The 144,179-nt window shown below is 39.4% G+C and overlaps 1 protein-coding gene and 1 non-coding gene across 5 annotated transcripts; both read right to left on the bottom strand.

Annotated features, from left to right (window-relative positions):
- Nucleotides 1–66,793: 66,793 nt before the first annotated feature.
- On the bottom strand, nucleotides 66,794–139,578 carry LOC131696060 (uncharacterized). Of its 4 annotated transcripts, none has more exons than XM_058984587.1 (10): nucleotides 138,750–139,578; nucleotides 78,267–78,645; nucleotides 77,702–78,082; nucleotides 77,377–77,568; nucleotides 69,066–69,244; nucleotides 68,747–68,942; nucleotides 67,923–68,687; nucleotides 67,642–67,868; nucleotides 67,403–67,586; nucleotides 66,794–67,343 (listed from the first exon to the last, which is right to left on the bottom strand). In XM_058984587.1, the coding sequence occupies exons 1-10, from the start codon at nucleotides 138,865–138,867 to the stop codon at nucleotides 67,037–67,039; spliced, it is 2,928 nt and encodes a 975-aa protein (XP_058840570.1). In that variant the 5' UTR covers nucleotides 138,868–139,578; the 3' UTR covers nucleotides 66,794–67,036. The 4 variants fall into 4 exon arrangements, with proteins under 4 accessions (XP_058840570.1, XP_058840571.1, XP_058840572.1 ...); XM_058984588.1 differs by having other exon boundaries at nucleotides 66,794–67,331; XM_058984589.1 differs by having other exon boundaries at nucleotides 69,096–69,244.
- Trnap-ugg (transfer RNA proline (anticodon UGG)) lies at nucleotides 107,593–107,664 on the bottom strand. Its single transcript has one exon. It is a non-coding gene; the product is annotated as a tRNA-Pro (tRNA).
- Nucleotides 139,579–144,179: the final 4,601 nt, after the last annotated feature.

Below are 144,179 nucleotides of genomic sequence, written 5' to 3'. Positions count from 1 at the left end.
AGTAAAATTCAGGAACCTCAAATTTTCTGACATTTGGTTTCGATTTCACTTTTATATCATTAAATAGCACATTAAATCCATTTAACAATAAATTCTTATTTAATTTACTACTACTACTAAAATACGCTTGGGGATCACATGAGAAAAGTTTTATTCCTGGAAAAATAGGGGAAGTTGAGGTATAAGGACATTTAATGGAAAAATGTAATTTGTAGAGTTAATGTTAAATTTTTTTGTATTTCTGAATTTAACCGGTTGCGAACCTATTTTTGTTTTATTTCTAATAATTTTCCGTGTTCAACAAGTTACACTTGAGGAAAATTTATTGAAGAATAATAGAGATATATGCAAGAGAAAATGATAAAATTTTATATGAATTACAAAAGGCCCTATAACCCCAACTTCTCGTATTCATATAAAGATCAAAAAGGTTCCGATAGATTTCTGAGATTTTTCACATCAGAAAAACTGCAAAATATGCATGATTTGTATCATGGAGCAAACTAATTTTAAAAAAAAAAGGTTTTTTTGGGGACAAAATGACCCAGCAAAGCAAAAAAAAATTTAAAATGGGAGATTTTGGGGACAAAATGACCCAGTACCCAATTTTCCGTATTTTCCTAGAAACAGAAATATCTTCATCCAAATACTAAGGTTATTTCCTTTAAAATTGTAGGTTTTAGCATTTAATATATTTTTCCTCTATATTTTCTCATAGCACCAATTTCAAAAATTTCAAGCGAAGTGGGCCCCCAAATGATGTGAAATTTGGCATCCGAGCTTACTTTGACATTTGTCACAATATGAGAGGGGGGGCCTTTGAGAATTCAAAAAAAATTGCAATGCCTTACTAACGAAAGATTGCCAGTCCCATGGTGGTCCAGTTACGTTTTGGCCAGATCTAGCCAGCTGCCATTACATCAAGGACTACAATGTTAATACGACATTCCAACATAGCTGAATCCACCAAATCGTCCAGTTTCATCCAATAGGTATAGTATTAGTATTAGATGATAATGATGAGGAAACTAAAGATGAAGGGAGCAGTCACCAGTAAAATGGATCGGAATAAAACATCAATTTCAATCAGTTAGTTAAGTTTGAAGAAGATGTGCGCCTTGTGATGAACGGCGTCAACAGAATAGTGCGAGACTTTCTACGAAAGCATAATGAATGGTTTCTTTCAGTTATTTTTAGAGCAATTTAATTCAGTTTACAGATAGATTCGCGGTCAGTGAATTTAACATAAATTCAATTCCTGGGTTGTAGAAAAATACATCGTCTTTCAAATGCCATTGCTGGATGCCACTCAATACGACATGATTTGAGTGCATTCTTATAACGACAACCGCTCAATATTTGCTGGCACCCTGTATGCCCTAGCATTCAAGTTGAACTCAATCCATTTTGTTTAAAGCTATCCATGCACGAGACGATATCCAAACCATAATGGATTAGTCAGAATTCCTGCCACACAAATCCCTCAGAGCCGTGGTACAGAGTTAAACAGAAAGTGCCTGAGAATGTTAGTTGTAAAACCATTAGACTTTCATGTTCACTACTACCCCGGTCGATAGGATGAAACGGTGAGAAAGAGCAGGATATATACTTTAACATTTTCTCTACATGCTCCCGGTACCACTAACATATTGTTACTGAATGACGCGCGTTTTACCCACAATTCCTCTCAAAGCTGTGCATATGCAAAAGATCAGCATTACAGCCACTCTATCCCTATGGACGATGTCACTCAAGGAAAGGTATTTCCACGTCCGATGCTTCAGTGCCAATAGAAGACACATTCGTTAATCCGATTTCTGATAGTTTCAGCTTCCCATTCGTTTTCGGAATGTAAGACGAAACTCAACTTCATTATATCGCTCATCTCTGCTTATAAACATGCCCAAAAACGGAAGGTCAGTCCGACCCGAAAAAGACTCTACTTCCATAGACCCAGTCCAGTTTTAAATACTCCTACCGTTCGGTTCCTCTATCTCTTTGTCCCTTATCCAACCAGAAACCGGGTCACAACAACCCTTCATTACCCGTTTTCAGCTGTATTGCCAGTGTATCGAGCTGGTGCGGGGCTTTCCCACCTAACTGTCCTCCTTTGAGCGGAGAAGCAAAATACTACCGAATACCGTTCAACCGTCCTCCTCCAGCGCCTGGGCTATAGAAAGAGGAAATGAAAATGCTCACTTCAAAAGGATATCGGTTTCATTTAACAAATTTAAGTTTTTAAGAGGTTTATTTAATTATTTCAATTTGGGAAGTTTGCCTTTCCGTTTGCCGATTCGGGGCAGTATTTCACCGGACCCTCGAAATCCCTGCTTATCGGGTCATTCCGCCTCCTGATAGCTCGACGAACCTGAACCTTGACTGCTCCTTTCAAACCATTGGTTTCGATGGTTCCGACTAAGGTCGTGGTGTGAAAGCAAGGGTGACGATTACCGTTTCGGACAAATGAACAAAAAAAATGTTTAACAAAAATGAGAGAAAAAAAAATAATTCCCCTAATGAAACAGCTGCCAGGCTGTGGGCAGAAGGGATAGCCATTCGATAAATTATCCAAATTTATTTCGATTGAAGAATTGTCATTGTACTAAGACTGTTTCTCGGAAGATTCGGAGAAACTTGTGAATGAAACCATCGAGCCGTGTGTCAGGATTTTTTTTATTACTTCGGGTCAGTACATGTCGCCCGTTCGGAGGGTGAACGATTTCTGCTGTGGTTCTGCTCTTTTTGTGCCCCAGTCGTAAAACGTGGTGAGGACTGGACGGAATATAGTCGCCCAGAGAGAAAAAAAATTGCTGCGAACTGGCTACGAAAAAAAATGCGAAAGTAATGCTACTGATCCGTAAAATTATTATTATATGATAAGGTCGGCGGGAAAACAAACGAGATGGTCATTTGCGATAATCTAGCAGTTATTCAGTTGAGCCAGTCAGTAGAGAGAGAGATGGAGGTGCGGTCACCGAATGGACATTTTTATTTCTTTACGGTGGAATGAATTTAAAGCACATACCTAATTAAGGATTGGGTTCTATAAATATTACAAAGTGCTTGCTGGTCGCTTTAGTTTATGAATATTTTGTCATCGTGCACGATACAGACAGCTAATACTGAAAATTATTCGCTTGTGGTTAGTCCCGTGTCAAAGTTTAATAAAAAGTCCTGAATTTTTCAAAAACTAACGTCAGTTAATAAAAATTACATTTTTTTCAAACCTTATGATATTCAGAATATTTTGATAAATATGTAGTACAGTGGAGACCCGTATTTTTCAGCCCCTTGGGGTAATTTAGGCCGCCAAATGGAGACATTGAGAAAACCGTACATATTTTTTTTAATAAACCGATTCAGTTAATATATTTTTTAAATCCCTAGGCATAGTCTTATAACTCTTTCTGATTATTTAGTATAAGTCTCCCCTAATTGATTGAAATTTTGTAATTTTGCATCTTTAAGGAAACTAAAATATGCTCAAGAAAGGATTTATTCGAATCTGACTGGGTTTGTCTGCTAGAACCCATCAAATAGATTTTCATACATCGTCGCTGTTGTGCTATCTTATGACAAGCGCCATTTAGCACATTTCGAGAAAAACGATTTTTAAAATTTGAGATTGAATATCTTGAAACTTATAAATGGTAAAAACAATTCAAAGAAGACAATTAATGCTTCTATCTATTCTGTATGAAACTCTTAAATATCACGAAGTTCGGTTGACTATGTTGCGAGTTTTCACTATAAATGTAAACAAAAGTCGCACTCACACGTGTCGTAGGCGTGTATTAATGACAAAATTTGTATGGCGTGTCATAATTGTGCATGGAAAATTTCCCATAGAAAAAAAGCATCAATTATTAACTTTTATTAATATCTTCGGCTTTATTCGGCCTAGAAACAATCGATGAGATGAATTTTGAAGGAAATCGAGCAAGCGATCTAGAAAAAATAGTAATTTTTAATTACAGTGTTGCCAAACATGAAATATTGCCAATTTAAAAGTAAAACTGCATATTTCTCACAATACATGTATTTGTATTTTGAAAATTATTATGCCATTGTATTCCTCAGACATTTTTACATATAAAAACATCTAAAACTTCTACATTACTTAAGCGAATCCCAGTGATACAGTGATTTAAAGCAAAAAACTGTCAATTTCTCATCACTTTTTTCGATATACCTCAGTAACCAAGCAAAATTTCAAAATTCCGAAAACGCCATTTTGTAGAGAATTTTCAGATTAGTGATGTTGCATATCTAACTCAGTTTACCCCAAAATGGCGTTTGTCATAAGATAGCATAACAGCGACGACATATGATGCTCTTGTCCAAAAGCTAACATAATGGGAAGCAGACAAAATCGAGGGAAGAAGAAATCGCGTCTTCGCTGTATTTCTTTTTCAGATCACTTACAATTTCTAATCGAAAGGTCCTCAATAAACACACAGAAGACGAAAATCAATACAAAGTGCAGCTACTGCAGCCAAAACAAGTGCTTGAACAAAAGGAACTACACAGAAGCAGGGCCGTAGAGAGAAAATGCGGGCCCGGGGGGGGGGGGGGGGAGGTCCAACGTACGGGCCCCACCACTGTATATTGCCCGAGTACCAAAAAGCTAAAGTTTGAAATTCATTGATATTCACTGAAATTTTATAGTTATGTACCAATTTTTGCTCTAGTTATTTGTAGTGACAATGACGGAAAAATCGTAGAACTGTTTATACTTTGAAGGATTTTAAATACCTTTTCAAAAGTTTTGGTGACTTTGAAAAGAGTCATTTTTGTCAATAGTGTTAGTAAAAGTAAAAAAAAATGGAAAGATTTAAAATGTAGTAATTAAAAAAATTAAAAATATTATCTAAACGGCGATCAATGGAAAAATAAAAAAGCAATGGGAAAACTGAATATTGAAAGAATGTACAAAAAAACAAAAATAGCAAAATCAATCAAATAAACAAATTAAAGTCAATTGTAAAAATATGTATAATCAAGAAAAACTAAAACAGAAAAATAAAAAATATTAATAAAAGAAAATAGCAAACAAATTGCAAAGATTAAAGAAGACGAACATTGTTCAACAAAAGGTAAAAATAATAAAAAATGGGTAAAATTAGAAAAAATTTAGGAATCAATGAAAATGAAAAAAACTACTAGAAAGAAACCAAACATTAATATAAAAGTGCATAAAACTGAAAAACTTGTTGAACCTAAAATAACAAAATATATTTAACATCAAGAACAAGAAACATTCAATGCAATAGAAAAAGTGAAAAAACGTTAAGTGTGCATAAAATTAGTGGAAAAAACATAAAAAAACAAAAATAAAAAAAAAGGCAAAATTAATCAAACCGACTAACCGGAAAATTTTGAAAAATTGGAACAATGAAAAGACGAAAATAAATAAAGAGATTTGGAAGGTATGGATTGATGAAAAGCGAAGCAAACGGACAAACTAGAAACAAAAATACTAGAAAAACCAAAATGGTATACTATAGAAACACACAAAATGGAGAAAATGACAAGAAGAAATTTAAAAAAAAGGATTGTATTTATTTAGAGAATGAAAAAAAAACATTAGGAAAAAAATTGAAATAAATTCAAACAACGAACTAAATGTAAAATGAAAAGAAAGTACGGGTAATGGCAAAATTCAAATGTTTTGTAGGGAAATACAAAAATAAGAAAATTTAAAATTTAAAGTAAACGTATAGGAAAATGATCAGCAGAAAAATTATTTTCAAAATAGGTTAAATGGAAAAAATGAAAAAATAACAACAATGAATAGAATGAAAGAATTGGGAACATGTGAAAAATAAATAAAATTATATTAAGTTAACAATGGGAAAAAATAAAACTACGTAAAGCTAAAAACTAGAGAACATGGAACAAAATAGGAAAAGGGTAAGTAATGGGACAATAAGACAAATAAGATTGGCAAATATCAAAGTTGTGACTTTTGAAAATCAAAAACTTAAATCTGGCTCTAGAAAACATATGTTGAATCATTTAGCAAATTAGTGTTAGAGCTCAAATCATTGGCCAATATGTATAGCCCATTAATTGACAAAAACTTTCAGTATTATCTCGTATTTGAATATGATTTTTTATGGATTTTATAACAATGAACGACAAACCATGGATTTCAATTTTCTTCAAATCGTTAGAGTTATTTCGAATTCTTTTAGAATATCAATTGAGCTCTCAAATAGTGGTAGTGGTACTTCGAGTAACAGGGGATAGACTTCAAGAGATACGTAGATATGCTCTGAAATCAGTTGTAATTTCGAATTAAAGTCATTACTCGACAGAATTTTAGAACGCTTCCATTGCTTTTTAATATATAAAAGCTTAAAAACAAATAAATATTGTCTGCTTCATTTCTTATGCAGCTCGTTGCACTAGTAGGAAAAATATCATATTTTCTTCACAGTCACCGTAGAGTGTATTGTTTTGGTAAAGCATATCACTTTTCTGTGCCATTCATATTTCGGTGTATTTTTTCGCATTTGTGAACAGTTTTGTTAATTTACTTGGGTGTAGTACTTCGCTTCCTCGAATATCCACAAAGAATCCAAAAGCACTAACCACTATCGCTGTGGAGGATAAACCAAGCAAGCTTTGCTCTGTTCCACAGTAAGCAAAGGCGGGGCAAACTTCAGTATCTTGTGAGAATCTTTGTGAGGAGCATATTATACGATGATCCATTGAAACGAAGGTCTTTTGAGGAAAAGTAAATCTGAACCCAAATGGTGGTGAACACTTTTTAAATGGTACCGAGAAGGGCCCCTTCTTATCGATTAGGACCTGCAGTCCAAGGATGATGTTTATGATGACTGTGTGCTGGACGATCCAAAAAATAATCCACTGTTTTTTTTCTGGGCGAAATCCGAATTACCTGAACGAAGACCCGGAATTCGCCTCTAAAAACCGGTGTGGCCACCCTAAATACAAGTTTGAGAAGTTTTCTTTTTCTTTCGAATAATTTATTTCGATAATAATCCATCAGTTGCGAAGCCAGGAAATTCAATAAATCAAAAAAATCGATTTCGTATTGGCTAAAATTGAAGACAACCCCATTACTTCTAATCAAATCATTTAACTTTTTTAAACCTAACAAGTCTGATCTTATTTTTGTTTCGATTATAGAAATTGTATCCTTAGGGTCATTCGCTTGTTCATTCAGGTTATTTCTATAATAAAAATGTCTAGTCCTGTGTGCGGGGTTGGGAGTCGAACCCAGATGAGCTGCGTACATGCCAATCGATGTACCAATTACGATATGCCTGCCATTGTCTGATTTGGTAAAAATATACATTTTATATCAAATAAATAAAATAGCTTAGAATTTTCGCTATTCTAATTTCATCATACACAGATTTTTTTTATTGCATTTTCAAATAAATTTTTGTCGAAAATGTATTTGTCAAAATTTTAGTTTTTAGTGAAAATCCGGGCCCCCGTCAGAACTCCGGGCCCGGGGGGAAATACTCCGTCCCACCAACCCCCCCCCCCTCTCGGCGATCCTGCACAGAAGCAAAGAACAGTTATTCTTAATTATAGTGGAACTATGACGGACACCTTAGGCTATGAAAGCTTTTTCCAAGTGTTTTAGGCTATTTCTAGTATCTTTATCCCAATGCAATCATAGCTCTTTTGTAACCAATTCCCTCACTTAAAAGAAAACCGGTTTTCACGGAAAACCGGTTATCGACTAACTGCTAACCAGCCACCTGAACACTGGTTTTCAGCGAAAACCGGCTTTCATCCACTGAAGAAATTGGCCGTCAATGAGCTAGGAAACTCTACGTATACTTTTGATTTGAACGTTTGACTCTTACTCTTACATGTTGCCAACAACGCGGGAAAGGCGGGTGGGTATGACGGACAAGTCAGATTACACGGAAAAAAGTGTTCCCAAGTTCATGAATAAAGTACAATGAATTCGGGAACAATCACATTTTTTACGTTTCGAAAACATAACCGTGAGAAAAAAGCACGCGCTTAATTTTTCTTCCGTTACGCCTACAAAACACTTTTATTTCTGAAGATATTTGTTTTCCCTCAATATCAATCGTGAATATCAGTCATGTTTACTGCTATGTTATCACCAAATGCGTGTCTTGGTCATGCACTATGTCATTATTTGGTCATGTTTTATCATTCTTGTTCGTGAAATTGTTCACAAAATCATATGAAACCGCCGTTCATACAATCTTGTACGTACATGAACTATTGCACGAAACTCGGCATATTATTCATGGATTCAATAACTAATTCACATGTAATATCACGATAACGTAAAGAGAAATTACGAAAATCGTGATTTAGCTCCTAAAATAATGATATGAATTCACTTCTTTCGAAAGTCCGGTTGAAAATTCAGGAATATAATATGATGATAACGTTCAGAAAAAATTCGAATATTGTGACTACGGTCTTGAAACGATGAGTATGAGTCACGTTACGATACTTGATGTGAAAGTTCGATCGTTTGTTGAACAATACAGAGAAATTACGAAAATCTTTAAACTCCTGAAATCATGAGTAAGAGTTACGCTACTTCGTATGAGCATCCAACGTCCAACGTACAGATAAACTATGAAAATTGTGACCGAAGAAAAATTACAGAAATCGTGATTAAAGTCATGATATGAGTGAAAGTCTGATCGTAAATTCAAACATACAATAACACGATAACGTGTAAAGTAGGGCATCGCAAAAATGTTTTTTTTTTATTCTCGAAGCCCCCCCTCTCATATTGTGACAAATGTCAAAGTAAGCTCAGATGCCAAATTTCACATCATTTGGACAATTTTGGACCCCCGCCCACTTCGCTTGAAATTTTTTGAAATTGGTACTATGGGAAAATATGGAGGAAAAATTCATTAAATGCTATAACTTTTGAAGTAGCAATCAGAAAATTACAATTTATACCTCTTTTGGAAGGAAATAATCTTAGTATTTGAATGGAGATATTTTTGTTTCTAGGAAAATACGGGAAAGCGGTACTGGGTCATTTTGGCCCCTAAATCCCCAATTTTTAATGTTTTTTTCTGCTCCGTGATGCAAATCATACATATTTTGTAGTTTTTCTAATGTAAAAAAATCTCAAAAAATCGATCGGAGCCTTTTTGACCTTTGTCCGAATACGAGAAGTTGGCATGAACAGAGTAGGAGAGTTCCCCGACGGAGGAATATCTTCCGACACCGATACCAGCTTTCTTGAGCTATTTGGCTACCCGCTCTATCGAAATCTACTCGAATATTATCCGGCGGTGCAACCACCCTAATTCGGCTGAGAGATCCCCGATGGCGGAATTTCTGTCTGTTTCGTAATTAACTCCAAACCAATTAAAATCTGCTCTACTGTGATTTCCTTGGCGGTGGATTTATTTTGATTCGCCCCGATCTGCTCTATCTACACACTTAATTTTTTCTGCTGAATCTCAGAATTTTTGCAATTTTTGCCGAGATTTGAAAATCTTCAAACAAACGACACATTTCCGAGATATCTGTATAAAAATTAACGGGCTGTTCGGGAAATTGCCGAGTTAATCTAAGTCTGTAGTCCCCGGCGGTGGCCAGCTCGTAAGTAAACTGTATGTGTGCATGTGACAAGTAATATCACTCATTTTTCTCAGAGATGGCTGGGCAAGTCTAAAATGAAAGTTGCAACCTTCCCATTGGCTGCTATTGAAGTTGTAGTCGATTGAATTTCCGGTTCCAGAGTTGCGGTATGAAGAGTGCGGTCACACAGCAAATCCACATATAAACTGGTACCACCATGATGTCCACATGATGTAATGCATTTAAGTATATAAACAACATTACTTGAATGTTCGGGTCTAGATCATCAAAGACCAATCAAAGAACCTTTGACTACATTGGCCACTTATGCCGGTTCTTGATGCCCTTGAGGAACTAACCAAGTTTCAAGTTGATATGAAATCTATTTCTCAGCGAATTCTTGACCGATTTGTACAGAATTGAATTCAAATGAAAGATTCATTACTCCTATTAACTGCTATTTGATTACATTCAGATCTGACTTTTGGTTTCGGAGTTATTGGTTAGTCAATGGAGTCACACAAGAATTTCCAATATAAACTGTTTACCTATGATGTTAAAAAATTAATTAAATGGACATTGAACAACTTTGCCCTGTAGATCTAGACAACTGATGGCCAATTAAAGATACTTTAAATGTATTGACCACTATCGACACATCTGGAAGTTTCAGATTTCGTGCATATTCCAGAAATAAAGTCACATCGATTATTCGACAATGATCTTTCAAAATTGACAAACTCACATCTCAGAGATCGATGCACCGATTTTTATAAAATTAGTCTCAAATGAAAGGAATATCCGACTTACTTTTGGACAATATGGACTGTCCTAGTCTTCTCAATCAACTGAACGTAAACATCAAGCGCAGAACTCTTAGAACTAATAATTCTCTCATCACTTCCTCTGCTAGAACGAATTATGGATTCAACGAACCAATGTCAACTATGTCCAGACTATTCCACTGATGTTATACGTCCTTTGATTTTAAATTGTTACGTGTTTCCTTTAAACGTCTTTACAGAAATATTTTGTAAATTTGACCTATAATCTCATAAAAGTATTTTTACCTTATTATTACTTTAATGTAGTCAGACCTTTAGTTTTAAGTGTGTTATTTGAGTAGCTTTAAGGAATATTATGTATCATTTCGATTATGTAATATCTGTTGGCACGAGAAGGCGAGGGAGTTTTGCGCCTAACGTATGCGGAATAAAATTGGGACAAAATTCAAAAAGCAATTTTTTTGAAGAAATGTTCTCTCTACATAAAAACATTAATGTAGAAAAAAATGAGCCCATTTGAGAAGCTTTACGACAGTTTGCAGGACGTTTTTCAAAGTAGTTGAAAAAATTGAGGCTGGCGTTTTCTTAATTTCTTTCTTAATTTTTATTATCATGTTTGTTAGTTTTAGGTCGAAAATTATTGGCATATACTCTCCGCTACAAATTGTCCCATAAATCCTCAATTGAATGCAGTTGTGGTACATTTGAAGGGTTATCAGCTTTTTGTACAAAAAGTAAGCCATAATCTTCTATCGCGCCTAAAAAAATTTTTGGCGTTATAGCTAGATGCCGGATTGGGCGTTCGCCGCCATTTTGTTCACGTGGTATCTCCTAACAGGTCGAAATCATCAATGGACGATTCAAATAAGTGTGCCTAAAGTATGACGTTTAGTATGGTTCCTGGCGCAGGGTGGCATTTTTGTTTTAAAGCGTTGTCCAAATTTCATTCCGCATACGTTATTTTAGAAAGAGCTAATGTGTGTTCAGCTCGAAAGGGCTTTTCCCTGCTCCAATAAATAAATTATAAACTAATACAGAATACAAGCATATATAGACGATGACACAATTGAAGTTAAGCTGCATGACCTTGCACCACCTACTAATGTTAGCGTTATCAAACAACACATGTCAAAATACAGAGAAATGGATACAATTTAGGAATATACTTGGAGGAACTTCTTCCCAGGTGCAAATGCGTCCGACAAAACCTATCCCCTCCTACCTGACCATCCATTTCAAATCAATCCAAGGTGTCACATATGCTCAGCAAACATTAGTCACATATCCAGGACAGATACCTACGTGCCAGCTCTGTGGTCAACCACTACACCACGGAAAATTTTGCGCAAAGGCTGCCAAGGAAATTCCATCTGTTAGAAGCAAGACCGATGCACAGTCATCGTATGCTAAAGCACAACCGGTTTCTAAACCAACGAATTTTTTTTTAAGTGCGGCGAGCACGCTATCTCAAGAACCAATTCGTCGATCATTCTGAAATGTTTACCAATTGTTCCATATTATATCAGCTAGTTCGCGTATAAATGTATTTTATTTGGATGGCCGTTTAAATTTTTCACTGCTGGAAAAGTCAATTTGTATACTAAGTATGAAAAAAGGTTGGATTAATTTACGATATTCGATAAACTTATTCATTTTACCCAGTTGCTCATTGTCTTATCAAAGAATGAAGAATAGTTCAACAGGTCGTGTAATCACTATATTATACATGAATCCGACACAGGGAGAACCTAAATATGTATATTCAAATATTAATGTGTGAATGGTATCCTCTGTTACTATTGCCTGGTGGTGTCCAACAAACAAATTTATTTTAAACTCTTTTGAATCCACTACACATGATTGCCTACGAACACTGCTGGTAAGAGAAGAACCATTCCAGCAGCACACAGAAAGCATCCCCATATTCTACGAACCTATTTATTTGGAATGAATAAACATTTCACCAAGTACACCCCACATAGCAAATATTCACACAGAAGTTTAATCATCTTTCACAATCCAGCCAGACCTAATCCCAAATCAACGCTTGAAACTATATATATTGCTCGATCAGAACAATAGCAATTATTTTGAACTTCTGATCCTTTCAGATCCGACGTTTGCCACCTTCCCGTGCGCCTACTGGAGACCCGGTTCCAGAGGGACTCTGAAACGCACAAATAAAATTTGCATCAGCTCATTTATCATCATCATCGTCATCGTCGCTTCAGTTGATCGTCTCATCGTCATAATTTTCTCATTTGCTGTCTTGCTGCTGCCGCCCGCCCGTTTGTCGACATGCCAATGAAGCCCGGCTGAAGAGGACAACACCAGAGAATGTACCTACGACGGTACCGAGATACGGAGCACTTGAGAATGCGACCGCAAAGTTCTGGGACCCGGCCGCTACCCAACGCAACGGTAAATCTTCAAGCACTGCCGCCTGGTGCTGATATGTGATGCCGGTCTATTCGTTATGTTCGTTCACATATTTGGACTCTCACAGGACAATGACAATAATACACAACTCCGATTTCGATTGCTGCGTGAACGTTTGTGACCGGGTCCGGGGAGGATATTTCCTGGAATGACTCTCGAGTGGTTGATGATGAGATGGCCTTATTCTGTGTGGTCTGTCCCGCAGTATCTATAGTATCTGGTAAGGTACTATTTACAACAGTGAGTTGCGAATCATTCACAGAACAGAAAATAAGGAATCATGCACATTTATCAAGCACAATTTGCAAGTTTAATGAGTTGAAATTATTCCGACTGTAGAGAACGTAAAGGGGGGCTACCGGGATCAGCGGGGGCGGAGGGATTGCTACCACACTGGTCTCAAATCTAACTGAAATTCACCACCCACATCATCAACCGCCCGAATCCTACAAGACGAACGACGCCCGAGTGAGAGTGGAATGATTTAATTTATAGTTCAGTGTCCGAGAAAGAAGCGCATGTCTGGCCTACACGGAAGCTGCGGTGGAAGGTGGTATGCATCAATGACACATTCTCCGGGATCAAAGCGAGACCAGATTTGACTGAACCAGTTGCGGTGTGGGTGGAAAACGGGAACGAAGGTACAAGATGGTGAATGATATCAGGCGACGAAAGCCAGAGTATCAGAGGTCGTCTAGTTCTTATTCTGATCCGGGTGGCTGTAGAGTGCAGAGCCGAACTTTTGAAATCGATTACGAATTTATGTAACTGACTTGAACTATCCTATCGATTTGGATGGTCGTTAGGCTTTGGGTAACACTATACCTTCAGTGGTTCAGCCAGAAATAGAGTGAATGGGGATGAAAGTTTAACTAGTTCTGGTCACAATTTGGTTTCTATCTACCTACCAATGCATAGGAAATTTTTTAATAATACTCCGAATGATAATAATTTCGAAGTGATCTGTGTAAACATTAATCTACCCAGTGGCACAGATATGGAAAATTGAACAGGACAAGCTCAGCTCAGTTAGGAAGTAATACAGTAGTTACCGATTTCAAAGGTTGTATGATTCGGTCATTTGTTGGCCAAAGGTTTTTCGAAAGAAGAAACAGGCAATCCAAACTGAACATATCATGAACGTAATATACTGGATAGCTTCGTTAGAATGGAAATGCAACATATGAAAATCTCCAGCCACACATCTACTGCTAATCGAGTTTATGGTCGGATGTTCTTATTTACTTTATGTACTTGAATACGATTGTGTATGCGTCTTGTTCGGCGGTTGCTTTTGCGTTGGTTGTCTCGACGCCTTATGTGGAGTAAAAGTAAATATTTCTCGTGAACGCTTTGCTCTGAAGATTTTTTACCGAAGCAACCAAGGTTCTATCTTTTTTATTTCGAAATTTTCAGGTGATTTTCAAACCAAAAATGGAACTTATAAAAATACCGCAAAACCAACTTAATCCACCCAGCTGTGAGATGGGACATTTCTCACACATATCATTGTTGGATCATTCATTAGTTTGCAGAGCTCATTCAAAATGGGCACCTAACTAGAAGTGGGTTAAAAACAGTTTCGAGTCCTGAATAACTTTAATAAACTGAATAAATTATAAAAAAAAACCTTAAAACAAATTAAATAAAACAATATAAATAAATTGAAATTTCACTCAAGGGGGCTTATACCTACTTCTAAAAAAAATTAAAAGTGGTAATTAAAAATAGATAAACAAATCAAATGAAGTTCAGTAAATCAAGTTGAGTCACATTAACATATTGGATAAAATAAATAAAAAGAATGACTGAACAGAATTAATAAGATTGATGAAATGAAGAAACTGATCTAATGCATGAGCTGGAAAAAATAATAAAAGAAATTGAAACAATAAAATGAACTAAATGAATAAAATTAATAACATGAATAAAACGAATAAAACGAACAAAATTAACAAACGAATGAAAGGAATAAATATAATACATTAAATGGACAAAATGAATAAAATTGATAAACTGGATAAAATGGGCAAAATGGCTAAATGAATAAAATAAATGAACTGGATGAAATGGATAAAATGGATAAAATGGATATAATTGATAAAATGGATAAAATGGATAAAATGGATAAAATGGATAAAATGGATAAAATGGATAAAATGGATAAAATGGATAAAATGGATAAAATGGATAAAATGGATAAAATGGATAAAATGGATAAAATGGATAAAATGGATAAAATGGATAAAATGGATAAAATGGATAAAATGGATAAAATGGATAAAATGGATAAAATGGATAAAATGGATAAAATGGATAAAATGGATAAAATGGATAAAATGGATAAAATGGATAAAATGGATAAAATGGATAAAATGGATAAAATGGATAAAATGGATAAAATGAATAAAATGGATGAAATGGATAAAATGGATAAAATGGATAAAATGGATAAAATAGATAAAATGGATTAAATGGATAAAATAGAATCCATCAATGGGAAAGGGACCAAAGGAATAAAATGATTCATGAATAAAATAAATAATAATTTTAATTCACATTCTTTTCTAAAGCGACTTTTTCCGATCTTTTACCGTATTGTGGATAAACGGCTCTGCGTAAAACTACATGAAAGGTCTGAGTTACCCCAACCCTGTTCCAATCTGGACAACCCATTTCTTATCGATTTTTTGCAATTAAAATGAATTCTTATTTTGGTCTAAGATATTCTCTTTGATATAAAAACTTTGTAGTAAATATACAATAAAAAGTAAGAGCTGGGTTAAACTACCTGAAAATATGTTATGAACTATAACGCCGGAATCTGTCAACCGATTAGCGAAAACTTATGTTTATCTACACAGTGGGTGACACTTTCCTCTCTAACACCATTTCGCGATCGCGCATCAGATGGTACATACGTCAAAAAGTCCGAATTGGACCGACTCATATTCAATTATTCACCCAACGATTATACGAAAACAGTTGCTACTCTCGCCCAAAACAAGATATTAAATAAAAGATAATATCCGGCAGATCCAAAATCACGATAATGCACTTGATTTAATTAATTGTTGCTACCAACAAAAATCTTGTTTTTCGGCTTACACATTTTTCGAAGAAAGCGCTACGAAACAACACTCGCCCCTAACGCATGCACACGAAAACTGAGAATCGCAAAATTTTGTGAGATAAACATGAAAATGATATGTATATGATTTTCATAATATACCCATAACTGGGGAACTTTTAGCCAGCGGTCCGAATTGGCCCACTTCCCCTATGAATTAAATGAACAAAATGAATTGAATGAATAAAACGAATAAAATTGAAGAAATGAATAAAATAAGGAAATATAAGAAATTAATTAAATTAATTAAATCTAGTGGATACTAGCATAAGCATAAGAGATCGCCCTTAGTTGCTAGTCCGTTATTGACCAGAACCAAATTAGGTTGCAAAATGTTCATTGAAACAACATGCTTGGGAATAACATTGTACAATCTATTCTGATCTCTGCATGCTGACTGATCAATACCGACGCCGGCCACGTCCGAATGCAGATCTTCTGAGAAAGGAAGGAATGTTAGTCCTATACATGTTGCTACTAGAGACCGAGGAATCCTCTGCATCTATATCATGTATCACGGGAAGAGGAGAGTTGTTAGTAAGGGTGCCAATAGCGTTATCATGTAATAATTGCTCTGGGCAGCCGCCTGCCGAGAATTTGGGAAATTTATCATTTGTTGTATTAATACGATTAGCAAAATAAGCAACTTGAACTCCAGATAGCCAGCTATAAGGAGCACTACTTACATTTAATAATACTCAATCACGCGACGAATTTTTTTGTGGTTTCTATCGTGTCGGTGCTGATTTTACCCGGCGATCGTTTGAATAAAATGCGGAATCTACAAGAAGGTTCATCCATAGGTGTCGCGGATATGGTGGTTTGGAAGGGAATAGGATCTAGGATTCGCTCCATACAAGCGATGCGACCTGTAAAGCATAGTTTATTAGATAGTAGTTTAGTTAGTTTTCGAGAATACGTTCGCTCAAAAAAGAAGATCTTGTTTAGTTTTTTGTTCTTTTTAAACTCTGGGTAGCCGACTACCAAGGGCTTGTTACCAAAAACGGCACTTGAAATTAGATTCATTAAAACAGACGCGGCGAATTTTCAGTACGTATTGACCCGCGATCATCGATACTAGTCAAATCAAAGTCCCATTGGAGTCGACCCCGAACAATTTATCATTTTTACGGTATTGTCTTCTCGGCTAGATCCGTTCGCACCCTTTCATTCTGCCACTATCGGCAGAAGGCCGACAGGACCCAGTCGTCGCCGGTCTAAGGACCAAATGTCATCAATAGACCTAGACTCGCGTGGGAACATGAGATTAAATTGAAAGCTAACCAATGAACATGACAGTTTAAACACTTATTGATCGTGCTGACATAATTGAAGGTAATTGTCAACCAGTCTCCGATCCCTTTCAAAGCTTATACAATTCTCAAAGCTTATACATGATTGAAGTCATCATTCTACTCAAATAAGGCCTTGTATTTGCCTTAAGCATCGAACACCCAAAATTTACATGCGACAAAATATCTGCAATCCAGAATAGAAAAGAATTAAAAACCTCTACTAATTTGCAATAAAATAAGAATGCAAAAAAAACAGTTGAATATCCAAAGCGGCTCATTTTCAAAGATAGCACCGCCGATGAAATACCCAATAAAAAATAGTTAACAAGAGACGCGGACGAAATTAGCTGAGCACCGACCGGCTGGTTTGCCACCTATTTTTCGGGCGAAGAATTTTGGGGCGACACCTGGTAGTCGCTAGTCGCTGGTTAAACGCCAATTATTTGAATATGTCAATTTTTCTTATTGCCGTATTTTTTCACTTTTCGGAACGAATTTTTTTCTCTAAAAAACCATTTTCGCTATTTTTAGAATGTAAACTGTGTTTCTAGATGTATTCTGTGTTCTTTTATTGTCCTTGCATCGGGAATAGACGGCCCGTAATGCGAGAAAAAGATTTTTTTCATTTGCTGGAACAGGGTTACCAAAAATACAGAATAATCTGTATTTATACAGATTTTTCAGCCAGTTTCAGACCAAGAATCTGTATGTGCAGATATAAAGATTTTTGCGTGTATGTACAGATATACAGATTTTTGAGAAGTGATGTTACAAAACCTATTTTTGAAATATTTTTTTAGTTTCAGTAATACTTCCTCTGTGTCTCTCTCAGCTTAGCCCTCTAAATTTGGCTGTGCACGCCGATGAAATCGACCTAAAATGACTTTTACTGTGAGCCGTGTTTACAAACATTGCTTCACAGTTTAATGGCAGTATTGGTAAACACGGCTCACAGTAAAAGTCATTATTTATGTCGACTTCGTCTGCGTGCACAGCCTAATTAAAATATATTTTCACTTTTGCGAGTGGTCGTTCATTCTGAAAGGTAAAGGTTTGTAGTGCACTCAGGTTAGCACCCAGCAAACGCCTGGCTGAAATCTACTTCCAGAAACGTTAATTGTAATGCTCTGTGACTTTGTGAATTCTCAATTTTTTGTCCGAAAACTAGACAGCTACATTGGTCGACTTAGGCTGTGAACCATTTGGTGAAATTTTTAACTTTTAGTTAAAATCTGCCACTTCAAAAGTTATTTGCAAAATAACCCTACTCATGGAGCATGGTTAAAATTGATAGAGCGATAGTTTAATTTGACAGCTCGATGGTTAAAATTTTTCCCATGATGCAGAATGAAAAGGTGGAAACATTTTCTGTACCTAATTGAGGTTGTCAATATTTTTCAACACAAAATTAAGGGATAAAGATGGAAACGATGACGTGTTGTGTAAAGATTTGTTTGGGTTATTTTATGATGTGAATGTTTACTTTTCGAGGCTATGACTGTCATACTTAATGTAATAAGAAAAAAAAATTAATTTTAAAATATCGACAAATGTTCACACCTCTACCAACTTGTGGTCATCGCAGCTGTAAATTCTAAATAACTATCCATATGTCAACTTTTGAAATGGTTCGCTCTCTCAAGAACTCAACTGATTCGATGCAGATATCGACACAGATTTTTCAAAGAGTAAATACAGATGAAAAGATTTTTTAGGACTAAAATACAGATTTAATTTTGGCAACCCTGGTTTTGAGTACTATTCTTCATTTGCTTAAAAGGAAAACATTTACTTTGATTATTATTCTTGATTAATTCAAAAGTTTTACTTTCAACCTAATAGTTGGCGTTGGTTGTTTTTTGCTACGAGCGGAACACTCTTACTTTTACCAATACAGTAATGTTTTGATTATATCACGGTCGTTTATTTTAGCGTGATATATTTGAAGCGTGATATATTCAAAACAAAACAAAAAATTACGTTTAAGTACTAGCCCATGTATTTCTATGAAGAAAAAGTCATAAAAGTTAAAGTTAGTCAAAAAGAATTAATTATAGTAGGGTAATGAGCCTATTTTTGCCATGTTTCTATTATCACACTACCTTTTAAAGCCGTTGGTTAGATCAGCGTCTGCCATCTTTGTTCAAAGCATTGCGTCAAATGGTATGGCATCAGCGGATAATTTTTCCCTACACAACTTCACTTACGTATCCCGTATCATTTCTTAAAATTTAAAGAATTTTTTGAACTACCCAAAACTAAACTTGAAAGAATCTGGCACGTTAAAGTTTTTGGCAAATATCTTGACTATTAAAATCAATGTATTCGAAGAGACTACCATTCATTCCTCGTTGTATCAACATTCATAAAAATAGTCACATCTCCAATTCTTGATGTTGTCCTTCCAAAAGAAAAGTATTCACCTCAATTCAAGAGAAAACGCATATCTCGGTATACCTACCATATCTTGCGTATTTTGTTTTTCTCATTATTTTGTTAGATTTTCCTGCGGATAGCCAACAATTAAGCGAAAAAAGTCGATTTTTATCCGGTACATCAGGTACCCGCTTTAGGATACGGCAAATGAGTTACGAAGAATTTAAAACAAAAATTGAAATCGGTCGAAAGATATTTCGACAATCCTAGTGATTACAACAACGTTTTTCGTAAAACATGATTTCGAGATTATCGTGAAATGGTGGGATAACAAAATTCTCACAAGTTTCCTATCTCATGCCTCCACGCGAGTCTAAATCTATTGATGACATTTGGTCCTTTGACCGGCGACGACTCACAGTGGCACGACGAGTGACAAAACCCCAAAAATGAATATCTTGTAATTCTTTTGTAAATATTTATTTTATTTTTCTTTTAATTTGAATAAAGGTATCTCAAAATTTTACTATAATCGGATGAAAAATAAATTTTTAACACGTCGTCGAAGCAAGTGATGTCGAGGATTTCTGTTCAATTCAATTCATTAGACTTTTTAGTACCTTAGAGTTTTAAATAGCGATATCTCAAAAACTACACAGCCGATTGGAACAATTTTAAGTTCATTGAAAAGAAAAATGAATATGCTAAACTATAAATGGGAGATTTTTGTGCAAAACTGATTTACGTTTGTTCTGCATCAAAAAAATCCAATTAAAAAGTTTCATATCATATCAGTAATTTATATTTATACGTTTTCCAATTTTTGAGATGGTCTCCCATGGGTCACTTATCATGAATCTGACTCAAAATTTAGTGTAGTTCTAAGATATATAGGGCTCATCTTGCGCATTTTTGCGCCGAAGTTGGTATACTTATGTTTTTGAAAATACCCATATGGAGACGCCCTGTACCTCATAAATCTCCTTACAAATTAATTGCCTAAACAACATCATATTACTGAAAAATTAGTGATTTTTACTAGTTTTGTCAACCATTTCTGCTATCCGATGAGATTGGCTACTATGATTAATGTTTATATTAACCCTTTAACGACCAACGCATTCAAATGGGTTTATATAAAAATAGTCGAATAAATAAAATATGGAATATCAAAACTGATAGCAGTCAAACATGATGAAGTCAGTGTGCAATCCGTCAAAATCATCGTCACAATGCAACGCAACGCAACGCCAAACATGATTTCGAGATTATTCACGATTAAAGTTTTACGGCACGGCGGAGGGCGTGCCGTAAAACTTTAAGCTGTTCATCTTATTCCTTTACGTGGGCGGAGGGCGTGGCGAACAGTGTTATAACTTTACTTTTACTGCTTAGACCTCTATAAAAATTTAAAATACTTTCTTAAGAAATTATACTTTAAGTTAAATGAATACAAAGTTCGACATTTGACCGACCTCATCATATATAAACCCTTAACGAAATAGTCCGAAACCCACTAATAGGCTCATTACCCTACATGTAAATAAATTGTAAGTGCCAGGACACAACATGTGGCTTAACTGGATCAAAATGTAGTGTGCTGTTCCTGTTTTTCAAAAAGCGTGATATAATCGAGACCAAACCGGTATAAAATCGAGGGTGATATGAACGAGTATTGATATAAACGCATAGTGATATAATCGAAACATTACTATATTTTTTTCTGTGTGTAAAATGAATAATAATAATGATCGTATATTTCAAATTAGCCAAATATTAAATATGAATAAAATTAACAAAGCGAATAAAATCTATGAGATGAATAAACTGAAAAATGAGCATTTTGAATAAAATTCCAAGAAAATTATTTAAATTAAGAATAAAACGAATTAGACGAGTTTGCGTTCAGAAATTTTCGAAATGTTTGTGAAAATCTCGTTATTTGAAGAATGCAAAATTGATATATAGTGCACTTTCTAGTATTTTCATTCTTTTTACCTAATCGTTTTTGCTTGTTTGTTTCTTTTTTTTTTGACGACGTCGTTTAATTGATTGATGAGCCTTGATAGTCATCAGGAAATTGAAATGTTACATTTGTTTTGGAATTTCAAGATGTGTTTTTGGTCACAGATTTCTGAAAAAAAAATATTTTTCTTCAAATGGCCAACGAACTATTGAAAGGTCCCATACAAACAGATGATTATAATTTTTTTGTGCCAGAATATTGCACAAAAAGTTTCTCTGAATTGATAATAGTATACGACACTCATAAAGATGTTTTTAAACATGACAGAATTGATAAACACTTATGTTTAGGACTTTTGAACTGAACAGAATTTTCAGTTCCATTATTTTAACACGTAACCGGAATTAGTAAACTGAGAAAAGTTTGCATATGCTTTCAAGCCCCTTAAACAGAGAGCGACCGATAGAGAGAATGCGATTTGTGAATGAGACAGGTAGATATACTAAAGCATTCATTTGAAGAAAATAGAAAGAAGTGTGAAGTGTCTAAGCTATGTTCGCGATTAGTTCATTATCGATGGCACAGAAGCCGTTGCATTCAGTTGAGTGAAATGGAGTCTCCTCCCAGTCATCCTTTTAGCTTACGTTGTTTCATTAGGAATTCTCGTCTCGGAGATATGGATGAATGAGTTCTATATAAATCAGCGCCATGAAAAAATAATATTTATATTATCAGAATAAGAAATTAAATTCTTGGAAGGCAAGTGGCCATTAAAAGTGTCTCTGTAGTTCAGGGGGCCTTACAGACTTTTTCCTCGGATATGAAAATGTTATTAAAAATTCAGATACAAAGAGATAAAAAATGCACACCCCTTTTAAAAATTTTTTATCTTCAAGCATCCATATTACCCATAACATTTTCTTAATTATAGTCTATATAAACGCTAGGTTTATAATTCAACTGAATTGGAGTTGATGTAGTTTTCGATTTTTTATCACAAGTCTCTCCATAGTGCAATGTTTCGAATGGATATCCCATCTTCTTCAGGGAAAAGCTGGATTTGAACATAAACTATGTTTAGTTTGCACATTGTGCCAATTTTCTCACGACCACAAATATTTTCTTTGCCCATAAGTATGTAATATCAAATTAATAATATAATATTTACAATATTGCCAAAGCTGTGTTAAAATTAATACTGCAATACTAATATAAAATAAATACAAGTTGAAAATAATGAACAGGGTGTAAAAGGTAAGCTAACTAACGCAGCTTGATCCTGCTCCGTGGAAAAAAAAACTTCACCCGTCAGATCCCACCCTGTGCGATTATACCACCAGAGACCAGAGACGGGTGAGAAACAGCTCGAGCAGAAACTATCGTATTCCATCTGCGCCGGCTTCGGCTCTCAATATATGCATATATTTGTATTGCCCCTAAGCTGCTAGCGAGGCAAACTTCACAAAGTTCATCAGCATAACTCATGAGGATTTGGAATTAGACTTTGAACGTGAGTGATTCGGAACCAGGCCATGCCATGCCGGTGCCGGGGCCGGGGCCACTCGAAGTCGTTCGGGTGTTTGTTTCTAGATGCGAGTTCGACATCGGTCTCGTCCGACGCGACGACTGCTGACTGGTGGTGCAGTGCCGTGGTGTTAGCTCGAAGGGTAAACTTTAGCCGGTATCAAATCCGGACCGAGAAGTTTTCGGGTCAAACATAAAATTATCTTACTTTCCGCCAGGTTGCAATCCTCCGAAATGGAGAGTTTGATTATTCGTCGGATCCTTAGATGGAACTAGCACTTATGTATGTGTACAGCTATCTAAGCGAAGGCTAGATTTGATTGACTGAATAAGCGGAAAATGTTAACGATGAAAGGGAAATTTTTGTGTTAGCAGTCTTTAGCAGGTTTTTGAGTTCCCACACACTGAGCACATTATTACAGCTGGCTGCAGCCGTCTAAGAAATGCAAACAAAAAAATCGATTTGTTTCGCAAACTAAGCGAACTTTCAGTTCCATAATTGAATCGAAAAATGAACGGTTTATGTAAACAAATTCTCCCGAGAAGATGTCCCAATTAACGAAAATACATTGCAGCGCGCTTGGATGAAAATGATTCCGGTCGAAAATTTGCTGAAAACCGTACGCTCGACGTGGAAAAGTACGTGTGATAAATGCCAACGATGTTTGCACACCTATACTCGGTAATTATAGAAAATTGGAGCAATTTAATCCCTGAACCCGGCTGGCATTATAATTTAAATATAATGAATGTGACTTAAATTGCACTCATTCCCATCTGCTGCTCATCGCCAATTCGACCGTTCAGAGAAACGAACCCTTTCTGGGCGTACCTTGGGAAGAAATAAGAGTAAACAACTGCTTTGCTGGGGAAAAATTCTCAGATTTAATTAAATTCGAGTAACGCACACACACATTCCTCCCATCGTCTCGCACCAGCACCGTGTACATTACAACATGAGAAAGTTTTTTTTTTGGTTAGAATTTCACAGGTCACGTCTCTACCTCTAGTCGAGAAGATGGCAAACATCGGTACCATTAACCAGGACGATGACGACTACGACGACGGTAGTGGTAATAATTTTTGGCAAAAATGGGTACCCTAATTTGCTTTCAACCCATGTGTAGATGTAGAGTATGACGACCGAAGTAAGACCGCCCAGAATCATTATGCTTATTGTTTTACAATTACGGATTGGCAGTTCCAAAAAATGAAATTAAAAATTCCTATTCTGTGAAATTTATCAGCATTACTTCGGGAAGAGATTTTTTTATGTGCACAGAACACACTCCTATCCAACTATTTCTTTCAGTACGATTACAGCACCCATCCTCCACACACTACCAGTTTTCGGCCATCCACACAACGTGGCAATTTCTGTATGGTAGTAGGAAACCTAGCTGTGGATCTAGAATTAGTACTCTTCCCCAACGAGGACAATCTAGGCGGCAAACTTCAGACTTTTTAATTTACTGAGCCTTTCAGTTCCCTTGTGACATTTAATGCCAGTTCCTCTTTGAGCTTCCGATTTGTTCGCGAACTACTCAGTCTAGTTCCCGACAATGGATCTAGCCTACTCCGACGAAGAGTTCTCCGGCGTGATAAGTTCGACAGCGAGCCAGCCAGCCAGGTGCCGAGGTCAGTTCGGCGATTCCGGTAGAGTAGGGCGTCCGGTTTTCTGGAGCCCCGGCGCGACTGGTGGTGTTTCGTCGCGGTCTACTCAGTCTAGTTCCCGGCGGTGAATCTGACTGTGCGCTGACGGAGAGTTCACGGCGAAAGAAGTTCTCCCGATATCGATTCGTCTTTGGTTTCAGTACCACAGCTTCTTGAACTCTTTGGCTCCGTGTCCGGTGCCATTTAGCGCCGCAACTCCTTTAAGCCCTTTAGTTGTCTTCTTGGGCCATTTAGCACTGCTTCCTTGATGAGCCATTCAGCTCTTCGGCTTGTTCACGAACTACTCGGTCTAGTCCCCGACGATGGACCTGACCTACTCCGACGAAGAGTTCCCCGGCGTGATAAGTTCGAAAGCGAGCCAACTAGCCAGGTGCCGAGGTCAGTTCGGCGATTTCGGTGGAGTAGAGTGTCCGGTGTTCTAGGTCCCAGCGCGACTGGTGGTATCTCGTCGCGGTCTACTCAGTCTAGTTCCCGACGGTGAATCTTACTGTATGCTGACGGAGCCTTCCCCGGCGAATGAAGTTCTCTCGATACCTATTCTTCTTTAATTTCAGTACCAAAGCTTCTTTAACCCCTTTGGCTCCGTGTCCGGTGCCATTTAGCACCGCATGTTCTTTAAGCCCTTTAGTTCTCTTCTGGTGCCATTTAGCACTACTTCCTTGATGAACCATTCAGCTCCCCGACTTGTTCGCTAACTTCTCGGTCTAGTCCCCGACGATGGACCTGACATACTCCGACAGAGAACCAATCAGCTAGATGCCGAGGTCAGCTCGGCGATTCCGGTGATGCAGAGCGTCCAGTTCACTGGTGCACCGATGACCCGCGACTGGTGGTGTTTCGTCGCGGTCTACTTTGTCTATTCCCTTGCGGTGAATCTAGCTTACGCTGACCGAGAGTTGCCTGGCGAAAAAAAATCTCGCAATACCGATTATTCTTTGGTTTTCGCTATATAACAACCGGTGGGGTGCCGGAGCGTGGCCTCCGGTTCGCTGGCGACTCATACTCGGTGCTCTGTTGCAGTCTACTCGACTAGTCGTCTAGCTATTCCTGCGGAGAGTTCTCTGGCGGTGATTGCTCTCCCGAAACCGTTGCTCGATGTTCATCATGCGGTTACCGCTGTAAGGCGGCCATGATCTACATCATAACACTGTTAACTGCGTTCCACGTCTTTACGTCGCTTGTCATTCTGTAGGCTACATTATTCGGGTAGATGTCCGGTCCTCCCATTTTAAGTTGCTTCCCGCACGTCGCTTCCAACCTCGGACATTCGAAGACCACATGCTTCGCTGTCTCCTCGACGTTCTCACATTCCGGGCACAATGGTGACGTTGCGTACCCGAACCGATGAAGATACTTCCTGAAGCAGCCGTGGCTCGGCAGGAGCTGTTTCAGGTGGAAGGTCATCTCTTCATGCTTTCGATTGATCCACGTCGACAGGTTTGGATGAGCCGATAAGTCCACTTTCTTTTCACCGTTTTGTCCCATTCCTGCTGCCACATCACCATCGAATCGATTCTCATCATCTTCCTCACGTTTCTGACGTTTCATTGATTGAAGCACTTGTTATCGTACGACCACCAACCGGAACGTCCTATTCAGAATTTTGCGTTTCCGCTTGGTTCTCAGCGCCGCACCCCAGGCAGGAGCCCCATATCGCAGTATCGATGACCGACATTTCGCAGGTGTAATCAACGTGGTTGTTAAAGCTCAACCGGTCGTCGATTAACTCCCAACTCCTTAAGTGCACCCTTCGATGCAATCACGTGCCCTTAGACGGTGATCTGTATCCGCTTTACAATTGCTGACCAACAATACATCCGTCTTGTGCTGGGCTATTTGAGGCTTGACCCCGTTCGTGGCACGTCGTCCGCGAAACGCACGATTTTCACTTTCTTGGGCAGCCACATTGTTAAGACCCCATCGTTCATCCCATTCCAAAGAGTTGGACCGTTAATAGAGCCCTGGGAAACGCCCGCAACCACTCGCATTGCCTACTGTGCTTCGTACGTCTCGTACAGCAGTACTCTACTCTGGAAGTAGCTCTTTAGGATCTGGTTCATTCTTCTGTGCAGCGCTGCGGCATTGGCCTAGAAGATGACTTCCCTGACTTTGGCAGCAACATCAGCTTCTGTACCTTCCACATTTCGGGGAAATTGTCATCATCTAAAGACTTCTGCAGTAGCATCCTGAACATGGCCGGATATCCCAGGATCGTAACTTTCAGCGCCATGGGTGGTATTTTCTGACCGGGGTTTTCTTAGATTTTAGTCAAATCGACGCTTCTTTGAGCCCGTCTTTAATCGCTTGCCACTTGGTTGTACGGTATCGGCGGTATTGCTTCAACGATTATCTTTAGCTTACCGGGGCATATTTCAGCTGGTGTCGACGGGCCCTCATCTTCGTCATGACGACTCAGTACGCGTCCCTTAGGAGCTGGCGTCACAGCTAATTATGGCAAACTGGCTGACTAAGCTTGAGCACCCGTTTTAAAGCGTCCCTACCTTCTCGAAATGTCGTTTGCGCTCCTCTCTCCGATATTGCTCTCTAAGCCCGCCTACTGGGTCTAAGACAAGCAGCGTGTAGCGCACTGAGCTACTCATTTAACCAGTAAGCCTCTTTACAGGCCTCCTTTAACTTTCCAGGATGCATTCTTCGTAGTTACGTCGGTTCTGACTGCAGGATACTGTCCGGGCGTGGCGTACTGTAAAAGAGGAACATCTGTACGCTAGCTGTTGGTTTTAAAATTGGGATTGGGCAATTTACCCAGCCGGATGTTCTAGGAACCCAAGCGGTGAGGCTTGGTTCTTTACAGGTGAAACACGGACCGGTCTATTCCCCCGAGCTTGAGTCAGGATCTCGTATTGTGACTTATTTCCTCGAGTAGGGGCGGGATCTCGTTCAGCGACCCTGTTCCCTGAGCAAGGGCCTTCATCTAGCGTTGTCGATGCTAGGCTGCTAGTCAGCGCGGGACTTTGTATTACGCTAGATGACGCAACTTCAACCTGAAGTTTACAGAATTTCAAGATGGCGCGTTAGACGAACTTAACGGTGACGATACGAACAAGACCATCATCCACGAACGGGGCCGTTTCAATGGCAGTGTTCTCTCATCTTTGAGAGCGACGATGGAACCAACGGACAGGTTGTCCATGGCTTCTGTCCAGCGGCAGCGTTTCTGCAGGGTGGCGAGATACTGATTGTGTCAACGAGTCCAGAAGTGCTGAGTTAGCCGTTGCACTCTTCCCATCAGGACAACCTAGGTTCAGGAACTTCGCGGCAATCTGGATCGGGTGCCGCATTCAGCGGACGACCAATCGGGAAATGTCCTGGGGTCAGATCAAGCTCATCGGCAATATTTCCGGAAACGGCGTGATTGGGCGAGAGTTTAGCAGTGACTCGACCTGAACCAATGTGGTTTGCAGTTCTGACTCGGTAAGGTGAGAATTTCCGAGGATATTGCGAATCAGGGTCATTACGGACTTTACGCAGGCTTCTCAGATTCCACCGAAAATTGGAGAGCGAGATGGGATGAAGTGGAACTGTGTTACGTTGTCTGTGCATTCGTTTATTAGTGCAGCTTGGTGAACTTGGGTTCGGAAAAGCTTCTGCAGTTCGTCCAGTTCTCACTGTGCTCCAACGAAGTTCGTAGCGTTGTCGCACCAGATATCCGCAAGTTTTCCTGTACGGCCGACGAATCTTCGCTAGCTCGCAATGAATGTGCCAGAGGTCGGACATGACACAAGGTCTAAGTGCACGGCTTTGGTAGCCATACAAACGTAGACGGAAATATAAGCTTGGAAACATGGCGCTCTTATTTCGGAGTGAGATTCTCACGTTAATTGGGCGAGCCAAGTCAACACCAACATTCTGGAACGGGTACGCCTGGTTACAGATTACAGATCCCCCATCCGCTGCTGTAAAATGGTTTGGGTTTGGCACGTGCGCAGACGATGCAGCCGTGTAGAAATGTTGCGAACTAAGTTCCGTCCGCAGAGAAGCCAGAGTCTTTGACGCATTGTGGACAGTATCAGGCTGGGACTGGCATGGAGCGTCTTGGGATATTCTCTCGTGTCGATTATCTCGGTGAGACGATGTTTGGGAAGGACGATCGGGTGTCTTCCATCGACAGGTATTCCAGCATTGTGAAGCCGGCCGTCGACACGAATAATGCCGTCCACGAGTTGTGGGTGCAAATACCGTAATTTGGATTTAGGGTGAACTTTTCCAATAGCTTCAAGTTGACGTATCTCCTTGGCAAAGTGCTGTTGCTGTATTCGACGGACAAGATTGAGCAGAGCGCGATTATTATCAAGAGCCGTGAATTGACCGACAAGATTTGGTTGGTAGTTATTGCTGGAGACAATTATCGATGAAACTTCGAAGAAGTGATGTGATGAGATTTGAAGCCACCATCAGCTCAAGGTTTTTCCAGTGAATGCGGGTAGACTTACAGTAGCCCCGAAACAGCTTATCGTGAAACCTTCACATTATTGCTGTTACTAAAGGGAAATCAAAAAGGGTTGGACGGGCCCGTAAGCAGAGACACTTACGCACACCCCGCAGGTGAAAAAAGAGAAAAGAGTGCCTTCCAAAAAAAAGGTAAGCAATTTCGCTATACATGCTTTACCCAACTGATGGTTTGTTTTGAGAAGGATGCGTCAAACTCATATAAGACCTTCTGAAGAAAACAAGTTTCCTTCAAGTGACTTGGGCTGGCTATCCACGTTCCCTCGTCCAGTCTGGTGAAACTTCGAAGAAGTGTTCCGATACGCAGTAGGTGACGGAGATTGGAATACCGATCGACGATATCCGGCGGTTCTTCACTAAAGACCGGAAGGGCAATGGTCTATCGAATCTCCGTTTGCTCTGAGCTGTGAGGAGTTCATCGAGGTCCATTCCTCGAGAAACGAGATCGGCGGGGTTGTCTTCGAATGGGACATGATTTCAAACGGCGTGGACGTCAGCTCTTGAATTTCAGCCACTCGGTTGGCCACAAACGTCTTCCATGTCGATCAAGTTGCGGATATTTAGCACCAAGCGATGCAAGAATTGGTACACAGATATGTGGGGGCGGTTATGTCGATACTGTCGTGAGCTTGTATCAGAAGTTTGAACAGGAGTTGAGCTGCAATTCTTCGAGGCGTGGAATGGTTTGAAATCAACAAGCGAACTGTACAAGGGTTATCGCCATATAAAGACTCCGAAGCATCGTTGAACCCATGAATCTCCAAGCGGTCGTAACTCGGACGTAAAACATAGCGTGAAAGCGAATAAGTTCTGAAAGCTTCTGGTAAAATTCCTACCACGGGTATATCTCGGTCGAGATGAAGTTTCCAAAGACTGTGCAACATGATTTTCGCCTTAGCAATGGTTGGCCCAATCAAATCTAATGGATCGAAAAGACTACTGATCTGAGAGAGGATCGTTCGTATGTCCAGAGCCATGCATTCCTTCGAATTCGGCGTCTTGAACGAAAGGAAATCGCTCGCCGGCTCCCAGAGGAAGCCAAGTGCAGTCACCGAGGAACCGTGGTCCAAATCGAGCAGTGTTGCCGTCTCTAGGAGCTCCAACGGAATGGTATCGAGAACAGTTTGACAATTCGAAGACCACTGTCAAGCGCAACCGATGAACTGTTCACAGGTAAAGATTCAGTATCGTCTGAACCGGACAGCAAATTGTCCACGTAGAAGTCGTGACAAACAGCGGCTTTCGCTAACGGAAATCAACATCGGCGAGCGACTGTAGCACCCGGGTTGCCAGAAATGGGGTATAGTTTGCGCCGTAGGGTATGATGCGGAGCTAGTCACTCTTCAGTGGAGCTTCCAAATTCTGCTGGTACATTTTTTCAATGTCCACAGATATTACGAACCGATGGATTCTAAAACGGAGGACAATCGTGACTAGAGTGTCCTGAATGGTGGGGCCAGAAAGCAGAACATTGTTCAGAAAGATACCGGACTTAGCGCGACACAATGCGTCGAATACGGTACGAAGCTTCGTAGTGGTACTGTCTTTTTCATCACAGCGTGGTGTGGAAGAAAGTATTGCGGTTGCACGTCGGTTTCATCGGGGTCAATCTCCCGCATTTGTCCCAATCTCACGTACTCGTGGATGAACTGCTGGTACATCGTCTTCTTATCGGAACTAAAAATGAAGGAACATTCTACAGAGTAGAAGCGACGGGTGGCGTTGTATTTGTTGTCCTTTGACTGCCAAAGCAGTTCGTCGCGTTTGGGAAGCTTGACGACGTAGCGGCCGTCGGAGTACCGGGTGGTGTTCTTTACAAATGTTCTTCGCAGTATCGTTCTGACGGAGAAATCCCTTTGCATCGTGGACTTCTTCGATCTGCCAGAATCGGTTAACCATTTCATCGATCTGCAGGAATTAGTGAACATGCAGTTGTGTGGATCGCTCTGATCTTGGTTCTCCAACAAACACTCTCCCCACCGAATTCTGTATTCTGCAGAAGCGGTAACTCTTCTCCGAGCGATATCTTTCCGTATCGAAGAACTTGGAAGAAATGGGCGACGCCAAGAATCATGTCTACCGTTACGAATGTTCACGAGCGTAGTTGGAAGGAAAACGGTTCCAGGAATCACTCTACTAGAATGTGACACAAGGACAGTTATATGGTAGTCAAAATAGCACCAAAGATTTATTGAGAATATATCCAAATTATCAAAGTTGGTAGCAACCAAAATTTTCCAAACGATCTTTTAATTCTTAGTATGTTGTAAAAAATACCCACGAATTTTCTAAGCGATGTTTATTTTTCGAGAGTTGGCATCATAATAGCAATTGATTTTAAGTGTTGCAGAATGTTCCTTCTATTCGTAAAGATGAATATTCCGTGAATAAAATGTGGAAGTCATCTGTATTCAGTATTATAATTTCATAAATGTCGAAAAAGTACTGTAAAACATATTTTTAGAATTTTATTTCTATTCTATTTTACCATCTGAGCATATTTTTACGAATTTAATAATTTTCATTGGGGGACTAGCGAGACATTTTCTTTATTAGTGTTTTTTCCTTACCAAATATATACCTACGCTACTGCAGTGACATTTACTCAAACACAAAAGTCAAATTTTTGGACCAGCTAGACATTATGTACATATTCTGTTTACAGAACAACCCAACAAACAATGTAAGCTGAACATACCTTTGATACCAAAGAATAAGCTGAACAAGACCTGTACAAGCAATAATTCAGTTAAATTGTTTGTTTGAAAGACATGAGTATGTTAATATTAACCTAACAAATTTTCCAAATCCGACATAAGTCAGTTCCATTAAGGTGTATGTACAGGTGGTAAAGATAATTGGAACGAATGACTCTCTAATTCAAACACACCTTCTGTAGCTCACCTGATTTTTCTAAGTTTAAAACCTTACTATCGAACCATACTATCTATATCCACTTTAATGCAAACATCTTTTGCGGGAATTATTTTCCACCATTCGAAATGCCATCTCCAATTCCACCCCCTGGTTTGGTCGTTCAGTTTGCATGTTAGTAGCAGCACAGTACAACTCTCGGGAGGGCCTTGGAATTACTTCAATCCACTCTAGAAGCCAGGTAGAACCCGTCCAACAAGCAGCATTTAGCATTGGGCACAAAGAATCCTGATCCGGATAATAGCAACGGCGGCCGAGTGGGACAGTGAAAGAGGGAGAGAGAAAGGGAGAGATGGGGGGAGATTTGTACCTCTTCAACCATCAGGACTAGTAAAACCGTGTGGAAGAGGTGGAGGCGTCATTTGCTCTGTAATTTCAGTTTTGCAAAAATAATTGGATTTTACTCGGGATTTTGATACTGATACTTTTTGCTTTCGGTTTTTTTTCCCGCAAAGAATGGCGCGTTCCTTCCATGCCTGTTGAGGCAGGATCTGGAGAAGATTCACCCCGGTTCGGTGTAGTCAAATGTGTGTAAATGTATCTATATCGAACGGTAACGGTTAGCGCGGGAGGGAAGGTTGGCGCAGCGAGAAGAGTAACCTGTTGTAGAAAAATGAAAGCAAAAAAAAAACCGGGAGCGCACGTGAGTTGAGTTAAAGGATTAATTAAAAATACCTTATCAGAATAAGCAAACGTTTCGGCTTCACCCGCAAATCACTCCTGCTTCCAGCAGCTGAAGGACGTGGATGGATACATCAGTGGCATAGAAGGATGCAGGAGCGTTGTGCTGGATGACGATACACAGCTCATCAGAAAGAGTTGTTGCTACTAGGGATGGAGGGTGTATTATATGCTTAACAATTTTGATTATGTAGACAGCGGGGTTATTGCTAACGGCGTTCTGATGTTTGAGGTCATACCAATCAGCTTTTAACATGCCATCTTACCGTATAGGGCAGCTGACCCAAGAGCTGTGTTAGTGATGAAAATTGGTTGTTTATGGTCGTCTAAATCATTCATAATCTCATATTTCTAGCCTTACTTGGAATACTACATGAAGGTATGCAGTAAGAAAGGGTATTGCGATCAAAAATTGATCAAACATGGATGTGTGTAAATCGATTACGATTTTTATTGAAAAATCAAATCATTTCTCTTTTTCAAATTCAATTCATACGGAATAAAGAAAAAATATTCACTGAAGCTTCCTTTTAAACGAATGCGAATTGTCGGACCTTTTGTTAGACTCCTTCCATCAAGTTTTTCATAGCCTTCTTGATCGCTTTTCTCGCCACAGAACGCAAGTTTACCTTAAACTACATCTCGCTGACAACTGTCTTTTAGGTCCTTTTGGGGTTCTACATGATAATTTCCTTATATTATTCTATTGGGCGGAGCTCTGGCGTGTTGGAAAGATGACATGAGCCCCTGAACAGCACCTAAAAGTTTTTGGCCATCTTTCCGTAATGGCAATATACCAAATCCGGTCAAACAGAACGAAGCAATTATGTTGCTTGAGGAAGACATTTTTTCCAGGGACTCCTGCACATAAATTCCCTGGTTAATGGTATCGGTAGCGATGTAAATGTCGCTCTTTAAACCACAAGAACAAATGGCTTGCCACACAAGACATTTCTTTGCGAACTTCGACAGCTTAATGTGTTTGAAAGTCTGCCATCTTTTCTCTTCCAATCGACAATAATATTCCTGGCTAGGAAGCTGTCTAATGTCTACCTTGTAGTAGGTTTTGTCAGTTCGTACCACTCAATCAGCATCTTCCAGTACAGCTTCCGCGATTGTTCTCTGACCGACTTGTTTCGCTTATCGTCGCAATTCGGACTCACAACCTTCTTGTAGGTCGACAGTTTGTCTTGTTTTTTAGCTCAATGCGCGTATAGCATTTCCTCACACCAAGAAAGAACCACAAAATTTGCTCATACATAAATTTATTGTGGCACGGATTCACACGCCCTGCTCTTATCTTCTACACTCTTCCTCTAATCACTTCTCCTTCACTTTATTCCTCTACTATGTTCCATTTCGATCTGATCCTAATCTCCGCTCATTCTGTCAGCTCTCTCCTCGCCTTCATCTCAAGTGATGGAACGTACTCACCATCAACACTCGACTTCACATGACATTGTACGATCGTGACGATAACTCTAAGCTCCTAGTCCTCCTCGAGCATGGTCCATGGTGTCCGTAGAGAACCACCGGTCTTATCAGCGTTTTGTACTTGGTGCATTTGATGCGGGGGTGAATCTTTCTTGACCGAAGTTTCTTCTGGAGCCCATAGTAGGCCCGACTTCCACTGATGATGCGTCTTCGGATTTCACGGTTCACGTTATTGTCAGCCGTTAATAAGAATCCTAGGTAGACAAAATCCTCCACTACCTCGAAGGTATCCCTGTCGATCGTAACGCTGTTTCCTAGCCGGATCCTGTCGTTTTCGGTTCCGCCTACCAGCCCGACCTTCGCTACTTCACTTTTCAGGCGGGTGTACAGGTTCCAAATGTTCGGGTGATAATGTCCATGTCGTCCGCGATTTCATGAAGACCGTGCCCCGGCTGTTGAGCCCGGCTTGTCGCATCACACCTTCCAGAGTGATGTTGAATAGTAGACACGAGAGTTCATCACCTTGTCTCAGTCCCCGTCGAGATTCGAATGGACTGGAAAGTTCACCCGAAATCCTTACTCTGTTTTGTACACCGTCCATCGTTGGTTTCATCAGTTGAGTCAGCTTCCCGGAAAAGCTGTTTTCGTCCATGATTTTCCATAGCTCTACGCGGTCGATACTGCCGTATGCCGCCTTGAAGTCGATGAACAGGTGATGCGTTGGGACCTGGTATTCACGTCATTTCTGGAGTATTTGCTGTACGGTGAAGATCTCGTCCATTGTCGACCGGCCATCGATGAAGCCGGCTTGATAACCTCCCACGAACACATTTACTTTAGGTGATAGACGACGGAAGATGATCTGGAACAGCACTTTGTAGGCGGCATTCAAAATGGTGATCGCTCGGAAGTTCTCACACTCCAAATGGTCGCCTTTCTTGTGAATGGGGCAGATCACTCCTTCTTTCCACTCCTCCGGTAGCTGTTCGGTTTCCCAGATCCTGACTACTAACCGGTGCAGACAAGTGGCCAACTTTTCTGGGCCCAACTTGATAAGTTCTGCTGTGAAACCATCTTTGCCAGCTGCTTTGTTGTTCGTGAGCTGTTGGATGGCATCCTTAACTTCCCTCAACGTGGGAGTTGTTTCATTCCCGTCCTCAACTGCACTGACGTAGTCAAATCCTCCGTTGCCTTGGTCATCTGTACTCTGTACGTCGCCGTTCAGGTGCTCGTCGAAGTGCTGCTTCCACCTTTGGATCACCTCACGGTTGCCCGTCAGCAGGCTCTCGTCCTTATCCCTACATATTTCGGCTTGCGGCACGAAGTCTTTGCGGGATGCTGTGAGCTTCTGCTAGAACTTCCGTGTATCTTGAGAACGGCACAGCAGTTCCATTTCCTCGCACTGCGCTGCCTTTTGTCTCCCGGCTTCTGTTTGTATCGTTCCACATTCTGTCGGGTTCCATGCTGCAGCATGACCGCTCGCGCTGCATTCTTCTTCTCCAAAACCGCTCTGCACTCCTCATCGAACCAATCGCTCCATCGTCTCCGTTCCTCGTACCCGACAATGTCCTCAGCTACGTTGTTGATGGCTGCTTTTACTGTTCTCCAGCAGTCCTCTAGAGGGGCCTCGTCGATCTCTCCCTCGTCCGGCAACGCTGCCTCGAGGTGCTGCGCGTATGCAGTGGCGACATCTGGTTGCAGCAGTCGCTCCAGATCGTACCGAGGCGGCCGTCGGTACCGTACATGATTAATGACGGATAGTTTTGGGCGCAATTTAACCATCAACAGGTAGTGGTCAAAGTCGATGTTAGCGCGACGATAGGTCCTGACGTCGATAATGTCGGAGAAGTGCCGTCCATCTATGTGTCTGGCACATTACCCAGCCTTTACCGACCTCGTTGTTTGACATACTTTGATTATATCTCCGGTTCTAATTATTCTTGAATCAAGATGACTTTTGAAGAAAATTGTTCAAGGAGTCTAGAAAAAATATTAGCTTATAGCAGCAGTGCTGCCAACTGTGCGATTTTTCAGTTAAATAATGAATGTTAATTTTTTTAATTTTAAAAATTCTAATGCCATCGTGTTCCTCAGAATTTTTTACATAACAAACACTTATAATCTCAATATAATTTGAGTGCATCCTGAGATACACCGTTTTGAAGGGATAAACTCGAATTTTCTCATATAAAAATCCATTTTTTTGCCAAAATTGAGAAAATCTTCAAACAGTCATAAATATCGACCCTGATCTGTTAGAAGCAAACCAAAACTGTAGTTTTTCACCATTTCCCGTCTGCTTCACGATAAATTTTGTGTGAACTAATAACTAACTAAGAATCAAGTTGGGTTTTTATTGCTGTGCGCTTCCGATTTCATATGGGAAATTGCGATTTTTTGCTTCAAAACAGAGTATCTTAGTCTGAGGAACACGATAGCATTGGAATTTTCAAAAAAACGTTCATTTTTGCTGTTTTCAAAAATGGTGGGGTAAACCCGGCCGTCTAAGTTTTTCAGTCTTCCCAAATGAACATCGAACACCATGTTCGCTCTAGTTCTGTGCTCATCTTGTACCCACATTTCGTGTGCAAACTCGAACGTGCTAATGCGTACCAAAACACGTGCACATGTTCGTTTGCACATTCGAACCCCATGTACATACGCGGTGTTCGTACACACAGGATCTTGACACTAGTTTTCTCTTTCTCTCAATCATCATCACTATCGTTGGCGCATTCTGTTTTGTGCTTGTCTTTCTTGTGTACGCACACAGTGTACGTACACGGTGTTTAAACCTAAGTTTGCACATCGTTCGCTTGGGTTCGGTGTTCGATGCAAACCTGTACACAAAGTTAAAGCATGTTTGAGGTTGAACGCGTGCACGAAATTTTGCACACGGATGCAAACTCGTCGATGTTCATGGGAAGACTGAAGTTTTTGGTTGATTTAGTACAGATAATACCCAAATTTTATGGCTTTCAATGAATGTTATGTTATTTAATTGTAACATGAAGAAAATGGAATTCAAGGTCAATTTTGGAATGTCAAAATCACGAACAGTAGCACGTAAAGATATTCCTATTCGCATCGGAGCATTTGCTCGACGAATACTATATTCATCACGTTGTTATATCATTCGTTTGTAATTATGAATCATTACGCAAAAAAATTATAGATAATAACAATAAAAATATATTTAAATTTGATAAATAATCTTTTTTTTAGCAAAAAAGGGTCGGATTTACCCCGCTATTTAGAGGTCAGATTTGCCCCACCGCGTCATTTTTCATTATAATGCAATTAAAAAAAGTTTTTTGGACTAAATTCATCTATACACTTTGTAGGACTTTAATCAAAGAATTTAAATCCATGCATTTTTTATGCTATCACTTTAACAATCAGAAATATCATATAGTCAATGATGCACAAAAATCAAATCAAAAGTTGTAAAAAAATACTCAGTATCGTTTGAGCTTCTCAATGTAGTCTAATAAAATGCTGTCATACAACCATTATGATTAATTTCAATGCTCTACACGACAACATTGATATTAGTTCGCGTAGTGCTTCCGGTTTTCGATAACAAAGGGGGTCGAGTTTACCCAACGGTCGGATTTGCCCCACCTTACCCTAAATAGAACCGGAGATATGATCAAAAGAAAATCAAGGGTTTGGGTAATATGCCAAAACGGGGGATACTCCCATGACCGAAGAGGTGATCCAATTGACACAAAGATTTGGGCTTTTATATATTAGCACTAGATAAACAATTCCTCCAAATTCGGTTCAAATCCGAGAAGGTCGATTACACGTGCCTTGATCACTTCGCGTGGAATGACACACATATTTTCTTGTGAACTATTCCATGAAACCCGGAATATTATTCATGAATCCTTTCAATCATCGTGAACTAGTTCATGATTCCCAATAGTAAATCCAATAGTTCACAAAATCACAAAATGTTATTCATGCATACGTGAACTGATTCCTGTTTTCAAGCGAATTAGTCACAACTCACTATTGATGCTCTTGAACTAGGACGAAACCATGAAATATTTTTTATGTATTCGTGAACCAGTTCATGATTCCTTGTATAATAGTCACGAGTTACCATTCGAGCTCAATAAAAAGGATACCAAGATCGGTTGCAACTTTTATACCCAAACTCTCGATCACCTTGATGTCAAAAAACGGTATGACGCAATGTTTGATCCTGCGATTAACCGCTATTACGATTCCTCCGCCGAATCCAACCATTCGATCAAATCGATGAATAACAAAATTAGAGTTACTCTTCAATTTAATATTTGGTTTTAAAAAAGTTTCGGTCACAACGGCTATGTGCACGTTATCGATCCTCAAAAAGTTGAAAAATTCGTCTTCGCACGTTTTTAATGAACGAACATACCAATTTAATAAATTTAAATGATTATTTAACGTCATTATTAAACTTTAAATTCATTACAATTTTGTTTGCGAATTCTCACCCAGTTTGAAAAGTTTCAAACATGGAGGGATAATTTAACATAGCAATTATCAGCTGTAGCATAGATTGTTGCAAGAAATTCAATTTATCTTCCGCTATACTACCTAGATCCATAGAAGAAAAGGAAACGTTGTGTGCAAATGAACTTGAAGGCGTAGTAGCCGGTATTTTGGCCGTGGTACCTGCCATTGAAGCATAAGATGACGCACCATTGTTGGATGGTGTGACGGAGATAGAAGATCCTTGTATAGGTAGAGAAGTTGTTATTCTATTTTCAAGCGGATTAACACGTTTAAACTTGTTTTTCTTTTCCTGAAAAAGTAGGTAAACGTTTTATTTGTGGTTTTTGTTACTGTTAAATTTCTATTTTTTCTCGAATAGGACATGCCCAGAAATTCGTTCTGTGGTATTCGCTACAATTGGCGCATTTTAAACTTTGTGTGGTTTCTTTTACTGGACAAGTGTCCTTTATGTGGGATTTATCACCACAGATGATACATTTGGAATCCAAATGAAAATTTTTATGCCGTGCCCAAAGCTTTGGCATCTACGACACTTGGTCAGAACGTGCTTTTTCTAATACATTCAAATTATTAACCTCATTACGGTTAAAATAAATTAAATTTAGCTCCTGGATAATTCGAGAGCGTGCTGGGCCTGGTTTGTTAGTGCCGCTAGCCTTTCTCTTCATAAGAATAACTTGTGAAGGAGAAAACCCAAGTCAATTTTTTACAATTCTTTGGATATTTCGTCAAAACTTTGACCTTGCGGTAGTCCTTTCAAGACAGGCTTGAATAGTCTATCTGTCTTGAAATCATATGAATAAAATTTATGTAACTTTTCCCTAAGTTGATGGAGTAGTCGTTTATGGTAAATCAAGTCCTCGGCTGCAACTCGACATTTTCCTCTACGACCAATCTGAAAAGAGACTTTCACTTCCGGAAACGTCGAAAGGCTTTGAAGTCGGAGATCATCACTGTTACCGGCGGAGGAGATTGCTGTGTTTTTCTCATTGGCATTACGCACAATGCGAGGAAATTTACAAATTTCTTCAGCTTCACAGTCGGATAAAATATCGAATGAGTTGCTGCAATGAATTAAATTTTCGGATAGAGAAGTTACCCTTTTTCGTTTATTTTTAATATTTACCACACGGCACACACATGTTGGAAGAATTAAATATTTCTTTTCTTTAAATATTTGAATTATTCTTGAAAAAATGTTTTTGTCTTGAAAAAAACTGATAAAGTAAAAAAAGTAGGTAGTCTTGAGAAAGATTGTTGCTAGAGCTATCAAAATTTGTGACCGGTTCGAACGAAGCTTCAAGCCACTGTTGTTTGAAATACTTTAAAATGGCAATAACTCCATAACGACCGAGTTCAGACCATGAAAGGTTTAGCGCTAAATCACCTCTGCAACCATCCCTCAGGATGTTTTACACTCCGTTCCAATCACTCTGCATAATAATTCCAAATCGAGGTCAAATCCTACTTCGCATTCAGTGCCCAAGAAGAAACGAGCAGTTTTTTTTTTTTTTTCAACTAAATCCACGCGGCCGTTAGTGAGTTGTCGTTCCGTAAGCCATAAAACCGGAAACCGCCCCACCTCATAGTCACTTTTGTGTGTATCTATTCGTTCATTTTTCCTACTGCTGTTGGTTTTTTCCGCCCGCTCGGAGGCAACCTCCAATCGGATCCATAAATAAAACAAAATGACGATGTTTGTCTCAAAGTGGCGTACCGTTATATAAAAGGGGGGAAATTTTTCCTCAATGTCTTCCACCCGCACCGCAGAAATGTCCGGAAATGGCCTGACTATGGTGAGTGAAGATTATTTCTAGCTCGAAACTAGACCGAACAAAAACCCCCCACACACATTGAGGGAGAGAGTGTGTGAGGATATTATCGGGAATGGTACAAATAATAACTGAGCAGCGGATTTATATTTATGCAATCATATTGCTCGAGAGAAAAAGTAACTGGCAAAAAACACGTAACGGTTTCGCTGTACGATTGGACGTTCTCATAGGTAGGGACCAGGACGAGAACAGCGAACAACCGGCTCCTGGAACAAACCGGAGCAGGAAGTTGGAAAGAAATAAAAATGTACACACAAAGCACTTTTCCGCACATTTTCCGATGCAATAACGACAATGCGATAGGGTGAATGTGAAAGTTGTCGACATTTATTTGATTATATCGATGCTCGACCCAAATTGCAATTGAGAATTGTAGTTGCTAGAAAGATGCCTAAAAAAATTATTTCGTGTGAAATTTCTGTCAATCGAATGTAGTGATTAATTGATAATACTATACAGCTAACACATGAACTTATTCCTAGATAGTTTTTGCTTAGAATTCAGTAAAGCTTGTTCATCTGTTAAGCAGATATGTATAGACTCCAACATTATTAAAATGACTCCAAGAACGGTATGAAATTCAATTCAATGCTATTGGATTTTGCCGGTTACCGTATTAAATAAACTACACATCACAGCATCTGTGCAGATTCTTCTAGGGGCTTTCCCGATGAAAATTCATGTAGGCTGATTTTGTGAAACTGTGTACAATAAGAAGTCACTAAAACCAAAAGCAAAATTTTCCCCGTGCCTCATGCTATCTTTAAAGATACACAAGGAAATGCTGTCGGCCGAAATCTTGAGAAGAAACCTACAATTTTTATGTAACAGTCAAGGAAAAAGAAACCTCTCATCGATAATGGAAACTTTTCCGTCCGTCGTCGTCGACCACAATGACAGAACGTGATAAGAAATGCCACTCCGTTGCATACAGATGGAAATCTTTCCAACCCCAAAGAGTTTGCTTTTTTCCTGTTTCATGTTTCGCTGCGTGCCGGAGGTGCTGATGTATTTTTTTTTTCAATTTCCTCTTTCTGTCCAGATAGCAAACACGCCTGCCAAAGTTATTGACACGGTTGGTTGACCACGTGCAAAATATTGTTTCCCGATCTGGTGAATGAAAATAACCATCTCCCTCCAACCAATTCCGCACAATCAGGAAATTAGAAAAAATAAACATCATAAACTGTTTTTATTTTCGTTAGCTTATAACAAGTATAGAAGTTCCTGTTTTGCAATGCGATGGTCGGATTTGAGTTTTTTGTGCTTCTATATAAAACGAAGCACAGATACTGCCATTGAACCGTAGTAAGCCTGTTCGTGGAATCCTGAGGCACGTATCCCCCAGGGGGGCTAGGGTACTCGACCCTCCCCCCCGAAAATTTTTGAAATAAATTTAAGAAAAGTATGTTTTTCAATGACTCTTAACAAATTTGTTTCTTGTTTGGTTTGAGAAAAAAATAATAAGAGATTGTTGAAGAAGACCAGGTCACGATACCTAGTCAGTGTGCTGAGCGTGACAAAATATGGTAATAGAAACCTCTATGCTATATGCGCTAATCTATTCCGACAATAAGTTAGTGTCGGTTTCTGAACATTGGAGTCTTAGCAATTCTATTTTACTTTTCGCATGCCAAGCATTCGATCTGCTTCCTTTATTTGGGCAAAGATTTCTTCAAGTATATACAGCGGAATAAAATATTGATAAAGTTGGATAAGCTTCCAGGGTATTTCTAAAACATCAAAAAAGTTCGAACACTCACGCAACCACCCGAAGCCATAACATTAAAAAATTAAGTTTCTTGAAGTGATACTTCGACAAGATAATTAATGCCTAACGTCCATTATGCCTAATGTACGTATGCCGATCGTCCGTATGAGTAACGTATTTATGCCTAATGGAGTACACTCGGGTTCAGTGATAATGTTTGAATTATTCTAACCCTCGGCCATTTAGGTACGAGATTATATAAGGAATGGGATCTATAGTCACAGTTACAAAATGAAAACATGAAACTAAAGAATATAAACCGATGTCCATTAGTCTTTACCAGATTAATTCACTGCACTAGCCGGGCCATCGACAAACAAAGACACAGCGAGAGAAACGATCTGCCTAGATCGAAAGCTTGGAAACGAATGGTCCAGGCCTGTTATTTATTAAAGTTAGTTCATGACTCTTGCACGACCTAAAAATAACTAAATGATCGTAAGCATATGAAAAGGTAAATAAAATCCATATTTTCTACTTTTTGCCAAACACCACCTTTTTCCATCATAGTCTAATTTTAATTTAATAATATTACTCGAAAATCTGAGATGAAAATGGATAAATGCTTAATTTTTAACTATAAAGTTATGGAAAACAAATAACTTGTAACGTGACAGATCGAAAATTCGAAAAAGTTTTGTATAGAATGTCTTACCTATATTTTTTACTCCTTTGAGTTTTTTTTTTTTTTTTTTCAAAACAGCATTGTGAAAACCTTAAACTTTCATAAATTTTTGAGAAAGCGCAGTCAAACTTATTTAACGTGATAGATATTTTCTGCTGTAGAGCAATTCCAGCAAGATTGATTCAATTACGTCAAAAATTGTGATCACATTCGACTCTGATGAAACTTTTTACGTTTCATCTGTACGGGAGACTAAGTATTTTGCACAGGCAAACGAACCGGTTTTATTCAAGAGTAATATTTTAAATTGGCGTATGAGATCTTGAATGTACTACTTTCGAAAGATATTGTTCGAAATTCGCCATTTGTGCAGCAAAATTATATTATACTGAGTTATAGGAAATGAATTCATTTGTGTGAATATTTTTTGGTAATTTTTTTGAAAAACAAAGAAACTGTTAAAAAATGCAATAACAAAAAAAACTATTATACGAGTATTTTTATTAATATAATCCTAAAAGTAAAGGAAACTTTAAATTGTATTATGACAACTTTCAATGTGCTTTTATATTTCATTGTATAGCCAGATATAATTATAATTTTCTTATACAATATTATACTAAATGTCATTTCAATGAAAATTTCTCTTAAGAAAAATCTTCTAAAATTATTTGATTTACTTTCAAAAATATTATCAGGTAGTGAAAATACACTTTTTCATAAGATATACACACTTATCAAACTTAAAACGAATTGTTTTAAATATAATTGCAAATAAAAAAAAATAAGTGCAATTGTATTACGGAGACAATAACAATAAAAGTTTTTCTAACAATAACTTTAAACATATTTTTGAAATTCTTTTAATTTGCAACAACTTTAAACAATTTACTTAGAGAACGCAATCCAAAATGCTATTTCAATTCAAATGCTTATGAAAACATGCCCTTCAAAATTCAGCCATTTTCAAGTTATTTTAGATTTTCTTTCGACATTAAGTATTAGTTCGTGAAATTTTAACCATTTTACAAGTTATTCACGTTTCTTCATCAAGAAAATATATATTTTTTAAATAAACATGAAATTTCCTGTGAATACTCAATTCCCAGAACAAGGATGTTTTGTGTGCGACTGTACTGATATCCTTCCTTCACTTCAAATACACTACGGAATCGTGACAGATTTTGGTTATAACGTGACAAATCTAAACAAAATCTAAAACAAATTTTTTATTCAGCAAAACGATATTTCACACTCTTTTTATGAGGGATCCCATGAAAAATCGGTCGACCGCAAAATACAACCATCGTCGATTCGAACGAAATTTTTCAGGTGTTCACGAATCTCTGGCAATTGCAATATTTCGATTCAAGAGCAATTTTTTAAAAGGGCGCAGACGTTTCTACGTGCACTAATTTCAAACATTTTGACTTAGGACTACGTCTTTGTTTTCGATATGGGGGTGCACTTTGCAAATTCTACAAAAATGACATGTAATGAAAAGTGGTCGAATTTTAAACGCATATAATTCAGCTATCTCACGATAAATTTTTAAATTTTTTGCGCATATCGCCCCGAAATACTTCTAAGAATAGATTCCAACAGACAAACCCAAAGATTTTTTATATCATGGCAGTATAAATTTAAATAATGTACAGCCTAGTCAAAGTATCGCGCCTTTACACACAGAAGACAGCACTTCCCAAGTCCGGCACGTATTTAAAGAACGGATTTGGCCGGACAAGTTCAGTTGCCTGTTGAACGGCAGGCGGAGCAGATCACTGCGCTGTGTGTTTTCACATCCAGTGTAGCTGAGTTAGAAGCCCGTTACACTGGCTATGGAGGTACGCCACCCAGTACCGTCCAACACGCGACTGAGCTTGTCCGTTCAAACACTATGCTTTCTTTTGTGCTGTGCTCATTTCTAGCACACTTTTATGTACAATCTCGGAAATAATTATTTGTACACAAAATCGAGCTCCATTTATAAACACGGCTACCATAGTGCCGTGGTACTGGTTGTCTCGTTCGCTCTACCCATCATCATCAGCGTTGACTTATTTTGCTTTGTGCGCTTGGGTTCAATGTTTGAGGCGAATGTGTAGGTAGGTATATCTAATTTATTACTAACAAATTAGATATTTGTTAGTGATTGCATGCGTAACCTGCATGATATCAATCTGTGCTTTCGTTTCGCAAAGACGACAACTTTCTTAGCAACAAATTTACGCGGATCGATTGAAAGCACAACGAGAGTTTATTATTTACGATTTCGATCAATTCATTGATTCATTTCCACTCACTTCCTATTTTGATTCTGCTTATAGATACATACTACAAAGCCTATTTATGAATGAATGCCACTCGAAAAAATCTCGGGAAGTCGGATCGGGATAAAATTTAATAGCCATTTACGGGGACGCAACATCTTTCATTTGAGACTATGTTGATTCGGTCTAGCCATCTCCGAGAAACCGATGTGACTGTTATTCTGCCTTTGGATACTTCCGCCGGGACTTCCGGAACCGATTATGGTGGCCAATGTGACCAAAGGGACTTTGAATGGCTGTTAGTGACCTAGTACTACAAATCGAATCAGTTGTTGTCACATTTTGGAAAAAATTTCACCATCACCACCAGTATTTCGGGGCGACATGCAAAAAATTTAAAAATTTATCATGAGATAGCAGAATTATAGGCGTTTAAAATTGGACCACTTTTCATTACATGCCATTTTTGTAGAATTTGCAAAGCGCACCCCCATATCGAAAACGAAGACGTAGTCCTAAGTCAAAATGTTTGAAATTAGCGCACGTATAAACATCTGCGCCCTTTAACAAATTGCTCTTGAATCGAAATATTGCAATTGCCAGAGATTCGTGAACACCTGAAAAATTTCGTTCGAATCGACGATGGTTGTATTTTGCGGTCGACCCGTTTTTCATGGGATCCCTAATAAAAAGAGTTTGAAATATCGTTTTGCTGAATAAAAATTTTGTTTTAGATTTTATGGATGATGATCTGTCCCGTTATAACCAAAATCTGCCACGATTCCGTAGTGTATTTAAAGTGAAGGAAGGATATCAGTACAGTCGCACACAAAACATCCTTGATCTGGGAATTGAGTATTCGCAGGAAATTTCATGTTAATTTTAAAAAAATATATTTTCTTGATGGTGGTGCAGAATTTATTAAAATCGACATTTTCTGCGTGATCGTACTCATCACCCAGGAATTCCGGAAACGGAAGTCGGATCTATTAGAAATTCAATAGCAGCCTATGGAAACGTTGCACATTTCATTTGGGACTAAGTTTGTGAAAATCGGTTCAACCATCTCTGAGAAAAGTCAGTGAGATTGTGTTCACGTACACACACAGACGCACATACACGCACATACATACACACACAGACATTTGCCGAACTCAACGAGCTGAATCGAATGGTATATGTCACTTGGCCCTCCGGGCCTCCGTTAAAAAGTCGGTTTTCAGAGCAATTGCAATACCTTTCTATTGAGATTGCAAAAACGCATCTAAGTCCATATATAAAATTATTTTCGATTCTTCTGTTCTATCTGTAGTTTCGATATATGATTAAGTCCACTGAATTTGCTACATTTGTACGCGTACCTTAGGAAAATTACAATAATGGCAAAATATAACAAGAAAGGTTGGTCCATAAGTGAAATGTAATTATCTTGTCTAAAATTTGAATTTTCTTCACCAGTTCGGTTTTTTACCACACGCAATCGAAAAGTTTTTACAATTTTTAAAAGCTGATCTTGTGCTATAAAGATTTAGTTCCAGATATTAGTTCGTTCACGGTTTTCTGTCTTCTTTCTTCAGATTTTCTCAAATAAGTTTAATTGAATTTGATCACTTACTACAAATGAAATGATCTGATAACCAAGAAGGTTTGGCTCAATATGTAACATTCGATAATGATTGGTTGTGCTTAAACTATACGTAAAAAATATATTTGATTTATTATTACTCTAAATACATTTAGAAAATGAATAAATAAAGAAAATAAATATTTTACATTAAGTAGTATAGTCCTACGCCTACAGTTCGTGCAACCCCATAGGGCTGCCCCTTGTAGTTTTTTGTTCGATTACTGTATTTAATACAGCGAAACTATCTGAGAACGAGTTACAGGGAATGAATACTTCTTTACGAAAAATGTACGCTAAAAAAAGGTTATGCCATTTTTCACAAAAACGAAAACTTATGTTAAATATTCAAATCGCAAAAAAAGCATTTTTGATTTTTTTTTTTATATTTTGCATAAATTTTACCTAAAGAAGAAACATTTTGAACGTAATTGTATGATGGAGAACATATAGGTAAAAAAGTTTTTCTAACAATAACTTTATATATATTTTTAAATTTCATACTAATTGACGTACAAAACCGTAATTTTAATACAAAATATAATTCTAAGTATCATTTTAACCTTTTCATGCCAAACTCTTTTCTAGTGCATGTAGGGTTTCAAATCTATTTTTCAATGAAAACGGTGGAGTCAAAAAACACGAAAAGCCTATTTTCATAAAGATAGGTGCTTCCATGGCAGTGCTAGAAGCTGCTTAATTTTTACCTTCTAATGCTCAATACAATTCTTCTAGAATAATTACAGTTGTCCAATTACGTGAAACACGTAGCCAACGACAGTCTAAATTGAGTAGTTTTATCAGTTTTCAATAATATTGCACCATAACGAAGATACATGAAAAAATCATTTTCCGTCGTCAACGTAAACTGTCCCTGGCAGCACTGCTCCATCGGAATCCAACCAGATTAATTGCAATCACTTCAGTTCTAGATCTGATCCTTGTAACTGTTAATACTCAAATTAAAGGCAATAATCACACTAATAAGGCTTACTTGTTTTTGTGAGCAAATCGTCTCAATCAAAAGTTATAGCTGTTTAAAAACGTTGTTGTCCACAAACAACATGGGCATGAATGGGTTAAATAACATAAAAATTTGGGGCGCGATTACTTTATTTTTAGTTAAGCTACATTGTGATCATATTTTGTACTTAACTTGGCGACCTTTATTACCCACGTATGCCATGGTCAAAATAATGTACAATGTGGGTTTGGGGACAAGTACTCTCTGGAGGCACCTTGGACTTGGCGACGAACCCCGACCTGGGACTCTCCTAAATTTGGACTGTACCATGTCAGGGCTCCCGAAGATGACAATATACCAAACAATCTTTGACAGCCCTACGCGATAACTCATGTACATCTACGCCCGCGATCTCCAAAGCACGATAGTACCTCGTTGATAAAATGATCGTGATAGCATTCACAAATTTACAAACGCTAACCCACAGGCGCCCGTGTTCGCGTTGCCACGGGTCGATCACGTCCGGAAGTCTGGCCGCACGACTACAGAACCGAAACTATACTCGCGAAGCTGCATACACGCCATCACACGCGACATACATAGGCCCACGAGATCGATTACGCTACCATACAAATGTCTGAGTCTCTCGTCAGGGCAGGGGCGAACATGCAAATGCGATCGTCCACCGATACATCCAAAATCTCGAATACGCGAAAGTGATATGGGAGAACGCACTCTCTTTTAGCATCTGAACCATACTGCGAAAATTAAGAACACACGCGAATATGCGAATGGAAACACGGTTATAAAATCGAATTTATACATGCGATGTTACATGCACGCCAGCACACGCGACATGCAAACGCCCACACGATCGAACACGTTAACGGACAAGCGCTCGAGCCTCTCGTGATGATGCACGCGATCGTGATGTTCCTGTGTTTGCACATGCCTGACCGTACAACAAATATCATTTAGAATCACGAGCCGCTGCAATTGATCTCGTCTGCAATTGTAGCGAGTGATTCTGACGGGTAGCTCTTCCGACACCCTACAGCTCTAGTAGAACAACTCTCGAAAAAACATCCACACACTTTTACGCAATTAGTGAGCATCCACGCCAACTCAGACAAGTATACACCCCTGGACTCGAACGCTAAAATTTTCACATTCCACGCACAAACCACCACAGTAGGACTCACAATTAGACATATATATACAAAATCACACGTAATAATTACAGGTATTCGTCTGGTAACCGGGTGAAATACATCTCAAACGCAGAACTTATCATTTCAATGATGGCCTTAGATCTGCGTTGCCTGTGTTCAAGGCACCATAGCTTCGTCCGTCAAGTCAAGGATGTATGAAACCCGCTAGCCACCACCCTCGGCCCTAGGTGTCCATAAAGGGATAAAAAAACAAAAATCTTCCAAAATGCGATAGTTGTCGAGATATTTGGAATTTTGGACCTTCGTGGAATTCCTTTATTTCCTATGTTTTATAAAGTGTGCCATTTTTACTTTCAAAAGAAGCTGCTAATGTTCCATTAGATTAAAACCGCTTCAAATTAATCCAATTAATCACACAGCCAGTCAGTACGGCGCTGCTTTGAAGTCAGTGACTTTTCCGGCATTCGTTCTACATGTCCAACCCACTGTAGTCTTCCGTGTTTTAGAAACGTTTCTGATGTCAGCGTGTGTGTATTTATGGTAAAATCATGCTTCACGCATCTACACCTGCACCTCCTGCTGTGTTGCCGAGTATTGAACGCAGATTTCTGCACTTACAGATACCGAGCACTCGATAGTATAAAGCAAACAATGATTAATAAAAATCAAATAACATTCATTTGTTGGTTTTCACCAAACAAAATCAGAGGGGAATGTCAAGGAGTCAATTGGAATGAAAAAAAAATATTTTAAAATTCGTTTCACATTGCGAAGATCCAAACATCTGCGGATGGTGGTAACAGGCTATATCTCTATCAACCACAAGACATATTTTTTGTGAAACTCGTGATAGGAAGCTAACTGCCAAAATACACTTTAGGGCGAACTCCAGAATACCTTCACCAAAAAAACTCTAGAGAAACTTACTCTCGAGAAACAATAGAAAATGTTCCATTCAAGGATGCAAAGTAATTCCATAAAGTAGTAGAATAGTCAAAAAGTCAAAAGCCAAACCAGACTGTTGTTTCTGAATGTTGCTGATGGTATTAAACAAATCAAACGATCTGTCACAATAGAAATCAGATCTGAATTACCTCTTAAAATAACTAAAATATGATTAACAGATATATTTGAACAGGAAAACCTCCTTTAAACTTTTTCTAATGTTAACGTGGGTATCTACTTTTGTGAGGTAAACGAAAGCAGATAACTAGTATTTAAATCAATTTGCGTCATATACAACAATAACGCTCGGTTAATTTGGTCTTCCAACAACAACTGAAAGTCACCATTATGGGTATCTAAAAGGCATCAATAATAAATTTTCATCATTTATTAACCATACCCATCGCCGTACTGATGGATTCTAATGTGTTATTTAACCGGAAGTCATTCCTTATTTATTATCATCTTCTAACGAAAAATCACAATCTTGGATCTCAAAATGACTTCAATCGCGAATTTTCGTTAACCAAGAACCAATGACAGTCATATTGATGATAGATTTCAATATGTCATAGAACAGGAAATCGTTGTATTGGCTTTCGAAACGGCATTCATCAATAATTTCCCATTCAACCATTCAAATACAGCCTTATATTAAATATAGCTTCTAGTATCCAGAAGTCGTCATCTTGGATCCTAAACAGGTTTCAATTATCAATTTGCTATATCCACTGACAACCCCTTCGAATTAGTACTGCAAATTTCTATTATTTTAGGATAAACAGAGGCCGAAATTCATCAATTTCCCCCCACACTGAAATCCGATATTTAGGATGATTTCCAGTGTTTTGAGATGACTAGATACCGCAGTATTGGATTTTAATATGTCGTCAGTTACCAGTTTCCATCATCTACTGACCACCCACTTTTATACGGCAGCCATATTGATGATGGTTTCAAATATTTTGAGTTTACTGGAAGGCGTCAAGTTGGATTTCAAAATAGCGTCAATCATCAATTACCGTTTTCCAAAAAAATTCTAAATCTACAATTTGGCGTAAGATTCTTATGTTATTCTTCACAACAATTGCTATATTAACGTAGGCTATCAATCATGGTTTGAGCACACTTTGTGAACAATGCAATAGATAACGAAAAGAATCGATGTTATAGATCTGCATCTACTTTTCCTTTCACTTTATATCATCGACTCTGTTCGAAGTACAGCGGTTACCATAATTGGCTCACTTACACTAAGTAAAACTGATACTCCGTTCAATGTGTTTTCAAAAAAGGAATCATTAAAAACGCAGCCTAGTATTTGGAAACCTATTTCGCAGGAAGAAGCTATCTGATAAAACTGACATTGGAAAACCTGATGTGATAATTTCAACCATGGCTTTGATAAAACGGATTTTTTCTGAAGCTGAAACTTGGATAAAAGCTAAACCGCTCACCACAAAGATTTATCTCTCGTGCATCTAATGGACGACACCAAGTATATGTACGCCATGCACCACATGGAAAATGCAAAACCACCACAAACTACTGAAATTCCTGGAAACTTGCGATGCAACGGAAAAGTACTAGCACGGATTAGAAACTGTTCTTGGAAAATGCTTCTCTAAACAAGTAGAATGTAGGAAATCTTGCACCTGTAAAAAGATCACTGGTCTCTCAGTGAATCAAGCTTTAATAAATAACGAGCAAAAGTACCATACTTTGAACTACAGAATAGTTTTCGTTAAGTCCCTCACTGAAGCCTGAGTGTGCACTGTAAGAGTGCAGTTCTGTATCGTTCCATCTGACATTTGTTATGGACTTTTCGCATGTTGACCACTAATCCCTTCCAGTCTCTGTGTTGTATGACCACCACCTGAAAAGTTAAATAAACCCGTAAGGAATAAAAGCAACAATTCAGAAGAAAAAACTCTCGACGCCAACGAGTCCCCGATGGAAATGAGTACGGTAAAGCCAGTCGTTCTACTCTGTTGCAGTGCATTCAAAGTATATCAACTGAAAATTTCTGTGCAGTTCCAAAATCAACCAAATTGGTAAATTGAAACGACCTAATTGCAATTAGAAATATGGCTACACTCCACCCATCATCGTTGAAAGCTACCAATTCCAATTCTCCCTATGATATTAGTAAGAACGAAAAGCAGACTGGATGCAGTTTACATGTAGGTACGTAGGTAGGTACACAGAAAAACGACGCTCCACATATCGGAAGCACTCACTTACTGCCATTTCCTCTGCCGCCCAAAATCTCCCGAGCTGACCAAAAATGTGGAACGTTACTAGCCCTTCCACCCAGCTTTGAAAGGGGAAACCGGTTTGGGTACTCGATGCAGTAGCATCTCACATTCCCTTCTATTTTTTCTTTCCCACATATATTTTTTTTTGAACATAGATGAGCGAGTGTGCCGTGCGCGATATGATTTATTGGATTAAAAAGAAATAAATTACAAATATAAAATTCGATCCGATGTTTTTATAGAAAAGATTATGTGTTCCCGAAAGCGAAAATATTACTCTTCAAACTCGTCGTCCATGGGTCCATACGAATGGACTGGAGCTTCGCTTCCAGCCGGGTTGACGGGTGTTGCAGTCGGTTTCAGCGGTGCGAAATGCTGTTAGTTTAAAAGAAATAGAACATTGGAACACATGAGTGGACTTCATTTCGTTCATACTGATTCAAATTCCAAGTTTCAGGTTGTGATAATTTATAGTATTGCAGCAAAAAAAATGATACAAAGTTTTAATAACTTTCATATTTTTTAATTCATAAAATGAGTAGAATAACTTATAAACAAAACATTAATAAAAAAATAAATTAAATTAGTTGATCTCATTAAATGAAAAATAAAACAATACGAAAAAGTTAAAAAAATATTTGAAAAAAATATAAATGGATTCAAACTAACAAATTGGATTGAATGAATAGATGGTATGCCTGAACATAATTATTAAAATTTAAAAAAATCGACGAAACTGAATAAAATGCATAAGCTGGAAAAGGTTAATAAAAAGAATAAAATAAATAATTTAAATAAAAAGAATTAAAAAAAAGTAAATAATAAAATGAAATAAATTAAACTAATAAAATGAACAAAATAAACCACATATACAGAATGGGTTAAATAAATAACGAGACAAAAAATAAACAGAATGTATTGAATTAAATAATTTAAATGAAAAATTTAAATTTAAAATTTGTGCCAAATTAATAATTTTATTAATAATAGTACCATTTTGCGAACATTTAAAACAAAAATATAAAGTCGATTGAGTAGTTTTTGAGATATCACGTTCACCGTCCTTTTCAAGAAACTTGTGATTCATTCATTCATTCGTGGATGGAACCAGCGCGCTGCGATCGGCTGTATTTTGAAATTTAGTGCTCAGATTTGGAATAAATTTCGCAGAGATATTTTCGAAAGTATGTACTTCCAAAATATGCCATAAATTTTTGTTTTCGTTTTTTTAGCCTCAACTTTGTATATAACCCTTTAAATGAATGATATGATTAAAATTAATATTCTGATTAGAATTAAACCAAAGAATGAATTGAATAAAAGAGAAAAATTAACTCAAATGAAGAAAATTAATAAAAAGAATGCTGAAAGAAATAAAATGAAGTTATTTCAAAAATTGTCATTGTGCGAAATTTAGAACCATTGCTTCAAAAAAATTTAAAATAATTGTGAAAATCCCTATTTTATTTAAAAATTAACAAATTATTATACAATGCACTTTCCTGTGTTTCCATTCCTGTGTTTCCATTTTTTTCACCTTTTTGCCTTTCTCGTATAAAGAAAGGCTATGCAATCACTGCAAAAATCGACTTTTTAACCGAGGCCCGGAGGGCCGAGTGTCATACACCATTCGATTCAGTTCGTCGAGATCGGCAAATGTCTATGTGTGTATGTATGTGTGTGTGTCATTTAAACTCACACAATTTTCTCAGAGATGGCTGAACCGATTTTCGCAAATTTAGTTTTATCTGTAAGGTATAACGCTCCCATAAGCTGCTATTGAACTTTAAGTTGATCCGACTTCCGGTTCCGGAGTTACGGGTTGAAGAGTGCGGTCACACAGCAAATTCCCATATAAACTGGTACCACCATGATGTTCAAATTATGTAAAACATATTAAAATTGATGTAACATTATTCTAGTTTGCGGGTCTGGATCACTAATGATCAATCAAAGCAGCTTTGAACACATTGGCCACCTATGACGGTTCATGGCGCCCCCGGGGAACCCGCCAAGTTCCTAAGCTAATATCACACCCATTCCACAACGAATTCTCTACCGATTTTTACAAACTTGATTTCAACTGAAAGATACAGTAATACCGTTGACTGCTGCTGAATTTCATTCGGTTCTGACTCTTGCTTCCGGAGTTACAGGGGTGTTAGTAAGGATACACTGGAATTTCTCATATAAATCGGTACAATCGTAATACCTCAGAGGCTAAAAACTATTGAAATGGTCACCAAATTACTTCTAATCGCAGATCTAGATCACTGATTGCCAATCAAACATTCTTTGAATATATTGTCCACTGTCGACGATTCCTTAAGTCCGGAATTCCGGGCATATTCCACAATTAAAGTCACATCGGTTCATCGGTGATGACTGAACCGATTTTCTCGAACCAAGTCTCAAATGGAAGGCAAAATATGCAGTTGAGTATTGCGTCGCCGCCTCTCCCCCCCCCCCTCCCGCCTTGCCCTTACATCTCCCTCCTTCATCACTCCCCTCCTCTTGGACCACCCTCACGCCCGCATTTCCTTCATCCACCCCGTATACCGAAATAAGATGAAGGATTTCTGACGCATCCTCCACTCCCACTCTACTAACCCCCCATTAGGGCATTGCAAAAAAAATTTTTTTTTGAATTCTCAAAGGCCCCCCCTCTCATATTGTGACAAATGTCAAAGTAAGCTCAGATGCCAAATTTCACATCATTTCGACAATTTTAGACCCCCGCCCACTTCGCTTGAAATTTTTTGAAATTGGTGCTATGGGAAAATATGGAGGAAAAATACATTAAATGCTATAACTTTTGAAGTAGCAATCAGAAAATTACAATTTATACCTCTTTTGGACGAAAATAATCTAAGTATTTGAATGGAGGTATTCTTGTTTGTAGAAAAATACGGGAAAGTGGGGCACTGGGTCATTTTGGCCTCAAAATCCCCTATTTTCCTTCCAAGTTTTTTTTGCAATGCCCTACCCCCCATTCCCTACACGTTCAAACCCATTCCACCAACCTTTCCAAATTATAATCACATGAAGATAACATTGAACTCATGCTTATTAAGCTAATTAAATATAATTCTTTTGCCTTTCTTATATAGAAAGGTTATGCAATTGCTCCAAAAACTGACTTTCTAACCGAGGCCCGGAGGGCCGAGTCTCATATAACATTCGACTCAGTTCGCCGAGATCGAAAAATATCTGTGTGTATGTATGTGTGTATGTATGTATGTGTGTATGTATGTATGTATGTGTGTGTATATGCGGATTTGTTAACAAAATGTACACATCGGTTTCAGGGAGATGGCTGAACCGATTTTTACAAACTAAGATTCAAATGAAAGGTATCATATTCCCATAGGTTGCCATTGAATTTCATTTTCAACCGACATCTTGTTTCGGATTACGAGTTGAAGAGTATGGTTACAAAACAAAATTTGTTGATTTGTCCACATCGGTTTCTCGGAATTTTCTGAACCGATTTTGACAAACTTAATTTTAAATGAAAGGTCCATCAGCTGCTGTTGAATTTCGTGTGGATCCGAGTTCTGGTTCCTGAATTACAGGGTGATACGTACGATCACGCAGTAAATCCCGATTCTAACGAATTCTGCGATGAATGTAAAAAGGTAAATTTTTTCCAAAATGTAAACACAACTGTTGAATTTGTAGATCTAGGTCCCCAACAGTCATTCAAAGTCTCTTTGGCCACACTGGCCACCATCGACGGATCCTTAAGTATCCAAATTCAGAATAACGGTTATATTGGTTTCTCGAAAATGGCTAGACCGATTTGGTCAACTTAGTCTCAAATGAAAGGTGTTGCGTCCCTGGAAACTGATTTTAAATTCCATCTCCATCCGACTTCCGGCTCCGGAGTTACGGGTTGTGGAGTGCGATCACATAGAAAACTCCGATTCAAACCGATAACGCGATGAATGCCAAAAGGTGCTCTTATATATACTTACCAAGTGTAATAAGAATGAAAAACATTTCCATAATGTTATATTGTACGAACCAGCTATTAAATCATAGTTTGGAGAAATGAGAAAGGCACAATTGCACCTCTAGGTGGATTAAAACAGGTTTTATTGTTGTTATTCTGTTTTGACGGCGTCGTTCAATATTATCTGGTGTTTATGGACCTTAAATAGTTTTTTGATTTGGAATTCAGGTCCAGTATTTCTACGCGAGATTGGAAATAGTAAACTGGAAGAAGGTCACATGTACTTTCACGCCGGTTAAACCGAAAGCGACGGAGAGAGAATGCGATTCGTCAATAAGACAGGTAGATAATTCAAAGTATTCATTTGTATGGAAGTAAATAGAAGGGAGTACGCAGCGTCAAGGCCATGTCGGCGATTATTTAATTGTTGTCAGCTCAAAAGCGGTGCGTTCAGTCGATTACAATGCAGTTTCTTCCCAGTTATATTCGTAGCTTGTGGGATTGTTTCGTTCGGAATTCTCGTTCCAATAATAATCAACCCTCCCGCAACTTGACGTTTAGCCTAAGTTCCTTGAAACCACCGTGTTTCGAATGATGTTGCCACCATAGAATGCCGTCCCATGATTGTGATACTGTAAATTTCTATGCGAGAAAATAATTCCGTGACGTCTTTTACGAACCTGTTTTCTTTATTTACATTCGGAAGAGGTAACCAAGATGATCATTTCAAAACTGCGTAATAATTTAATATAAATACAAACAAGTTAATTCGTTATTTTGGAGTTTCATAAAAGGATTACAAATTGTGCCGAATGTAAAATGTAAAATGCATGATTTGAATTGAGTGCGCTATTTCTTCTCACGTCGCCCTTGAAACATCTTTCATATAAAAAAACGCTTTTAATCCACCTAACAGTGTGATGAGACATTTCTTACAACTCTTATCACTCTCTTCGGATATTATATCGTTTGAGAACTTTTAGAACTTGATGCTTCGCGATGTTTTTGATAACACATACTACATGGGATAGTGGCAGGACTCAGAGAATCGCTCAAATCAGCATAGGACAACATCAATGCTAGAAATCTCAAACCAAATCAATGGGAAAGCGAAAAAATGGCCAACAAAATAGACATACAAACGAATTATTGCTAATGCTCTGTTAATAAAATATCTAAATTCCTCAATAAATGCATTGTGGTGGGAAAACTGAATTTTCCTAAAGGGGTTATGTATATTGTACTGAGCCAAAAAATCGAATTTTTTTAATCGATTTGAAGTTTATACTTTACTCAAATTTACAACGCGACTGAGAACTAAGAAATCAACGCTTTTGCTTGAAAAAAGCGATAGTAGCAGTGATACCATTCAAAGAAAATCAACAGTGAATATTTCCAGACTTGGTTTTATTTCCTATTTAAGAACTATTGTGTTTTTTACATCCTAGATTGCATGATTCAGTGATCGAAACCCAAAACTTCACAAAGTATTTGAAATTATTAAATTAAAATTTGTGTTTGCTATTGAAATTGACAAAATGATAGTATATATAGAATATAGTCCCTTTGGCGTTGGTTAATTTTTCGGTCCCACCTATCAGCATTGAAGTATCGCCCTTACGTTTTTTTACAATACCAATTTTACAATTTGTGGGAGTTTGGTGAAAATCGATCTTACTGCCCAAACGGCATAATTCCGAAACCGTAATTTTTGAAGTTTTAAAATTATGCAGAATTAATTTTTCAGACAATAGTAACAGAGTTCGTGTCTTTAGCAAATTTGTTGAGACTTTGTTGTAGTCATGAATATTAACCTGAGAAAATTCACCATAAATACTTCTTGGACGATATACCGTCAAAATTACTTTATCAAATGATGCGCTGTTCGTATGTAAAACTCATCGAAGATACTAAACCTCCGAAATTGGCGGTTTCAAAATGATGCTATCTTGACCTTAAATTATTGTTTTGGAACATTTGACCTATACATATAATTGGTCATACAACAAAAATCAAATTCTCATCAAAATCGACCAGGACCTGCTAGAGTCGAATGGAAATCGTCATTTTTCATAAATTTCGCTCTACATTCGGAAAGTGTTATCCTCGTTATTAATCATATTACGTTTTCGTCTCAACTCGACGCATTCCCAAAATAAAAACCTATTTTGATCCACCTAGTGGTGCAATTGGGCTTTTCTCATTTGTCCAGACTACGATTCCATGGCTGGTTATGTTCAATACGATGGTGGAAATGAATATTACATGTTCAGTACAATTTGCACATACGTACAATGGATCGACAGCCACGATCTTGAGATACTATGTGATACTGAAACATCGCTTGACCGCCGCTGGTTTCAAGCGATGTTTCAGTATCACATAGTAAGATCCGGGAGGTCCGGGTCCTGCCGAAAATTATCAACTTGTTAAGAAATTTTAAACTAGTTTTAATTTTAAAACAGCAACCCCTCACTGCATACTCCCTCCGGGCCGGTACGATTGACGATTTTTAGAGTGATTGCATAACCTTTCTATATGAGAAAGGCAAAAAAGTCCAAAAAAATCAATTTTTTCAAACATTATTTTTTCGAGTTTATATCAAATCTCAATGGTTCATGCATTATAAAGTCATTTGGCATCAAAAATACAAATTTGATTTTGAAAATTTTTCATTTCAGTTTATATGGGAATTTGCTGTGTGATTGCACTCTTCAACTCCTAACTCCGGAACCGGAAGTCCAATCAATAAAAAAAATCAATTGCAGCCGATGGGAAGGTTGTACCTTTCATTTGAGACTAACTTTGTGCAAATCGATCCAGCCATCTCTGATTAACAGAGGTCATATTTTTTTCCACATACACACATACACACACATGCATACGTACACACACATACATTTTCCTATCTCGACGAACTGAGTCGATTAGCATATGACACTCGGCCCTCCCGGTCGGGATTAGATTGACGAATTTTAGAGTGAATGAGAAAGGCAAAAACATTTTTAGCAAATGTTTCATAGACATTAAATCAATTTTAACTTCGCTTTCTATTAAATAAAGACCCTCATTACAGTACATCGCTACAAAAGCGAGCTCAATTTGAAAAGAAATCTGAAGATTATGATTGATTACAGAACTCTGGAATTTTCTATTGGAATGATTTCAGGCAGGAATTTGATATTGATGCTATTAGGCAACTGTGAAATCAAGACCAATAGATCAATTACATATCAGGACCCCATTCTGACAATTTATCAAAAGTCCTCATGATGTTTACAACAACAGGTTATCAATGTACGGATCAGATAATTGTTATTGTAATACTGAATTAAATCAGTCTGCATCAATAAATTTTCAATTGCAATCCAATATATTTTTTGGGTGTGGTAGGGAGGGAAGTTGTTAAACCCCAAAACCTTCTCTTGGCTACGCCGTTGCTTGGAGTTATTTACTTCAATTTCATTTTCCGATATGTTTCCGATCGATCCGTTGGTTATAAGTTAGAAAAATTGCAGTCAGAAGGTTCGTACAAATGAACATTTTTGCACTGATAAGGTATCAAGTTCCTTCCAGACAACTTGGAAGTGTTCGGTGATTATTTCTAGCGGTTGTAGATAGAAAAATGAAATACAAAATTTTTTTTATCGTAATAATGCTTATTTCAATGGATTATTACTATATTGAACAATAAATGGGCGACAAAAGGTAATCCACAAACAACAAGGCATAACTTTTAAAGTATTCAAAATAGATATTTTATGTCTTCAGTAAAGTTATTCGCAAAAGTTAGAGCTACAAATTTGCTGAAGGCATCATTTCGATATAACCACTTCCAAGAAAATTTGTGAAAATATCTCACTCATAGGGAGATTAATCAGTAAAAGCACAATACCAAAAGAAAGGGCGTATTGCCTCCGTTATATTCTCCGAAGATACTATTGACCTAAAATAAGCCGTTTTGGCGTTAATAATAGATTACATGTTTTTGGTCATATTTCTGGCAATGGGAAATGATAAAAATCTTTCGTCCGCATTCAATGTTAAATATCTCTTTTGATAATGGTCCGATTTCAACAATCTATAGCTTGTTTGAAAGGTATTTGTTAAAGCTGTCTAAAAACATATAAAGTGTTAATCTATGTTGTCAATTTCGGCAGATAATTCAAAAAACTGCAAAAAACGCCATTTTTACACATTCAAACATTCATATCTTGGAAACTAAACATCAGAATCAAAAACAAATTAATAGCGTTCATACTGTTTTTTAGTTATTTCATTTAAAATTGGTTTGGATAAGATCGGTTCAGCCATTGCTGAGAAACACGAATGAGAATTTGTCCGTTACATACACACACACACACACACACACAGACACACACACACACACAGACATTGTCCCAAATCGTCGAGCTGAGTCGATTGGTATATAAGACTCGGCCCTCCGGGCCTCGGAAAAAATCTTGAAAGTTTGAGCGAATTCTATACATTTCTTTTATAAGAAATGTAAAAAGTTTGCGTTAATTCTTAAATACATTTAGTTTTGAAATTATCATTTTTCACTTCACATTTAACAAAAGTGGAATTGATTTCGATTGTTTATTTCTGACAGCACAGCATCTAACTGATAGGCGCTGCGACATTTACGGTGCAAACGTTTTCACGAAATTCAGAAGTGATGACAGCTCATTTTTTATCAGAAAGGGAGAAAAACTGCCCAGTATCATTGTGTTTGTGTTGTTTACATTGCAATACAAATATTACTACCTAATATCTAAACTAAATGAAGGTGCTCACTAACTAGTATGAGCGCCGCTTGTTTGTATACCGATGATTCCAAAAAATCACGAATCATTTAAAAATAATGCATTGGAATAAAGATGCATTATTTTTATAACAAAACACCAAGCCCCCAAAAAGTCATTAAAAATGAATTATCTAAATTGAAAAAATCTGAACATGAAAATTTTCACTGTGAACACGTTTACGCTTTTTTTTAGAAATTGCTCTTGAATAAAGATTGATCCGCCATTTTAGACCCACAGACCCAAAAAAAGTGGTTTCAACGATTTGTATAGGAGCTGTCAAGTTGTTCCCCCTCTGGGAATAATGAGTCATATACAAAGACCATTAAAAATAAATGATTATAACAATCAGAATGAATATTTAACCCTTTATAAGGCAGTGGTAACTATATTGCCACCTTTTCGTTTCGTTCATAACGCAGAAATATTAAGTAAGAAGTGTTTCAATTTTATCAAATCTACTTGTTGGGAGTCTGGCAACTCTTCTTATTACTTTACAGATATACAGAGATACAGTGAAAAGTGTCAGATTGGTGAAATTTGTGAAAATTTTGGTTTATGAGTGGTAAATGAATGTTTATAATCTGTGGTCTAATTCTTCAACTTATCCTCAGAATCCAGGGGTTAATCAGGTAATAACCAGTAACTCACCTTAATTTCTTTCTGAATTTCCGATCCAGCTCGATTTGTCTTTATATTTCCACCAATCTCGTTGGAAATACATCAAACATTACGAAGACTCTCGTTTTCTAACGGCGGTACGGGCGGTACCAAGTATATTTTCTCAACATTTTTTATTACGAAATAAATGTAAATATATTCTAAACTAAGTGAAAAAACCGTGTTTCTATTAATATAACATCCATTAATAGCCCTAAACTCTGGGCCTTATAAAGGGTTAAGGGGAGGCTCTCATTCGAAATTTTCAAGGATTTGATATTTTTTCCTTGCATTTTTTGAAAGGATTAAACGTTTATTAAATATTCATCCCTTCCCTCGAATAAGATTGATCTAGTGCAAAATTCGAGATTTGGGGAACACTGTAAAGTTCTATTCGTATGTCACCTCCAGGTAGCATTTTTAATACAGAATAGTATCAATATTGCTGGAAAGACGTGCCTAAGTCCTTTCCTTTGGGTTTTGAAAAGCCGGTTACTCATTTTATTACGCTTTAATGGACATATTAGAACAACGCTTACGACGCCAACGCTTACGACGATTCAGGGCAAAGAGTGACTACTTTTCACCCCAGTCAGTTCGAGTTCAATCCCTTATTATAAGTAGCGCTAACTCACTTCTCGGGTTCAGAATATATTTCTCAGCTGGTCCCAAAAGACAGGGCGACACAAGTAAAGGGTACTATAATCAAAAATTGGCCAAATTCGACTTAACGCATTTTTACATCGTGCTTTAAAAAACCTGCACAGTCCTCACTTTAAAGATGTATGCATCAAGCCTGCTATTTGATTTTGACATTTGCTCTTCAGCTGTGAAAATGGCATCGAAGCAAGAGGAGCAATGGAGTATAAATTTGCTCGCGCATCGCAAAAATTCGAACTACTTAGGGTGACCATTTGTCCTGGTTTCCTAGGACAAGCCCTAGTTTTGAACTGACTGTCCTGGTGTCGTGGGATGTCGAAGAAAATGCTTGAATTTCCTGGTTTTTATCCTCCAGGCCTAATTTTTTCAAAAAGTCTTCCGATTGACTCTTGTCCAGGTCGCAGTTACGGCCGACTGCAACCATAACTGGAACATGTATTCCAAGGAAAACTATCTGTCTCGAACTGGTGATTTTGGAACCACCTCAGAGACTAACCTGCTATGTCAATCAATCTGCATACCAGGTAGTATGAAATATCGCACTCAAACCGATATTACTTACACCAACCTATCTGCTGCTTTTGATAGAGTGAACCACGATATGACAGTTACTAAAATAGAGAATTTTGGAAATAATGGTAATTTTTGCATTTATTTAGATCCTAGCCCACCGATGGAAATGATTTTCATTGCAAATTGCCAGACATTTACTTTTACGTCAGGAATAGCCCAGGGAGGCTACTTGAGCCCGTTGATGTTCCTACTTTACTTCAATGACGAGTATTTTGTGCTAAGGCCTCCTCGGCGATCCTTCGCAGACAATTCAAAAATATTTCATCAAATTCGCTCACTCATTCAGCTCAATTGAGAATTGCAGATTTCTTCAACAATAGCTTGAAATCTCCGCGGATTGTGGTGTAGTAAAAATCGCATGTGTATAAATTCGAAGAAGTGTCCAGGTTGCAAATTCTCACAAAAGACATTCTGGCAGAGTATCATCAAATACGTTCGAGCGAGAAGTAAAGGAGAAGAAGGGAAGATCCCTCTTAGATTGTACTGGATTTTTACTCGCCTGATATGGTCACGCTAGAACTATTCGTACGCCAACTAAGCGAAATTGTTGAATGTGACCAAATCAACTGTCACCAACGTAAAAAATGTTCAGAATACGTTTGCTGGAGGCCGCAAAAACGACTAAAAAAGTACCCAGCTATTTTATGCGGAACCCCAATCGCTTTGTCCGAGATGTCGCAAAAAACGCTGGGGGTGTCGCCTACAACCGTACATCGAGCTGAACTACGAGCCGGACTGTCGACTTACAATAAGGTGGTGACTTCATATCGTAACGATTGGCAAAACAAGTCGACCAGAGAACGATAGCGGAAGCTGTACATGAAGATACTGACAAATTATGAATGCGTAGTACAGGATGACGAGACCTAGGACAAGGCAGACTTCAAACTGCTTCCTGGAGAGAAATATTGTATGGCTACGTTGACTAAAATAGGGAAACTGTCGAAGCTCGCAAAAGAATATTTCGTGTGGCAGGTCATCTGTTCCTGTAGCTTCAAACGCGACATTCATATCCTAACCGAGACCATCAACTAGAAAATTTAGGCACGAGAGTGTCTGAAAAAACGCCTACAGGCTTTCCTCAAGCAACAGAATTATTCCGTTCTGATTTAGCCGGAGAGAGTTGATGGTAAGCGCCATTTCTTTTATGCACTTTACCTCTTGCAGCTTGTTGGTTGTTCAGTCTGCCCTCTCCCTCGTTCTCGTGTTCGTCCATATCGTTGTCGCTAGTGCAGTTTTGGTTTTCAGTGTTGGTTGTTTTTATACTTCTTATTGTTCTGAGTGACCTTCGTATGTCCCGTCTTCTTTTTTGGCAAATTTCATCAGTACGTTAATGAACGTTGGTTTAAAGTTAACGACGGTTATTTTCTGACCGGCTGTCTGTAGTTTAGCGGTTGAACACTGTTTGTCAGTGTGTCCACATTCTATAGCAGTTTTGGCGCATGGTTTGCCGTAGTGGTTGCAGAACCAGCACGTGGCCGTCTGTCCAGAGTATGTGCATTAGACTGGTTCAATTTTTGACTTTTAGCTCCACCAGGCACTACTGATTCCTTTTATGGCCCTTAGTAATTGTGCAAATTTTGGTACCGATCGGTTGTGTCTACGGACGCTCCAAAAATTTCAAAGTTTATATGGAAGTTTGTATGGAGAATCGGTTAACCTTGAAAATAAATTCTTAAAACATCACCTCATCAATCAATTAGTCAGACTGCTATATATTTCCAAATATTTCCAAATGTGTTCTACTGAACACATTCGGGGAACATTGCAAGTGTATGAAAATTCGTTGAATAGCTACATCGTTATACAAGTGTAAACTAGACTTACCACCCACACCTCGCGTGTGGCAGATAAAGCTATTCAAACAGGGTTGCTATGATTAATAATAAAATCCACTTGTTTTGAAGTCATGCTGGTTCTTTAGTAAATAACTTTTCTCAGCGAATTTTCATAAACTTACAATGTTCCACGAATGTGTTCAGATTACCTTAAGAAATATATAGTATTCTGATTAATTGATTGATGAGGTGATTTTTTAAGAATTTATTTTCAAGGTTAACCGATTTTCCATACAAAATACCATATAAACTTTGAAAGTTTTGGAGGGTCCGCAGACACAACCAAAATTTGCACAATTACTAAGAGCCATAAAAGGAATCAGTAGAGCCTGGTGGAGCTAAAAGTCAAAAATTGAACCAGTCTAATGTGCATAGCTTTCTTTGATTGTAGATGATAGCTTGAGCAGATTTGTATTCGAAGGTCAAGAAAGAAGGAATAGGTTAGTTCAGCTGCATTCTAACCCCGTAGAGAATGCCAGAGAAAAGGTGTTTGTATGATGTAGTTAAATGTTATTCACTACTGTAAAATCAAGCTCCATTTTCAGGTTAAACAACTGTGAACAACTTCGGGCAAAATTTGTTCGTTTGCATTGCTGTAAACGAGCGGTGTCTTTAGTTTCTGGCCCGTGCCAGGTCAGCAGCTACACTGATTTCATAAAACTGCTTCGACGACCATGAAAATCAACAAGAAGCAAAATCTTACTCAACTTTGTATAATGACCCTCTGTTATTAAACAATCGATAGAATTCAGTGCAGTAAAATTTCAGTCCATTGAATCGAAACTAATATTTTTTTAAGTCAGCTTGTATTTTCGAGCTGCGATAGCACTACCAACGAACTGTCTCCCTCTTTTTCAAATAAAATTTGCTTAAAACACTTTAAAAAAAATCACGAACTTAGCTCACTTTTTCGCGACAACTTTATATATAACCCCTTAAACTTCTACACTTTATTACTACACAATTACGTGTATGGTGTAGCTGTATATAGTATCAACACTATTATTTGCTGTGGATTATACATTTCACTTTTAGGGGCAACGGTAATATACTTTTTTGTGTAGTGGATGAGCAAGAAATCGGTTGGTGGCATTAAACTCATGCTTTGCTCATAACTATAGATGAGTGATTGCAAACTTCTGTGGTTATAAATTTTCCAAAACTAACCAACAAAATCAATAAAATAAACATTATATATTATTACTGTCGCTAACGTTTATATTTCTTGTGGACTGCGACTTCACCATTAAATATGCATACAAACCACAATGCATTTGCAATTAAAGAATCGGAGTGTAACTAGAGACCGAGAGTGCTCCAACAATCACGCACCTCTGAATACCACCCCACCCGTTCCATATTGAACGTTATCAGTACCACGTTTTTTGTATGATGTAGTTGGATGTGGGTCACTACTGTAAGATCATGCTCTATTTTCATCTTTATCAACTGTAAACAGCAGCGCGCAAAATATTGCATTTTTTTAAACCTTCTATTCATTAGTTTGCATAAGTCTAAGAACCTAATCCAGTTGGCTACGATCGAAATGCAGTAGCTAGAAATTCTCTTTTCAAAGGCTTCCAGACAAGTAGAAACAAAACACTTCGTCAAGAGAAAAGCTTGTGACATTTGGAAAATGGAACTCCCTGAATACGCTAATGATTAACTTATAATACAAACTACATCATTTAATTGCTTCTGATAATGCACAAAATATATCATAAAACCATTTAAAATCAAACTGTTCCATCAGGCTTCCAAAGTATGTACTACGAAATTATTAAAATTTCACTCCATGCTTAACCCACCGTTCCTTCTCAAGAATGTTTCTCCTCAGTTTCTTTTTGCGCCATCAAAGCAGCAGCCTCAGGAACGCCAACCATTTGAAGCATGACATTTATTATCCTCATACGACATGGAAGCGAATTGAAACATTGTTGTTACACTCTTACATTGGCCCAACGGTAAATCAACTGTGACTCAAAAAATTTCAGCAACTTTTGAAGATTAGCTTTTTCTGCGATTTATTTCACTCTTTCCCCAATAAAAAAAACAAGTCTAGGGTATTCATACATGCATAGCTTTCTTTCTCATAGTATATATGAAGGTCAATATACAAATAATAATTTTAGAGCTAAATGCCTGGTCTACTCTTTAGCACGAATGACGTAACCTACTACACAAAACCTACGCCATTTGGGATATATTGATAGAAATATGTAAGCTACCACAAAACTGGCAGTGTTTCATACAATTGTGATGCGTTCGTCTACTCAAAAAACGCTTTATTAATTTCGGAAACGTTTCAGTTCCTGCATAAGATTCTGCAGTAGTGGGGCAGTCGAAAGTTCGGTAGATTGTAGAACGGTCCTCGGAGCTACGACACGAGTTATGTCAAGCTGCCGTTCCAGTGGCGTGTGAAAGGGTCCAGCACTCATCGGTCTCACTAGAGGAGAGTGCGTTCCGCTGCTCCAGGCACCACGTTCCGGGGAAGGTGGCCGAGATCCTTCCCGTTTACAATGGGCCTGCCCTGCTGCCGTGACGGGCCGAACTGTGGCTGAGCTTACGCGGGACGTCGTTTCCCTGCGGGTTGATCTTAAAGAGTGAAATGATTCTAGATTACAGTCACCGTCTACAGTTGGTAGTACGGTTACCTTACAACGGCCGCCGATTTTCCACGGTGTTCCCCGGTCGATCGTATCACACCGGGTAGTGTGATCGAGTTCTTATTAGCTTCGTCTTTGTCAGGTGGTTCAGAATATAGCTGAATCGCTCCTTCTAACAACCCTTCAAACCGATTTCGGGTAATAACGGGATCACGAAGAGGGCTAGTTATTTCTGCGATACGGCCGAAATTAGACTAAACTCTATCATAAAATATAAATGCACAAACCTTCCATCTCCCGCTTATGCATCTGCCAAACAACTGGTCCAATAACTCCCGGATCAGCTCCATCACTTTGACTCCGCGATAGCTGAAGTTCGGTGTCCGTATTGTACTGGCTAGTAGAAGCAGTGCCTGGGGCAGTAGACTTACCACCATCTCCAGCTTCCGATTGGTCGAGATGTGTCATCGTAACCGGTTCCAGCACTCGACTCAGTGGTTCGGGAACGAAACACCTGCCAAAACAGATGATAGATAAAAACACCAAAACAACACCGTTTTTGACTTACCTTGGAAAACTTTTCACCGACGCCATACTGAGATATGATCCAATACTGCCAGTGTCGACGGAGGTACGACCACATTGCTCCAAACATTTGATCTTACCCCGTCTGGCTGCATCGGCAGAACCATGCTCGTCCAACGTAAATCCGGCATTGTAGTGTCCGGTTTTCTTTTTCAAATAGTGCCTCATAATTACATCGGTGTTGAATGTTTCGTTGTGTTCGAATGGTGGCGTTAACTTCACCGGTCGGGTATCGTACGACTGTTCGCTGGATCCACTAGCACTATTACCGGTGCTTGTAGTTGCGGGACTTCCCAGTGCATGTGCGGCAGCTCCATCGATAGAACCGACACGGTTTTCACCCAAATACTTCCTACGCCGCTTGTGTGGCTGGTCTTTCTTTGGTTTCTGTACCGAGGCGTACACGTTCTCGGTCGCTACCAGGGTACCGAATTGTTTCTGCAGTTTGTTCGTTAAGGTGACTGCTCGTTCGTCTAGCAGCTCTTGAGTGTGATGTTTTAGTTTTCGTTTCGGATAGTAGACGGACGAATCGGAAGAATAACTCGACGACGAGGTTGGCCTCGACATTGGAGGCAGAGGGAAGTGTATGGTCGGTGATGGTTTATACGCTGGAACCGACCCGATTACACTCAAGGCCGAAGGATCTCTGGTGAAGGGAGAATGTTGGCTGCTTCCACTTTCCGATTTCACTGTGTTGAGCTCATCGCCCGTACTCCCAGGCATCACCAGAGCCTGTGTGGATTCCAGTCTGCGAAAGAGAGATGCGGTAATGAAAAGTGCGAAGTTTAAAACGATTGAACCGCATACTTCTTCAATTCCGTGATATGTTTCCTTTTACCGCGTGCTACCAAAAAGATTACAATCAGCAATAGAAGGAACAAAGCCGCCGCCATGCAGGATACCACGAAAAGCACTGGATTCTGACCGATTAAAGCAATCACATTCGAGTTTCCATTGTATGTGGACGGAATCAGTGGTGTCGCTTGCGGTTCCTTGAGGTAAGCTGCCGCAGATGAACAATGAAAACCGAAAATAAAGGAATTCGTTAAAGCAAACTATTTATTTAAATCTTCTGCTCCGGGGTAGAAAAAACTGTAAAGTGATTTGACGCATCCGCATGACCTACATTGGCTAGGAGTGGATGTCAGATACGTACGATCCGCTTTCAAGTAAACCATAGTTTCCATTACTCGTTCCATTTCCTCCTGGGACATCAATTTCATATCTTCAGCAGCAGTGGTCGCCAGCACCGGTTGGCCTCCGACGAACACCGAGTAGATGATTTCCGTCTGATTCAGGAGTTTACTGGAATGAGACGCGAAGAAAGATAAGTATAAGGCATCGATATTTCTCAAACAGCGATAGTAAATGTTTTCTATAAAATCTCCGGCATGATCTGCCCCGGAAAGATAACTGCTTCGCAAGAGGCAATGTGGAGAAGCCGTTACTAATGGCTACTCTCGGCCTTTGTTAATAAAATCACAGAGGACACACATACACAAGAGCAATCTTTTCCGAAAAAGCTGTGGAAGCATTTAAGTGAAAATACGTTGTAAATCACAAATTTGTACATAGATTCACATGCATGAATCACCACTCCTTCCAAGTAGTGGATAGGCTCTCTTGTCTACTGTCCAGTATATCGCTTCGGAAGAGGAAACGAAAGTATGAAGGTGGGTACTCAAACCGTTCGTCCATCAAAAATCACCAGTTGTTTCAGATGTTCCAAAACAGTGATCATATTAGGATCGACGCCAATCCCCAGTAACAATTGAAGTTTTATAGCATGCTACAAGTGCAATCATGCTACAATAAAGTTTTATGAGAGGCTATAAAACTACCTCAATTGTTACTAGGGATTAGATCCTAATCAAACTGGTCACGAGACACGAAGCGGCGTAATGGTCAAGATATTGATACATGGAATCGATACCTTTCTACAGGGTTGAGAGTAATGCTATTCTGCTAACCCTGGCATCCCCTGTTTTTTGATTGTAAAAATATCTGCCACAAAAATCTCTAACCCTATATGCGTGATTGAAAATCGAGCCCAGATGAGCCGTGTACAAGGCAATCGATCTACCAACTACGCTAAGCCCGCCCTTTTTATAATTTGGTGAACTTCCCTAGAACGAATTGTGATATATAACTGATATATTATGAATCACGAGGCAAAAAAACAAATATCCCCACAAATAAAAGCGCAAAACTGCATGACAGGTGTTGCGGAAGTAAAGTTGCAGATAATACGTGATTTTAGTTCATGGTACTGTAGTAGCGTAAAACATAAATTCATGTAACTTTATACATTAATTTGAGATCATTTTTTCCGTGTGCATTCTGTGTGTGTAGCCATGTAGTTGATTGCACATAATGGAGCTACAAACTGTAAGTAGGGAGTTGCCCACTACTCGGGTTCTGATTGCCGGGCGGACCCTTCTTTTCAGGGCGGCCTAGCTGCCTGTACAAGAATTTCGGGTTTTCGTATACCAATAAACAAAAAGGGTAAACGAACTAATAAATAGATTTTCCGACTTTAATCTCCTCTGCTGTACTGTACACATCGATGAAGCTGCTGGTGGGGGAATGACGGGCGAAACGAGAAACTGCGAAGGTCCGGACAAACCTGATCTAGGCAGAAAGTGTAGAAAGAAGTATCGGAGTGGAACAGACTGCACGAAGAAACCGAGGTGCATTCTCTAGACAAATGAGGGCCAAAAAGATTACATGACGGGAGGTTTTATATTCCCAACGCACAAAAAGATGATGGAGATACATAACCAACAGAGATGACCATATGAAACTCTATGCGACACAAAATTGCAATTGTTGCAGCTGGTGACAATGGAGACTATGTGTAGCTAAGCCATATCGAGTCCCTAACGATAACATCATGATGTTGCTCGCTTGGAACGCAAGCATCGACTGACTGAAACAGCCACGTGGCAATTAGTAATCTCGAGGTATTTTATTGATTCGCTAGGTGCTCCCTATTGACAGCTCTGCCCGGAGTAGACGAACTCATGTATGCAAGTTTTCACATTTTCCGATATCTATTCATTTTTACTGGGTTTTTTTTAATAGTGTACTATTGAAATACATAAACTTTATAGCAATTGAACATAATTTCAGTTAAACCATCCATCCATAAATTACAGAGATATTTGCGTTCAAAATAGTGATGCAAAGCCGTGATATCGTTTGATTTTAGGTTTTAGAACGACACCCAGCCCCAGATAGTGCAGTACGACATTTTTAATGTCAAAAGGTAAATGGACTCACAGATCCAACCGGTCCCTTCAATCTGCGTGAACAGGTAGTAAATTTTTACCTGAAGCAGTGGCCATGGTTGTTTCAGAGAGTACCTGTTTTTTTTACAATGGAGAATACATTTACGTACTAGCCCAGTACACGTGCTATTAGTAGATGCCAAGCTACCACACGGGGTGTACTTGGGATGTGTCGGGCTCGAATGGTGACGCAGCCATTAATACCGACTAAACTCCATTGGGCTCCGCCATTGTTCCCCCCAGGGACTACCTCTCGGTATTACGTCTGGGGGGTTGTCTGTACTTGATGTACTCATTCACTCTCGCTCACGCGTTCATACGTCCTGTATGAGGCTTACTTGGGTGCTCTCTCTGTCACACCTTGATTCATTCTCTAACATTCCATATGATGCTGACTTGTGTGCTCGCCTTTTTCATTCCTTGCTAGGCTTACTTTTGTGCTAGCCTCTAACATACCATGTGAGGCTGACTTGGAGGCTCACCCTATCACCTGGTTCAATCTCGATCGTACCACTCTATTACACCCCTGTCGCTCCCCCTGGCATCCTTCCTTTCACTCCTCTGCCACGCCACGAGGCATCGATAGCTACGTCCCAACATACTACGCTACGACCCTCCCATCTTGGCATGAAGCAGTCCACAAATACGCCTATACACTCGCTCTTCTGCCTTGCTTCGGGGTGGCTGGGTTTACCCCTTACGCGGTTGCCAGTCGCTGCGCCAAACCTGGCTCAGCATGAACAGACCATTCACTCACTTTTCTGCGCTCGGCCTTTTTCGCTCCAACTAACCAATCACTAGATGTGCCCGTCGTCTGTTGCTCGGTGCGCCAGATTCCCTGTAGCCCACAGGCAATCTGGGTGGTTGCAGTCGAGACTGCGTTCCACTTCTCCACCGATTGACACATCCGCTGAATAAGAGTATCAGGGGTTGTGTCCCAGCCATAGACGTCAAGCATTGCTCATCTTTCGACGTCGAACCGAGGACATACGAACAGTATGTGTTCGGCAGTTTCGTCTACACCTGGGCAGTCAGGGCAGGCTGGGACCTCCGCGTGCCCGAACCTGTTGAGGTACTGTCGGAAACAGCCATGGCCTGACAGGAATTGTGTCAGGTCGAAGTGAACTTCCCAATGGGGTCTTCCCACCCAGCTCGATATGCTAGGTATCAGCCGGTGGGTCCACCTACCTTTCGAGGAGTTGTCCCACTCACGCTGCCATCTGGCGACCGAGGTCACCCTGGTGCGCTCGCGGGCTCCTCTATTTCCACGTAGCTCGAAACACTCCTCATCTTCCCGAATGACCAGCCCGACTGGCATCATGCTCGCTATCACGCAGGATGCATCGTGTGATACCGTGCGGTAGGCAGATATCACTCTGAGGCACATCACGCGGTAGGTGCTCTCCAGTTTCTGTAGGTAACTGGTTACGCTCAGTGCTCTTGACCATGACGGGCCGCCGTACCTGAGGATAGATACGGCAACGCCTGCCAGTAACCTACGTCTACTGGCGCACACCTTTGAGCTGTTGGACATCATCCTCGATAGAGCCGCAACAGCAGTCGACGCTCTCTTGCATGTATAGTCGACGTGGCTGCCGAAGGTCAGCTTGTCGTCTATAATGACTCCGAGAGACTTCATACTTCGCTATGAAGTGATCGCGACTTCTCCCACATGGATGTTGTGCCGGCTTGCGGTTGTTGACAATAACTACCTCCGTCTTATGATGAGCGAGCTCCAGGCCTCTCGCGCTCATCCATTCCTCCACCGTGTTGATCGCGTGTTCTGCGGTTAGTTCTACCTCAGGGATTGACTCCCTGTAAACCTCCAAGGTTACGTCGTCGGCAAAGCCGACGATCTTGACCCCAGGAGGGAACTTCAGCCTCAGAACCCCGTCATACATGAGGTTCCATAGCTCCGGGCCTAGGATCGAGCCCTGCGGGACTCCGGCGGTAATCGGAACCCTTTTCTGACCGGCATCGGTCTCGTATAGCAGTACGCGGTTCTGGAAGCAACTTTCCAGGATCCGGTACAGACCCACCGGTAGGCTAAGCCGGTGTAACGGGAGCGCGATGGCATCCCAGCTTGCCCTGTTGAATGCGTTCTTCACGTCAAGTGTCACTAACGCACAGTATCGAATGCCTTGCCTTTTTCGTTGGATCGCTATCTCGGCAGTATTTATCACTGAGTTGAGAGCGTCCACTGTGGACTTACCCTTCCGAAAGCCAAACTGTTTGCTTGACAGACCGTCCGTACCTTCTGCGTACGGGGTCAGCCTGTTGAGGATAATCCTCTCAAGCAATTTGCCAGTCGTGTCGATCAGACAGATTGGTCTGTACGCCGATGGGTCGCCTGGCGGCTTCCCGGGCTTCGGCAACACCACCAATTTCTGCCTTTTCCATCTATCGGGGAAACGGCACTCGTCAAGCCATCTCTGCATAGCTAGCCTGAACATGTTCGGGTTCGCTATGATCGCAGGCTTGAGAGCGTTGTTTGGAACTCCATCCGGCCCTGGAGCTTTGTTCATTGCTAGGGATTTAGCCACTGCGAGTTGTTCTTCATTTGTCACTGGAGCCACCATTTCGGCCGTGCCCGCACTGTCTTGTAGTGCAGGTGGCCAGGGGCTTGTGGCTCGAGACGGGAAGAGTACTTCGATAATCGTCGCCAACCGGTCCGGAGACCGTTCTGGGGGTGAAGAGCCCCCTTTGGTCTTGGCCATCACAATCCTGTGGGCGTCACCCCATGGATTCGCGTTGGCACTCTCACACAAGTTGTCGAAACACGCTCTCTTGCAGCTTTTATGCTTAGCAAACCAATAAAGACAAAGTCCTTTCTTCTTTCGAATCCACGAAAACGAGTATCGAAAGGAGCGGCTTCCGTTTCCAAACGATAACATGACCTTCAATCTCCTTCTCCTTGGCACTCAGTGATTTTCAACACACATTTTAATTTTCGTATAATGAAATTAAAGCAATTTGTATCATAAAATAAAGCTGAACAGTATTCAATATGGGGGATATTCTTCAATCTTCCAATACCATCGCCAGCTCGAAAATCCACGAAACCGAGCAGCGACGACTAAATATTATTAGTTTTGGGACCACCTTTTATACTGCGTCCATTAGGCTGCCCAGAAAAATAATGAATTTTTGAAAACTCAATCGGCCCACCCCTAAGTCGATTCCTAGTATTTGTTCCAAAATTTTTGCAAATCGGACAAGTCTAGCTACCGGACCAACGTGCCTGAAATTTGCATGGAATTTTTCGACAATTCACATTGAGAAAACCCAATAGCTCGCATTTGCGCCGCTAGGTGGCACTGTATGTATCGTATTATCACTGTGAAAATAAGAAAGATAATTTAATTGTCTACAACTTTGTCGAAGACTGGGGGTGGGCGTAGCGTATTGGTAAATCGATTGCCTTGTCCGCAGCGCACCTGAGTTCGAGTCCCGCCCCGCACATAGGGTTAAAAAAAATTCATAAGAGATTTTTCTAACCTGAAGAGGCGAATGACCTTATGGCATATTCGTTTTGACAGTGCACTTCACCGGTGTAGTCGGTGCTACACTCATTCAAACTTGGGTGTAATCAGTCTATCTCTTTCTTTGCACTACACCGGTGTAGCACCAAGAAAAAACGAAAACGCCATTAGGGTTAAAACCTCTATAATCGAAATAAAAAAAATTGTCGAAGACTGCTAGTAAATCCGGCTTTGTTAAAAGAATTTGTAAACTTTTAACGAAGTGATGTCTGAGTCAGTTTTGTCATTGGGCCTGGCAGCGCTTGATTGTGTATCAGTACTCGATTCCCACGATCTATACATTTTTGTGAAATAATAGCTAGATTTAGCTGAGAAGTATGTTCAGAAGCATTGTAGTACATAATACGAGTTATGTTTTGATTAGAAAATGTTAGTTACACCTGTGACCACATAGAGGGCGCCAACACTAACTTTTCACAGAAGATAGATAGAATATCGAGATGTTTGGAAGTATTGCAGCCAAATGCCTGTTCTATAACTTTGTAGAAGACACCTAATTTCTATCTCTCTCCGTTGAAAAGTTAGTGTTGGTTTTCTAACCAAAACATGACTCGTATTATTTACTATGATTCTTCTGAACATGCTGTTGAGCTAACTTAACCACCACTTCACAAAAATGTTTAGTTCGTGGGGATCAAGTACTGATACACAACCAAGCGGCGCTGTAAGGACCCATGCAAAACTGACTCAGACATCACTTCGCTAAAAGTTTAATAACTTCTTTTAACAGAGCCAGGTTGACAAGCAGTGTTCGACAAAGTTGTAGACAATTAAATTATCTTTCTTGTTTTCACTTACGGTGATAATACGATGCATACAGTGCCACCTAGCGGCGCAAATGCGAGCTAGTGGGTTTTTTTCATGTAAATTGTCGAAAAGTCCCATAGAAACTTCTGACACGTTGGTCCGGTAGCTAGACACTTCCGATTTGCTTTAAATTTGGAGCAAGTACTCCTAGTGGGACTAGGAATCGACTCAGGGGTGGGCCGATAGGGGTAATTTTTTCTTGTCACTCTAGTGTCCATTGGTTAGAGCATTACAACAATTGTAGGCTAAGTAATTAACGAAATAGTGTGGCAACCTACATAATAAGACCAAAATGGATCTTTGGCCTATTTCCGCTGCCCTATAGTTAATCATAAAAACACTAACCTCCATTTACGAATTCTGTTTTAAACGTAATGTTCGATTTGCATAACTTCTTTACGAACTGTATAAAGTATATAAATACTACCGGATAATATTTATAATTTTTGTTTTTTATTCCTCGACTTTTCGGTCTAGTTACTATATACTAAAAGTTGGGTATTTTCGGAAATGGGTTGACAAGTGCATGACGGTAGTCGATGTCTGAAGCCATATTGAAATCCAAGATGGCGACTTCCAGTTGAGATAAATACTCTGAAACCTCAACAATATAGGAATTTTCAAAATGGTTGACGAGTAGATGGTGGAAATCGATGTATGAAGCTATTTTAAAATCCAAGATAGCGGATTCCGGTTTAGATAAATTCGCTATAACCTGAACAAAACGGGCATTTTCGGAATGGGACAATTTTGCTCAACCGAAAGCTGTTAATTTAGGTGTTCAAAATGTCGTCACTCATTGATTTCCGCCATCTACTCGTCAAGCATATTTCAAATATACTCTGATGGTTACGGAAACCGCCATCTCGGATTCCGAAATGGCACCAAACTATTATCTCCATCATCTACTCGTCAAGCCCGTTCCAAAAACACTCATTATTAAGGTTATCAAGAATATCTCTAAACGGGAAATCGTAATCTTAGATGTCATGATGGCGCAAAACATTCATTTTCATTCTAATACCCACATTGTTAGGGTTATCGGAAATATTGCTTAACCAACAAGACAGTAATCTCATTTTCGTTTTCGCAAGGTTCGAATGGTATGGAAAGTAGCGTCGTTCTTTTGTCATTTTCTTTCGGCAGATGAAATTTACATTTTTCAATTCTAACCCGGATTCTAAGTCGACCAGAATTCAGCCAAATTCGCAAAAAGTGTTTCGGGTCATTCCATAAGAATAATCCACCTTGAATAAAACAAATTAAGCAAATATACACTGACATTGTCCCAATTCGTCAAGCTGAATCGATTACTAGATTAAGACTCGGGTCTAGTAAAAACTTGTTCAAAGTTTTAGCTGTTCCTAACTCTTTTCGTTTATAAGAAAGGTATAATGAAAACTTACAAACAGCCTACCGTTCACTGGAGGTTTTTTGTGAATAATGTATGGAACTGAAAAAAAATCAATAAAATATTTTGAAGAAAAGAGAAAACCCGATTGATTGCACAACACCTATAGATACGCTTTGATGTTTGATCAAATACAATATATGTACGAGAAAAACGAAAATATCTATTTCTCTTCTCCTCGTATCACGGCAACAATCCTGAATTCGATTTTGATCCACTGGCACCAGTATTAAAATTTCCCCACCCCAAAAGCCCAAACACGAGGACCAAACATTCCAAGCATTCGGGTCGGGCCTGTCACTGGACGCCACATTCTGACATAGTGTGCTGAGTCAGTACTTTTAATACCCGCTCGAAAGAAGATACATCGTACGTATAGGTACTCACTTTGATCTCGGTGAATCGGCCGCCATCGAGTCCTCGTCATTGTCACCCTCCCGCAAGTGGGTGGTGTTGTGTATCAGAATCCGTACTCTTCGCTTGTTTGAGTAGCTGCTGTCCTTATCATAATTACGCGTAAGTGGTGTCGTTCCACCATCAACGCCTACATCGGGCCCGGTCGTTCGGCTGTCGGGAGCGCTGGAAAGTGACGATTGATGGATTGAATTTATCATCCCTGACTGATGGACCTCGGCCGGAAGCGGTTGGTCGGTTGGACGATATTTTTGAAATAAAAAATCAAACATTGTCTCAGTGATTACAGTTAGCTTACCGTTGCATCTGCTGCATTGGCTCGTTCTGGTCCGATTCTGCTAGTCCCCTCTCGGACACTACCATCACCCGTTGGCTGTCCTCATCGTCCCCGATGATGGATCCCTCTTCCGTGTCTCTTTTGTGTACTTTTTTTCTTCGTTTCCGAAGAATATGTTCGTACGTGTAGACCTGTTCATTCACTACAACATTCGCTCCTGCAAAGTGCTTACGAGTGCCACTTGATGCGACCGTCCCCATCCTGCTGCTTTCGGACATCTTGCTTCTTGCTGCACCTTCGTTTGACGAAACTTGTCTTTTGGCTCGCCGCTGACCCAGCATCTTGTATGACGGTTGCATGTGAAGTGTGTTGTTGTTGATTCCGAGATGTAATGCTTGTTGTCTGGAAATTGGAAACTGTTAGCCAGGAAATTGTTTCTCTTGTCATTCTGTCTTCCCACTTTCGTCATTGAGAATTCCATTTGGGAGAACAGGCTCCTTGGTAGGCGGATTATGACCATCTAATCGAGTGATTCTTTTAGCAATAGCATACACTCGGGCGGGAATGATTCTGCACGAAACCTTACCTGCTGAATGCCACCCGGTACAGTCTGGCCAGTTTTCCCTCCAGCTCGGGATAATCCTTCTTGCCGAACAGACCACCAACGACCGTCATCAGCCAGAAGCGCCGATCCGTCGGTGTAACGTTGTCGATAGTCTGATCCACACCGTCACTGCCGTCCGGAGGACAATCAAAGATGCAAAGGTCATCTCCTACCCCGTCGCCACCGTTGTTCCGGTCGATGTACACCGTGGCCACAACGGTTGCCGTTTTAATGATTGCATCTTCACTGATTGGAAACCGGTCGAAGGGATTAACTGCCGGTCCGTCGCCGGAGCCCGTCCAGAAGAAATCCCGGATGTCCTGCTCCGAGGCGTGCAGGTAATTGCCAATTATGTAACCGTCTGGAAAACAGACCATCCATCATGGGATTAGTGATTAATTGATTGAGATATTAGACAACTCATAGCTCATTGCAATAGAGCTTCTAATTCTGTACTGTTAAAATTTTTGTTAAAAATTCTTACTATATGATAGCGTTTAAATGAAACAAAACAAAGATCGATTTCTCTTGAATAGTGAAAAGTTGCTATTTCAAAAACTTTTCTCGTACAATCCGTCACGGAACGGGTCGATTGAAAATCTGTTCCACCGAGTTTACAACCATCTTTCACTTGTCAAAAAGTTGTCCAAAACTTTCCGCTGAGTTTGATACAACCGAAGATTTCCGTGGTAAATAGCTCATGCGTTTCCTCAATCACTTATTCGTGCGAATACGACGTTAGGGAAAAACTCACAACCTAGCCCCTCCTTCATCCACTACACCTGAATCCTGCTCATATACGGTACGATGCCGTGGCACGGACTCTGTCGATGTATAGCAGGAAGAGGTTGAAAACTTTCCCGGTTGCATGATTTATTTAAAATCGAATCGCTAAGGTAAACAACGATTTTTCATTGCGCGCTGGTGGCGGCGGGCGACGCTCCATTGCCGAGTAAGCAACTCCAAAACTACACACAAACTGTAGTTTGCAAGAAGTTATGAACTGCTGCAGCACACGATAGGTACCAACTATCGTTTCTCATCCGGAAACTTTTTCCCGCACATCGTATCTATTTCGCTTTTTTTTTGTTTGTGGCAACACGGAGTACCGAGTCGGGTATTGTACGCTACCGAAGTCGATGACTCATTCGAACAGGTAGCAAATAATTATAAAAATATAGAAGATCATTGTTTGAACAATATGAATTATGCTAACGATTTTATGTAGGCAGCTTTAAGTTTTATACGAATCGAAACCAATGAAACAGGATATCACTATGCTTCACCCTGAATGTATTTATTCTGATGACCTTGAAATATTGGAAAGCCCTTAATGAAGACAATTCCAAATCTAAGACAATAGAAACCTAAAAATATGTCGTTCGATATCACAAAAAGTCTATAGTACATCGAAGAATTATTTATTATGAATTTAATTTTTGATATTTATTTACAAGATACAATTTACTCTACACTGATAGAATATATTCGTAAATCGCTGCGAATTAGATTCGTACAGACAATTTTCATAAAATATACGATTTTTTCGTACATATGATGAATCATTCGTAGTTCAATTGAAACACTTTTATTTTTTATTACGAGTTTTTCGTGAAAACCACTAAACGACTTTCGTTGGCTTATTACGAAACGGCTTCATTAGGCAAACGAATTGTTCACTGCTATATACGAAAGTCTTCGTAATATTTACGAGCATCATTCGTCAAACCGTCAACGTCAAAGGAGAGGTAGAATATGGGTCAATAATTGTTGATCATCACGACGATCTCGGTCTGACTATTTAGTAACCGTATCCGTGTCCTCCGGTTTCAGGAAGATTTCCTGAATCTCTTTCGCTTCCAGTTGATCAATAATCCGGAGCAGTACGGATCCAGTTGAGCCATCGTGAACTGCTTGTTGGTTTTGTATAAAGAAGTTTGTGTTTTCTCTGCTGCAGCAATGTAAAAATAATATGCTATTAAATACGAAAACTTTTCTAAGATGAACGAAATGAATTCGTGCGACCAACAAAATCGTTCGTAATATACACAACCGTTTATTAAAATAACCTAAACATTTCGTTCCATTCCCGAAAAATAACATCGTTTTCAACAATAACATTCGTGCAACATACACTAAATATGTAAAATTTACGAAAACTTTCGTACATCAAGTGGCCATTACTTCACACCACAATTTTTCTAGTCCTCAATAGAGGTGAGCAGGTTGAAATAAAATCGATTTCGCCAGTTAAAAAAATTAAAAAAAATTCGTTGTTGTCATGGATCATTGTTGTGATCCTAAAAGAACGATTGAAACAATTATGGTAATAAATGCGAAAACTTTTCTAAGATAAACGAAATGAATTCGTGCAACCAACAAAATCGTTCGTACACTAAATAAGTAAATATTACGAAAACTTTCGTTCATCAAGCGGCCATTTCTTCATACCACAATAAATACGATTTTGCCAGATCGGTTTTTTAAATAAAAAAAATCGGTGTTGTCAAATATCGATCCCAAAAGATCGAATGAAAAAAATATGCTAATAAATACGAAAACTTTTCTAAGACGAACGAAATGAATTCGTGAGACAAACGAAATCGTTCGCAATATACACAAACGTTAATTAAAATAAACAAAACATTTCGTTTCATTCACGAAAAATAATGTCGTTATCAACGATAACATTCGTGCAGTGTACACTAAATAAGTAAAATTTACGAAAACTTTCGTTCACCAAGCGGTCATTTCTTTACATCACAATCTTTCTAGTCCTCAATAATGATGAGCAGGTTGAAATAAAATCGATGTTACCAGATCGATCCCTTTAATTAAAAGAAAAATCGGTACTGTCAAACATCGATCCTAAAAGATCGAATGCGACCAACGAAATCGTTCGTAATATTCACAATCGTTTATTAAAATAAACGAAACATTTCGTTTCATTCCCGAAAAATAACATCGTTTTCAACAATAACATTCGTGCAACGTACACTAAATATGTAAAATTTACGAAAACTTTCGTTCATCAAACGACCATTTCTTCATACCACAATAAAATGGATTTGGCCAGATCGATTTTTTTAAATTAAAAAAAAATCGGTGTTGTCAAACATCGATCCCAAAAGATCGAATGACAAAAATAATACGCTAATAAATACGAAAACTTTTCTATGATGAACGAAATGAATTCGTGAAACCAACGAAATCGGTCGTAATACACACAAACGTTTATTGAGATAAACAAAACATTTCGTTTCATTCACGAAAAATAATGTCGATATCAACAATAACATTCGTGCAGTGTATACCAAATAAGTTAAATTTACGAAAGCTTTCGTTCACCAAGCGGCCATTCTTCTTCATGAAATGAACGAAACCTACTGTTTACAATGCACAAAAATACTTCGTTGCAGAAAACGACAAATGAATTCGTGTATTTCAGGTTCAATTTCATAATATTTACGAATTTATACTATCAGTGCATTTATAACAATGGATATTCAAGATACCGAATACGACAATTCCTGACGGGGCTAGAAAATGATAGGTATTCTAGACTACACTTTTACAAGGCATAGAAGACGATAAATTGAAATGAGTAGAAAAATTTCCATAGAATGGCTGATGTGGCTGGCGATTTGTAGATGCGGAGAAACGGTTCAACTTCTATTTACTTGGTCTGGCGTTTTGTCACTATTACTAGTTCTGTGGTATCACACTAACACAGTTTTATGATATTTTCTTTTTACTATTTTCAAGAATGCTGAATCAGAGCCCCAGCTAAGAAGGATTCTTGGTGATCAATAGGGTTGTTACATTAGCCCTGCAATTGTCCTGTACATGAAGAATCGTCTGGAAAACCCTTCGATACAGAAGATCAGCTTTCGTTTAAGAATGTAATACCAAGACTACCCGAGCAGAAACACATAACATAAAAATTTCAAAACTATATCCTGCTTTGTTACTTGATATATTTAGAACAGATTTATAACACAGCTTAATACGAAAGTTTGATTCCGTTATAATATTGTTATTGCATTCTGATCGGGTTTACTTTTTTACAAAGTAAACCCGATCGGGTTTACTTTTTTTTACATACTTTCACATAATACATTCAGTAATATTGTCAGACAAGTGAATACAACTATTTATTCATCTATTTAAACATTGAAATTTCAATTTTTTTGATGAAGTTGATACTTTTTTTTGCACGGTTTTTAGCAAAAATACTTCTTTTGAAGGCAAAAGATTTAGATTATTGTTCATGTTTTTTGAAGGAATTTTGCAATAAACACGGTTTTTGCTTCTATTCCAAGTTCTTTTGAATGCAAAGTTTGCTGGAAAAGGCGCATCTTTAAGATTCTTTCTGACCCGCACTTCAACAATATGATTGTTTGTAGCGGTCATGTCATATTCAGCAATATTTTTCAAATTTTGTAGAACCGGTCTGATTTGTTTGCGCCAAGAGTTAGACAACCTACCGTTGATCGACTCTTGCGCAACACCCTAGCAAATACTCCTCTCCGCGAGGGGAAGAAATTAAATTGCCTGTTGAGATTCTCCTGAAGACGAAAACCATGACGATCCTTCGCTTGGAATGCATGATGGAAAGGGACAGATAGAGCCAAAGGTTAGCTGACAGAATAAAACAGCTAGTAGGGTCGTTGATTTCCGAACTTGTCCGAAGAAATTTGCGGGAAAATACGCGCTTCCTGTAAGTACGTACGAAATTACCTTCCCTAATCTGAGGATTAACGCTGCTAGTCCATTTTCGTCCCAGTCCGCCAAACATAGTGAAAGTGCGCGTAGTTTTGTCCGGTTTAGTTTCCAATTGTCTGTAAGTTCGTAACAAACGCTAGCGTGTGGTAAAGTGCGTGCGAATTCAGGAGAAAGCCAGACGGCACCTCTTTATTTGACACAGCTACGACGAACGAGAGGAAGAAGAGAGGAACAAAACCACACGCGCGCAGGTCCAAGCGCATCGGACGAAATTTGAACCCGGCACCGTTACGCCGCCGGAAGGAAGGACGACCCGTCTAAAAGCCGTTCCTTCTATCGTCGGGAAACCCAACGCAACTTTTCCGGCCGATTAAAGCATCAACCAGCATCCAACAACCGCTGGTCAGAAACCGGCGCGGCGATCGATGTGATCGCCCATCATCGCCCGTCATCGCAGCAGAACGATCGACAGCAGCAGAAACCAACAGCAGCAGAACTGGTGAGTCGTATCGTTCTTGCTAATTAAGTGTGAAGGGTGGCATCCAAGGAGGACGCCACAGTGATTTAATCCGTCAGAGCGAAAAGCGCTCGAGAAGTCGTCCACGGACGGCTAGAATTAGGGACGCGTCCATGATTTGAGGTTGTGTGTCGGCCATTACGTTTTAGTCCGTCATTCACGAACGCCACACACAACCCATTTAATTAGTCACCCGGGTGCAAAGCAATAGCTGATTGATACGCTGGAGCCGTGAGGTGACGTCACCGAACTTTGGGAGGATTTTGGAAATGAGAAGAAAAGCACAAGCAGGTCAATGAGCACAGTAGGGAGAGAGTACACGCACACCATCAGAAGATAGGCCTAGAAAGTTAAAAGCTAAAAAATACAAACATGAAATAGAACATAAATCTGCCGTTTTGTACCGTAAATAAATGTTGTTTAGTGTAAATGTAGCGAATGTTTTGTAGATTCATGTAGTACTCCCTTATGGTTTTAGTCTCGTTCTAGTATGGTTACGTCACTTCGTTCGGTGTAGTTTTCGTTTCGTTTCACTGTCTTCCGCTTGGCGGAATTTGATGAGTGGTGAAAGCTTCGCTTTCAGTATGTTTGGGCCACCTGGCGGTGAGTGGCTACAGTTCCAGTGATGATAAGTTAGGTATGGGGAGTTTCTTACCGCGAATTATTTGAGGGTGATGAGGTTTTTGATGATTGCTGCTGCTGATAATAGGGTCGTCTACCCGACTTTTGGAGGCTAATTTTTGATAAGCCTGTCTGGTTCGATCCTGATTAATTTCTTTTAGGTGAATCTTCTTCAGGGACTCGCCCTAAGAAGAGTCTCATCCGGGCAAACAAATCTTGGCGTGCAGTCTTCCTACGGGAAGTGGCGCATAAGCTGCACGCTTGCTAGGGATCGACCAGGGCTGGCTACAAATTGGCGCCCAACTGCAGGATTTTTTCGGAATTCTTGAAGTATATTTGGAGAATATTGTTGAAGTTATGATTGTTTTCGTCATTTATTTTCGTTCTTATGTACATACTTAGTCTAGGTTCATTTTTGTAATTTATGTAGTATTTAGGTTAATGTAACATATTTTGGATACCGTTTATTTTGGAGAAATATCATCAGGCATATTTTTTGGAGAAATTTATTGAGGATACAGAAATATTTTGGGGATTCTAAGGAATATTCTTGTGATGTTATCGTTGTGCGGGAACATTTATTAGAGATAAGGGTTTATATTTACCAATTTTTGTACATTTTCTATACTATTTATTAAATTTTACATATTCAAAAAACCGAAATGGCTTCTAAGTTTCCGAGAGCCGACCACTTAACCAATGAGGAAGTGGATTACGAGCTCATAATCCGTGGTAAGGTTGAGGAAACAAAAAATGATTCGGAAGCCAAATACCGACTGTTACGAAACCTATTTTACGAAGATGTGAGGGAAAATCGGGATTATCCGTCGCGGTTTACTATCGAACAAGAGTTCGATCGCGTGTCAAGTATAATCGATGTTTTGAGAGGGAAGTTGGAGAAAGGACCAGATGAAAGGTGCATTTCCCGATTAAAACATTACGCGCTTAGGGTCGCCCGAAGCATAGCTGAGGATCCTGGATCCGAAACCATGCGTAAAGAACTGATAAGGGAAATTCGAAGTGTGTTGAACAGATTTAGTGGGAAGAAGGGTTCCGAAGATTCTCACTCAGGAGAAGTTGTCGACAATCAGCAAAAGTCATTGGAGTCAGGGAATGATGATAGGAAAGACGAGGAGCACCGAGACGACGGACAAGAACGCGAAGACAGGTCGTCTGATGAGCATTCGAAGCGATCCCTTGGAGCTATTCCCAAAACGGCAAGTGAGGAACAACTACGGAGGGAAAACAAACTTAACGACGAGAACAGAATGCTGAGAATGCAAGTGGCTGAGTTGAGGCGAGAATTGGCAGAATTTAGACTGGCAACCCAGATACCGGATCCGACGAGGTTCGTCAACCCTTCCAATCGAGGGCTTCAAGTTCCTGAACTGATGAGTAGGGCGGAGTTCGACAGAGAAGCGCAACCGACACCGTACATCCGAGTCAACCATCCAGAAACCGAACGCAGGCAGAGAGAAGAGGTACCACAACGACGATATAGCGGAATTCCACAGACGAGACAGGATGAGTTCGATAGAGGACGAGTGATTCGAAGAGAATCAGTCGAACGACGGATGGAGACAGTAAGCGACCGTTCGTACTACGATGCACGAGACGGTCAGGAGCAAGCGCGACAGTTGAGCAGAATGTATGGTATGGAGACGAGAATAGCTGAACGGGAGGATCCAGCTGATAGACGGTGGAGCGACAGACGGAGTTTTTCTCAGTGGGATAGTCGAGGTAATCCCACCGGTGGCCTGCATCGAAGGCAGAGTGCAGTACCCCTGCAGAGTAGCGAGGACGAAGATGGGTATGACGCTGAGGAGTTTCGCCCAAGACGTCGTGTGAATCGACGAATCGCGGATCGCGAGATTCAGGATGCAGACCGGCGTATGGAGAAATGGCATCTAACTTTTAGTGGCGACCCCCGCCATCGATCGTTGGAAGATTTTCTCCATAAGATTCGTAGGCTAGCGCGAATGGATCGGATCGCAGACGACATCCTGTTGCAGCGAGTGCATACCATATTGCGAGGAGATGCCTACGATTGGTACTTGTGCTACGCTGACGAGTTCCTAGATTGGCAGGACTTCGAGGAGAAAATCCGCTACATGTACGGCAACCCGAACAAGGACCAGGGAAATCGTCAGAAAATTTACGAGCGGAAACAATTTAGGAACGAGCCGTTCTTGACGTTTAAGACGGAGATAGAGAGGTTGAACAAGCTTCTATCATCACCACTTGATCAGGAAAGAGTGTTTGAAGTCATTTGGGACAACATGCGTCCACACTACCGTTCCAAACTGGCGTGCAGAACTGTACGAGATTTGCGCAAGCTCGAATACTATGCGTACCGTATCGATGCGAACGATCCGGCACTCAGACAGTGTCGAGAAGGACCGACACGTAACACGACTGGTCTACACAACATCGAGGCTGAAGAGTCGACGGGATCCTATTCCGAAGCAGAAGAGGTGAACGCGTTAGGAAAGAGGTTCGATGGTGATCGGCCGGCAAAGGAGCAGTCCAAATCGGTAACGCGTGCTCAACAACCCAGTGCCACGCCGGCAATCGAACAGACAAATGGTCCCCTTTGCTGGAATTGCCGCCGAACGGGACATATTTGGCGAAACTGCAGACACGAAAAGCAGTTGTTCTGCTACATCTGCGGAACACCCGGTAAGACGACGGTGACCTGCGAGAACCACCCACGGATTGACCGGGACAGGATAGGTAATCCATCGGGAAACTAGGTCAGGAATGCGCAGTAGGGAACAACAGCATTCCGCCGACGAACGATGTTCCCAGTTCTAGTCCGTTTGAGGACCCGTTTCTGAAGGTGTGTGAAGTAAGGGTCCACACCGAGAGCAGCCCTCACGTAACCGTGAAGATTTTTGACACCGATTACGACGCTCTACTCGACTCTGGAGCAAGCGTCAGTGTCACGAGCATGACCGATATTGCCAAAAGATATGGACTGACGATGCAGCGTAGCCCGCTGAAGATTGTCACGGCCGATAAAACCGTACATGAATGTCTTGGATTCGTACAGCTACCGATGGTATTCAAGGGAATGACCAGAGTGATTCCGACGCTAGTGGTACCGCAGATTTGTAGAGAGCTGATCTTAGGATACAACTTCTGGAACGAGTGGCCACTGTTGAGACAACTCCAGCAGGAAATGGAAAGGTGGATACGATCCAATTCACCTTGCTGCCGATCGAGACGCTACCCGCGTTGAAGAATGTTGACCCTGATGCGACGTTGGATATTCCGGCTCTAGAGCTACCGGAACCTTCAAAAACGACTCCGGAGACGGTAGAAACGGAACACGATCTGACACCCGTCGAACGAAAGGAGCTGATTGAAGCAATCAAGAAATTTCCATGCACAACAGCAAATAAGTTGGGTAGGACCTCGTTGTTGCAACACGAGATTCGGTTGACCGAAGAAGCAAAACCGAGAAGACAGCCATGGTATCGGTGTTCACCAGCAGTACAAGCGGAGATGGAAGCTGAGATTGAGCGATACAAGCAGATGTATGCTATCGAAGAGTGTTCGAGCGAGTGGGCCAGCGCTTTGGTACCAGTTCGGAAAGCGAATGGTAAACTACGAGTCTGTCTGGACTCTCGCAAGATAAACGCCTGGACTAAGAAAGACTCGTACCCGATGAGGAACATGGGAGAGATCTTTCATCGTTTAGGGAAGGCGAAGTATTATTCGGTAGTGGATTTGAAGGATGCCTATTTCCAGATTCCTCTAAAGGAAGAATCAAGGGACTATACGGCATTCCGCACACCGCAAGGCTTGTTTCGGTTCAAAGTTTGTCCGTTTGGTTTAACAAACGCACCGTTCACGATGTGCCGGCTTATGGACCGGGTAATCGGATTCGATCTCGAACCAAACGTTTTCGTCTACCTGGACGATATCGTGATAGCGACGAATTCGTTCAGTGAGCACGTGAGACTACTGAAAATAGTAGCAGAACGTTTGGCAAAGGCAAATCTGACGATATCGCTTGATAAGAGTCGATTTTGCAGGAAGCAGGTGACATATCTCGGGTACCTGCTAACGGAGAGAGGAGTATCCATTGACAATGCACGGATTTCGCCAATCCTCGACTATGCTCGTCCGAAGAACGTGAAGGATATTCGGCGACTTCTCGGTTTGGCAGGGTTTTACCAGCACTTCATACGTGACTACAGTCTCATCGTAGCTCCGATATCCGACCTGCTAAAAAAATCGAAAGCTAAGTTTGTGTGGACGGAAGCAGCAGAGATAGCGTTTGGAGAGCTAAAAGCAGCTTTGGTGTCGGCACCGATTCTGGGGAATCCAGACTTCAAAAAACCGTTCACGATCGAATCTGATGCGTCGGATAACGCAGTTGGTGCAGCACTGATACAGAACGTTGATGATCAGCCGAGAGTGATCGCATACTTCAGCAAGAAGCTGAGTAGCACGCAACGGAAGTACGCCAGCGTAGAGAAAGAATGCTTGGGTGTGTTGCTAGCAATTGAGCATTTCCGTCACTATGTGGAGGGTTCTCGTTTCAAGGTGGTAACCGACGCGCGTAGTTTGCTGTGGTTGTTCACGATCGGGGTGGAATCGGGCAATTCGAAGTTGCTAAGGTGGGCTTTGAAGATTCAGTCCTACGATATCGAACTGGAATACCGAAAGGGAAAGAATAATATACTGGCAGATTGCTTGTCGAGGTCGGTGGAGACAATATTTGCCCTAACCACCGATGTCGAGCATCAGGAATTAGCGGCGAAGATCCAGAAGGACCCAGCGAGTTTCCCGGATTTCAGGGTGATAGATGGACTGATCTTGAAGTACGTCAAAGGGGACAAAAAAGTGGAAGATGCACGATTCCAGTGGAAGAGATACCCGTCGAAGGTAAAGCGGAAGGAAATCGTCCAGGAAATTCACGATCGAGCTCATCTCGGTCCGGAGAAGACACTAGCAGCGGTGAAGGAGCGCTATTTCTGGCCACGAATGAGCAGCGAAGTGAAAAGGCAATGTCAGGCGTGCCTTGCATGCCAAACTAGTAAAGCGACAAACCAGAATACGACCGCGCCGATGGCAGAGCAGAAGAAGTTGGCTCAGTATCCCTGGCAGTTCTTGGCCATGGACTATGTCGGTCCACTTCCAGCTTCTGGCAGAGGCCGAAGTACTTGTCTCCTCGTCGTAACTGATCTCTTCAGCAAGTTTGTGCTGGTGCAGCCTTTTAGGCAAGCGACCGCGGAAACGTTGGTACAATTTGTGGAAAACATCATCTTCCTGCTGTTCGGTGTTCCGGAAGTGATCCTGTCGGACAATGGGACACAGTTTACTTCAGCGATGTTCCAAAGTCTGCTAGCGAAGTATAACGTGACGCACTGGAGAACTCCGAACTACCATCCTCAGGTAAACGATACGGAACGAGTCAACCGTGTAATCACGACAGCAATACGAGCCTCAATCCGGAAAGACCACAAAGAATGGGCCAATAATTTACAGCAGATAGCCAATGCCGTGCGCAACTCAGTCCACGACGCAACTCGCTACACTCCGTACTTCGTTATGTTCGGCCGGAATATGGTTTCCGACGGTAGGGAATATCGCTATCTGAGGGATTCGCAAACGACCAACGATGGTCAGCTGAAGAACGAGGAAAGGGAGAAAATGCTCGAAGAGGTTCGGGAGAACTTGAAAGCGGCGTACAGCAAACACTCGTCCTACTATAATCTTCGCTCCAATGCCAATTGTCCAACTTACTCTGTGGGTGAGAAGGTGCTGAAGAAAAACATGGAACAATCGGACAAAGGCAAGGGATTTTCTGCAAAGCTGGCCCCCAAGTATGTGCCAGCCGTAGTGAAAAGGGTAGTAGGAACCCACTGTTATGACCTTGAGGACTTGAAGGGGAAGAGACTGGGAATTTTCAACTGCAAGTTTCTCAAGAAACTTACCCTTTCAAGTTCAGCTTTAACATCGATCACTGGTTGATCGAATAAAAGTCAAGCTATGTACCTCTCAGTATTTACTGATTGAGACAACGCACCATGATGCTTTTGCTCTGGTTGTAGAAAATACTGTACCGCAGTTCGTAAAGTTAGCATTGTCCTTCAGACAGTGCACCCCCACAACAACTTTCATTTACTGGGGGCATCCTTGTTGCTAAGATCTTCGTTCTAGCTCAAGAAGAACTTTGCGAACGTGTTGGATTATGGTCATTTTAGATCTCCTTGAGTTGCAGCACTCTTGAGTATAAAACATTTGTTACTGAACGAACAAGTTCCCCTCGACCTGAAGACAGAGCGAGTCCTTGATTTCATCAGGACGATGACCTATAAAACCAAGAACTCGGAGCCACCAGTGCGTTGATGAGGAGTACCGCGAAAATTCCGCGAGAAGCAACAAAGCGTGAGTTTAAGACGGGGGAATCTTAAACGTTGATCGTAAAATAAGACTCAGAAGTCCTACGGACGATGTTGAGCAAACCCGAGTTAATCGAGCTGTCAGTAACAAATTGCTTTAGCTGAATAGCGTTGCAATTTAAAGAAATCGGCAGTGTTCCTGGAAATTTAACCATGTTTGGAAAAAACACAGGTTGTATTGCATCGGGATACACATACCTTGTTAACTACCTATACGAGACATGTGCAAGGATGAAGAAAGGGGATTGTGCCTTTGCACGATCACCCAATGTATAAAATTTTGTAAATACTATTTTTCGGATATAAGTAATGTTAGTTTGTAGTTCACAATGTTTCCTTATATCTATGTTAGTACTTAAAATTATCGTATATTTGCTCATATTCATGTTATGTGTTAATTGTTATTTATTTTCTTTGTTATTTATTTAAGTGTTTATTTATTTATCACAATATTTAGCAAAAATTTTGGGATTTAGTGGGTTAATGTTTAATGTGGGAGTTTATGTTAAATGTGGGTTCATGTTGGGGTTGGGGTCCTTCGGGGTTGATTGACATCTTGGGTTCCGCCGTCCGATTGTTCCTAAAATGAAAAGGAAAACATTAAAATTTGTTCACACACTTACCTTTAACTGGAAGTCAACTTCCCTTCTCGGCATCCGTTAGAGCTTTCTTCAAATAGGCCGTTTGAGGCAATTCCCGTTTGCTGGCAGCAGTCCGTCCGGCGTGTGCTCGCCAAAAGTAGTTCCGGCCTGGTGCCGTGGTCCGTATCCGCTCCTAGTTTAGCTGCATGCAACATCCTTCAATTCTAAAATCTATCAAACTTTTGTCAGCCGGTCTGGCAAACATTAAAGAAAATCATGTAAACTCACCCATCGTCCGCTTCAAGAGTCCAAATCCGTCCGTCCAGAACCGTCCAGTGCCGCGCGGAAACATCCCAGCCTCCATCTCCATCTAAGTAGAATTGTTTTGGTTTTTGGTGGGTCCGTTTTAGCCTGGAAAAACAGTAAAAACAACAAAAATTAGTTCACTCACCTTCCATTACGTAATCCGTCTTTCGGAAACGTTTTATCTGCACGTTTTTTGAGCCATTTCGGTATAATATTTGGTAATTTACCTGGAAAATGTACAATTACCGCACAACACAACATTTCACTTGTGATATTTTTTGGTTTGACGTTTCTCTTCGTTGCGGGTTGGTAGTTCAGTGTATGCGTGAGTTGATGGGAGCTTTAATAGGGTTGGGTACTTTTTCATTTTCGTGTCATTTCCGTTTTGTCGAAAGTTTTTTTCGACATAGGAAATGTAACGTAAGATGGATTTATGGGATATGTGGTCATTTAGGGTATGTGTTCGTATTGTCGGAATACATTCGGCGTTAATACATAACCAAAATGATTGTTTAGGGAGATATTTTCGGGGGATATTTTCGGGGGATTTTCGGGGGATATTTTCGGGGGATTTTCGGGGGATATTTCGGGGGATATTTTCAGGAGAATTATGTGCAGATTTCTCACTAGCTGAATTATTTCGGCGTTCGAGTCACTGCAAAGGAAATTATGAAGTTCAGTTCTGCGTTTTGTCTAGTAGAAAGTGTTTATTCAGGGAAGAGCTCTGAGGTGCTTTCAAAAGACAAAACTGTGCGGTAAATTGAGTGAAGGGATACATTTCCAACGTAAGGATTGGAGTAGTTCTGTAACTCAATAAGCCTGTTTCTTGTATTATTCATGAAGTTATATTGGGAATTATGTTGCATTGAGAGTCGTAAGAAACTCAATGTATGTTGTAGTGTTGGGGTTTCGGCTTGATCTAAAATTTCAACATTTTGGTATCAATGCCAGTATTTGGGGATTTGTTGCAGTCTTTGAATGTTATATATCTGAACTACCGGAGCGCAGCAGGGGAAATGTCAAATCCATCAGTATTTCTGTATTCAAGGCGAACCTAGGATTAGTTGTACATAACATTTTGTAAATAGTAGTTGTAGTTTTTCTATTGTTAGTCTAAGTTATTTTCGTAAAATTGTCCCTTACGAAAATTTGGTATTAATCCTAATACCAAATTTTCGTAAAACAAGCCTGGTGTTATGTAGCGGTCATGTCATATTCAGCAATATTTTTCAAATTTTGTAGAACCGGTCTGATTTGTTTGCGCCAAGAGTTAGACAACCTACCGTTGATCGACTCTTGCGCAACACCCTAGCAAATACTCCTCTCCGCGAGGGGAAGAAATTAAATTGCCTGTTGAGATTCTCCTGAAGACGAAAACCATGACGATCCTTCGCTTGGAATGCATGATGGAAAGGGACAGATAGAGCCAAAGGTTAGCTGACAGAATAAAACAGCTAGTAGGGTCGTTGATTTCCGAACTTGTCCGAAGAAATTTGCGGGAAAATACGCGCTTCCTGTAAGTACGTACGAAATTACCTTCCCTAATCTGAGGATTAACGCTGCTAGTCCATTTTCGTCCCAGTCCGCCAAACATAGTGAAAGTGCGCGTAGTTTTGTCCGGTTTAGTTTCCAATTGTCTGTAAGTTCGTAACAAACGCTAGCGTGTGGTAAAGTGCGTGCGAATTCAGGAGAAAGCCAGACGGCACCTCTTTATTTGACACAGCTACGACGAACGAGAGGAAGAAGAGAGGAACAAAACCACACGCGCGCAGGTCCAAGCGCATCGGACGAAATTTGAACCCGGCACCGTTACGCCGCCGGAAGGAAGGACGACCCGTCTAAAAGCCGTTCCTTCTATCGTCGGGAAACCCAACGCAACTTTTCCGGCCGATTAAAGCATCAACCAGCATCCAACAACCGCTGGTCAGAAACCGGCGCGGCGATCGATGTGATCGCCCATCATCGCCCGTCATCGCAGCAGAACGATCGACAGCAGCAGAAACCAACAGCAGCAGAACTGGTGAGTCGTATCGTTCTTGCTAATTAAGTGTGAAGGGTGGCATCCAAGGAGGACGCCACAGTGATTTAATCCGTCAGAGCGAAAAGCGCTTGAGAAGTCGTCCACGGACGGCTAGAATTAGGGACGCGTCCATGATTTGAGGTTGTGTGTCGGCCATTACGTTTTAGTCCGTCATTCACGAACGCCACACACAACCCATTTAATTAGTCACCCGGGTGCAAAGCAATAGCTGATTGATACGCTGGAGCCGTGAGGTGACGTCACCGAACTTTGGGAGGATTTTGGAAATGAGAAGAAAAGCACAAGCAGGTCAATGAGCACAGTAGGGAGAGAGTACACGCACACCATCAGAAGATAGGCCTAGAAAGTTAAAAGCTAAAAAATACAAACATGAAATAGAACATAAATCTGCCGTTTTGTACCGTAAATAAATGTTGTTTAGTGTAAATGTAGCGAATGTTTTGTAGATTCATGTAGTACTCCCTTATGGTTTTAGTCTCGTTCTAGTATGGTTACGTCACTTCGTTCGGTGTAGTTTTCGTTTCGTTTCACTGTCTTCCGCTTGGCGGAATTTGATGAGTGGTGAAAGCTTCGCTTTCAGTATGTTTGGGCCACCTGGCGGTGAGTGGCTACAGTTCCAGTGATGATAAGTTAGGTATGGGGAGTTTCTTACCGCGAATTATTTGAGGGTGATGAGGTTTTTGATGATTGCTGCTGCTGATAATAGGGTCGTCTACCCGACTTTTGGAGGCTAATTTTTGATAAGCCTGTCTGGTTCGATCCTGATTAATTTCTTTTAGGTGAATCTTCTTCAGGGACTCGCCCTAAGAAGAGTCTCATCCGGGCAAACAAATCTTGGCGTGCAGTCTTCCTACGGGAAGTGGCGCATAAGCTGCACGCTTGCTAGGGATCGACCAGGGCTGGCTACATGTTTTTGGAACAATATTAACGAGTATTTTTGGAACGGGATCGATGGGTAGACGTCAGACATCGATGTTTAAGGCCATTTTGAAAATCCAAGATGGCGACTTCCATTTCAGGGGAATTCTCTAAAACCCAATCAACATGGGTATTTTTAGAACGGGCTTGACGAGTAGACATGTGATATCGATCTCTGAGGTCATTTTTAAACCCAATTTCATGGCGACTTCCGGTACTGTAGAATTCTCTAAAACCGGAACGGGAACGGGATTGAAGAGCAGGCGCTAAATATCGATGCCTGAGACTATTTTGAAATCCAAGATGGCTACTTCAATTTAGTAAAATTTTCAATTCACAATTCACAACGATGTGAGAATTTTTTAGTATATACCGGATACCCGTCAATTCCGGAAGTCATGTTTTGATCCATGGTGACTTCTAGTTTAGTGGACATCTCAATAATCTTAATAATGCTGTGAAGAATTCATTTTTCCCCCGATTCACACAAGATTCTGTCAGCTTTTTGACTCGATTTTATCAACCTCTCATGAAAATCCGTTCGAGGAGCTGTAATAGATAAACTAACTCAAATTCGAGTAAAACCATTCATGAGTACATTTTTCTTATCTTGAATGTGCAAAATATACAAAAATAAATGTATCTTTTTGTTTTACAGCGGATATTGATACTAAATAATCAGAATCATTTTGGATGATAAAATGCCGTCTGATTTCTTGTAACTCCATATTCGTCCATCAAGTTCCAAAACAATCCACGTTGCCTGAGTTATGCAGAATATCGCTACACCGATAGTCCCCAATTTGCATTTCAAAATGGTCTCGGACATTGAAAATAGGCATACTGATTGGGTTCTAGATAATTCCGTTAGACCGGAAGTCCAAATGGCCTTAGGCATCGATATTTGGCGTCTACTCGTGAAGCCTGTTGCAAAATTCTCATATTGATCGGATTTTAGAGAATGTTACTGAACCGGAAGTCGCCATCTTGGTTTTCAAAATGGTCTCAGACAACGATAAAGGGCGAACACGAAATTATTGCGACACATTCAACAGGGCATAACTTTTTTACCATTGGGTAAAAATTAAACCAAATTTTCCACACTTTCTCATTGATGTGTATTATTTACATGCTGTCAAACTCGAAGTCGTGTTTTTCGATTCAACGAAAATGGCGGTGAACCAACACTTCCGGTAAAAATTTCAACGTGTCGACATGTTGGTTTTCACCGAGTGCTAGATAATTCGCTTTTTTCACCTTGATTGGGCGAATTACTCGTGCTGTGGTGGACCAATTTTGTGACGCTGCTAGTTTATCGTCGGTTAGTCACAAAAAGTAAAGTCCATTGGACTATAAACGAAAATTAACTGGCAATATAGCTTTATACGCTGTGCCATTTTGGGCTTTCTTTCACAAACAAGCCAAACAGAAGCGAAGAAGAAGAAGAAGAAGAGGTGAACCAACGCCAGTCGAGAGAACAAATTCTTTCCAAACACCTGGAATTTCCTGACCTGTCGCACCGGCAGTTGGGAAAAATGTTGAACATTCACCATTCAACCGTCTCCAGAGTGTTGAAGCGGTTCCAGGAGCGGTTGACGTTAGACCACGGAAAAGGAGCTGGAAGAAAACCGGGACCGGAGAACAAAAAGACGGAGGGAAAGGTGAAGCGGATGATTAAAGCAAATCCCAACGTCATACGCCGGGATTTGGTTAAAAAGATCGGCATGTCGCAGAGCTACGTCCAGAATGCAAAACAGAGAGCTGGACTACACACATACAAGGTACAGAACTTCCCAAACCGCAATAAGCGGCAACAATCGACGGCTAAAACTCGGGCACGGAAACTCTACGAGAAGATGCTGACAAAAAATGGCTACTGTGTGATGGACGACGAAACGTATATAAAAGCCGATTTTAAGCAAATTCCGAGGTTGGAGTTTTTCACCGGCAATATCAAGTTCTATGTGGACGACAAATTTAAGAAGAAGAAAATGTCGAAGTTCGCCTCCAAATATCTCATTTGGCAGGTCATCTGCTCTTCCGGACTGAGGAGTGAGCCTTTCGTGACAAAGGGCACAGTAAATGGCGAGATCTACAAATCTGAGTGCCTCGAGAAGCGCCTTTTGCCGTTCTTGCAGCAGCACGACGAAGCTCCGCTATTTTAGCCAGATTTGGCATCATGCCACTGTTCTAAAAGTGCCCTGGATTGGTATGAGGCCAATTCTGTCCATTTTGTTCCAAAGGACATGAATCCGCCAAACTGTCCGGAGCTGCGCCCGGTGGAGCAGTATTGGGCAATGATGAAGCGGGAACTTCGGAAGAGCAAGAAGACAGTCAAAGACGAGAAGGACATGTTAAGAAAATGGAAAAAACTGAGAAACTGGTACCGGATGACACTGTAAAGACTTTGATGGAGGGCATCAAGCGAAAATGCGTTCAATTTTACACTCAAGGCTCCATCGATTAACTTTTCTTTTGATTTTTGAAGTAAATATATGTATAAAACTACCCTAAAATTTTGGTTTGATTTTAAACATTATAAGAAAATTGGCATGACATTAGCGGTGTCGCAATAATTTCGTCTTCGCCCTTTACTTGTAGTCTTGCAACATGATACATTCTATTAGCGTGGCGGGAAATAACGGTAACATTCATTTCCAAAGGTAGCCGCGTCACTTATGAGGCGGCAAAGAGCTTCAAACCGTTAAGTCTGACCTTCTTCACTCTCAAATCAGTGGAACATTTAATCGACCACTACATTCGGGATGTTAGCTTAGGCGAGCACCCGCTGCATGCAATGTAACATGCACATTAGCGGGGGAAGTGTACTACCACCCTGTTACACAATGTTGTCTACAACATTGTAAAAGCTTTTTCGCAAAAGCAATCAAATTTAGAAGTTTTTCTTGATTTTGATAACGTGTCTTTCGAATCCATTTTGGAAGCAGCACGAGGTCATAGAGTACCTTCATATATCACGAACTGGACGCAATGCTTAGCAACCGACATCTGTGGTTATCGTTAAGACAAGTAGAGTTAAGGAAACTGTCTGCGAATGTCCTCAAGGCGGTGTGCTGTCATCAATTCTTGGGAACATTGTCGCCGATGGTTTGTTGAGGAAACAATGAACCTATGGCTTCACCGATTGATCGATAGTTAATGATCACTCGTATTTGCATTAACAAACTTTTTGATTTGTTACAACAAGCCTTATGTGATGTTGAGCAATGGTGTCTTCATATTGGACTATTATTTAATCCAAATAAACCACGCAACGAAGGATTACAACCGGAACTTGTCCGTTGCTGTTCTTTGACTCTGAAATTATTGTTGCAGATCAAGTTAAGTAGGTTGGGGTAATTCTTGACTCAAATCTTAATTGGACAGCTCACATCGATTTCATGATGAAGAATGCTTGCATGGCCTTCGGCAAATCTTAGGGACTCGAACCCAAGTACATTTCGGCAAATCTTAGGGACTTTCGGCAAATCTTAGGGACTCGAACATACCAGTGCCTTGTGTAGTGGCAGCAGGGAAAAGTCATGACAATTCAATCAATGTTTAACCATCTTCAGAAGTAGATGTTCCCTTCCAAGAATTTATTTCCCGAGATTCCCGATGCGTGTCTTCTCACTTTTTCAACTGGTTCGCAGATAAATGAGCGATACATATTTGAACTCGATAATATGCAGACATGTTTTGTGATTTTTTATATATTTATTTTTTTGTCTTCGGCATATACCATACAGATTACTCTTAAAACTATTGTTAAGGGGAGTAAGGGTTTCTGCGTGAAAAAAAAACACTTTTTTCGCGAATTTTACTTATTGAAAACTTATCTTAACGCAGGGGTCAGGAATTTTGAACATAGAATATGTATGCAAAGTTTGAAAGAAATCGGTTAAGTAGTTTTTAAATGGCATGTAATATTGCAAATCATGTATTTCTAGAGACGTTCTACAAAAAGCTTCACCACCGAGTCGTTTGTCGATATTTTTGCATAGAAAAATTTCAGCATGATATGGAAATGATACACTAACATTTCAAAAAGTTTTGATCCAATTCGCTTCACGCAAAGTTCTAAAAAAATCGTAAAAAAGAGTTTTTTATGCAGAAACGCTTACCCCCCTTAACAATAGTTTTAAGAGTAATCTGTATGCTATATACCGAAGACGAAAAAATAAATAAATAAGAAATCACAAAAAACGTCTGTATATTATCGAGTTCAAAGATGTATCGCTCATTGATCTGCGAACCAGTTGCGCAGATGATCGCACGGTAGTTGCAGCGATCCAACTTGTCACCCTTTTTGTAGATTGGGAAAACGACACCCTCCATCCACTCCTCCGGAAGAGTCTCCTCCTTACAAATTTTGGCGATTACCTAGTGCAGCGCTCTAGCCAGTGTTTCACCACCGTATTTTAATAACTAGCTGGGTAGTTGATCTACACCAGCTACTTTGTTGTTTCTTCCTTGACTTCTTGGAGATTAGAGGCCGGCAGTCTATCGTCTTCTGCGCGTGCTTCAAGATCCGTTGTCATACCGCCATCGTCCTCTGCTGCTTCATCGTTGAGGTGTTCGTCATAGTACTGCTTCCACCTCTCAATAACCTCACACTCGTTCGTAAGACACGGAAGTTCTCGTAGAACTTCCGTGTGTCATTTACGCGGAACAGGTGTTCCATCGCTTCGCGATCTGGTTCCTCCTGTTGGCCTTATTTCTCCGGAAGACCGAGGTTTGCCTGTTCCATGCTTGTTTGTATCGCTCCACATTCTGTCTAGTTCCGTTCTACAGCATCCTCGCCTGTGCTGCATTCCTCTTCTTTATTAATTGCTTACATTCGTCTTCGAACCAGTCGTTTCCTCGATTCGGAATCGCTGTACCTAGTGCCGCTATAGCAGTACTTCCTATAACGGAACGGATCTCCCTCAAGTCATCTTGAAGAGTTCTTATCGAAATAATATTTGGCTTATTTAAATGTATTATTACTACTTTGAATGACGAATTTTGCGCCAACTTGAACAAATATTGGCAGCATACTCTCAGATTTTAATGAAACTTTCTGTACATGAGAACTTTGTCACAAAAAGCAACTTTGCAAACTTTGTTTTTCCAATAATGATCCAGACTGTCTTTTGAAAAGGGCCAAACTTTTTTTACCAGTTTTTTCAAATGGCTATAGTAAATGACAAATTCTACAAAAAATGTAGTAGGAGTGATTTTCACAAAATTAGTCAAATTTTTGAATAAAAATATTGAAAAAATTCTTCGTTGACTCCTACACTGAAAAAAATCGATTGTAAAAATTTAAAGTCGATTTACAAAAAAAACATTTTTGATTTGAATGCAAGGTAGGTAATTATGTTCTCTACCAACCGTCAAAAATTCAAGTGTGGCATTTTCAAAGAAAAAAAGTAATTTGAAAAAAAAATTTCAGTGTATTTTATCGAAAACTAAACCAATGAAATTCATAATCATCTCAGAATCCATTTTCCCGGCTGCTAGTTGCCTGATACATGCAAAAAGTATCAGTAACAAATTTGGTATATCTTCATAACAAACTTGAATGAAGATTGGAAGACTCAAAGACTGGAAGACTAAAAGACTGGAAGACTTGAAGACTGCAATGCATTTGTTCCTCTCAAAACTGATAAATTTTATGAAACAATTGACAAACTTTTCTAAAATTCATTTTATATCTGATGGAGCAGCAGCACAATACAAAAATAAGAAAAACATTGCAAGCTTGTGTAGATTCCAGTCAAAGTATGATTTAAGCGCAGCATCCCATGGAAAAGGACCCTATGATGCTATTGGTAGCACTCTCAAGCGAATGGCAAAAAGGGCCAGTCTTGCTCGCGACTATGGGAATACCATAACAAGTCCCCGAGAGTTATATAACTGGGCAGTTGAACAAACTGATAAAAAAATCACAAAATTAATCTTCTGCTACATATTCACTGAACAGTACAACAAAATGTCAGAAGAACTCTAAGAGCTGTATAATAACGCCAAAACAATATCTGGAACTCAAAAATTTGGGCCAAATTTTACAGTTTTGTTCCTATTTCTGGGGGCAAAGTAGAGACGAAAAGGTATTCTAATTCAGAAGATGAACCAAAAATATTTTCCTTGTATAGAAATAATACAAAATAGCATGCATGAAGACAAATGTAATATATAAAAATAAATTTAAAAAATTACGTAAAATTCAATACATAATGTTGTGGTGATTATTTCTTTCTTTGATTTTTCCTCAGCACTAAACAAGAAAATAAAAAAGTAATAATGGAATACATAGTGCTTTCGCATAGGCCTGCTAAGCCAAGACAAGTTTCGGCTTCACTTGTGTCTCATCGGCATAAACAGAACTTCTGCTCGAACGAGACATCACGTTTGATCAGTCGTTTGATTGAAACACATAGTGTGTTTTAGTTTTAAGGGATTTGCGTCAAGCCGGCGCTAATCTATTCCGACAATACGTTAGTGTCGGTTTCTGAAGAGGCGAAGCCGAAACGCAACATAGTATGAAATAATGGAATATTTGTTAACAACAAAGAGTTTATCTCTTTTCAATGGAATTATTGATTAAGGGGTTACATACTTTTTAGATATAAAAATGTCAAGAAAGTTTGAATTTACGTAAAGGAATAAAGCAATGATTTTATTACATCAAACTTATTATATTTTGGTAGTAAATTTTTCAGTAAAATAAACAAGCATAAGTTTATAAATTGATGATAAATTGATAATTGGCGGAGTTATGGCTTTTTCCCCGAGACCAATAGATCATCTAAAATCCCAAAACTCAAAAAATTTCATTAGTATGTGAGTATTCCTCGTATCTTAACGATTAGTTGAATTAATAATAATTTTTTCCTGCATTCGAGAACGTTTTTAGTAAAAAATCGCTGTTTTAATCTCTAAAAATTGCATTAAAAAATCGGTAATCGTAAAAGTACGAGAAAAATTAATTACGATCAATTGAAAAAAAAATTAAGAAAATTGATTGAGTAGTTCTTCGGCAATCGTGATCACGGAAAAACCATTTTTTGTAAAACGACATTTCCAGATAATTGAGATTAAAAATTCAAATTACCACAGCTAATTTTCATTTATTTCTTATCTTATCTAATCTTCTTATTAGGGGCCGTTCATAAACCACGTAGACTCATAAGGGGGACGGGGGGGGGGGGGGGGGGGGGGGGGGGTCTGGCAAAAGTCTACGTTTGTCTACGAGGGGGGAGGAGGGGTCTTTGAAAAAGTCTACGTAGACTTTTATTTTTTGTTATTCTCGTATTACTAATTATAAATGGGATTTAAAGAGAGTTGTATTCAAAATATCGGTCTATTCAGTATTTATGCAGACACTTCAAAGCTAGTACACTATTGAGGTAACTACTCGTTAAGCGACCACTCAACCCAGAACCCACGATTTTTTTTGGACAACCTCACACAGTGTTGTTTCTTGCGTATATTTCGATATAGTTTTGATCTAGGAATAATACAAAATGACAGTTCCAAAGACGATCGCCCAAAATTCCTCTCGACGGAAGATTTTGACTGTGAAATCATCTAAGACATCACTAGTTAGCAGACATGCATGGACCATTAAATGTATGAACCATAAAAACGTAAAAAATGGTCAAAGTTAAGCATTGTAACAGCAAAACACCCGATTTTTAACAATAAGTGGATTAATTTTATTTTTTATTTATTGATTTCGGTGGTTAAAGCAGTAGTGTAGTTAAACTTCTACAACAAAGTGTTTACTCGAGTTAATCAGTTTCTCTTGCAATAATTTACACTGATTTCAAAATCTTTAAACACCCGTTAAATTTTACGTCTATATATTGAAATTTGTTCACGAAAAGTGAAATTTGTGTGCATGTTTGGTTTATTATTTTAGTCTAGATGATAGTACACATCGACAGTATTATTTCGTAAATGTTTCTTATAATTTAACAATTTTGAATGCACCAGTAAGGCTCAAAAAGTGTTTAGCAATTCTGCATTGTTCGCACACTTCGGCCAAAATTTAAGCTAGTTATAGCAATATATCTTTTTACATATATTTGAGTGACTAACCTTGAAAAGAAGTATTCCGAACGTTGAACGAAAGAAGTAGGTACACAAACGTTGGAAAGCACCTTGAATTTGGTACTAATTGATTTGATCAATCATAGACAAAAAAACCAATGTGAAACACCTTTAAAAAGCTTGAAATAAATCTGAACGCTAATTTTTAATTGAACATTATAATGTACTTCTTGCTAATTACACATTTCCCGCGAATAAAAAAAAATTAAAAGTCTACGTAGACTTTTGATGGAGGGGGGGGGGGGGGGGTTGGTAAAGGTCTACTAAGGTCTACTAGGGGGGAGCGGGGGTTAAAAATTCTCAAATTTCGGTCTACGTGGTTTATGAACGGTCCCTTAATAACTTATATCTATGCTTAAAATCATACACTGAAGAAGCTTCGTTGATGGGGTTACAAAGAACACGACGGTAGACGAAGCGCTGTAACTTTCGATCTATTTCTCGGATCTTTATAAAAATTTGGGAAAACATTTTCAAGGAGTTGTACTTTCAGATAAAGTAATAAAAAAAAATTCGATTTCATGAAAAATGAAAAAGTAGTTAACCCCTTAATAAAAAATATGCCTACTTGCTAAATTAGACAATATCTTCTCACAAACTGAGTTTTATTGGATTCTGAGATGATTATGACTTTCATTGGTTTAGTTTTCGATAAAAATATCCTGAAGAAAAAAAATCAGTTTGGACAAGGAAAAGTTTTTTTCAAATAACGTTTTGCCTTTCTCAATAGAAAGGTATTGCAATTGCTCTGAAAACCGACTTTTTAACGGAGGCCCGGAGGGCCGAGTGACATATACCATTCGATTCAGTTCGTCGAGTTCGGCAAATGTCTGTGTGTGTATGTATGTGTGTATGTATGTATGTGTGTGTGTATGTGACCAAAAATGTCACTCATTTTTCTCAGAGATGGCTGAACCGATTTTGACAAACTTAGTCTCAAATGAAAGGTGCAACGTTCCCATAGGCTGCTATTGAATTTCTAATGGATCCGACTTCCGGTTCCGGAATTACAGGGTGATAAGTACGAACACGCAGAAAATGTCGATTTTAATAAATTCTGCAATGAATGTATAAAGGTGAAAAATTTTCCAAAATATGACCACAACTGCTTCGATTTGTAGTATTAGGTCACTAACATCCATTCAAAGTCTATTTGGCCACATTGGCCACCATCCTCGGTTCCGGAAGCCCCGGCGGAAGTATCTAAATTCAGAATAACAGTCACATCGGTTTCTCGGAGATGGCTAAACCGATTCGACTAAACTTGGCCTCAAATGAAAGGTATTGCGTCCCCGTAAATGGCTATTTAATTTCATCCCGATCCGACTTCCGGTTCCGGAGTTACAGGTTGTGGCGTGCGATCACATAGCAAATTGTGATTCAAACCGATACTCCGATGAAAGCAAAAACGGTAAAAATTTCGCTAAAATGTCTCTCAAACAACTTAAATTTGCTGTTCTAGGTCACCGACGGCCAACCAAACTTTCGTTGACTACATTGACCACCATAGACGGTTCCGGAAGTGCCCGGGAAAAGCGGCCATCTTTCAAAATTTACGAACTCACATCAGTTTCCCTGAAATGGTTGGGCCGATTTTCACAAACTTAGTTCCAAATGATAGCTATAATATCCCCACAGATGTCTATAAAATTTCGTACGGATCGCTTATATGGGTCCGGAAATATAGACTAAATCGTCCGGTCACATATGAAATTCCCATATAAGCCAGAACTCAATTTTTTTTTTTCAAAGGGGGGACCACATGAAATTTCAGAAATCGAATTCGTATTTTTGATGCCATACATCTTTAAAATGCATGAAACGTCGAGATTTTATGTTATCTCGAAAAAAATTTTTTTTATAAAAATCGACTTTTTGGGACTTTGCCGATTTCGCACCTTTTTTCAGTTCAATATTACCGTGGCTGTTTTTTTTTTTTTCAAAATTTTAGAACTCGAACTCTTTTAATGAATATAAACAACGCACACATTCTCGTGATTCATGATTGAGAAAGGCACAATTGCACCGCTAGGTGGATTAAAATAGGTTTTTTTTCCTTAAAAGTACCCAACTTGAATTGTTTACGGTAGGTAGGAAACATAATTATCTATCTTGAAACAAAATTTCATCCAAATCAAAAGAGGAGTTATTTTGTAAATCGACTTTAAATTTTTAAAATCGATTTTTTTCAGTGTAGAAGTCAATGAAGAATTTTTATCAATATTTTTATTCGAAAATTTGACTAATTTTGTGAAAAAACAACTCCTACAACATTTTTTGAAGGATGTGAAAAAGTATGGCTTTTTTCAAAAGACAGTCTAGATCATTTTTGGAAAAACAAAATATGCAAAGTGACTTTTTGAGAGTTCTCATGTACAGAAAATTTTATTACAATCTGAGAGGGTGCTGCCAACTCTGAATACGATTTAGCGTGAAATTCGTCAATAATAAATAGGCGACAAAAGGTAATCCACAAATGACAAGCAATTACTTTTGAAGTATTTAAAATAGATATTTGATGTCTTCAGCAAAGTTATTCGCAAAAGTAAGAGCTACAAATTTGCTGAAGGCATGATCTAAATACAATCCCTTCCAAGAAAATTTATAAAAATATCTCACTCGTAGGGGGATTAATCAGCAAAAAACACAATACCAAATAAAAGGCATATTTATATCCATTAAATTCTCCGAAGATACTATTGACCTAAAATTAGCCATTTTGGCGGTAGTAATAGATTGCATGTTTTTGGGCTTATTTATAGTTATGGGAAAATGATAAAAATCTCTCGTCCGTATATATCTTTTGATATTAGTCCGATTTTAACAATACAATCTATAGCTCTTTCGAAAGGTATTTGTATAAGCTGTCGAAAACTATATAAAGTGTTTATCTATGGCATCAATTTTAGCAGTAAATGCCATTTTTACACATTCAAAAATTCATATCTTGGAAACTAAACTTCACTAAACTTTCATTTAAAGATGATTTGGATAAGATCGATTCAGCCATTGCTGAAAAACATGAATGAGAGTTAGTCCGTTACATACACATACAGATGTTGTCCCAAATCGTCGAGCTGAGTCGATTGCTATATAAGGCTCGGCCCTCCGTGTCTCGGAAAAAATCTTGAAAATTTGAGTGAATTCTATACACTTCTTTTATAAGAAATGTAAAATAATTAGCCCCTTTAAGCTAAAGCAAATGTACTTTATCAAAAACACGAATTTAATAAATAAAAATAATAAGAGAATACCATCTGAAAATACAAATCACACCTTGAAATTCTGAAAAATCATCTAAGACCTTTACATTTCACATCATAGGAAAATTTACCCTGATCGTGTTATTTCTAATTTTTTCGCGAATTAAGCTTAAATTAATAAAATAACACAAAAAACTTTGACTCGATTATCCGGGGTGAGATTTTTTTTATGAAATTCCCGGATAAACGAGTCCGACCTGTATTGTAAAAGAAATACCAAAAGGTATGTACTTGCACTCTCCGGCAAAAAAAATTAAGAGCGATATTTTTCACCGAAAATACCTTATTACCACCCTCCCCCCCCCCCATGTAATTTATCCTTTTATGTGTTAACATCAAAATAGTTCGTAACTTCGCCGCTAGGGCGGCGTTTTGCCCAACCTTTTGATAAGTCATGAAAAATAGCTGGAGTCTTCGGCAAAATTTTAGACAAAGTAATCCTGAGCATCCCTTCTTAATTTTGAGGCAAACATTCAATTGCATCCGCTACGATATTGACTGTGGATTTTACTTCATTTCGTCAAATCTAAAACGAAACGAAACAATACTCTCTAAAAAGTTAGAAACCCCCATTGCTCACTGTTGCATAGTTGTCGCCTGTTCGATAGGATTCCCTATCTACATGAGTCTGACTTGCGATTATAGGCAGCTCAATAATGATAATCAAACTGCTTCGGTAATACTACACGAGTATCGATCCAACAATGTTATATCCGATGCTTCCACCACGAGGAAATAAATTCACTTCCCTTCGTAGGTTAATTAAGATAAGAACTAGTCGCGGTGAGGTGTCTACTTGCAACTGGATTACGTGGTCTGCTACGAGGCCTAATGCCCAACCATGCGAGTTGTAGTTAAAGGGAACTCTCGGGCTAAGGGAAACCAATGTTATGGAATATTGTTCAGTGTCCTCGTTGGTTCATTGAGCTCATAATCAAAAAATAGATTTTGACCAAAAATCTCATTATTATCATAGAAATAAAAATGTTATCGAAATGCCGCTAAGTGTTGCCAAGTCAATCAACACTGCAGGCTACCCTGGCAGCGGAATAGCTCGAAAATTTTGGTGCGTTCCAAACCAAACCCGAATGCGCTTCAGCAAAGTCCAAACTGTTGTAACGAAACTACTGTAACGGATTAATATCCGTTTTCGCCTCATCAAATCCAGATAATCGGGTTTGCGACGTGCTCCGTAGGTGTACTGTACCTACCGGTGTGACAGCTGACGGTATCGAAAATGCGACGAACCACCTGTGTCTGTGTCGCAATGTGAAACGGGCCTAGCAGAGTGAATGGAAAAACATTTTTTATCTGATTACTTTATAATCGCAGGGAGGAAATTCGCCGATCCGTCGTCGGTAGAATCACTCTGTTCCCGTTTTTCGACAGCCAGCTGTACCTATCTATGGGCCGAATCGTGCTAGGGCCGCACGAACCAACCCGGACAGCACAATTCGATGATGTCAGCTTCCTTTTTCGATTAGCATCGCTCCACATGTTATATAGATTGGAAGTTGCCGTTTAGCGTACATAATGGCTGGCTGTATTCAGAACAGAGACCGTTCGACGGTTGAAAGTGAACAACGCATCTAGATAGGTACTACACCGAAAAAGCTATTAAGCTACGTCTAACGAGGCTTGATTAACGCCATAGCGAATGGACATTTGGCGTCGTCACTCAAAGCACATTAAATTTTTCACCATGCTGCGTTTTTTCGCTGCATTTGGTGGTTGTGCACCGGTGTTCGGAAGCATCAATGTTGTTGCATAGAATTACTTCATTCTACAAAATTACTGAAATACAACAAACAAAAAATCAGGGGCTCAACCGGGATTTGAACCCGGGACCTCTCGCACCCAAAGCGAGAATCATACCCCTAGACCATTGAGCCGCTTATCGAAACGGAATCAATTCGCGTACAAAAATCGACTGCGCCGAAACCAGCATCGCGCCAGCGTTTCAGTGGAGGCAGCAGGCTGAAGCAGAAAAGGCACATCAAGCAACGACTAAAAGTGAAAGTTGAATTTGAGACAGCCACCGTACGGGCGAATTGTTGTGCTGGGATAGATATATTGCCTTACCGGTGGAGGGGACGTTTTCGATTGAATCACGGCATAGTTATTTTCAATTTTAAGGTGTTGAGTCCATTTTCACCAAGTCGTTACCTTACATGATTGAACCTGTGAGTAATGGGTCAAAAGAATGATCCGTGACTGATGCAGCGTTAATTTGAAAAATTCGAAAGTCGTCCTGACTACATTAACTTGTTTGCTACAGAAAGCAATGTTTTGGACATGACGAATTTTTGAAATTTAAGATTTCGCTTCATCAAAAATGGAAGTGGGAAATACTCCCACTACAGGAGCGAAGGTAAAATAATAATATTCGCGCAATTTTACGAGACAGTAATTGAACGAAATGGTTCGGCACCGATTCTATTTCGTTGAAAATAGTTAAATCACCCTGCCTTCACGTCGATGCCATGGCTAGTTGAAGAAATTGTCGATAAAGCAGCTGCTAGCGTTTTAAGATTTAGGTTGATTGTTAATAGGTAACAAAGACAATTCGTAATATACTTTGTTGAGCTCAGTCAACGAGAAGCGATTGCGGATAGATCTCTGAGAGTGACCTTTGGTGAAAAATCAGGTATGGGATGAATCATGTTCGAGTTGATTTGATATCCATTTATCATTGGTTCAAATTTAATGATTTATGCATTCTTAAATTTTAAAACGTTTCTTTCTCGAAACCATAATATTCAAATCGGTAACCGAAATTTCTCAAAGACCAATGAACCGAGTGCCGTGTAGTTCTATGGGATATAAATATCTATTTGTAGTAGATTTTTTTTCGTTGCTTACTTTTTGTAGGCAAAATATTAGCAAATTTATGGTCAAAAATAGCTCCGCCATTTTATCAAATCGATATTTTTGAAATAGAGTATTCCATCCAAAACATTATGATAGGTATCAAAATTAATACCTTTTTCGTTTTTTTAAATAAACTGATTTCTTTAGAAACACCCTGAAAGGGCTCCGTTGCTTAATCCAGGAAAAATGTGATTGCTCTGAATAACATCGAAATTATTGGTTAAAGTAGTAGTTGGTAGTTCTATAGCAGTGTAATAATTGCACTTGTAGCGTGATATTAAACTTCAATTGTTACTTGAGCTGACTTCTTAAGGGGAGCGTCTGGTGTAGTGACGAATTATTTTTATCCGCTTAACTGTGCCTCTAGAATAGTCTCACGCAATTTCGATTGCCACGATGAACTTCTTTTGTTTTAAACAGCCATGCATTCCTCGCGTGTATTTACTATAACAAACGTAGATTTCAATCAATCTGTAACAATTTTCGAAAAACTGACAGCGATAAAAACAGTGTATACAATAGACTCTAAACTACTTCTACCCAAAGTTTCAAGAGAAAATACCCAATGGATTATCTTCTACAGCGTTTATTAAGTGATGTAATTTGATGTAAGACTCCCTTTAATGGCGTTTTTCTCGAAACCGCGTTTTTTCAAATTGTCGAACACGATAACTCAAAAACGAATCAACGAATCGACTTGATTTTTTATAAGAATGCAGAATGTGTGTAGCCTGTCGATGAACCACAGAAAACTGAATAAAAACTTTTTTCTAATTATTATTTTGAAGAAAAGTGAACGAATTTAACAGTAAAATATGAGATTCGGTTTTCATGAAGCCGTTTTCCGAAACTCGATATTTTTCCATTTTTTTGGTTCATCGAGTAACTTCAAATCCAAGCTTTACAAATCTTATTGAATTTCCTGTTAGACAATTTTTTCAAGAGTTATAGTGTTCGCCGCGGTGCTTCTCGGTGTGGAAATGTTTGGACGTCTACTCTTGGGACGCTCGCATGTGTGGCTCTGTGTGACTGAAAATATTTTTTGTGCACAATGAATGTATAAATAAATCTTAAAATTATACAAATACCCAATTTTGCCTTGCCTTTAAAATCGTAAAACTAAATAACTTTCAGTTTGAGCACTTTACATCAGACGCCCCCCTTGAAGTAACAAATTGTCTTCTGAATTTTTTTAACAATACACCGCAGTAGCTTTTACAGCAAGCAATTTGATGATAACTAACCCCCCCCCCCACAAGAGTAATTTAATAAGTAGTATAGCCATGCGAAGTAGAAACCTGCACAATTTTCAAACGGCATTCGGCCAAAAGGGCATTCGGCCGAACGGTATTCGGCCAATCGACCAATCAACCAATTCGCCCAATCGGACCACTCGGTCAAACGGCCTATTCAGCCAAACGTACCATTCGGCCTAACGGCCCATTCGGCCTAACGGCCCATTCGGCCTAACGGCCCATTCGGCCTAACAGCCCATTCGGTTAAACGCCTCACTCGACCAAACGGCCCATTCAGCAAAACTGCTCATTAGTCCAAACGGTTCATTCGGCCAAACAGCCCTTTCGTCCAAACGGCCCATTCGATCAAACGACCCATTTGTCCAAATGGCCCATTCGACCAAACGGCTCATTCGGCCAAACTGCTCATTCAGCCAAACGGTCCATTCGGCCAAACGGTCTATCCGGTCAAACGGCCTATTCAGCCAAAAGGCCCATTCGATCAAACGGCCCATTCGATCAAACGGCCCATTCGATCGAACGGCCCTTTCGATCAAACGGCCCATTCGATCAAACGGCCCATTCGATCGAACGGCCCTTTCGATCAAACGGTCCATTCGGTCAAACGGCCCATTCAATCAAGCGACCCATTCAAACAAACGGCCCATTCGATCGAACGGCCCATTCGGTCTAACGGCTCATTCGGTCAAACGGCTCATTCGGTCAAACGGCTCATTCGGTCAAACGGCTCATTCGGTCAAACGGCTCATTCGGTCAAACGGCTCATTCGGTCAAACGGCTCATTCGGTCAAACGGCTCATTCGGTCAAACGGCTCATTCGGTCAAACGGCTCATTCGGTCAAACGGCTCATTCGGTCAAACGGCTCATTCGGTCAAACGGCTCATTCGGTCAAACGGCTCATTCGGTCAAACGGCTCATTCGGTCAAACGGCTCATTCGGTCAAACGGCTCATTCGGTCAAACGGCTCATTCGGTCAAACGGCTCATTCGGTCAAACGGCTCATTCGGTCAAACGGCTCATTCGGTCAAACGGCTCATTCGGTCAAACGGCTCATTCGGTCAAACGGCTCATTCGGTCAAACGGCTCATTCGGTCAAACGGCTCATTCGGTCAAACGGCTCATTCGGTCAAACGGCTCATTCGGTCAAACGGCTCATTCGGTCAAACGGCTCATTCGGTCAAACGGCTCATTCGGTCAAACGGCTCATTCGGTCAAACGGCTCATTCGGTCAAACGGCTCATTCGGTCAAACGGCTCATTCGGTCAAACGCCCCATTCGGTCAAACGCCCCATTCGGTCAAGCGCCCCATTCGGTCAAGCGCCCCATTCGGTCAAGCGCCCCATTCGGTCAAACGCCCCATTCGGTCAAACGCCCCATTCGGTCAAACGCCCCATTCGGTCAAACGCCCCATTCGGTCAAACGCCCCATTCGGTCAAACGCCCCATTCGGTCAAACGCCCCATTCGGTCAAACGCCCCATTCGGTCAAACGCCCCATTCGGTCAAACGCCCCATTCGGTCAAACGCCCCATTCGGTCAAACGCCCCATTCGGTCAAACGCCCCATTCGGTCAAACGCCCCATTCGGTCAAACGCCCCATTCGGTCAAACGCCCCATTCGGTCAAACGCCCCATTCGGTCAAACGCCCCATTCGGTCAAACGCCCCATTCGGTCAAGCGCCCCATTCGGTCAAACGCCCCATTCGGTCAAACGCCCCATTCGGTCAAACGCCCCATTCGGTCAAACGCCCCATTCGGTCAAACGCCCCATTCGGTCAAACGCCCCATTCGGTCAAACTCCCCATTCGGTCAAACGCCCCATTCGGTCAAATGGCCCATTCGGTCAAACGGCCTGTTGGGTCAAACAGCGCATTCAGTCAAACGGTTCATCCGGTCTAGCGGCTCATTCGGTCAAACGACTCATTCGATCAAACGCCTCATTCGGTCAAACGGCTAATTCGGTCAAGCAGCTCATTCGGCCAAACGGCTCATTCGGTCAAACGGCTCATTCGGTCAAACGGCTCATTCGGTCAAACGGCTCATTCGGTCAAACGGCTCATTCGGTCAAAGGGCCCATTCGGTTAAACGACCCAATCGACTAAACAGCTTGTTCGGGCAAACGGCCCATTTGTCCAAATGGCTCATCTGGCCAACCGACCCATTCAGCCAAACGGCGCATTCGGCCATATGACTTATTCGACCAACTGGCCCTTTCGACGAGTGACAGTCGGCCAAACAGCATTTGGGTAAATGGCTTTCGGCCAAATGGCTTTCGGTCAAATGACCGGACACCGTCATTTTTGCGGCCTGTTTTCGATTTCCTTCCGAGCCAGTCTTACTGTCCGCCGACAAATATTTTCCGAACGCTTTGATTATGATTTGATTTTTCCACGTTCAAGAATAGCGCCAACTTGGCGTGCGAATAGTTCAGGTTTTTGGGATGCGCGAGGAGAATCTTGATCAACTACAACTTCGATACTATTTTCACAACTGAAGAGCAAATGTCAGAACAATAGGATACTGCACTAATATGTCTTCAATGAGTACTATGCCGGTTTTTTTTAAAACACTATGCAAAAAGTAGGTGGACTCTAAGACTAGCTAAGACAGTAAGCATAATTCAGACTTCCTCCATTTCTCAGAAAATCACCACTTTTGTGCTAAATGAACGTACGGGGTTATTCGGACCCCCTATTCCATCATCCACCGTTCAGCGGCTTGCGGCTACGCACAAGATTGCACATGCCACAGCAAAGAATATACACCATGTGTCAATTGACAGCTGTGACTATCCAGACCAATTTTTTTTTGAGACATTTTTTTTTTGCTTCATAAGGAGTTTCTCCAATAAAGATTTCGTAGGTAGAGTGAGGTCAAGTAGGTCAGTTTTCTTTGGCGAGCTCGTATTTTTGCACTGATTTTGACAAACAAGCACTCGTTGGAAAGGTTATACATCTGGCAACGTTCTAGCAATAATGGTTTTATGCCTGACTAAATATTTTTCAAGCTAAATCCAATAAGGTAAGGTTACTATTTCGATGTTTTTAAAATCTGGGGGTACGAGGTTGAATTAAACAATGTACACGCCTAGAAAATCACCGGATTAACTTTTATTTGAGGATTGAGGGTAACTACCGCAACCGCGACGAACCTTATATAACTGAAGAAATACAATTGCGTATCCGAATCTTCGGTTCTCCATACAAGGAGTTAAAACTCAAGCATATGTTATTTTTTGCATCTCAGTGTGCTAAAGAGCTGCAGACTTTATCAGTAGGGATCATTATTCTGTCGGGAGCGTAAAATCCAAACTGTTTGTTTTGTATTGGGATTATATTGTGTTTTTATTTCGTTTATTTGACACGGCTCATAGCGATAGTTTAACGGAGCCGTGGATCTTTCATGTGTTTACAATGTGTAAAAAGAAAAATAAAACCAAATATTATTGATTATAATTATCCGTTGGATCTCGTGCGCGCAACTTTTTATTGCGGGAGGAGACCTCCTTTCGCGGCTCATCTACTGCCGCATGGGTATCATTTAATTTTCTGCTGTCCTTCACATCAAGGTTATCAGCGTTAAAAGTGTCTTGGCGCTCACGATCAGATGTTCTTTCCTGCTTCTTGCACTTACGGGTGATCAATGTAAATCCGTCATCATTGTTATCATCTTCTTCACCGATGTTGCTTACAGTGGTTTTCGGGGTGCTGGATGCTGCTTTTGCAGTTGTCAATAAGGGTTCAGTCCACCAATTTGGCAACCGTTTGTGGTTCAGGTATTGATATTGAAAACTCTTTTTTGGGTTGGTTTGCCGTGGATGCGTTGACAATCGGTAGATATGCATTCTCCTCTGTGTCCTTCGCGTAAGGTTGTCCGTGGTGAGCTGTCTGATTACAATACTTGCACGTAGAAGTTTGCCCCTCATAGGTGCATAACGTAGTTTGGTTAATACTAGCTTCGAGGGTTTTGAGTTTAATAGTCAAGTGAGGAGGGATAGGTCTTTCGATCCGCATCCTCACCAAAAGAACACCGTTAGGTGTACCCCGGAAGAAATTTCTCCACGTATCGGGTGTAATGGATTCTACTTCTCCGTATTGCGACATATATTCTGCAATTAGATCTGGAGGGGTACGTGGTGACATGTCATGTAGCTTCACATCTACATAGTCTTTTTCTATATACACGGGAATCTTAATGCCAACTTTATAACTTTCACCCACGTGCTTCAAGTTGTTCTGCAAAACGAAACGTTCGGCTTGGGCTAACGTGTTGAATGATATGAGTATTACATTGCGAAGATGCATCTTCACCTTCAGAAGGTATTCCACTTCACGAAAACTCAATCGTATAGAACAGAATTTAAAGTCAACGGCTGCTGTGTTGAATCGGAGCGGAGTTTTTTCGTCGACTTCACTCATAATGGTAAGAATAAATTAAAAGTTTCCTTTGTTCTCTAAACACTGCAGACTAGATCGAGAGGTTGCTAGTTGTTGTTCACTTCAGTGATACCATAAGTACAGATTTATCTAGAAAGGTACAGATTCAGATTTTTAAAACATTTTTGGTACAGATTCTGTTCGGTACAGATTAAAGATTTTTGTAAAGAAGAACAGATTGGTACAGATTCTTTTACATGACAGCAAAGTAAAATAATTTACCCTGCGATGCATCCCAGTAAACAGCAGGTAAACGTTGAGTTAGGCAGCAGTGATGGCAAGAATGTGAAGTGTAACTGGTACTGATTGAGCTTGAACTGAAGCTGACAATAGAATGCGATATGCGAGAAACCTGCTTCCAGCAAATCAAAGGGATGTCTAAGTGAAAGCCGAGCAAATCTTCTCAGAGTGCATACGTTTACTCTGACATTTGAATTCCTGCAAGCAGGTTTCTCACATCCTATTGATACTACAAGCCCCATCTCAGCTTCTCGCCGCCCCTCTGTTGGCCACCTTTGGTTGCAAACAAAGTGGCAGCGAGAATTTGAGCTGGAGCTGATATTGACATTACCCAGTCAAACTCATCCGGAATTCTAAGTGGTTTCTTGCGAAATTCCAGCTCAAATAAAACAACCGAGTCAGAATGTCTAGTTTGATATCCCCGAATGAAAAATATGTATAAGAAAAATGTTTTTTTTTAAACAAACTTGTTATTGGTTGGGTACAGAATCCGGTACAGATTTTTCTATAGCAGAGTACAGATAGGAAAGAATTTTTCAACTCCTGGTACCGATTTAATTGTGGCAACACTAGTTCACTTGGTTCGATTGTACGTCTGACTTTGGCAGAAGTAGAAAGTAGACTGATTATATTGTGTTGTCATTCCCCATTTCCTTACTTCAACCTTCCTTACCTTTCCTACCAGGAAAATGATGAGAAGACATGGCAAAGCACAAATCTCCGAATAAGATAAGAAACATACTAATCGAGCAAATATATTATGATTCCTGATTCCTATATCTCTGTATCACTTTTTACTTCGTTTATTTGATATGGTTCGTTGCGTTAGCCCTACTGGGTCGTGTATCTTTTCTATATCCTCAATACATAAACAAGGGTAAAGTAGTTGACACTGAACTGTATGCACGTGTTTTCTTATGTTATGTAATGATCTTATTTCTCGAAAGGGATCTTTTTGCAGAATCGCCAGCTGTTGTTTAAAAGCTACCACTTTCTATCGTAATTAAGCCTGGTTGTCAGGTGCATTTATGAGGTATCATAAGCAATAATAACAAAAACTACAAGGGTCAGCCCTATGGGGTTGCACGAGCTGTAGACGTAGGAATATACTACTTAATGTAAAATTTTTGTTTTCTTAGTACATTTAAAGTAATAATAAATCAAATATATTTCTTACGTATAGTTAAGCACAACCAATCAACATCGAATGTTACATATTGAACGAAACCTCCTTGGTTATGAAGTCATTTCATTTGTAGCAGGTGATCGAATCTTATTCAACTTAATCTGTATAGCACACGATCAACTTTTAAAAATTGTAAAAACTTTTCGATTGTGTATGTGGTAAAAAACGGACTGGTGAAGAAAAATCAAATTTTAGACAATATAATATTATATTGTACCAAGTTTTCTAGTTATATTTTGCCATTATTGTAACTTTTCTAAAGTGCGCATACAAATGTAGCGAATGCAGTGGTCTTAATCATATATCGAAACTATAAATATACAAGAATCGAAAATAATTTTACAGATTTCTATCATGCTGGTTACACATACAACCGCTAACAAATTAGCTATACCTATCTGCACATTCGCCTTAAACATTGAACCCAAGCGAACAAAGAAAAATGAGTTAACGCTGAAGATGATGGGTAGAGCGAAAGAGGCAACTAGTACCACGACACTATGTTAACCGTGTTTGCAAATGGAGCTCCAATGTACAAGTGATTTTGTGTACGAATAATTGTGTTCGAGATTGTGCATAAAAGTGTGCTGGAAACGAGCACAACATAAAAGAAAGCATAGTATTTGAACGGACAAGCTCAATCGTGTGTTGGACGGAACTGGGTAGCGTACCTCCACAGCCAGTGTAACGGACTTCTAACTCAGCTACACTGACTGTAAAAACACGCAGCGCAGCTTGTCCGACCAAATCCGTTCTTTAAATAGTCGATGATGACGTCATTCACAAAAGCGTAGTGCGCTAGGTACACAAATCTGTCGTGCCGGACTTGGGAAGCGCTATCTTCTGTGTGTAAATGCGCGATATTATATGTAGGTTGTACAACATTTAAATTTTTGATGCCATGATATCAAAAACTTTTGGGTTTATCTATTGAAATCTATTCTTAGAAGTATTTTGGGGCGATATGCGAAAAAAATTCGAAAACTTATGGTGAGATGGCTGAATTATATGCGTTTAAAATAGGATCACTTTTCGGTACATACCATTTTTGTAGAATTTGCAAAGTACACTCCCACATCGAAAACAAATACGTAGTCCTACGTCAAAAGAACAATGAAAAAATTGGACAATAAACAAATTGAATTAAAATTCTAATACGCCAATAAATTCAATCAATGTTGCAAATATTCTTCGCCGAACTAGTTCATTCGTTCATCATCGATGCGATATTCGTCGTGTCATTCACCCATGCCTCGAATAACGCTGCGCCGTTCGTCACACGAAAGCACAGAATCATCGAAAATGAATAATACAAACAAACAAAAAATCCGAATCTGATGACTGCTGTTCGCTGCTTGTTCGCATCGTTGTTTGTTGAATTTAGCCATTCATGCAATGTTCATCTTCACGCATCATTCGGATCGGCACACGAATGGCTTAGGTGATAATCGTCACTAGCCATTCTTCGCTAAGGATTCTTCGTTCTTCATTCCTCCTGCATTGCGACCAAGAAAAACAAATTTCTTGTTCATTGGTGGAAGGGTCAGAGCTTCATGACTGAAGTGGTGCAGAAATGCTTGCTATGTTCGGAATAGGATGACTTTTGCTATAAACAACAATTAGTATTACATAATGATTATTTGCTGATGTTTTTTTTATCAGATTTGAAACGGGAAGCTGCGTAAGCAAAGCAAAACAAATCAATTACATATGTAAATCTGGGGATGTCTCGCGGGCGAAAACCGAATCAACACAATTATGAATCTACATAGTAGACTATTGGTACTTCAAATAACTTTTTTTCTAATTATGAAATCAACACTGGGTGATAGTTTCCTTGAATCTACGTTTAATGATTTTCTTAGGACCATTTGGCACAAATAGCAACCGTAAGACGAAATACTCTTATATAATATAATTTCTATATCTATAGAAGTATTATCAAGCCACAAGTTTTTGACAAATCGATGCATTCCGATTTCAACCAAACTTAGCAAATATTAAACTTTTTGCCAAAACTGAACTGGTTAGTCTTATACCCTAGTATCAATTGAGGTTTTATCGTACTTTTATAGCCACTCATAACATTTAAATTGCACTTGTAGCGTGCTATAAAACTTCAATTGTTGCTGGTAAACATAAGTTTTTGTACCATGAAAGACTATTCTTTAGCTTAAATAGCAGCTAATATGGTTTTAATTTCAGCAAAATTTAGCATGTTTTCAATAAAGTTGTACAACAAAGCATTACAGAAAAAAAATGCTGAATATGTATATCTTACTTGACATGACATCAAGAAATAAAATTTGGATATATTCTATTAAGGGGCTACACCACTGTAGAGCACGCCAAATATGTCATGAAAATGGACACAAAATTAATTAAAAAAGCTAAGCAATAAAAAAAATCCTACGTGCGTCGCTGGAGAAATCAATTTTGAATATACTGTGAAAATTTCCAAGCGTTCAAAAATCATTTGTTCGAGTTACATTTGCGGCTTCGAGAAAAACACGGTTAAAGTTGTTAGCACACGAGATATACATAAGAGGCATTGCGGTAGAATGGAAAATCTGAATATTTATGTATTGTTTGCGTCTTCCATGTTTTGGGACATGATTTTTAACATTCTAAAGCCATTTTTGACTAATAAATTGAAAATCGACTTTTTTTTTATTCTACAGTGCTGTGACACTTTAAAACCGTTTTTAGATAAATTTAGTAATTATTATTTAACATAAATGTAATCTCTGGACATATTAAAAATATTTTAGAGCGCATGAGATGTTTAAGGACACCAACCACTAAACTATTTTCATTTGAAAGTTATAAGAACTTCGTCATCTTCGAATAAAGTGCCTGAAAGTGAAACCTGTTTTTTCCATAAAGAATATACGACTTTTTAGAAAAAAAATGGCCTGAAAATGCCAAAACAATTTTTTTATATGTTGCAATATTCATTCAAAATCCTATATAAAAAGTGTTCATAATTTTTTCACGGAACAAACTAGAGTCTAGGGAATCAATATGTCAAGACATATCAATCCTCTAGGCCAGATTTTTAAAGGCAAAATTTTTCTTCGAAAACTTCAAAATTTCTTTTGTGGAGAATATGAGAAATGGACGTTAAAAATATCAATATTTTCCAATATCGCTCAAGTGTTCTACAAGTCATGACATACTATGAAGTTGAACGGAAATAAGCTTTGCTTGCCATAATCAGTGCTACTGGAATATTAAACAGAAATATTTTTAATGAAAAAGTGTTCATAACAGTTTCATAAATAAATTCAAAATGTCTAGCGTGAAAATGCGTTCCGCGATATGCTTTTTTTTTTAAACGACTTATTTTGATCAGAAATGTGTTGATTATCTTGAAGCTTGCGTTACTAAATTTGATCAAGATGTTTATTTTAAGTGGGCGAAATTTAAATGTAAAATTGATTGGAACTTGGTACTTCTAGCATATTTCGAAAATGTACGAAAATTTAATTGCTCTGACGATAGAGTAGGGGAACATGGGGAGACTTGACTAAGTGTAAGATTCTACATTTGGCTATAACGTATTCTCTTTGGTTTTTAATTTTTTTAAAATATTTTTATGCTTGTTTCGATCCCTTAAGGTAATTATAAATGTTTGAAATGGAAAATACTTTCATCATAGAAAATATTTTGCTCGGGGCCGCCGTACACTAATTACGTAAGGCTTTTTTAGAACTATTCAACCTCGCCCTCCCCCCAGATGAGAGTTCGTATGATTTTGGTGAACTCCCTCTCCCCCTACATAAGATTTTATCTTACTTTGTGTAATTTTAAATCATATTGTTAATTCATTAAATTATTCGATAGCGAACACGATACTTATTGAATTATTAAAAGAGAACTCAGGACAAAATTTAACTACACACCAAAAAATTATAAATTTTATCATTGACGTAATTGCAAACGTGACACAATTTAACAAACCGTAATTCACGAAATGACTAAATATTAAACATCACCGTGTTCCATTTAATTTTACATGAAACATATTTTCCATGCGCAATGACATAAAATTACACTTACTGTCATACAGAACAAACGCCATATGTGGAGTAAAATTACATGATTTACGAAATTCAATGTCATGTAAAATTAAAATCAAACGTAAAACTAAGTCATTTTTGATGCTCGTATATGTCAGGATCAGGAGACGTAAATTTATACGATTTTTTCTAAGTGTGTGTATAATCATCTGTAGAAATTTCATTTGCATCCTAATCTCGCCCAGTAGAAATTTCAGAATAAATTTTAAGAGATATTTAGAAACTCCGATTTGTTCCACATAATTTGCTTCGCTATATTCCACTTCCTTTGAATCTATTTTTTTGTGATGTAGAACTCAAAAGAATTTATAACCTCTTCTGGTGTGAATTTGTTCGGAGTTTCAACTATAACGCTTATCGTACGCATAGTTCCGACATAGCTATCTTCGAATTTTCTTGAAGTAAAATACAGTTCACACTCTGGAACTATACAGCCAACAAGTTCTTTGACAATCACATGACAGAAAATTTTTCATATACCTTGCAGGTTTGAAGCGAAAGTTTGAAAAGAAGGATGTTGGTCTAACAACACGAATGGTCTCAACACTTCTTAACTCGTAAAGCAGATTGTGACTCCAGTTCCCGATCAGAACAATGTACCACCAAGAGTCAAGAAATTTCTGTAACTGCTCCAAAACCATCGACAATTAAGCCGCCCCTTACGTTGGCAACAATAAATTCCATAACTAATTTAACAATCATATTTTGTCGCTGCAAAACACTTCAATTTGAGGTCTGCGTTTCCATGACCATGATGTACAGTATGTGCTCATTTTGTTTGATATATAAAATGTTCATGGCACAAATAAGAAATAGTTTCTTTTCTTATGAGAAGAATATTTTTCTTATCGATTTCATTTTTCATGCATGTTTTATGATATTACTTAAGAAAGGACAAACCTTCCCTCCCCCAGGTGAGAATTGGTAAGATATTTTGAAACACCCACTCCCCCCATATGTCCTTACGTAATTAGAGTATGACCCTTAATGAATAAATTTGCGTTAAATGATGTATTTTTTATCAAACTGTGGTACCTACTGTTAATGTTAACCACGTCACAAAAAATCTCACCTTAAACATCAATCTAACTTTATAGCACTAGTTAACAAAATTAGCAGTCATGGTTGAATTCGTGAGATGTGCACATGCAATGTAATCATTATAGCTAATCCCTAGAAGGGAATGCATTAAAAAATCGAAATTCAACAATTTTATATTTTTTGTTGGTATCTAAGGATCTCGACAATATGGAGTAAAATAATTACAGCACGTTTTTTATGCCAAGTCTTTCCCGATGGGGGAACAAGAAGTAATATTTGTATTGTCCATATTACACCCACAACACACTGTTCATTCTACAGCTAATTTATTTTTAAACAACCGTGCTGATTAAGCGAATTCGTCGTGATACTAGCAAAACATGCGCAATAGGTTAAATTATTGTGATATAACACCATGAGCAGATTAAAATCAAAACTTCATCCAAAAGAATTTTGTTTTGCTTATGCCGAGTTTTATCACCAAACATGGGTTCAATCTCCTTTGAATACTTGACACACAAGGCTTCTATTAAGATTGTACTATATTTAACAAATATTGCCTTGATTCGGCTGTTAATTTAACCCATAGTTTTGTACTGAAGAACCAGTAGCGCATTGGCTTGTTCCGAAAAGTACAACGCATCAGAATAAAAATATATTTCTTCGCGAGCCATCATTCTGCGAAGATAAAATTGAAGTCATCTTCGCCAATAGTTGTAAGCGATCATCGCTATGGTGAGGAATGGTTTGCTGATTCGTTTATTCGTCATTCGCTTCATAGCTTCCTCGTGCAGTTCATTCGGTCGTTCGATGAGTGGCAAGGCAAGAGCGTATGGATAAGGCATTCGGGTAAACACGGATTGGCAGTCGGATTCATTCGTGGATGAATATCAACAGCAAGTTGAATATAACAGCGAAGAACGATGTTGGACGAATGCAGGTGATTCATATTCACCGTGCTTCGTCGCGATGAAGATTCTGAAGCAACATTGAATTCAATCTACACAATAGCTAACAGACTTTATAAATAATCCCCTGTACGCCTGATACCTGTTAATCTGCTATAATGGCTACTATGAATAATAGTAGCAATTATACCCGTTTAAGAGAAATCGCCCAAACACGCGATTGTTTACAAAATTAATATCAACTAATATTGAAATTTTTCGGCCATTTATAGTTATTATTACTTGTAATATAACACCAATGTTCCTGTTAGTCAGATACAGTGACACCATTTGCTCAACTAAACCGACCAATGCTCAACCACGGTCGATGCCCAAATTTCTACCGAATGAATAGCGTATAGGTGCGATACACAACTAAAGGTCAATTCGATTGCATACACAATGTTTCTTCTTTATGAAGCGATCTAAATACAATAGAATAATTTAACGCAGAAAATAATGCCACAAAAAGTGACATTGGTGGTGAAAAACCCCCCAAACACAGACCAAAAATGTCAGTAGTGGCATTGGTAAGGATTTACTAACCCACTCAGAGTTAGACAGATTGTTGTGTTAGTGGTTTTAATTTCGGTTTAGAATAGATACCAGACAGATAGTCAGGTTTAAAGTCAATGTGTTTTTGTATGGTGACGAATTATACAATGCAACAGTACCGTTGCGCTTCGATTGGTCAGACAATGGGTTTCTATTTTTATTTCAACTGTAGTAATGATTACACATGAAGTTTAGGAATTGAGCTCATGTTTGCGACATTTTACGCAAATTTATCGCTAATGCCAACAAAAAAATCTATGGAATTAGAAACCTATTTTGGTATTATGCTTGAACTTTTTTTCGACATCGTCAAAGTTATTAAAATATTTTTTGAAAGGTTTTTTGCGTCAAATTAACAGTCTGTTATCATTATAATGAGCCCGTTACCTTCGACCGTATGATCAAGTTCCCCATGTTCATTTTAATCTGATCGCGAACTCGCTTGTTTCGTTTCATTGCCAAAATCAATTCCCATTTACTGCCTCTAGGGTAAGGAGCCTTTGTTCATCCAAGTGTTTTACCAGCTGATAACATTTCATAGCATTTGAAGTCGCAGGTTAGAGCAATGTCTCCCATCTATGTTAATCGTATTAGTTCATAGGATAGGGACCTGCGGAATATATTTTTCCGGAGTGGGTAGTAAGATTCGAGGTGATTTCTACCCGTACTGACGAAAGTTTAGACATGGCGTGAGTAAGTGAAAATGAAAATTCCCTGCCACCAGCTATTGATCATTTGGAAACTCCATTTGTTAGCGGGCTATATGATCGACGGCTAAGCGAAAATATGTTTGTTGATTACTGATACTAAAAATGTTCAACAGTTAAGTAACAATTACTTAGATAAAACCTTCTTTTCGTGGGTACTGAAGCCCGCAAGATAGTATTAACTAATTGGAAGATATCTCTGACGACCGACATCCTTTCAGGATTAGTGGAGGTCGATTTGAAGATTTCTCAGATAGCAAAAATAATACCGATAAGTCTCCTTTTCAATACAAATTATATCCATCTAATACAACCGGCCCCTGGATGGTCTACTTCCGGACCAATAATAAGCCATTTAACATCATCGATATCGCGTGATCTAACTAAACAACACTCAGTCGTGTACGAAGAAGTATTTCGCCTACGTTCCCGCCCGGAAGTAGAGATTAATGGTGTTGTCTCCGAGCAGAGTCTTATTTACGAAATATGGGATTGGCTTCTTCCAGAGCCCTTTGCTTCAGCCAGTAAAAAAATCTGGTATGCAAGCAAGTGCGCCCAGCAAACATCGAGGAGTATACGAAAACAATTTATTTTCCTTGAGACTCATTTTGAACCTTTCGCCGGATCTGTTCTTCCAAACTTTGTTCTTTTAAACGGGGCTCGTCTACCTGTTCACCGCGGGGCATGAGCTGCCGTCGTTGCAAACAATGGGGCCATAGAGTTACTCATTGTAGAAACAAGGCATGGAAAATGCGGAGAGAATCATGAAAAGTTTTCCTTCTATCATATCCTGCATATAAATTATACGGGGAAAAACTGAAGCGTTCTTTTAAGGAATGCTTCGAGAAGAAATTCTAAAAAGGGCTACAGTACTGACCACGACTAATTTCTACGCTCCCCAAATTTTCTATTGCGATTATAGCTATGTTCACCTGTTAAAACATGTTAAGATATGTCTAAGGAACAACCTTTAACGATATGTGGGCATGTAGGGCCTATTGAATCAGAGTGTAAGTGATCTTCCTATGGAAACATAGCAAAAACACGATTTTTGAGTGGAGACACCTCTAAATCATGTCCAAATTAAGCCATTTTTGGCGAAAGTTCTTAAATTCACACCTAGAACAAAAATTTGAGCTGACCGATGTATATTTCAAAACTTTTTTCAAAATGTGGAGAGGTCTACTGACCACGACTAATTTCTACGCTCCCCTGTTCACGAGATTCTGATTCATTTCCTCTTCTAAGCTTCCTCGTAAAGGCCTGAAAGTATCCCTTGGTGGGTGCTGGGTAAGTGGCCCCTGATCTCGAATATTCCTCTTGGGATTCCAAGTCTCTATATTTCAGTCCTATTATTTTCCTAGGTGGTTTTACAGAATGCATTTGTATTGTGTAAAACCTGGTTAACTTCCGACGTAGATCTTCTAGTATTTTAATATTATTCAACAGGGCCGCGAAAACACTAAGGAAGAGCGTTTTGTGTATCAAAATGCGCTATTATTCTAATCGGATTAGAAATGCTATCAAGGAGTTGAAAAAAAACAAAGCTGCGAGGAAGGACCAGCTCCCGGCTGAACTTCTTAAATACGGCAATGAGCAACTATATCAAGTACTACACCATATTATGTCGAAAATATGGGAGGAAGAAGAAATACCTGCTAGCTGGCTAGACGGCCTCATTTTCACTCACTTTATGAAAGAGCACAGACTGGAGTGCGCTAATTACCGAGGAATAACCCTTCTTAATTCGGCGTACAACATCATATCCGGTATTCCGTTCAACAGATTGAGATCTCCTGAAAAGCGTCAGCGTCAACGAATACCAAGCCGGTTTTCGTGAGGGTTGATGAATGACGGAACAAATGTTTACCCTGGGACAAATCCTCGATAAATTCCAGGAGTACAACTTCCAGAAACATCATCTGTTCATAGATTTCAAAGCAGCGTACGATTCAGTGAAACGAAATGAACTATAGCAAATTATGCTGGAACATGGTTCTTCGACGAAACTAATACAGCTAATTCGTATATCGTTGGATGAATCGAAATCAAGTGTAGAGTAAGGTGGGGCAAAAGTGCGCATAGGACTTTTAGAAACACACAAGCGCTAGAACCTGGCAACTCTGTATGGATTTAGTGTATCATTAAGTCAACTAATCGCACATATAAGCATGAAAGGTTTGAATATAGTGGCTTGAATTTAAGGGGGAAGGACCATTTTTCGCTGCTTTGATATAATTTTTTGAATTTTGGGAATCATAAATTGGCTGTTTGAATAAATCAGGATCTATAAAACTACAGTACCCTAAAAATCTTCTACATATGGTTCGTTGCGAGATATATTTGATTTGATGAAAAAAATTCAGTAATTTTCGTAACAATTTAATAAGTTAAAAATCTGACGGTGGGGTAAAAGTGCGCATAGCATATTCGCCCCAATAAAACCACGCGAATGAAGCTTTTTATATAAAAATTGAACTAATTCTTCCATGCTTTAAAGACGGAACCAGCATCTTCAATAACTGCGAACTCACCGGTCAAATTACGACTGATATGAGCGGTTTAGGAACAAAAGCATCAGCATAGCTGGTTTCAAGGGAAAATATAGAGTGCCGAAAGCTCAGAGTATTTAAAATAGAAACAAAAAACTATGAATATGTAAATAAAGATGTTTTTCCAATATAAATAGCATATTCGCAAGAATTCTTGTAGTGATCTACCCAACTATGACAAATAATGATGTTACGTTTGATCATGAACGACATTGTCTGAAAGATGAAACATGCAAGTTTTTTCAACATAATGGAAAACTGAACAACATCAACCGAGGCAGAGGAGGGGTACTGTTTAGTTATGAAGGAAGAGTAAGAGGGGATGGATATCCTAAAATAGATTAGTTTAATTTATGGGCGGTAATAAATCGGCCATTTTATCACGTAAAATCCACTTGTTTTAAAGTCATGCTGCTTCTTTAGTTAATATCTTTTCTCAACGAATTTTCCTAAACTTACTATGTTTCCCGAATGTATTCAGTAGAAGAATACCTTTAGAAATAAATAGGGTTCTGATTAATTGATTGACGAGGTGATTTTTTAAGAATTTATTTTCAATGTTGACCGATTTTCCATACAAACTTCCATATAAACTTTCAAATTCTTGGAGTGTCCGTAGACACAACCGATCGGTACCAAAATTTGCACAATTACTAAGGACCATAAAAGGAATCAGTAGAGCCTGGTGGAGCTAAAAGTCAAAAATTGAACCAGTCTAATGCGCACTCTTGCCCCGACCATGGGGCAAAAGTACGCATTTGAGTATTCATAAGAAAATAACTATTTCTTGGATTACAAGCAAAACCAAGAGATATCTAGTATTACGTTTTGAAGATTTGTGATGAGAGTATTAATTTGTAATCATGCCGATTTTCTAGTGCTTTTCTACCAATAGTTATTTTACGAAAACTGTTAGGTGCGCACTTTTGCCCCACCTTACTCTAAGGGTTGCGGATGAAATTTCAACATGCTTCGAATGGATTGAAGCAGGATGATACGCTGTCATGATTAATACCGGAAAAACAAAGTCGCTGGTAAACAACGTGGGTCCAGTAGTCGTAGTGCTAGTGTAGTGGTGCTAGATGGGGAAATATTTAAAATTCTAGATGAATTTGTTTACCGTGGAACTCGCATTCGTCGTGACTTCCTTCGGATGATATTTTAGGTCATGTCCAATCATTGAATGCGCATCTTCAGCGTATTTGGGTCTTGGAGAGCGGTCACTGCGCTTGTGGTGACGGTTATCGCGACATTTAACATGTTTTCTGGTCGTGCGCCTGGTGTTCCGTTAAAAAAATCCCCTCGGCCTCGTTCCGGTCCGAATTGTGCTGGCTATCCTTGACCTCCCCTATATGTCCCCTATGGTCTTTGCTGCTCTTATGTTGGAATCAATCCCTCTTGTGCATGTTTTTTGCCTTCCTTATAAAAAAACCTAGTAGAGTTTCTCCATGTTTAAACTTTTAATCAAATAGTAGCTCTTGTTAAAAAATACAAATTGTACATCTAGTCTTTAAAAGTTTTTCTAACTGCATCCTTTTGTCTGAACAAAATTGTTTTAATATTTTTTTTGTATATCGATATAAATTCTGATTTTAAGAAGTAGATGTGTAAAATGTATTCCCCTAAGTTTTAAAAATAAAGCAAATCCTTAGTATCATCCCTACAAATCCAAAGTATTATCCCTTATTTTCAAGAAAATTTAATTGCAAAGCAAAGAAATTTGCATCTACATAAAAATATGAAATTGACACATACGTGGGTTGTCTCAGGTTTTGGTTTATTCCAAACTTTAGAGTGGATAATTCCCCCCTCGGTTATTTTCGAGTGGGTAGTATTACCCATACTACCCACGTGTTCCGCCGGCCCAGTTAACGGCCAATTTCTTCACTGGATGAAAACCTGTTTTCGCTGAAAACCAGTTTTAGCGTTGCTGGCGACTAGTTAGCTGAAAACCGGTTTTCAACTAAATTATATTCATTTTTGTTATTATACTCTTCAGGAACTGAGCAAAAATATTGATAAAACTAACTAATTAACCAAATAGTGTGGGGAGGCCCCCTCTTTATATAGCCAAAATAGGCTCATCAACCCACCTTCTCAACTTTCAAAGGTAGGCTACGCATGTGGTTGTCATTTTTTTCGAAGAAAATGTTTTCGTTCTTCCGAACATCCCAAAACCTGCCTGCTTCTGAGGGAAATTCGTTTATATGCTTATTTATGAGCTTTTGTCAAAAAACTCATTTCGGACCACCTACTTCCATTATACTTATTTTTTTGCGTTCGACAATCAAAGTTCAGTCAAGTATTTTCAATTCTCGGAAGATTGTTCCAATCGATTTCGCTGAAATGAAGTATCCATGTTTAGTGGCTGTTGAAATTTGCACTTTCGTCGTCCCGGATTTTCGGTTGGCAGAGCTATTTGTTTTCGGGAAGTAAACAAAATTCCGTCGTGATGCAGCACCACCTCCACCCATCATTCTGAACCATTTGCCCAGACGTATAGGACAACGTTCAAACAGGCCAAGGAAGGATGAGTTTAATTGGGAAAAGTTTGTTTTTTTTTCGTTTCCTGTGCGTTTCCTTCAAGAATATTTATCGGTACAGCAAGAGTAGTTTTCGGTCTATGTCAATGGTTTGCTTGGTTCCGGTTAACGCTACACAGACAAAACGGATTGAAGTTTGATACCATGGCATCAACAGGATTGTTTTTTCGATATCCTGAAACTTTTGGACATGAGTCATGTGTGCTTATTTCGGTTGCATTGACTTATAGGGATGACTGTTAGGATGCCTTTAATTGAAGTACAAAGGTCCGTAAGCTATCCAGCAACTAGTATACATTAATTTTCACATATTCATGACGACTACACTCTTCACTCATTCTTCTTCACTTATCACTTTTCAGTATCCATACCTCACTCTTCACTCTCGAATCTTTTCTTTTTCTTCACTCCAAATCTTTCCCTCTTCACTTTTCTACTTGTCAGTTGTCACACTTCACTTTTTACTTTTGAAGGTGCATAACCATTGCTCATTTTCAAATGACATTCTTGGTCAGAACATAAAAACATTTAGTGGAAAAAACGCATTTCCATTCATGTTTTCATAAAATTCAAATTTCCTGTTTTCCCTCAGCTGTTCGTGGGAACAACTCATTCAAATCTTTACATCCATGTACCATGCAGTAAAATTCGCACCGTTGAAAAATGTATCCACACTACCGCTGGCATCAATCCCCCCAAAGGCGCGAGCTAGTGACGCATTGTCTGGAATAAAGCTCTGGAGGCTGGCCGCATGCATGTAATTATGCTCAAAACCCGAATCCGACCGGGCTGCTGCCAGCCAACAGTGGTGCTGTTTTTCGCTTTCAATTGAATCGTGCACCACAACGAGTATACCACGGCACTAGCAGCTCGCTAATTCCCCGACTGGTCCGGCGTTGTAGTACATGAATGTATCACGTTCACGGTATCACGTGACGCACTGAGCCATTCCATTGGGCAACCGCGGAACGTTCTGCGTTTGCTGAATCGGAATTCCACCGTATAGAACCTTTTTGTGTGCATCGGCTGCAACCATCCATTGCGGGCTTGCGGGCGTACTCAGGCGGCTCTACGGAATCGATGCGAACGTGGCTCCGTTGCTCGAGGTCACATACTGTGCGTGGGTGACGCCTGACGCACGCCCACCCAACGTCAACCGGCAGCGCCGGCCGTGACCGCTCGGATTAATATATTAATGAACCAAACGCAGCTCAGTGGCGAGCCTAATTTCAAATGTGTGGTGATGCGATTTTTTTTGTTCTACGCTTGCTTTGTTTCTATAACTTTCCAGCCGGAAGTTAATTTGACCGCACTGGAAACCGGCGTTCTCTGTGACGATTTCCATCATTCATTGAGGCAGTAACGCAGTCGGGAATTTCTGATGAATTGGAATTTTTGATGTCGTTGTGTGTTGCAAGTTTTGAACTAAGCTTTTCAAACTTTAATGAGGAAAATGTAGTTCATTCATCTCAATGCATTTGTATCATTTTTTGATTGGTCAAAATTCGTTGGAAATCAAACTTTTCAGAATCAGAGATAGAAGTGAACCGCATACAAAAATAGTTACGAAGCTCCTGAAATAATGGATCATACTTTCTCGATAAACTCATGATTACGGCGTACAAGCAAACTATGAAGAGAAATTCTGGACAAACCGTTATTATTTTAACCAGAAACCCGGGCGCGACTATCTCAGCAACCAGAAGATACCAAACACGCTAGCTTATATTCACTTATAGCCAACCCCGAAATGGGTATTAGGAACCTAGCCATTATTTTATTACACTATTTGCGAAGAAACACACGTGTACTATGTCGAAGGTCCGCTTGACATAACAAGGGCGAGACCCAAGATGTTGTTCTTACGACATGGGAGCAGCAAACCAGTGGATCGATTCTTGGTTCAACAAGCTGGATTATACACGCCTTCTAGGCTTGTTTGGTTCGGAGAAAGATAATAGACTGTTGTCGATCTCTAGTGTACCACGTTCACAAACATCCAAATTAATTATTTAAGAGCCAGTTCTTCAAAATAGGGCACCCCTTTCTTCGAGATGTCATATTGATGGGCTCCGATTGGGATGAACGTTTCAGATTTTTTTTTGTGCATATGGTCACTGCTTCTGTCTGTCACGTTACATTTTTACGCATATTTCATAAGATAAGTCAGCAAAAACGATAAAATCAGATTCTATCCCAACTGCACATTATTAAGGTCACTAAACCGCACATTTTTTCTACAGAAAGTTATTTTCTATCATGAACGGTTTTCGTGTTATTTTCATTTTAATACGTCTGTGACGTTACACAATTTTCGCAGTGAGTTTGGAGGTTGCCCGACTAAATTGAAAAGGTCTGTTCCGTTGGCCCCCAAATTTTCATGAACACAGTTTTTAGTTGAAGCTTGGAAAACAAGGAAGAAAAATATGAAATATAGTTTTCCTGAAGAAAAACTTTGTTTTCGATTTTATGGAGTATTCTCAATGATCTGTCACGTTACAACCAGAATCTGTCACGTTACAGTTCTATATTTTTATTACAGCAAGCATATCGAGACAGTCGTGCACAAATCATCCTTGAGCTGGGAACTGAGTATTAACGGGAAATTTCATGTTTATTTAGAAAAACTTATTGGTTTTGATGAACAAACGTGAATAACTTATGAAAAGGTCGTAATTTCACGAAGTAACATATTATGTCGAAAAAAAAATCTAAAATAACTTAAAACATCTGCATTTTGAAGCACAATTTTTCATGAGAATTTTGAATTGAAAAACCATTCAAAATTCAAAACATTCTATAACTTAATTTATTTAACGAAAAAAATTAAATTAAAATAAAAAAATTAAAAAAAAAGAGTTTTTAAAATAATTTAAAACCTTTTATTGTTGTTTTCTCCACACTGCAATTATATTTTAAACATTTTTTATTTGCAATTAAATTTTAAACGAATTATGTTTTTGCGTTTGGTATCTGCGAGTTTTTTATTAAAAGGGCGTATTTTCACTACTAGATATTTTTGTTGAAGAAAAAAGTCAAAATATTTCGGAAAATTTTTCTTAAGAGCATTTTGCTTCGAAATTATATTTAGTATTAGTATTGTATAAGAAAATTATATTTATGACTGGCAAATACTAAGAAATTCAAAAGCATACTTGAAGTTAAAAATGCTTCCTTACTAATAACTTCCTAATAATGTAATTACAGTTCCTTCAGTTTTCAAGTTTTCGTTAACAAAAAAATCATTGTATTTTTTGTAATTGTATTTTTTTTAATATTTTTTTTTCTTTTTGAAAATTTTACCAAAAAATATTCACAAGGAAGAATTGATTCCCTAGAACTCGCTATCATATAGCTTTGCTTCACCAATGGCGCTTTTCGAACGATGTATTTTGAAAGTAGTGCATTCAGATCTTGTACACCCTTTTTAAATATTACTCTTGAATAAAAATTGTTTGTTTAATAATGCAAAATACTTAGTCTCCCATAAAGATGAAACGTATAAGGTTTCATCAGAATCGAAGATGGTCACCCTTTTTGACTTAATTGAATCAAACTTAATGGAATTGCTTCACAGCAGAAAACATCTGTCACGTTACATAAGATCAACCGTGTTTTCTCAAAAATGAATAAAACTTTAAGGTTTTCACAATACAATTTCAAAAAGTAGACTCAAAGTAGTAATAAAAAATATAGGTTAGACATTGTATGCATGCTTTTAGTGTGGTCCACAAAACTTTTTCGAATTTTTGATCTGTCACGTTACAAGTTATATAGTTTCCATTACTTCACAATTAAAAATAAGCTATATTCATCTCAATTTTTCAGGCAATATCATCAAATTTAAATTAGACTACGATGCAAAAATGTTGTTCTAGGCAAAATGTTGAAAATATGGATTTTGTGTACATTTTTATCTCCGGTCTTTTAGTCATTTTCAGGTCATGCAAGTAGCATCAACAAACTTTTATAAATGACAGACATGGAATTTTTTTCTGGGCTCACCATTCATATTTTTTAATATTAGAAGTTATATACATACGGAAAACAAACAGTTTGACGCAAAATTTAATAAAAAAAAATTTCGCCTGTGGTTGCCATTTTCGAAGCCTTAACCATATGTGGGATGGATTTCGGTCAAATATTAGATTCCTACTTTGATCGGACGTGGGATAAAACGGGCATTGAAAATTGTCCGAAAAATAGGTCAAAATTTTAAAACCTTTCTAACTCTGGTTTAACTCGATGAAATTTGATTCTGTTTAGTTTTTCTGAAAGTGTTTTGGGAGGGGTTGAAAATACCTTTTCGATTTGTAACCAATTGGTGCAATTGTGCCTTGCTCAATCTTGAACACTAGGATTGCCTCGTTGGTTACGTTCATTATAAACTTTCAAATGCATGATGATTAAATAAATAAATAAATAAAAAAATAAATAAATAAATAAATAAATAAATAAATGAATAAATAAATGAATAAATACATTAATTTATTAATATATTGCATTTTTATTACATATGACAACTAAACACAAGAATACAAATCAATATTCGAGATCCAAAATTTTGAAAGGCTTCAAATCCAAAGTTCGAACCATCAGAACCAGATATCGGCGGTTTGAGACTTAGTTTGGCCGTCATGATCTGCTGACTGAAAGAAGGACACTGTTCGCACTACGTGTAGGAAGGATACTTTATTCCCAAATTCCCAAACGCCAAAAACTGGTAACGGAAAATTTTTGAAACTCCCACGTCAAAATTAAATTGAAAAAAAATTGAAAAAGGGTACGAAATTAAATAAGTTCTAAAATACCAATTTATGACAAAAAAAATTGGTAACATAAAATCTCGACGTTCAATACATTTTAAAAGCATTTCACATCAAAAAACGAACTCGATTTCTGAAATTTCTGAATCTTAAAATAAAATTTTAGTTCCACCTTATATGGGAATTTCATATGCGACCGGAGTCAGTCAGTCAATCCATATTTTCGGAACCATATATCAATATGAAATTTCAAAGACGTCTATAGGGGTAATATGCTCTTCATTTGAGAGTAGATTTGTGAAAGTCGGCCCAACCATCTGCGAGAATCTGATGTGAGCTTGTAAATTTTAAAATCGGGCAACATTTCCCGGGCACTTCTGGAACCGTCTATGGTAATTAATATGGCCTACGAGACTTTGGTTGGCCGTCAGTGACCTAGAACTGTAAATAAAAATTGTTTGGTAGCCTTGTTAGCAACATATTTACCTTTTTGCATTCATTCGGTTTGAATCAGAACCACACCACACTTCACAACTCGTAACTCCGGAAACGGAAGTCGCATCGGGATGAAATTTAATAACAGTGTATGGGGATTTCCATTTTGAACAAAGTTTGACCAAATCAATTTATCCATCTACGAGAAACCGATGTAACTGTTATGCTGAATTTTAATACTTCGGCCAGGGCTTCCGGAACCGTTGATGTTGACCAATGTGGCCAAAGAGACTTTGGATGACTATTAGTGACCTATAACTACAAATCCAAGCTGAAATCGAGATTCATTGCGTGGCCGTACTCATCAACCTGTAATTCCGGAACGAGGAGTCGGATGCAATAGAAATTCAAAAACCTATGGAAACGGTGTACCTTTCATTTGAGACTAAGTTTGTGAAAATCGGATCAGCCATCTCAGAGAAAATTGAGTGATATTTGTAGTAACATACGCACACACATAGATGCACACAGATATTTGAAGGGGAGGGGGCAGAAGGAACAAGAGTTCAGGGGTTTAGGCATGTCCACCCCCTTAAACTTACTGCGAGCTGGGAAGTCTTGCTAGGATATTGTGGGGTTCCAGCAATCAAAGATCTTAGCAATAAAAGCACCCTAGCCCAAGCGGCACCTCAGGTTTGACCCCAGTAACATCCTGATTACAGCATACTAACCTTGGCGAACATCAATGGACAGGGCACGGAACACGCAATGGACGGCGATTCTGGGCTGACAGGCGTGATGTTCTACTCCCTGAGTATGAAAGGATTACACTGACTTGAAGAAGCAAGTGTACTAACAGCACTAACAGTTGCCTCCGTCCCATTAAAATGATGACAAGCCTCCGGGTACGTTCAACTCGTCACCGTTTAGTTGGTGGTACTAGGTTCGGGTGGACCATCCCCGATTTTACGCCGATCCTGCTCTGAACACTACTCCCCATAACCCTAACAACCCTTGCGTGGCTTTCCTGCATGCATAGATAACTATTACAAGAGGCGACTACGTACAACGAGTGGAGATAGTTGCCCGGAGCTGCGGTCCAACAAAATGGGACAAGAAACCCACCCATATGGCGTAGGCGCTGCGAATCCGTCACCACCACCAGCAGCAGCTGAAGTTATTCAGCAAAAGAAGAGAAGCAACAGCAACAGCAGCAGCAAAAACAACTGTAGCAGCTGCCAGAGCAGAGTGGAGTAACCAGTACCCCACATAAGCCGAAAGTAGTGACGGCAAAGTGCTTGGTGGAGGAGGTTCGAAAGTTTTTTGACACGAGAAACAATATCCATAGGGACATTAAGGAGATGATTCTCGGAATCCAAAAGGTGTGTCTGCCGTGAAGGAATATGATACGGCAGAGCATTGTCGTCGACTAAGGCTACTATCTTCCAAGCCCCTCTGAAGCAGGGGAAAGAGAAGTTGCTTGGAGTGGAGAACACGCCAGTTTCCGTGACTTCAAATAGGGCAAGAGCCTCGCCAGGAGCCAGAAGACCAGGCGGATCCAAGACACAGACGCCTGATGACACTCTCACAGCTAAAGGAAGGACGCTACTCAACAAGGAGAAAGCCGGGATACCGTTGTAAATCGGAAGGTAAAACTCAGAGAACAGCAAAAGTGAACGAAGAAGAGAAAAGTAGGGCAGAAGAGGAAAAAAACCTCCGGCTCGTAAGAAGGCATCGAAGGGATAAGCCGTACTCGTCAAAGCCAATGATGCGACGACGTATACAACACTCCTCAAGAAGATCAGAGAAGATATGGAGCTGAGGAATTTGGAAGAAAACGTGATAATAACCAGGCGTACCCAAAAAGGTGAGATGGTCTTCGAGTTGAGGATCCCACAATTAACAGCTCGACTATACAGCAGATTATTTCCAAATCACTGGGTGAAGAGGCAGAAGTTAAAGCCTTAAGCCCGGAGAAGGTTATTGTGTACAAGGACATTCATGAAATCGCGACGAAAGACGAGCTGTGAGGTGCACTGAAGCAGCAGTGTAACCAGCGCGAGGTATTCATGACGATCTGGTTAAAGAAGGGGTACGAAAAAACTCAGGCAGCGATGATAGTTTACCGGTAACCGCTGCCGACGAGGCACTGGAGGTAGGCAAAGTTAAAGTTGGATGGTCGAGATGCCCATTGAGAGCTGCCCCACAAGTAAATAAACTAGCGGAGAAATGCTTCAAGTGTTTGGGCTTTGGACATTTGGCAAGGGCTTGCAAAGGCCCGGATTGATCCGGGATGTGCTGCAAATGCGGGGAGAAGGGCCATTTTGCAGAGGCCGAAGTTCTTGCTTTGCACTCCAGCTGACGGAAACAACCATCAGACAGTTGGCTCAACCCAGATAAATCTGAATCACTTTGACATCGCACAGCAACTGTTGTGACAGTCTACGGCAGAAACAATATGTGTTGTCGCTTTGATTGCAGAGCCGTATCAAGCCCCCCCCCCTTGATAACAGTAACTGGGTGGCGGATAGTTCGGGAACAGCGGTGATACAAGTTATGGACAGATTCCCCATTCAGTAGGTGGTTGAACGCTCATACGAGAGCTTTGAGATCGCCGAAACCAACGGCGTCTTCGTGAGCAGCTGTTACGATCCTACAAGGTGGGCAGTGAATCAGTTCAGCCTTATGCTGGAGCAGTTGATCGGTCGGAAGCCGGTAGTCATTGGTGGTGACTTCAAGGCCAGGGCTGTGGAGTGGAGCAGTGGAGTAACCAATACAAGAGGGTGTATCCTGCTGGAAGCTCTAGCGAAGTTAGACGTACGATTGTGCAATGAAGGTTCTGTTAGCACATTTCAAAGTGACGGGAGGGGAGTCTATCATCAACGTTACATTCTGTAGCCCTTCACTGACGGCGAACATGAATTGGAGAGTATGCGAAACGTTTACGCATTGCGGCCAACAGGCGATTCGCTACCGTATCGGTCAACTGAACCTTGCTGCAGCACGGCGAGCGAAAGCTTTCAACAAAGACCTCTTCGTTGAGGCACTTCGGCCAAACGACGACACCGAGAAGGTGGATGCGGATGACCTAACAAAAAGGATTGCCGCGAAAACTGGAACCACGCAATAGACGGCGTCAGGCTTACTGGTAGAACGAGACGCGCTGCTTGTCTCAGAGCCAGAAGGCCCCCGACTATCTACAGGGATGAACGATGGGGTCTTGACACTGCGGCTGCCCTGAAAAGTTCAAATTGTGGGTTTCGCGAACCACGTGTCACTAACGGTGAAGGGTGAGACACTTCAAGAAGTGGAGAGGTCGGTGACGGAGTCAATAGACGCAATCGAGAACTGCATGAATGGGGTCAAACTGCAGATAGCTCGCCACAAGACGGAGGTGCAGATCATGCAGGTGCAGATCATTCAGGTGCAGATCGACGTCGGAGGGCTTGTGATGACATCGAAGTGTGCACTGAAGCAATTAAGAGTAATAATCGACGACCGGTTGAGCTTCAACAACCACGTCAACTACGCCTGCGAAGAGTTGGCGAAGGCAACGAACGCAATAGCGAGAATCATGCCAAACGTCGGCGGCACACCGACTCATCCCAAATGTTCGAAAAATTTGGAGGACTATACCTGGTGCGACAGTTCACAATACCGTCGAAGAGATGTGCCACAACGAGCGTACCTCGGACGCTGTCAACAGAGTGGTTACGAGTATACTCTCCGAGCTGCAGAGTACGTGGCGAAGTGACCATCAAAGTAACGTCATTGGCTAGAAAGTCGCCGTGAAACCACAACTCGGGGTTCAGGAGAAATTCCGCCGCCGGGAAACTCTCCGTCGGTGTAGACTAGGTCCACCAGTTGAGCAGTATGCGACGTAGCACCGGGTACGGGTTATTGGGGCGCCAGCGAACTAGACGTCAGGCTTCATCGGAATCGCCGGACTGACCTCGACACCCTACCGGATGGCTCGTGAGTAGGCTAGATCCACCGCCGGAGATTAGACCGAGTAGACCGCGACGAATAGCTATCAGTGGCTCACGGAAACGAACATCAGTGTCGGGTGACATCTACCGCCGGGGAATTCACAGTAGGATAGATTCGCCGCTGTGGATTATCCGTCTAAATCGTAACAAAGATGGCAGCTAATTGGCTCACTAAATAAACACCGGTACCAAGAGATACTCGGGTGCCGGTCATCCCTCAGTCGGAGTAAGATAGTTCACCGCCGGAAAACGAGAGCTAAAATAACGTAATATATGGAGACAAGAAACAATAGTGGAGTCGAGAATTAAGGCTCAAAGGTCGAGCCATCTCATGAACCAAATTAGGGTCCGAGATAGAAGCAGAAGAGGTGCGACAAAAGCACAACGAGCCCCTACGAAGTAATACCTCGAGGTAGTATATATTGTTATTATTTATACATGGCAAATATCATTCCGTCAGCAAGTATCCTCAACAGATAAAAGTGTTAACGATCTACCTCGTATGAAGCTGATGCCAGATGCTCATGGTTTGGATCCCGCAAAAAAATTAAAGTAAAATAAAGGGATTGAAATTTTGTCGTGATATTAATGTTCTACCAGTACTTCGACGATTGAGTTTTATGCATATATTTAAGCGCCCGACTATATGACGTGAACTGATTTATGATTAATTACATCTTGATCATAATGTGGTTTTCGTAGTTGTGAATTTTCTCACAAAGTCAAAACAGTCTGGATATTTCCTCGTGAACTATTTCAGGAAAAATATCGGAGTTTTATTCATTACTCCTTTCAATCATCGTGCATCCATATTTTATTCCTTATATAATAGTCACGATTCAATATCAGTGCTCGTGAAACAGTTCACAAACTCATGAATTATTCATGAACTCACGAGCTGATTCATGATTCTCAGCACATTATTCACGATCTATTTTTCAAACTTCTGATATTTAGAAGATATCCCTAATCATTTTCAATTTCATATCACTTTACACATGGTCATGAAATTTTCACGTGAATTATTTCACAAATTTGGAATATTATCCATGGAATTGTTTTTATTCCATGCACTTTTTCATGAAATATCATATAGTTATTTCCAGAATCCTTGGTCTTAATAAATCAAAGAGAAAAAACGTGCTTAAAGTTTCATGAATACGAATTTCCGTAAATCATTCAATCATGAAATCGTGATTTAATTCATGAATTTCGAACAGATTTTTCAAACCTTATCGTAACCACTTTAATTCAAACGATATTATTCAGCCAAATTCCCAAAGTCGTGCAAAAAGAAAGCTACTCGCCTCCTACTACGATCCATCGCAATGACACGTGCAAAACAAACACCATCACACGGAACGAAAAATTACCTCTATTCTCAAACAAATGCGGATCACTGCTGTGCGCTGCCACCGGTCGGCTGACCAATTCCAGCAACACCAGCAGCCCCGGATGCACTATCATCAGGTAACAAAAATTGCACTTCATTATTCCTGTTTGCTTTTCTCATCAATCTCATCCCGTTCACAACACACGGGCTAGGCTTGGCCCGGAATCTGGCAGCAGAGAGTGCCTTAGAGCACCGGAGCTGCCGGAAGCTTCCTGCAGAACGTCTTCACCGTTGACCGTCCGGTTTTCCCCAGCCGGAAACAAGGCATTCCAACTCCGGGCGGCTACCTGGAGAGGTGTACAAACATCCGCCACTGGGACTCAGGGACTGGATGTATCACTCGCAGGTGCAGACTAGGCACAACTCACACGTGTCTCGGGCTCTTTCACTCTCAATTAATCCAATTAGCAGATCAGCTTTTCAGTCGTTCTGATTCATTTTTTGTCATTCGTTAGTCGAGGATAGCGCTGGAACTTTTCACATGTTGATTTTCAATTTGCTTGAAAAATGTCAATCTCCGGGGAGGGCAGGTCGTCATTCGTCTTAATTGCTCAACACGTTACACCGATTAATGTCCTATGCTTCAGCTCGTATATCCGAGTCCGCTTGATTTCGGTAAACAGATTTATTTCAAACACGGACAAACAACAACAGATCACTCGCCTGCAACTTCACGGCACAATGCCTTCGAACCGACTAATCCGGACCGGATTCTCCAACTGACTAAACTCAAAACTATTTCGCGAAAAATCATTCTAAACCTTCGTCACCGTGGCAAAACAGTTCATCAATCGACAGTTGTAGCAAAGAATAACAACTACAACCACAAGAAAAGCTCAATAGTTGCGTTTAATTTCACCTGTTCTGTTCTGAATGGATTGCCTTCCCTTCCCCCGCCCCACCCACGCATAGCTCCATGAACACATTTGTTTGTGTTCTTTAATTCAATTGTTGTCATGGTAGCATAATTACAAACACGTACCAACACCAGTAGCCCCCTGCAGGTTCCATGGAGATGGGGCGTAGTGCGAGGCGTACGTGTGTAAACATACGGGAATACAGGTGAAAAACTTTTAGGTTCTCGCGAGGCCGAAGAAAAGAGTTGTAGTTAGTTTGCAGCCGATGGCTAACCCCCAGGGAGTCGCGTAGTGTGTTGAGTACATCAGAAATTCCAGTAAAATCGACTTAGAGTAGTAGGTAGTAGTAAATGTTCTGTAGCAGCATTAAGGTGCTAGTAAAATAAGGTTACAGTAATAGTCCAGAATAACATATATCTCACGACTTATGCGTGAAAAACAATTTTTTGTGTTCATGGTAGATTGGTACACTGAAGAAAATACCCGCAATCACTGCAAAGTGAATAACATTTGCTCAACAAAAACTCCTTTGTGTGCACCAAACTGATCACACAACAAAAAAATCCCAAACATCGAAAACATCGCGTTCAATTTCTAGTGCACAGCGCGTTACTGGATCCGACATATTATTGTCTACTACATGTCGTTACCCGCTCACTGATGCAGACTTTTTGTGGTGTTACTCGATAGAGCTTCGGTTAGTCGCCGGCATCGAATTGCTGAATGATAGGAATGTAAGGTCTTTATTTCCCGATTCCATATTCCTCTTTCCACCTACCCGACACGTGAGCTGGATTGCCAGTGCCTATCGATAGAGTCAGTGGAACAACAGAACGCGTCCAATGACTCCCTCGACTGGGTTCCGCCACCGATGAAGCTGTTGCAAATGTGTTGGTTTTGTTTACATTTCTCGAATATTATGCACCAAATAATCCGTGATTGAACGTTTGTTTATATGCTTAACACTGGCTGGCGTTCCACCCTTTTCTTCCTGTACCACCCACCCTTGGCATAAATATGTTGCTTGTAGTTTCGTGCTGTTTCATAGCCGTTACGTTCCGACACGTGTCAATGGGAGCTGGAAGTTGGTTGTTCGATGCAAAATGCGACCAGCAGTGGCTTGTGGAATGCAAACTGTGTCACCTACTTAAATCTGCTTTGTGCTGATGTTTTGCAACGGCTGTTCTTTAAACCGGGGGCTCTGCGTGAAATGGTTTTGGGTATTGATTCGTGGATTTACAACTGAATCGGAGAAATCGGTAACAAGAACTACGATGTCACGTTTTTCCGAGTGTTAGGAGGTGCATTTGATATAATATAATATAATATATTATAACAAACCATAACAATTAACGACCAGCTGATTGCATAATAATAGACGGCCACTTATGTATGGGGCATTGTATCAAGCTGTAAAATAATGACGTCTGTCAACACTTTTTAAATCGCTAGATATTAAAACCCCTCTCGAAAGTTTATGAAAATGAATCCAAAATCTGTCTGAAAATCTCATTACCAGCACTGATCCCCTAAAGTCCAAGCGTCTTTGTATCTTTCGTCGTATATCTTTTAAGCCTAATGAAGCAAAAGATTTGGCGCTATTGCCCTCTGGCCGATTTCATCGCCAGCAGTTTATCATAATCGCGGAGGGAAACTTAATTCCAAATTAATTTGATAAATTATTTATCAACCTCCTCCATCTTTCGTTACATCTAATACTTGGCAATTATAGCCGCTCAAGCGGGAAAGATTCCGTCCTGTCTCTGTGTCGAGCATCCGCCCAGCACCTTCGCACCTTAATCTGGTATCTTATCGCTGAGCTCTTGCTTTTCTCTTTGACTTATTAAATCGGAATTATTCTCGTATTCCACCAACCGGTGGCAGCAATAGGGAACAATACTATCGCGGCAAAACTAGACACTTCCTGACAAAGGAGGACGCCATCCGCTTTCCACTTTTCTTATTCTATAATGAGTACAATAAGAACCATTCGATTCTTCACCGATGCGGTCAGTGCCCTTGGAGGATCTATTGTATTCTACAGCAAATAGATTTGGCCAGTTAATAACGAATATTTTTATTGATCACTATTTGATTATAATAGACACAAGAAGATAATCCACCAAAATACTAACGAAATGGTTTTTGGAAAATTGTTGACTAAAAGAAAAGAACTAGCCTTGGCCAACTCTTTTATTAACTTTTAACAAAAAACTAGAGCTATGTAGACTCATATAAGCATGTTTTAAAACAAATGTTAAGAATCTTTTATTTCCTGATTCTAACGAAATGGTCGGTTAGCGAGCATAAATCATACTTTTTTTAAATATTCAAAAATGTTGAAACTTGGTAGAATTCGAACACAAAAAAACAAAGATTTAACTTGTGTAGTTATTTCTAAAGCACGGACAGACTCAACTGGATTCGCCTCTACAGAAAAGCGGCGATTGGTTGAAAATTTTTCTGGGCAAGAAGACTATGTTAGTAAAATTGCTACTTTTGATTTGTTTTCAAACAGTTTGAGTTTCATATGCAGATTTTACAAGTTGCTAATTGAATGCGACAAAGCTTTCACTTCGGGGCTGTGCAACAAGACCGGTATACTGAAAAGACAGTATTGTTAGCTGTACCTCGGCCTGTACCCTTGTTGTATTGTTTCCGTATTGGTAGCAGCAGTAGCATTTCAAGGTGCAGGATCAATCCGAATAAAATAAAGATATGCCCAATAAATACCCAATAATATTATAATAGAACCTAATCGATTGATGAAAATTCGGTGCCAACGACGAGCCATTCGAGAAGAGCCATCCTTACTGGAAAGCGATACAACAGAACAGCAATTGATTTGTATCTTTATTTGTTGTTGCAGCTTCGGCTCTGGTGTGTTCGCAACACCAAGAAACTTTGCTTTATTTTCTACGCAATCAGAATGCTTCATAGATGAAGAAAGCTTTCTTGTGAATGAAGAACGAGCGGTTCAAGATGCGAGTATTGCCATGTTTGCGAGAAACGCAGAAAATTTTTCCGTCCATGTCACCGAGGAAATAACCCAACCAAAACCCTAAACAACAAACAGCGGTCAACAGCCGAGCCCATGCGCTGTACGGCTAGGTGCTTATGAAGTTCAATGGATGTGTCTTGATAGACCATGAATCATTTGCGAAAATCAATTTTAAACAAATCCTGGAGCCTTCAAATTCAAGTTTCCTCGCACATTCTAGTTTGTTTTCACGGCAAAGAATTATGGTTTGGCAAGAGATCTACTCCGGTAGCAAGAAAATCGTTTTTGAGACGGACAAGAATACGAATTTGAATGTGCTAAAATTAAGGGGGCATAACAAACAAATTTCTCCACAAACAAAGCCCCATGATGGTTTAGCTACGTTTTGACCAGACCTACCCAGTTGCCATTGTAGTAAGGGCGTGCGATGGTTCAACGGCAGTGGACACAGCTCATTCTAGAAGAATCCACCAAATTATTTCCGGCCTCGTTCAATAGACCAGCAACGGGCGATGTGTTAATAACCAGCGAGAGAAAAACGAAAAAATCTTACTTTTTTCTTATCATCGTCTCATCATCATTGGATTTAAACTGTGAAGTCACGTTCCACGTTCACAGTCAAATTGCTTAGGGCATATTCAGCAGTGTAATGTAGTAATTAATATAGGAGTTTGGGGGAAATAATTCAAAGGCCAAGTAACGACCTAAAAACACGTTCTGGACTGGTCCAGTGTGAGATTCAACATTTTGACAGTTCCGTGACATAAAACTCAAAATTTTAAAAATAGAACTTACTTTCCCAGCAACAGCTTGAGCGGGTGTTCATTATAGTTCAAAATTCATGTCATGTCATTCATGTCTTAAGCATTACTTAACACAAAAGACGAATTTCGCGCCAACTCGAACAAATGTTGGTAGCACCCTTTCAGATTTCGTCACAAAAAGCCACTTTGCATACTTTGTTTTTTTTAAATGATCTAGACTTTTTTTACCAATTTTTTTCAAATATAGTTTTTCAAATATAGTCTAAAAATTACAAGTCCTACAAAAAATGTTGTAGGAATGATTTTCACAAAATTTGTCAAATTTTTGAATAAAAAAATTGAAAAAATTCTTTATCGACTCCTATACTGAAAAAAATCGATTTTAAAAATTTAAGGTCGATTTACAAAAAAACCTCATCTTTGATTTGGATGAAATTTTGTTCCAAGGTAGGAAATTATGTTCCCTACCTATTGTCGAAAATTCAAGTTAGGCACTTTTAAGAAAAAAAAGGTTATTGGAAAAAAACTTTTCCTTGCCCAAACTGATTTTTTTTTCAGCGCATTTTTCGCGAAAAATAAACCAATAATAGTCATAATCATCTCAGAATCCAATTTGTCAACGGCTAGTTGCTTGATACGTGCAAAAAGTATCAGTAACGAATTTGGTATAGCATCTCGGACTGGACTGGAACGAGACCGAAGGGATCCATTTAACGGAGATCTGGTACTAGAACACTTAGCGCACGACCAGACAACATGTTTAATATCGCGATAACCGCCACCACAAG

This window comes from Topomyia yanbarensis, unplaced genomic scaffold, assembly GCF_030247195.1.
Source record: "Topomyia yanbarensis strain Yona2022 unplaced genomic scaffold, ASM3024719v1 HiC_scaffold_67, whole genome shotgun sequence".
Classification (NCBI taxonomy): domain Eukaryota; kingdom Metazoa; phylum Arthropoda; class Insecta; order Diptera; family Culicidae; genus Topomyia; species Topomyia yanbarensis.
This window is presented reverse-complemented; position numbering and strand designations above follow the sequence as displayed.

Coding starts and splice junctions, on each gene's coding strand:
- LOC131696060 (XM_058984587.1), bottom strand. CDS start 138,867: ATGAAGTGCAATTTTTGTTACCTGATGATAGTGCATCCGGGGCTGCTG. Junction 67,869..67,922: donor TCGGTGAAAAGTTTTCCAAG/GTAAGTCAAAAA, acceptor CTGTTTTGGCAG/GTGTTTCGTTCCCGAACCAC. Junction 67,587..67,641: donor GCATAAGCGGGAGATGGAAG/GTTTGTGCATTT, acceptor GCCGTATCGCAG/AAATAACTAGCCCTCTTCGT.